Raw genomic sequence first — 124,092 nt, forward strand, 5'->3', positions numbered from 1 at the left:
GGCCACACCTCTTCTTTGGTACCTTCTTCCCGCTATGTAATATAATCTTTCATATTATGAGGAAACATGAGTCCCTCACCAGATGTGACACCCAAGTTTAGACTTTTTAGCTTTTAAATGTGTGAGCCAAAATAAACATCTTTTCCTTATAAAATTTCAGTGTCAGGTGTTTTGTTACAGCAGTACAAAAGAGACAAAGAAAGTACAAATGAAAGATTTCCATTGGATATCATAAGTTATCTATAGTTTACAAACTACAGGGAGATAAACATTGAACAGTTCATCAGTGCTACTCTGGAAAATGGGTGAATTAAAATTACCAGAAGAATTACAAGATTTAGCCAATTTCGTATTAGCTGACATATTTGCAAATTTTAATTATATATTAATAATTTTAAAGTCATGTTGTTCACTTCTGTTATGTGAATGACCAGTCATATAAGCAAGTTCACAAAATTATAATTGTTTGATTACATCTTATAGCCATTATTTAAAAACTAAACCATGAGCCAGGAGTGGTAATGCACATCTGTAATCCCAGTAACTCAAGAGGCTGAGATAGGAGGATTGCAAGTTAGAGGTCAGCCTGAGCAACTCAGTGAGAACTTGTCTCAAAATAAAAATTAAAAATTAAAAATTAAAGTGGCTGGGGATGTAAAACACCCATGGATTCAATCCCTAGTACCATAAACAAACAAACTACTGTAAAAAAATCTAGAAAAAAAATTGCAGCAAATTTGGCAGAGTCAATATATTGTTACATAAAAAGCTATTAAAATGAGAAAAAGACACCGTCTTCAATAGTTTTGTTAGGTAAAAAGCATAAAAAGACAGAACACAAAAGAATATGATTAATAGGTAACTAGAAAAGTTTTTCAATTTCAAGTTCACCAGAAATAAAATATCAGGTTTTTAAAGAATATTTTTATTAGTTGTTGGTGGATCTTTATTTTATTTATTTTTTTTTACGCAGTGCTGAGAATTGAACCCAGTGTCTCACACATGCCAGACAAGTGTTTACTGCTGAGCCACAGACCCAACCCCAAAATATCAGCTTTTGCTGAGCAAATTAACTAAAATTCAAGAAAATATTAGTAGTATCATGCATATCTTGTGAGTATGTAATAAAACAAGAAACTAATACATATCTAGTGGCCATATAGAAGTTGTATGCTCCTTCTGAAAGACAGTGTGGCAAAATGTGCAAGGATCTTAAAAATGTTCGTGCTCTTGGGTGATTTCATTTCTGGGATCTATACCTAGGGAATAATCCTAAATGAGGAAAAAATAAATAGAATTTGCCAAAGGATATCTGTCAAAACTTTATTTGTAGTTGCACACCACTTAAATATTGAGCAATGGAAGAACACAAGAGAAATTATGGTATATTTATTTAATGAAATATGAAATAACAAATATGACTTGATATAGACAACTCCTATAAACATAATATTGAGAAAAAATAAAAGAAAGTTGTAGAATATATACTGTGTGACACTAATTATATAAAGCTTATAGCATGCAAATATATTACATATTTCTTAAGGATACATATAAGCCAGACATGGTGGTATATACCTGTAATCCCACCAACTGGGGAGGCGGAGACAGAAGGATTGCAAGTTTGAGGTCAGCCTGGGCAATTTAGTGAGAACCTGTCTCAAAATTCCAAAAAGGGCTGGGATATATCTCAGTAGGATAGAGTACCCTTGTGTTCAATCCCTAGTAACTCTGTCCCCATGGATACATATATACTTGATAAAAATAAAGAAATGCATGGGTTGGCTAATCATAAGTTTCAGAAAGTGGTTACATAACGTTAAAGAGGGAGAAAGCTGCAAATAAGGAGGATTCCAAAGAGGGTATGAATTACATTGGTAATGTTTTCTTTCTTCCCTTTTTTTTTTTTTTTTTTTTTTTTTTTTTGCTCTGGGGATTAAATCCAGGGCCTTGTGCATGCTAGGCACATGTTCTCACACTGAGGTACATCTCTAGCTCCAGTGAATTTTAAATTCATTGGGGATATTAGGTTGTTCATTCTATTATTCTCTACATCTCTTGGTATGTTTTAAGTAATTTGTGACAACTTTAAAATATTATGTAGTAGAAAGAACTTTGAATGTTTTCACCATAAAGAAATGATGAATGTTTGAGAAAGGCATTTCCTGATTTAAACATCACATAGTGAGCCAGGCATGGTGGTGCATGTCCGTAATCTCAGCAATTCAAGAAACTGAGGCAGAAGAATCAAAAGTTTGAGGCTGACCTCAGCAATTTAGACTCTCTCAAAATAAAAAATAAAAGAGCGGGATGTAGCTCAGTAGTAAAACCCCCCTCCTCCCTCTCGGGTTTAATCCTCAATACCAAACAATAACAATAACAACAACAAAACATGAAACAAAACATCACACAGTGTATACACGTATCAAAACATCACATGGTACCCTACAATTTTCATGTTTTTTGGGGGGGTTGGGGAGTGGGTGTACTGGGAATTGAACTCAGGGGCACTCAACCACTGAGCCACATCCCCAGCCCTATTTTGAATTTTGTTTAGAGAAATGGTCTCACTGAGTTGCTTACTGCCCCACCATTGCTGAGGCTAGCTTTGAATTCATGATTCTCCTGCCTCAGCCTCCAGAGCCGCTGGGATTACAAGCATGTGATACTGTGCCTGGCAATTTTCATGTTTTTATGTGTCAGTTAAGAGGCAAACTTAGGAGCCAGATGTGGTGGTGCACGTCTATAATTCCAGAGACTTGGGAGGCTGAGACGGGAGGATGGCAAGTTTGAGGCCAGCCTCAGAAATTTAGCAAGGACCTAAGCAATTAGTGAGACCCTGTCTCAAAATAAAAATAAAAAGGACTGGTGATATAGCTCAATGGTAAAGGACCCCTGGGTTCAATTCCCAGTACCCAAAACCCCAAAACACAAAAACCAAATTTAGGACAGGGCATGCTGGTGCATGCCTATAATCACAGCTATGTATGAGGCTGTGACAGGATGATCTCAAATATGAGGACAGCCTGGGCAAATATTTTTAAGACTCTGCTCAAAAGAAAAAAAGGACTTGGGATGTAGCTCAGTGGTAGAACTCTTAACATATATGAGGCCCTGGATTCAACCCCTGGCACTGAAAAATTCAAGTTATAAAAAATTATGTAACTGGGGCTGGGGATGTGGCTCAAGTGGTGGCGCGCTTGCCTGGCATGCGTGCGGCCCGGGTTCGATTCTCAGCACCACGTACAAAGATGTTGTGTCCGCCGATAACTAAAAAATAAATATTAAAAAAAATTCCCTCTCTCTCTCTCTCTCTCTCTCTCTCTCTCTCTCTCTCTCTCTCTCTTCTCTCACTCTGTCTTTAAAAAAAAATTATGTAACTATCATGGGGCTGGGGATATAGCTCAGTTGGTAGAGGGTTTACCTTGCTTGCACAGGTCCTGGGTTCAATCCCCAGCAGCACACATACAAGAAAAAGTCGTATTACTATTGTTACTTATTAATATAGTATATATTATATAGTTATATTACTTATTATGTAAGTTTTTATAGCTGGAACAATGGGAAAAATGAATTAATCATCTTATTTTCCTTTTAAAAAAATAAATATTTTTTTCAGGCCAGGTACAGGGTCATTAATTCCAGCTATTCTGGAGGCTGAGGCAAGAGAATCACAAGTTCAAGGCTAACCTGGGCAGGTTAGTGAGATATTGTCCCCAAATAGAACTTTTTAAAAAGTTGTATTTGCAAGGCCCTAGTTTCAATCCCCAGTATCACAACCTAAAAATAAAATTAAAACAAATAAAATGGAAAGGGCTGGGACAAAGCTCAGTGGCAGAGCATTTGCCTAGACCCTGGGTTCAATCCCCAGTACTGGAAATGTTTTTCCATGAGAAATGTACTCCACATTCCTTGGCTTGCTCTTTGCTGGTCACAGAAACCTCTTAATAATCCAGCTCCAACCCAGCTTTCTATGGTATTTCCCACTAATCCTCCATAAAAGCATGGAATTTCTGCTATATTCTGTTCTCCTATCTCCCTACTGTGTTGACATCATTTTCTTCTCCCTTACCGATAAAACCCTCATCCTTTCTATCTGCCTTTCTAAAATAATTTATCTTTCAAGATATAACTAAAATACTCTATGCATTGATCATATCCAGTGTTAATATAATGAATGAGTACCTCAATTTGACTGAATGGTGTGGAAATGAATGTGCTCAAGATAGGAGAGGGGGCTGGAGTTTCCACTCAGTGGTAGAGCATGTTCCTAGTATGCTTGAGAACCTAGGGTCCTGAGGCCCAGAGGTGGGGAAAGAAGAAGCCAGTGGTAACAATGTCAATGATAACTACTAACATTTATTATATGCTTACTATATGCTAAGCCCTGTGTTACCCTTTTTTTTTCTTGTATTGAGAATTGAACTCAGAGGCATTCTACCACAAGCTATATCTCCAATCCTCTTTATTTTGAGACAGATAAGATAGACAACTTATCTTGCTAACTTGCTGAGGCTGGCTTCAAACTTGTCATCTTCCTGCCTCAGCCTCTAAGTCTCTGGGGTTAAAGGCTGCTGCCATCCTGCTAATCCCATTTCCATTCCTTGTAACTTATTCTCATGGCTGTCTTTTCCAGTCAGATCTCAGAGGGGAGGCTGCATATTTTATTGTGGCTGTAGGGGAGAAAACTGATATAATTCTTTATTTTCTTTACCATTTGAAATTCTGGATAACTCTAGAAAAAAAACGGAAAGGATGATATAATAGGATTTGATAAGCAGTTAATTGTGGAGTTTGACAGAGTAAAAAATTGAAATTTTGATCACAAAGTTGCTGTTTGTACCAAGGAACATATATAATCATAAGAAATGGAAATTGTTGGTTTACATTTTTTTGTTAGGCTTCAGATGTTGACAAAACTTCCAGATAGGTATTGATAATCTTGGGTAAATCAATCACAAGGAGCAAATGAGAAGAAAATAAGATGAATGCGTAAGAAAGAGATGATGTTGTCCCTATTGGAGTGATACAAAATATTATCTTACTTATCTTTTTCTTCATGGTGCTGGGTTTGAACACAGGACCTTGTACATGTGAGGCAAGTGCTCTACCACTGAGTTATACCCCCAGCAGTTTTACCTATTCCTAAAATAGTTAATAACAAGACTTTATATGCCTGAGAATAAAAAGACAGTATTTCACAGTGTTGAAGACAAGGCAACAATGACTAACAGTAATGACCAACTGGGGATTAAAATGGAGCAAACTGTCTTATATGCATTTATGAATATGTCAAACTGAACCCCACTGTTTTTTTATTGATTTTATTATTTTTAAAAAATACACGACAACAGTGGCCCCACTGTTATGTACAACTGTAATGCACAATATAAAATATGACCAAGAGCATAATCAATTTCTATCTATGTCTGTACGTGGGGAAAAGACAGCATTTTATTAAACTCCTATAAAATCAAATCTAGAGAATTCAGAGAATGTCCTTGTTGTATGACATCTGCAAAAATCCGATTCAGGCCTCTAACTAGTGGTGAGTGGTACAACTTTCCATCCCATGAATATATTCCATGTTTGTTTATCCCAAGTTGGCAAAAGTCAATGCTGGTAATTGCTTACTGTCCTGTCTTTACCAGACATTAGGGTGTGTTGATGAATACAATAGTAGAATATTCTGAATGGGTGAAATTTTCTGAACCCTGCTCACATTCTTTACGTGTATGATATATTTTTGCTACCTCTCAAAGTGTGATCCATGGACCAGCAGAAACAACATCGCTTGGAATTTGTTTAAAATGCAGAATTCAGAATTCTACATCCCACCCCCAGACCTTCTGAATCATAATCTGCATTTTAAACAGAATCCCCAGATGATCCTATTTGAATAAAAATTTGGGAAGTACTGCTGTAGCCAATTAAGAAATCTGTGAAATCAACATAGAAGTCCCTTGGTTTTCAGCAACTATAAGGCAAACAATTTTTAGTTATTATGGGGTCTTGAACTCCTTGAGGAATGGCTAGAGACTATGAAGTCTCTCCTCAGAATAAATACACATATGAATTCAAACACAGTATTTAGAGGGATTCACATATTTAAGATTAAACCTAGGAGCTTATTTTGTTCCCTAACTTGGGGGAATGCTTTTAAACAAATTGCTTATGAATGGACTAAGTGATTAGGTGATGAGCACAACATGAATTGTCCAGATGTTTACATATGTGTATGTCTTTTTCTGAGAAGGAAAGTTTTATTTTTTTAAAATAAAGCTAAAATTATTTTCTCTATAAATCTGGTCAACAGCAATGATTGCACTTTAGGTAATAGTGATTAATATTTCTTTCTGGTGAGAAAATTTAAATAATTAAACTTAAATTACATTTGGTCTTGATGGCAATGAAAAGCTGTTGGCTGCTACATTGGAATATTAAGATTTCAGAAGAAAGTACCTTACTTAGTTCTCAAGCTCTGAGGGTTATTGTAATGTGATAAGGAAAGGCGGTTAAGAGAATATTTACATTCCATGACCATGAGAGTAGAGTGAGTAAATTTTAAAAATGTTGTTAAGGAGGGAAGGTCTTAACTTAAATTTAAATCTATGCAAGGTCTGTTTCTTGTTATGTTGCTGAGAAGTGAAAGCTTGAGCAACTCAACACAAAAAATATCATGTCAGGCATTAAAATACAAGTAATTTTTTCACCCTCATTTCTTCCTATCTCCTACGTCTTCTCCCTTCCTCCCTCTTTCTCTTTTCTCCTTCTTTTTTCTTTGTCTTTTTTTGTGGTTCTAGGGATCAAATCCAGGCCTTCTATGCATGATAGGCAAATCCTCTACCACCGGTCTACACACCCAGCTCTGTCTTCTATTTTTAATCATTAGAGAAATGTTCTCTTTACTAGCAGAGAAGGATTATTTCTCTAACCAGTGGCACTTTGTCTTTAAAATTATGCATCCCTAGCCCTCATAACAATATCACTGTCTTTTTAGTCTTCTCATAGGCTTTATAGCCATATGTGATGGAAAAATCCATCCAAATTTTTTCATCTGATTTGCATCAGCAATATCTATTTCTAAGGATTATTCATGGATTACCCATAAATATTCAGAGCCATGTTCCCATGGATCTTAATCTTTGCTATATTTGGCTTAGAGTTTCATTTTCTAAAAAATTTTCCATTTCTTTTCTCCACATTCAGCATACAATTCACCCTAGTTTAACATTTGGTCAGCCACTATATTTGCAATCTCACTTGGCTCAAATGGGGCTATACATAAGAAAGGCGAGGCAAGTTGTAGAGCATTATACAAAAAACAGGGGAGTTACTCAAAACAGAAATACCTTGCCGTGCATTGAGTTTTAAAACTTAAAATTTAAGTAAACCAAAAAAAGATGTTTGTATGCTTAGTTGGTGAAAATTCTTAGAAAGTGTTTTCTTCAACGTTCTCTGGCAGTCATCTTTTTGAAAAGTAGTCATTCATATCTTTTTAGCTTACTCATAAGTCTTTTGTTGTTGTTGTTCTTGTTTTACCCAGTACTACCTTTCTGCTCTTATTTGTAAGGAAAACAAGTAAACTACTGGCTCAAAATCAACAGTTGTGGGGTCGGTGCTAATGCCTGTAATCTCAACGCCTTGGGAAGCTGAGGCAGAAGAATCACAAGATTGAAGCCAGCCTTAGCAACCGTAAGGCACTTAGCAACTCATTGAGACCTGTCTCTAAATAAAATACAAAATAGGGCTGGGGATGTGGCTCAGTGGTCCAGTGCCCCTGAGTTCAAACCCTGGTACCAAAAAAAAAAAAAAAAAAAAAAAAAAAAATCAGCAATTGTCTTATTCCATCCTTCCCTATTGTACCCTTCTATCATTTCCCCCATCATTGTTCCCTAGAACTGAATCCGAATCATAAAAAGAAGGGCAAAGTAGGCAAAAGGTCAGTTTTTTTTTTTTTTTTTTTTTTTTTTTTTTTAAGCAGTCTGTATTTAACAGCTCTTGGCTAGAAAGTACTTGGCTAGAACGTGACCTGCTCCAGTAAACAACCAGAAATCCAGTTATTCTTTACCCTAAAGCAAAAGCATAAGGATGGGCCCCTGGTTGCTACATAGGAACTGTTTGGGGACCAACCAGTGTGATCAGAGGAAAGAGAAGCAGATTGTTTAGCTGTGTTTTCAGCTGTCAGTGAGGGCTACAAAGAGGACATAAGTAACCTTGGCAAATGAACAGACCACAGACCAAATGGTGAAGCAGGTTGAGCACGACTGGGGCAGAGATGTCGACCCTCTAGAAGTCATTCTTCATAACTGAATCATCTCACATATCTTATTTTTTAAAGCACCCAAGTGCATAGTAGACTCACTATAAACATATTATTCTGTGGCCTATGTTTTTGTTACTGTTTAGGGAAAACTATTAACTTATATTTAATTATTCTGTGTCTGGTCAACAGTCAAACCCACTTCCCCACCCTATATTGGGTATTGAACTCAGAGCCCAGTGTTCACAATCTTATAGACTCAGCTGTACCAACACGTCTTTGGATTTCTGCATATATTGATGCTTATTTTCTCTTTTCCAATAATTATCTCATTTTTGTTTTATATTTTATTGCATTGGTTTGAACTTCCAGGGAAGTGTTAAGTAATTGCAATAAATATGGCATATTTTTGCCTCCCCCCATGCTAGGGATTGAACCTAGGCCTTGCACATGAACTATCCCATTATCTCCATCTAAAAGGAATGTTTAAGTTAATGATCCCAGGTAAAATATTATAGTGGATTTGACCATATTCCCCCGCAAAAGATGTTTTCAGGTTCTAACTCCATTCTTCACCTGGGAATGTGGCTTTTTTTGGGGGAAAAGGGTCCTTTAAGATGCATTTAAATTCAGAAGAGACTTTAAATCCAAGGGTGGTTGTCCTTGTGAGGAGAGGGTATTTGGAGACACACAGGTAGGGAGGAGAGCCATGTGAAGACAGAGGCAGAAATTGGAGTGATGAAGTGACAAGCCAAGGAATGCCACACAGTGCTGGCAGCCTTAGAAGTTAGGAAAAGGGAAGAAGGATTTTTCCCAGAGTCTTCAGAAGGACTTCAGCTTGTCAATAAATTGATTTGACATTTAGATTCCAGACCTCTGAGAAACAAATGTCTGTTGTTTCAAGTCTTCTAGTTTATGGTAATCTGTTTCTAGGAGATTAGTATAGATATAGATACTATTGTGTTTTTTGTTATTATTTATTTTTTAGTTGTAGTTGGACACAATACATTTATTTTATTTTATGTGGTGCTAAGGATCGAACCCCGGGCCTCGCATGTGCTAGGTGAGCACTGTACTGCCAAGACACAGACCCCTCACCCCCAATACTGTTGTGTTTTAAAATAGGTATTTAGCTGGGCATGGTGGTCTACGCCTGTAATCCCAGTGGCTTGAAGCTGAGGCAGGAGTGTCACAGGAGTTTACTTGACGCTTTGACTATATCCCTTGTGGCTTTGAAACTTATATCTTTTTTTTTTCTTTTTTCCCAATCTTCTTTTCCCTAAACTTCTCCCTGATCTTCTTTTCCCTAACATCCTTCCTGATCTTCCTCCCTAATTTCATTTTTTCTGAATCACCTCTAAAAGCCCCCTGTTCCTGAGGATAGGCAGAATCACAGCCTTTGGGACAGGAGTCCCCTGTGTTTCTCCTTTGCTAGCGAAGCAATAAACCTTCTTTTTCCTTTTTCTCAATACCTTGTCTTCGTTATTGAATTGACCTCAAGGACAAGGACCAAGCTTTTGGTTATAGGAGGATCATGAGTTCAAAGCCTGCCTCAGCAAAAGCAAGGTGCTTAGCAACTCAGTAAGACCCTGTCTCCAAATAAAATTCAAAATAAGGGTTGGGATGCGCCTCAGTGGTCGAGTGCCCCTGAGTTCAAACCCTGGTAAGTCCTTTCCCCTCTCCCAAAATAGGTATTTAAGCAATCCCTATTGGTATCCTCTTGCCTCTGAAGTAGTTCTGGTTCTATTTTTCACACTTGAATAAATCCTACTCCTTTCATTCATTTTTTTTTTTTTTAAGTCGTAGATGGACACATACCTTTACTTTATAATTCATTTTTTATGTGGTGCTAAGGATGGAACCCAGTGCCTCACATGTGCTAGGCAAGGGCTCCACCACTGAGCTACAACCCCAGCCCTACTCTTTTTATTCTTAAAAATTAAATTAAATTAAAATTAAAATAAGTATTTAATAAAAACACTTTCACTTCTCTTTGATGTAGCTCAATAGTAGAGCACAACTGAGTTCCATCCCTAGAACTATGAAAAAGCAAAAATAAAATAAAAGTTAAAAAGAAAATAAAAATTAATAAGAAAGATTACTTTAAAAAAATGTTTAGATGTTGGTGGACCTTTATTTTATTCATTTATTTATATCCACTGCTGAGAATCGAATCCAGTGCCTCACACAGGCTAGGCAAGTGCTCTACCACTGAGCCATAACCCCAGCCCCAAGCAATGAATATTTTTTAACCAAAGATTTTTTATAATTTATTGAATACTTGCTCAAGTGTATGTACATAATTTTTTTCAGGGCTGGGGATGTGGCTCAAGCGGTGGCGCGCTTGCCTGGCATGCATGCAGCCCGGGTTCGATCCTCAGCACCACATACAAAGATGTTGTGTCCACCGAAAACTAAAAAATATTAAAATTCTCTCTCTTTAAAAAAAAATTTTTTTTTGCAGAGGCTGGGGTTGTGGCTTGGTGGTAGAGCACTTGCCTAGCATGTGTGAAGCACAGGGTTTGATTCTCAGCATCACATAAATAAACAAATAAAAAGATTTTTTTTTAACTAAGGTATTGTGTCCATCTACAAGTAAAAATATTTAAAAAAAATTTTTTTTTTTTGTAGTTGTAGATGGACAGCGTGTCTTTATTTGCTTATTTTTTGTATGTGATGCTGAGGATCAAACCAAGTGCCTCATGTGTGCTAGGCAAGTGCTTTGCCATTGAGCCACAATCCCAGCCCCTATTTTTTATATGTACATAGATTATTTTACATAAATTCATAAATGTGATCATATTATATATCTGTATTTTATGTTTTACATATTGCAGACTTTTTTTTCTTCTCTTCCTTTTTTTTTTTTTTAAACTTGGTTCTCCTAATCCTCTGCCTATCTGCCTATATCACTCTAACCCACATACCTTGGTAACTGTACAATATTTTTTTCTTCAAGCTCAACCATATGTACAATATATATGTAACATATATATATATATATATATATTTACAAATATTCAGATATTTGAATATATATATATACACATACACATACATAAGTATATAGTCATCCCCCCTTATCTATATGCTCTAAGATATTCCAAATGCATATCTGGAACCGTAGATAGTCTGGAATCATATATGTGTGTGTATATATATATAGTGTGTGTGTGAGTATCATGTTTTTTTTCCTATACATACATAACATCCTATGTAAAGTTTAATTTGCAAATGGGTAGTAAGGGATTAGCAATAATAAAATGGAACAATTATAACAATATTCTGTAAATAAAAGTTATATGAATATGACTGCTCTGTCTCTCAAAATACTACCTTAGTTGTCAGATCAACTTTGGGGGGAATTGAAATGATTGTATTCAACTAAACTTTATTTTATCCAGTAATGGCCCAAAAGCACAATAATAGTGATTCTGACCATTTGAATATGCCTTAAACTGCTTTCTTTAAGTGAAAAGGTGAAAATTCTTAAGTTGTTAAGGAAAGAATTTAATAGATGTTGCTAAGATCTACAGCAAACAAATCTGTCAAACTGAAGAAAGAAGAAGAAATTCATGCTAGTTTTGCTGTCCAGTTGATTACAGTTATTAAAACTGTGGAAAATGAAACTATGAATAAAGGGAAAGTACCATGCAGGTTTTTCTCATTTTTTTACAAGAATTAAACATCTCATGGATTCTTGGCCTTTTGGCTAAGATCAAATGTAGAAATAAAATGAAATATTACACCTGAGATGGTCAGTTTTATGTGTTGATTTGCTTGTTCCAACAATTACTAATCTAAGTGTTGCTGTTTAGGTATTTTTTTATTGATTAAAGTCCATAATCAATTGACTTTAATGAAAGAAGATTATCCTAGATGATCTGAGGGGGCCTCATTCAGTCATTTGAAAGGCCTTCACATGGAATGGGAGTGTAGCTCAGTGGTGGAGAGCTTGCCCAGCATGCACAAGGCCCTGGGTTCTATTCCTAGTCACTAAACAGAGAGAAAAAAGAAAAGAAAGAGGACTGGGGTTGTGGGTCAGTGGTAGAGTGTATGCCTAGCACGTGTGAAGCCCTGGTTCGATCCTCAGCACCACATAAAAATAAAATAAAGATTAAAAAAGAAAGAAAGAAAGAAAGAAATATGCCTTAGGAACGTGACTGAGCCTTCTAGGAAGAAGACATTCCAGCTGATTCATCTGTGCAGAGTGCCTGCTGCCTGCCTGACTGCCCAGCCTACAGATCTCAGATTTGCCTAGCCAGCCCTACAATCCTGTAAACTAACTTCCTGTAATAAATTCCTACTAGTTCTGCTTTTCTATTTGAGCCCTGACTGATACCGTATGCTTTTTTTTTTCACTTTGCCTTTTTTATTTATCAGTATTTCTCAGAAATTACTCCAAGTCCACTGATAAAGCTCTAGTTCATTATCTTTCACTACTACATACTATTTTATGTCATAATATACCATTATTATTTGACTATTTCCAATTTCTTTCTATTATGAAGAATGCTGCATCAAACGCCTTATATTGGTGCTTTTCTTTCTTCCAGATAGAATCTCAGAATGGGGACTGCTGAGTTAAAGCATCTTATAAATATAGAAGCAGAAGGAAAGCTTCTCCTACCTCCTCTGAACATTTTCTGGGATAAACCAAAAAATGGACAGATAAATAAAGAAAAAAAAATATGCACAATTATTAATGTGCTTAGGGAACAATCATAGGACTGTTGTTACCCAATAATCCAGTGGGGTCCAGATGCTTATATACTGTTTTTCACAGAAGAAGGTAGGAAGGTGACCATTTTGAGGAGCAGTGAATTATTTCAGGTGAATGAGGGGACTCAATGATTAGATAATAGTAAATGATTTTCTTTGGGAATTTAATGGGTCCAGGAGATGGCCAATATCTTGTGACAAAATCTGTTAAGTATGATTACATTCTTTAATCTCCCTCCTTAAAGATAAGAGTTTGGTTAATAAATACTTAGGGAGGGACCAAAGGTACTTGTCTTATTCTTCAGAGGATCTGTCTGGTCTTTAAACAGATAAAGAAATGTCAGAATAAAGCCTCTTTCAGTAACTGCTGTTCTTCAAGTGCTTATAATTTAAAACAATCAAGCCAGGTGGCACATGCCTGTAATACTAGTAACTCTGGAGTCTGAAACAGGAAGATTGCAAATTTGAAGCCAGTCTCAGCAATTTAGTGAAAACTTCAGCAACTCAGCAAGACCCTATCTCAAAAAATAAAAATGACTGGGGATATAGCTCTAGAGGTAAAGTACCCCTGAGTTCAATTCCCAGTACTAAAAATAAATAAAATAATTGACACACTAGACAGTCATATTTTGGGAAGTTCACTTGTTGAACCTCATCATAGATATAATCTGCAATATCTAAATACCTATAAACGTATTTAATTTTAATTGATATTATGACCTTGCATCCCAAGTAGACTGGAACAAGTCATACTGCCACCAATATTATATGCAAGTACTCTAAAAATAGATGCTATTGCTTTTTAAAAGTTTTTTCTCTCTGAAGAATATGAGTGATATCTAATAATTAATTTTCACGATACCTTAAGTTTTAGCTCCCCACCACACTACTTGGAATTGAACCAACGCTTTAATTTTCATTTTGAGACATGGTCTTGTTAAGTTGTTCAGGATGGCCTTGAACTTAAGATCCTTCTGCTTCAGCCTCCTGAGTTACTGGGATTACAAACCTGAGCCACCAAGCCTGGCTTGAGCATCTCTAAATATGATTTTGGGCATTTGGATTCATCTGTTACTGAAATTTGCTCTCTACCCTTTTTCTTTTTGAGATGCTAGAGATCAAACCCTCGCAAGTGCTTTACCACTGGGTCATATTCCTAGCCCTCCTTCTCCCTGAAATTTTAATTCTCTTTGTTTATTTTACCATTGGGTTGTTTTGCCTCTTCCTTTTTTTTTTTTTTTTTCTTCAGTACAAGGATTGAACTCATGGTAGAAAAGCGCTCTACCACTGAGCTCCATTCCCTAAACTGTTTGGTCTTGAATCTGTGATCCTCTTGCCTCAGCCTCCAAAATACCTGGGATTGCAGGTATGCACCACCCCTCTTATAAAATTTTAAGAAATTACTGAGACTTTGGATATAGCTCCATTGTTAAAGCATCTACTTAGAATGTGCAAGGCCCTGGGTTCAAACACTGTCACCACAAAAACAGACAAAAGAAATAGAATGGCTCTTTGTTCTCTGTATAGCAAAAAATTTCATTTGTTGTTTATTGAAATCGTTTATGAGATATATTGCCAAAATGTTTATTTACAGCTAATTAAAATATGCCTATTGTCTCCTTTGTAGCTTTAAATTTTTTTTAACCTTTTACATTATAACTCCTTGGTTTCAAATTTTGGTGAAAAAAGTCATTGTTGTCTGTAGAAGAGATAGCACATCCTATATTGTCTTGTAGAATTTTTGCTATTTTGTTGTTATAGTTAAGTCTTTAATTTAGTCTTTTTGTTGATATGTTTGTAAATATATAAAGAGATTGCACTGCTTGCTCTCTCTAGGACCATGCAGATTAGCAGTAGGGCAATAGCATCCCTCACTTACTACTAACATTCAAATAGAATGCTTTTAAAACTTGGCATCAAGGTCTGCTATGATAGCATTCTAGACCCAATTTCCATTATCTGACGAAACTTTTCCTTATTAAAAATTTCTGGTATCTTGTACAATTAAGTTGCTGCTTAAGGTTTCTCCTACTGCTATAATGAATTATGTGATGTGCTATAAACTATGAATTCCGATGAAACTTTTTCATAAGCTTCTAAGAGTATGAATTCACTGGTTTCTAATGTGGCATGACTTCTGTTTGAGAGTTATTCCATGTCTACTATAATAGTCCCTCCCCCCCACCCCCCGACGTTAGGATCAGTGCTCACAAGTAGAGCATTAGCTAAAAATGGAGGGAAGACTTTATCGAACATCTTACATTCTATATGGCCTGTGTGTCAGTGAGCTTTTTGTCATGGAGACAAAATATCTATGAAAATCAACTTTAAAGAATTGTAATGCATTCCCGCTGTCATTTATTTAAAAAAAATCAATTCAAAAAAAGAAAAAAAAAAGAGTAGAGAGAGCAGACATCCTTAAAAAAAAAGAAAAGAAAAGAAAAGAAAGAAAGAAAATCAACTTTGAGGAGAGAAGATGTATTTTGATACATGGATTTAGAGGTTTCAGTCTGTGGCCAGTTGGCTCCATTGTTTCTAGGCCTTTGGTGACACAGTAACATCATAGAGGAAGGGAATGATAGAGCAAAGTTATTTGTCTCATGGTGTCTGAGAAGCAGGGAAAGAGAGGAAGGGGCCTGGGGCAAGATATAGTCCCCCAAAGCATGTTCCAAAGGATCTATTCCCTTCAACTAGGTCCCACCCCTAATAGTTTCTACCACTTCTTGAAAGTCCATTCAGCTATGACTCTATCCATGGACTAATCCACTGATGAGATTACTCCCCCAAAGCCCCACTTCTGAACACTGCTGCATTAGGAACCAAGTTTTCATCCCAGGAGCCTTTGGGGGACATTCCAGATCTACACTGCAACCACCTGTATGGGTTCTCACATGAACAATAAGCAATGTGATTGGAAAGACATCCTTTTCCAACATTCAGGGGTCTCTCTCCTGGAAGAATATTATAATATTTAGTGAGGTACAGCTTCTGCATGAAGATTGTGGCACATTCATTGTCTTTATAGGGTATCCCTCAAATATGAATTTTTTTCATACCCAGTAAAATTTGATTTACCACTGATTGCTTTCTCGCCTTTCTTACATGTGTAGTAGAGTTTATTGCCAGTATAAATTCTGTTTTCCTTTTGAGGCCTGGATTCTTTCTAAAAGCTTTCTCATGTTACTGTATTCGAACAATTTCTACTTTGTATGGATTATCTGATGAATAATGAAATTTTCTTCTGACTGAAGATTTCCCACATTCATTACATTCATAGTGTTTCTTTACAGTGTGAACATTCAGATCAGGTGTTTCAAGCTAAAGTCACTTCTACACTGACACAATTAGCGATTTCTTTCCTATGTGCATTTTCTCATGTTCTGTGAGATTTGATGTGCTACAGAGGGCTTTCCCACTTTTTTTTACATGCACAGGGGTTTTCCCCAGACACCAAGGGGTGTCTAACGAGGCTTGACATTTTACTAGAAGCTTTCCCATTTTCATAAGGCTTGTTCCTAGAATCATGAATGTGAAGTTTTCAATTATAGCTGAAGGCCTTTCCACATTCATCACTTATATATAGCTTCTTAAATGTAAAACAAGGGACGGGGCTAGGCATGGTGGCACATGCTTATAATCCCAGCGGCTCACAAGGCTGAGGCAGGAGGATCACAGGTTTGAAGCCAGCCTCAAGAGAACATTTATGGGGATGGGGATGGAGCTCAGTGATAGAACATTTGCCTAGCATGCCAGAGGCCCTAGGTTCAGTCTCAGCACCACAAGAAAGGTGGGGGTGGATATCATTTGGGGGAAGAGGAAAATTCTTGACTACATTGGGCATATGCATATTATTCCTCTCCAATATGCATTTGCTCAATATCTATGAAATATTGCTTCAGGCTAAAGGTTTGTCTATATTTATTACATTCTTTTTGTTGTTTTTTTTTTGAATGCTGAACATTTTATTTTGGCTGGATGCTTTCCAACATTTCTTAAATGCTATGGTTTGTCTTTTGTACCAGTTCTCAGGTGCCTATTAACTTGATTCTGGGAAAAGACTCCTCAAAATGATTGCCCATAAAGAAAACTACTCAAATAGGATGAACATAGCTCTGAGGATACATTGAGGGAAAATAACAAACTTGGTTTCTCCTATTATACTTCCACACGACAATTAATACAGAAGACTTCTCTGACAGAAGATATGAGAGTCCCCTCTCCCTACATCAAGAAAGGAATCAGCTTTACAGCACTAGACTCCAGCTGGGTATCCTCTTATCCAATTCAGTTGTGAAGCAGTCTACCTGGAAAGTGTCAGATTCGACAGATTGAGTGCTCAGTCCCCTAGACTGTCCCCCACTTTAGATGCCAACTCCAAATCCCAGGTTCTTCTCACAACACCCTCCTTTGGTTCCATTAATCTGCTAGAGCAGGTCACAGAATTCAGGGAAACGTTTAATGTTTAAAGTTTTTTATAAAGGATATTGATAAACACTGGATGAAGAGATGCATAGGGCAAGGTATGAGAGAAGGGATACAAAGCATCTGTTTTAGTCAGTTTTGAATCACTGTGACCAATACACCTGACAAAAACAACTTAGAGAAGGAAAATATGATTTTGGCTCACTGTTTCAGAGGTTCAATCCGTGGGTGGTCAGCTTCATGGTTTGGTCCCAGATGAGGCAAGAATATCATGGTGGAGAAGGAAACTTCTCAGTTAATGACAGCCTGGAAGCAGTGTGAGCTCAGCTTGCCAGGAACAAAATATAAACACCAAAGGCACACACCCACTGACTTATTTCCTCTAACCACACCTGACTTCAGTTACCACCCAGTTAATCTATTCAAGGGGATTAATCCTCAGATTAGGATACAGCTCTCATAATCTAATCATTTCACTTCCCAGCATTCTTGGATTGTCTTACATATCAGTTTTGGGAGGACACCTCATATCTAAACCATAATAGAATCCATGCCCTCTCTGAGTGTGCCACTCTCCAGGAACTCCCACATGCTCAGCTAACCTGTATTCTCCAAACCCCGTCCTTTTGAGTTTTTATGAAAATCACATTACATATGCATGTTTGATTAAATCCTTAGCCATTGGTGATCAACCTAACCTTTGGGGTAGTGGGGCTAGAAGTCCTAACCCTCTAATCTAGCCTTGGCTGCCATCCTGAAGCTACCTAGGAGCTTCCAGCTCCTGGGCAACTAATTAGCATACATAGGAACAGCTTCCTTCATTTCAAAATCTAAATTAAGGTCCAAATCTTTCATATTAAATCACCTCCAAGCTGAGCATTTTGGCCCATTTCTATAATCCCAGCTACTTGAGAGTTGAGAAAGAGGATTTCAAGTTTGAGATCAGTCTGAGATACTTAGCAAGATTCTGTATCAAAATTTTTAAAAGGGGGTGATGGTGCTGGAGATATGGTTTTGGGGTGAGTTCAATCCCCAGTAACACACACACACACACACAAAAGAAAAGAAAAGAAAAGGGTTAGGGATGATGTAGCTCAATGGTAAAGCATTTGCCTAGCATGTACCAGATGTATCAGACTCTGGGGTCAATCCCCAGCACTGCAAAAAATCCCCCAAACAAAAAAAAGAACAATATGATCATAATCAACAACAACAAAAATGAATAAATATATAAAGAGCTGTTGTGCTGAGCATGGTGGCACATGCCTGTAATCCTTGTAATCTCACCAAAAAAGGGCTGGGGATGTAGCTCACTGACAAAGTGCCCCTGGGTTCAATCCCCAGTACAAATAGAAACAAACATACATTGTTGATGGCTCAAAATCCCAGCTGTTTACATTCAGATAATTTCTTTCTCCTCCCCACCTGCAGTCTTGTACCACATAGTTTTATTCCCTTTATAATATCGGATTAGTTTTCTATGACTGTCATTAACAAGTACAATAGATTGGGTGGCTTAAAACAACAGAAAGATATTCTTTCTCAGTTCTAGAAGTTAGATGTCCAAAATCCAAGTTGTGGGCAGGCCTCGTTCCCTTTCCCTTTCCTTCCTCCTTGAGTTGGCTGTTGCTGGGCTTTTGGCATAAATTTTGAATTCTCAGTTACATTCGTGGTCACCCATACCTACATCTCTTTGGACTCTTTTACCCATTTTTTAAAAAAGTTTTTGGTGGTGCTAGGTATTGAACCCAGGGCCTTGTGCCTGAGAGGCATGCATTCTACCAACTAAGCTGTGTCTTCAGCCCCTCTTTTACTTTTGAATCTTTTTATCCTAAATTTGAAGCTCTGAACAATGCTGCTTGGGACACAAATTCCTTGGTTCTTTCTCTGCAGCCCACCAGGTTGCCACATCAGTTGTTTACTGCTGTCATTGCCTGACCTCACCATGCAGGCCTGTAACCAGATGATTGGCATTTTTTGTTCCTTTGTTTTGTGGGACTGGGGATTTAATCCAGGGTATTGTGCATGCCAAGCAGGCACTCTATCGCTAAACCACATCCCCAGCTTTTTACATTTTTTAAAATTTCAAGATAGGTTCTCACTAAGTTGTCCAGGCTGGCCTCAAACTGCCATTTTGCCCCACTTGTTTTTTTCTTTTTTATAGTATCTTGTTTTATTTCAAACTTACAGAAAAGTTGTAAAAACAATACAAGAATTTTCATATTTTGCTAGGTATAGTTCAGTGGTAGTGTGTGCAAGGCCATGGGTTCAATCTCTATCTCACGCCTACCCAGAAAAGAAATCCCATATGCATGATTTTTCATTCTCACTCTCTACATATAAATGTATGTATTTTTTCTTTTCTGAATTGAGTATAAGTGATTCAAGGTATATTTCCTAAAAGGAAGGATACAGTTTTTTATATATCTACAATGGTCAAATCAGAAAATTATCATTCATATGGGATTATTGTCTAATATATAGATCTTACTTCCATGTACAATGCTGTTCTAAGTTGTACGAATTGTCCCACTAACATCGCTCATAAATTTATTTTTAAAAAATGTGTTTCCCAGGTTCTGTGTTCAAGCCTGTAATTCCAGCGATTTGAGAGGCTGGGGCAGGAGGATCACAAGTTCCAAGCTATCCTCAGCAATTTAGTGAGGCCCTAAGCAGCTCAGCAAGACCTTGTCTCAAAAATAAAACAACAAATAAATAAAAAGGGCTGGAGAATGTAGCTCAGTTATTGAGCACCTCTGGATTCAATCCCTAATACCAAACAAAAACAAAACAAATAAACAAACTCAGTTTCGCCCCTCCCCCAGGTCTGATCTAATCAGGGCATGCATTTACTCAATACTTTTTAGTCTCCTTTAGTCTGCAACAGTTTTTTGGGCTTTGTTTGTGTTTCATAATATTAATTATTTGTTACTTTTTTTCACATCAGATGTGCCCACATCATAGCAAGTCTTGTGGGAGGCACATTTCACGGGACATTAAAACTCAATCATCACTGAGTGTGATGTTGCACACCTGTAGTTCCAGTTACTGGGGAGGCTGAGGCAGTGAGTATACCAAGCTGTGAGTATATTAGTTTTGACCAACAGGCTAAGATAATTATCTGCAGACTTTTCCACTGTGAGGTTATTGCTTTTCTCTTTGTAATTAATAAGTATCTTTGTGGGGCTGCTGGGGTTGTAGATGGGAGGTCAAGTGCTTGCCTAGGCTATAAATTCTAAACTTAGCACCGTGTGGTGGGGGTTCTTTCTGGGGAATTTTTTTGGGGGGGTACTGGAGGTTGAACCCAGGGGAGCTTTCCCATTCATACCCAGCCCCCTTTATGAGACAAGTGCTTACTAAATTGCTAAGGGTCTCTGAGATGCTGAAGCTGGCCTTGAACTTCTTATCCTCCTGCCTCCACCTCCCCAGTCACAGGGATTATGTGCACCATGCTTGGCTGTTTGGGGGAGATATTTTGAGAACATATTGATATTGAAATTCACCAATTATATTTAGTATCCATGAATAATTCTTGCTTGAAAATATTTAATAATGATATGGTTGCTGTCATATGATTTTTTTCTCCAGCATTCCTTTTGGTTTTCTCTGTAATGATGAGGTTTTTTTTTTTTTTTCTTCCCCAATAACTTTGGTGCTTTTTGTTTGTTTTCTTTTGTTTTGTTGCCAAGGCTGGCCTCCAACTACTGCCCAAGTGATCCTCCTGCCTCTGACTCCCAAATCTCAAGCAGCTGGGACTACCTGCATATACCACCAGGCCTGGTTCTGTTCAGCTTTTGATGGCTATCCTCCTGTCACTTATCTCTAAAATTCAGCAGCTCCAAAGAACTTAGTTAGTCCTAGAACTCTTGTCTTTTCTATATATATTCTCTTTCTCTCTCTTTTTTTCAGTATTGGGGATTGTTTTTAGCCAGATTTTTTGTTGCTGTGGCCAAAAAGACCTGAGAAGAACAATTAAAAGAGGAAAATATTATTTGGGGGCTCACAGTTTCAGAGGTCTTAGTCAAAAGGCTGGCCCTATTCCTTGGGGCTGGAGATGAGACAGAACATCATAGGGAAGAGTGTGGTGGAAGAAAGCAGCTTAGGACATAGCACCAAGAAGCTGAGAAAAAGAGAACAAGGACAAAATATAAACCCCAAAGGCACACAATTAGAGACCCACCTCCTCTAGCCACACCCTACTTGCCTGTCAGAGGATTAATGTACTGATTAGGTAAAACCTTTCATAATCCAATCATTTCATCTTTAAACTTTTTTTTGCATTGTCTCACACATGAGCTTTTGGGGGACACCTAATATCCAAACCATAACAGGGATAGAACCCAGGACACACGCCAGGCAAGTACTCTACCACTGAGTTACATCCCCCGCCATTATTTTATTTTATGTTATTTTATTTGACAGAGTTTGGCTAGATTGCCCAAGGCTGGCCTTGAGCTTGAAATCCTCCAAGGTAGCTAGATTTATAGTCATGTCAGGCTTCTGTTTCTTCTCTAATCGTCATTAGATGGCTGCAACTAATTAGACCTCAGCTTATATGTATTTGGGCAATGATCCAACTCTGAACTACATCCCTGCTCTAAGTCTATGTAGCTAAATAAAGCTTAAATTTGGTGATTTCAAAATTTTATTTCCAGCCCCTATCCCTCCCTTGAAAGCCAGCTGTCTTTATAGTGTGTCTTTTTGGATTTCTGAAAAAAATCTTTCTTTTTCTTTCCCCTCCTTCCTTCCCTCCCTCCCTTTCTTTCTCCTCTGTGTCTCCCCATTCACAATACAGACCAGGCACAGGGCTTGGGTGTACAATTGGCATACTGTCATCTTTCTATATAGTTAGTATAAGAACATAGCCTGTGGTAAGTATTAGGAGGTCCCAAAAGATACTTCAAACTTAATATGACTACTTACAATTATCTAACCATATTTCTCCCATTCTTTCTAGTCTCAGTTACGATACCAGCATTTACTTGGTCAAGTCTCAATTTTTTTTTTTTTTTTTTTTTTTTGGTGGGGGGAGTACCAGGCATTGAACTCAGTGGCACTCAACCATTGAGCCACATCCCCAACCCTATTTTGTATTTTATTTAGAGACAGGGTCTCACTGAGTTGCTTAGCACCTCACCATTGCTGAAGCTGACTTTGAATTCATGATTCTCCTGTCTCAGCTTCCCCAGCTGCTGGGATTGTAGGTGTGTGCCACCATGCCGGGCTCAAGTCTCAATTTTGTAAGTAATTTTTGATCATTCTCTTGTCATTATCAGCAAACATCATTCTGTCCCATATCTTATCCATTTGCAAGTTCTCTGGTTTCATCTCCAAAATATATCTGTGCTTACACATGTCCCCTCATTCATGCTCCTGTTTTGGTTAAGATCACCATCATTTTCTACTCAGAGCACATTGAAATATATATTCCTTGTCTCTAGTATCTTGTACCCTCCACCAACAAAATAAGCACCAGAGTGGCTAGAGTTATCTTAGGAAAAAAAAATTGTTTTATTCCTTTGCTTAAAATGAATTTAAAACAACTCCAATACCACAAAGTCTTATATAATCTGTTCCCTGGTTTCCCAAGTAGTCTTGTATCACTATGCCCTTTGCCCTGTGTTCAGCAACTCTGGTCTTTTCATTTTCTTTTTCTTCTTCTTCTTCTTCTATCAGAGTGAAAGTACCATAAAGGCACAAATTTTTGTATTTTTTCCTTTGGTCTGTTAATTGATGAATCCTAAAGCACCTAATATATGCCTGGCATACAGTAAGCACCCAATTAATACTGTTTTAATGGGAAATTGAATGAATTTGTGCACACCATACTACTTTGAAAAAAAAAAAGTTTCATGGCTTTTCCATTTGCTGTTCTCTCAGACTGGAATGTTCTCCAAGATCTTAGCATGACTGGCTACCCCGCCCCCCCCCCCCCCAATAATTTAACTCTCAGCCAACGTTAGTATCTTTTAGAAAGGAGTTGTCTGACCCCCTGTTTGAATTGTCGGCATTCCCACCTTTTTGTATTTCTTGCTTTATTTTCTTCCCAGCATTTATCATCACCTGGAATAATGATAATTATTATGTTTATTATAACACATTATATTAATTATAATAGAGAAATTATTATTATGTTTATTATGATATATTATTATTATTAGGTTCTAGGAATGTAACCCGGGGCACTACTGCACTGAATTACATCCATAGTCATTTTTATTTTTATTTTGAGACAGGGTCTTGCTAAGTTGCTTAGGGCCAGTTGATGACACTGGCTTTGAATTTATAACCCACCTGCCTAAGCCTCCTGAGTTGATGGGATTACAGTGTACTATTGTGTCTGGCTATCACCTAAAATTATTTATGAATTTTCTTAGGTGGCTCCCCTGGGACTGGAAACTCCATGAGAGCAGGGAGTTAATTTTTTGTTGTTGTTGTTCCCTCTTCTATCCTCATTGTGTAGAACAGTGACTGGTATACAGTACATATATAATAAATACTTTCTGTACACCACAATAAATGGCTTATACTTTGTAAAATTTTTTGTACCTTTATTTTATTTGTTTTCATGTGGTGCTGAGGATTGAACCCAGCACCTTGCATGAGCTAGCAAGCGCTCTACTGCTGAGCCACAACCCCAGCCCTATACTGTGTAAATTTTAAGAAACTATTTAAAGCCATATAAAAAGCAGATTCCTAAGATTCATTTCAGACCATCTTGAATAAAAACAAGCTGTGGGATGGTGTCTACTTGTAATATTTGTGTACTTCTAAGTTTTAGAACATTTCTTTAAGTTCCTGAGGATAACTGGGACACTCTGGTTCAAATGGGCCCACATCTCATGATGAATGTTCTTTTGGTTTCTTGTGTCATTTCTGGTTAGCAGACCTCAGAGACTTCCAATTCTAAAGAATCTCAAAAGGAATTCTCCTCAGAGGCCAAGGGTTTTAAGGCGTGGGAGCTTTTGTTCAACCTTTGGCATAATATATCACTCACAACACTAAAAAGAGATCATTTTAATGACTCTCTTAGCCAATATATTCATTCTTTAGGCAAATGACTTCCATGTCCACATACTCAGTAAAGAGTGAATAATGAATATCAGTTCTCACCAAAAATGTTAAAGTTTACCTCATCAAATCCCCTTATATATTTTTTCAATTAAATTCAGCAAGGTTTATTACTCTTAACCTTTATTTATTTATTTTTTGGTACCAGGGATTGAACCCAGGGGCACTTAACGACTGAGCCACATCCCCAGCCCTTTTTATTTATTTTTTTATTTTGAAACAGGGCCTCGCTAAGTTACTTAAGTTCTCACTAAATTGCTGAACTGGCCTTGCATTTATGATTCTCCTGCCTCAGCCTCCTGGGATCACAGCCTGCCTCACTGTGCCCAGCTGTTTTTGAATTTTTAAAAACAGAACACTCTCCTCTTCTTTCCACTATTTTCAATTATTTAAACAAATCAGTAAAGAGAATATCAAATGAATTTTAGTTTTTCCCCTTGTAGATATTTTCTGTTCTCAAGTGTCCCCCCGCATTCCCTCCCCCCCCCTTTTTTGTTAGATAACAGTTTAGCCAGTTTGTAGGTTTTATCATCAGTATTCTGTTTAAGTTCTGGGCAGTGTGCTAAGGAAAGCACTTTTCTCAGTATTTTAAAGAGATCTCATTTAATCTTCAAAACGTGGGTGAGAAAACTATTCCCTGAAAGTACAAAGGTCCAAGGTCTTTGAAAACTAGTTGCCTTCCCTATTGCCAGCGGGTAGTTAGAATTGAGGTTTGTATTCCAAAGCCTGAGCTCCTATCTACTTTGTTGCCCTTTGAGAAGGCAACTTTAAGAGAGGATAAGATGTGGAAGTCTGAGGTTGAGAAATGAATGGCTTAAATCACTTGTTTAACCAGAGTTAACTAATGCTTCTCAGTGTTTATGCAACTCAATTTAATTTTCAGAATGGTAAAGGAGGGAGAGGAGATGCAGTGAAGACGTTTTCTGGTTTGACAGGGACTGAGCGCAGATAGGTGCCCAAGGACTGAAAGGTGGATGAGCTGCGCCTGGGTCAGCGGGGCGCACCCTGAAAGACTTAAGACTGAGGCGTGTCCTGGGCGCGCTGAGCCTGGAAGCGTAGTGGTAGTGTTTGGTTTTCGCCCGCGCGAGGCAGATAGGCCCCTTGGGATGAAAACTCCTGGAGGGGCGGAAAGGCCCCAGCTGACGCCTGTCCCGTCACAGCCCTGGTGTGCTCCCCAGAACTCTGAGCCTCTCAGGCGTGCGGGAATATGGGTGGGGAATCCCCGCGCACAGTCAGTCCTCTTATTGTGGACACACCGCTGGATATTTTCTTCCACCGTGTCCAGGCCCCAGAGGGGGCTTGACCCTGAATGCAAAGAGTCGGGCTTTCTGATTGGCTTAGAGTACAAACGCAGGCGAGCGCCGCTTGAGACCAGCTCTTCGATTGGATTTTACGTGAACAGTAGAGCACGAAATAAAGAGGCCTTCAGTCATTGGGCCATTGTGTGAATCTCCTTTTGGCTTCTCTGCCGACTGAATAAGCGTCTCAGGATCTTCGTCATGACTCTTAAATCTGGGCCTGTCAGTTCGCCCCAGCGTTTCTCGTCTCTAGGCACGGCATGGAGTTTACAGAGTGTAACCAATCATATAACGTCGAGATCAGGTTGCCAGGCAGATTATGCTAATAAGGCCCCGCCTTTTATGCTGCTCCCACTCTGCGGCGGGAAGAACCACCTGGAGGTGGCGGGGGGGTTTGATTTCCATCACCCCTAGGGAGAGAGGATCGGGGACCCGCTGATCTTCCAGCTCCCCTCATCCAACGTCGTGTAAGTACCTAAAGGATTAAGGGAACTGGATAAACCAGGGTCCAGAGTACCCCATAGTCTGGGAGGGTGTTTCGTCTTTGCTTAGTCCCACCCAAAATGGCGCCCAGCTCTTTCCGCGTCTTAGAGCCCGGCCGGGGCCAACCGACCGCGGACCCGGGTGGGGGGGTGGAATTGATGGTGGTGGTGGGGGGGAGAAATCCCGGCGGCACCGCCCGATGGTACAGTCCAGCCGGGGCTGGGACAAGGCACCTCTCTCGGGGTGGGGGGTCAAACCATCTACACCTTCTAAGGGGAAAAGGGCAAAACCTCCTCCGGGAGGCCCTCCTGGCGCTGCATTCAGCGATGGCTTCAGCGCCTCCTCGCCCCTTCCTTCCCCGCGCTCAGCCTCCCCCCTGCGACCCCCGAGTGGCTAGCATGCTCTGCCGGCCGCGCGCACCTCTCCTCCCCTGCCCGCGTTGGTTGGGCCGGGACGGCGGTTGGGCTGCCTGCGCGTTCCGGCAGCGGCGGTTGTGCGGACGCGCGGGGTGCGGCGGCCTGTCTCCGGCGGCCAGTCTCCATCGGCTGGGCTCCCATGGCCGTCGCGGGGGGTGGTGGCGCGGTCTGGGCTTCGGGGCTGGCTGGCGGGCCCGCGGCGGGCGGGCAGCGGGCGTGCACGGCCGAGGTCTGTAGGATGGGGCCCCAGCTTTGTTTGGCGAGGCCGAGCTGCCCACCTGCCATTGATAGCTGGTCCTCCAACCTTTATTTACAAGTTGGCGTGGCCTGGACTAGGGAAGCCGCTTTCAGTTGTTTGGGACGGCCCTGTGGGACTGTCCTGTGAAAGCCGGGTTCGGGTGGGCAGGTCGGAGGCCAAGGTCGTGCTCCCGGCCTTGCTCCTGACAGCCTGCGCCCGCGGAGCAGTGCCAAGGCCGGCGAGGCCAGTTGGTGTTCTGGAGCCGGTCAACAGTCCAGCCGACTGTCAGCTTTTATTAAGTAAAAACTTAAGTGTGTAGCCAGGTATTAGGTATTAAGTGAAATGGAATAGTCACCGTCTGCCCTCCAGGCACATGAAAGCGGTTTTGGGTTTTGCTTTGTTCTTTTGGTTTTGCTACTTAGAATAGTTAGATTTTAACCCATTTTTCAGTCAATATTTGTGTACACTTAGAGGAAGAGGAGGGGTGGCTTTGTGCTGTCATCTGGGATTAAACATCACTCAACCGAGTCCCGTGTCCTGATTCGTCTCGTTCACCTGATCCAAGTTTTGACCGCTAATCATCCCTAGGTTCTTCTTTTTTTTTTTTTTTTTTTTTTTAAACTCAATAGTACTTACCTTCATTAAAACATCACTCCTGTTTTGTGTCTTCTTTTTCTGACCTGTATCCCTCTTTGATGTAATAACTCCACGTCTGTAAGCTTCTTGAAGGCAGGAGGATATACAGTGTTACACTGTATTCTTTTGTATTTATCCATTCCACCGCCAGTATCACAGTAGCTTTTACATTGGACATGCTTATTTGTTGCTCTAGAATGAAGAAAACAAGATTAAAAAGAAAATTAGTATTGTTTCGGGGGGGCAAAGCAAAGTGTTTATATAGTCTGGTGTATTAATCAAGTTAACTTTTGATGTGTTTACTTTTCCCAAATAATTGTGAAATCAACGTAAGACGACCATTTTAAAGTGAATAATCCAGTGGCATTTAGTAGAAGGTTTACATTTTGTACTTTGGAGTCATTTTTTCCTGCCGGCAGGGGTGGTGGTGGTGCTTGCCTGTAATCCCAGTGACTAGGAACACTGAGGGCGGAGGATCCCAAGTTCAAGGCCAGCCTCAGCAATTTCTTGAGCTGCTGTCTCAAATCTGTAGGGCTAGGGGTGTGGTTCAGAGAACCCCTCCTGTTTTTTGAACTCCAGAGCTGGGGGGTGGGGGTGGGTGGGGCAAAAACCGTCTTGTGAATCCTCTGATTCTGTAAGCACTCAGTTTTAGCTATAATGTTATTTATTTTGCAAGGGAGCTGAACTGTTCTCTGATCTTCCAAAAAAAGCCATTTACTTTCTCTAATGTTTTACAGTTTGCTTTACTACATAATGTGTGCATTCTATGTTGTAAATCTAAATGTAGGTGAGGATTTATAATGTATAAGGCAAGGTCCTTGGATGCTTTTAGAAATTATGGCATGTCAATCCAATGTAATCCCAAATTGGTTGGCATTGCTTCAGCTTCCACTTGCCTGTTTTGTTTTTCTTCTAACAATGCATCTATGGTAGAAAACAGAACATATAGAAAGAGCATTAAAAAACCCTAAATTATAGAGATAATCCTGATATTTTAAAGTGTTTTTAATCTTTGTGTTTGTGCATAAAATATCTGCACAAATGTAGCATTAAGTGTAGTATCTATTTTGTTTTAATAGGTTCCTAAAGATTTCACTGATGATTTGCCACTTTTTTAGTAGTTTATCCCATTATTTGAAAAGGGGGCATCATGAAGTTCTTTGCATTAAAAGAATATTTTATTTGGAACCAGGGCACTGCACCACTGAGTCACATCTCCAGCCCTTTTTAAAAATTTTTACTTTGAGACAGGGTCTCACTAAGTTGCTTAGGACTTTGCTAAATTACTGAGGCTGGCTTTGAACTTGCAATCCTCCTGCCTCAGACTCCTGACCTGCTGGGAGAATAATATTTTAATACATTTTACCTTTTAAAAGCTTCACCTAATTGATAGTGATAGATTTTTGGATAACAAGCAGAATTAATCAGAGCTGAAACTACTGAGCTGTAATTTTAGTGTCCTCAGTAAATTTATATATTAAGCACTGGTAAATATATGGTATCTGGATAATTTAACTTGGTAAAAATGATTTGGGAAAAACAAATATTAAATCTCCTTGTCGTTTTAGATGGTTTGTTTTAAACTAGAAAGCTAATGTACTTTGATCTATTGCCACTAAAATACACAGTCTTCTCTCAACCCCACCTGGAAGAGTATAAACACACCCAGTTCAGCAATTTATTTTTCACAAGCAGAAGTTATTGTTTAAATTTGTCCTGGAGCTGGGCACGAGCCCCACCTGTAATCCCAGCAACTTGGGAGGCTGAAGTAGGAGGATTACAAACTCGAGGCCAGCCTCAGCAACTTAATGAGACCCTGTCTCAAAAAATAAAAAGGGCTGAGGATGGAGCTCAGTGGTAAATTGCCACTGTGGTATGGCATGTACTATTCCCCCCTAAAAAATAAGACAATTTGTTGTAGGTACTTCAATAAATTAATGAAGAGAATTTGGCTAGTGAGTTAGAAAAAAATTGGGAGACTAGGGTATAGCTCAGTGGTAGAGTGTGTACTTAGCATATGGGAGGCTCTGAGTTCAGCCCTCAGTATCAGTACTACCACCTCCATTATCACCACCATCACCACCAACAACAAAAAAACACACACACAAAAAAGGGAGGACATTTTCCACAATGGTCCTGCCCTGATTCTGGAATTTGGAAAGGAACAGAGGGTTAGTGGAGAGCTTTTCATTATTTTGGTCCATACTGAAGATGCTTTCCTTTTCCCTACTCTGGCATTAAGCTATTTAATTCCATAATATTAGAACTAAGTACCCCTGGTTTTTGCTCACTTTTACAGTCTGACTCTGATGTTACAATTCACAGTCTGTTACTTGCTGTGATCTTTAGAAGAGCTATCCCTTAGATCTGTCGTGTCCAGTACTGCAGGCACTAGACTACCTGTGGCTCTTAAACATTTGAAAGTGGCTAATGTATGTGTGAAATACATAACAACAGATTTTTAGATTTAGTATGAAAAAAATACACCTCAGTATCTGAAATATTGATTTCATGGTGAAAAGATAATTTGTTGGTTTGATTTAGATAAAATATATTATTATAATTAATTTCACCTATTTCTACTTCCCCCCTCCCCCCAGCACTGGGGATTGAACCCATGGTTGCTCTACCACTGCGCTACATCCCCAGCCCTCTTCAGTTTTTGAGACAGGGTCTCATGAAGTTGCTAAGGCTGGTTTCAAACTTGTGATCCTCCTGCATCAGCCTCTTGAGTCCCTGGGATTATAGGTGTGCACCACCACGCCTGGCAGAAGTGAATTCATTAAGACATTAGAAATGGTTTCAGATGTCTTTTTCTTCTGAAAAAAAATTTTTTTAAATGACTTACAAAGGATAGAATTTTATTTAACTCATTGTTTCCTGAGACTGGAAGTGTAAGAGCGTGGTGCTGGCTTCTGGTGAGGGCCTTCTTGCTATATCCCAACATGGGAGAGGGCATTACATGGCAAGACCAAAAATTCTTTTAAAAAGCAAATCCTACCATTCCTTGAAGATTTTGAAGGCAATTTGTTAGGGGTTATTTTCAGTGTTGCAACAACCATGATTATAGGCACTCATAATATAATGTTCTTCTGGTAGGGGAATAGCTATAATTCCTTTGACTAACTATTGCTTTGTGTATGACTAATTTTTGAAGTATCCTTTCCAAGGCTCCTGTTTATATTTACTTCTTAACATGTGACATTGATACAAATGTTCAATTTTACAAATGAGAAAAAGATGACAGAAGTTTAGTGAATTAGACAAGAGTGGGGAGATAGCCAATAGGAACAAAGGGCTGGGTTCTCAGTCTCAAGCAATGGTACATGTATTAATGAGGTTTCAATCTCTTTGTCTTTATTTGTTCATCTCTTCCTTTATTCCATTGAAGTTGATGAGTTCAAAATTACTCTGTACTATTTATTTATTTATACAGTGATGGGATTAAATTCAAGGCCTGGACATACCAGCCAAGCACTTGACCACTGGACTGTTACCCCCACAATTGCCCCTAGATTTTGAAAACAGATTTTTTTTTTTTTTTGGTACTGGGGATTGAACCCAAGGCTTAGAGCACACTAAGCAAGCTCTATATCACTGAGTTACATCCTTAGCCATCCAGTCTCTGGATTTTAAATAGTTCATCATTTGATAAATTTAAGAACTTACAAAGAGTAATGTTTAAGACACTTGTTTATGTGACATGCAGGTTATCTCAAGTATCTTAAACCTGCTGAAGTGAGCTATAACTACGATATAACTATATTATATAATTGTATTTATAGTTTAAGAATTAACATGAAATTATGTAGCAGCCATTGCTTTTTTCTTTTTGTACCAGGGACTGAACTCAGGGGTACTTGACCACTGAGCTACATCCCCAGCCCTATTTTGTCTTTTATTTAGGGACAGGGTCTCACTGAGTTGCTTAGCGCCTTGCAGTTGCTGAGGCTGGCTTTGAACTCGTGATTCTTCTGTCTCAGCCTCCTAAACTGCTGGGATTACATGTGCCACCATACCTGGCAGCAGCCATTGCATTTTGATGAACTTTGTTTCATTTAAAAATTTTAAGGAATTTTACATTCATATTTATATATATTCATCCTGTGTACTCTATATGTGTTGGTTAGCTTTCTATTACTGTAAATACCTGAGATAATCAGCTTGTAAAGAGAAAAGGTTTATTTGGCTCAGTTTTGGAGATTTCCAATCCATGTTCAATTGACCCCATTGCTTTTGATCCTGTAATAAGGCAGCAAAATCATGGCAGGAGCATGTTAGAGGGGCAAAATTGCTCTCCTCATAGCTGGGAAGTAAAAAGATGAAGAGACTAGGGTCCCACAGTCCCCCCCTTGAGGACATGCTCCTAGTTACCTGGAGATCTCACCACCTTTTAAAATTTCTACTACCTCCTAATAGTACCAAGCTGGGGATCAGGCCTTTAATACATGGACTTTTGGGAGACATCCAAACCATGCCACTTGGTAATTCCCCTCCGCCCCCCAATTATATCTTTTCATATATCATTTTAAAAATAATACCTTTGTTCAGATCCATGACTGAGTGGCTGGCTTGCTTTCTTTCTCTCCCTTTTTTTCTTTCAAACCAAGGGGTGCACTACCATATCCCCAGCCCATATTATTTTTTACTTTGATACAGGATCTTGTTAAATTGCCAAGGCTGTCTTCAAACTCACCATCCTCCTGCCTCACTTCCCAAGTCATTGGGATTACAGGTGTGTGCCACCACACTGGGCTCAAGTCAGCCGTTTTTAACTGTTATAAATCTCATATATATGTGTGTACATATATGTAAATATTTGTTTATATTTACATATATGTAAATATAAATATATATGTATGTATTTGTGATGCTGAGAATTGAACACAGGGCCTTCCTCATGCTAGGTAAGCACTCTGTCACTGAACTGCAACCTTTAGCTCTGCAGATATATTTTGAGTGTAACAAAATATGTATAAGACTTACTATTGTGTGACTTTAAATAAAACCTAAGTTAATATACAGCACAGTGGTTCAAGAATTGGAGATTCAATTTTGTAAAGGTGCCCATCTTCTGGAAACTGATATAAATTTAGTGTAATCCTAGCAAATTTTTAAAAACTAGACAATTTAAAAATGTTTGTAGTGGCCCATGAAAATGCATAACACCCTTGAAAAAGAGAAGTTGGAAGCTTCTGTTCTAGAGATTTAGAACTACAGTAATTAAGACTGTGTGAGATATTGGCATCAGTTGGATTAATAGTATTAGATCAGTAAAAAATATAAGGACTCTGGAAATAGTCTCATCTATATGCAAAAACACTTGATTAAAATGACCTAAGAGGCATGGCAGATGAAAGGCAAAACAATAAAGCTTTTAAAAGTTTAATATAGGAGAGACTGGGTTTGTGGCTCAGTGGTAGAGCACTTGCCTAGTATGTGTGAGGCATTGAGTTTGATCCTTAGCACCACATATAAATAAATAAATAAAGGTCTAGCAACAACTAAAAAATATATTGTTTTCAGTTTACAGACTTATATTTATTTTACATTTATACTTATTTACAATCTATTTTTTTATTTGTTTTAATTAGTTACACATGACAGTACAATGATCTTGACATATCCTACATTTGAATTAGATGGGATATAATTTTTCATTTTTCTGAGTGTATAGGTTGCAGAATTATAACCTGTATGGAGAGGATATTTATTTTTAAAAAATATTTTTTAGTTGTAGATGGACATAATACGTTTATTTTGTTTATTTTTGTGTAGTGCCAGGATTAAACCCAGTGCCTCATGCATGCTTGGCAAGCTCTCTCAACCACAACCCGGCCCATAGGAGAGTATATTTATGGTTTTAGTAGTATCGAGAAGGGATTCATAAGCAAGATGCAGCATATACTAATAGACAGTGGAACAGCCTCAAATGGGCACTTCAGAAAAGGAGAATTCACATTTCTAATAAATATATGAAAAGATTTTCCATTTTATTAGTACCAAAGGAAATGCAAATTACACCCACAATGTAAATGCCTTAAGTCTGTACACCTAAGTTAAGGTAGGCAATACCAAATCCTGAGCATGTTGAGCAGTAGAGATCCTCATAAATGGTTAGAAAGAGTATAAATTAGTGTAACTACTTTGAAAGACAATTCAGCATTATCAAGAAAATAAAAAGCTTGCTGTAAACCTAGCATTTCCATTATTAGAGAAATGTATGCTCTTGAGAACCAGATAAAAATACTTGGAGTAATTTATTTTTATGATCTGAATTGATTCAATTAATATTTGAGGGTTTCTATGATCTGTACACATAGCAGTGGATAAATGCTATTTGTATTATCCTCCTCTGCTGAATGTTGTTTTTTACTGCTGAATATTTTCACAAAATTTTCCATTCAGTGTGTTCTTCCGTTTTCCTAAGACAATGTTGTACACAGAACAGGCATTTGATAAATACTGTGTTTTTAAAAAGTATTATTCAATTTTTTACAATGGGAACCTTTCACTATAGGTTTATAATTGTGCAGCTCCCGGGCTGTTGAGCAATTTGCTCAATTAAATCTGCTTGTGTGGGTTTGGTAAATTACAACCTCCTCTAGTTTCCTTGAGATGAAGTCTAGCCTCCTGATTACATCATCTAGTGGGAGACAAGGAGACAGTAGCCAGTCCATTTCCTTTTGGGGTTCTTGGCAGCTTTGCCTAGGGTGAAAGCTGTTTATGGGGAAAGGAAAAGAGGTCCAAACTCTGTAGTAATAAATATCTGGGGTTAGATTCCACTTAGTGCTACGACCATGGTCAAGTAACCATTCTTGGTTGTGGTGAGAATTGTTTTGAAAGCTAATATTTAAAGGACATCTCACAGTGCCTGTACCTTATAGGTGCTCAGTAAATGGCAGCAGCTGTAATTGTTACTATTCACTAGTTGTTTACTTAAGTAGCTGCCTTTCTACAGTGTACATTTTGAATCAAATGGCCTATGATTATGCTGATTTTTTTTGTAGTTATAGATGGACAGCGTACCTCTATTTTATTTGTTCACTTTTATGTGGTGCTGAGGATAGAACCCAGTTAGTTACTCACATGTGCTAGGCAAGTGATCTGTCACGAGCTACAGCCCCAGCCCAATTATGCTGATTTTTTTTTTAAAAAGAGCTACATTTGTTACGAGATTACAATTTTGTAATTTCATTTAACTCCTTCAATGAATTTGCAAAGGAATCTAGCATGTCCTACATTATACCTGAATGAAATGATCTAGTTATGTATTTGCAAAGAATACTTAACTGCTGAGTGCTCTAAACCTGAAAGCTTCTATTTTGACTCTTAATGTAGAAAAAAAATGCTAATTACCATAGTTTGAAAAGTCTCTCAATTTGAATTCGAAATATATTTTCTGGTGAAATATATTGGGTGAGAGTGAACCCATGCTTATAGTCAAGAGATGTTTATTCCCAAGTCAATTGTTTAATAATGGAAATAAAAAAGACTTTCAAAATGGTCAACATCTTTACCCATCATGGAAATGCAAAATAAAACTACATTGAGTTTTTCACCTTGTCCCAATGAGAATGGCTTGTTTTTTAGAATATACTATTTTGATACCAAAAAAACAAGCTGGGCAAAAGCCACTGAGCTACATCCCCAGCCCTTTTTAAAATTTCATTTTGAAACAGGGTTTTACTAAGTTGCTTGGGCTAAGTTGCTTGGGCTAAGTTGCTGAGGCTGGCCTCAAACTTGTGATCCTCCTGCCTTAGCCTCCCGAGTCACTGGTATGATGGGGGAGAGCCAACAGTCTTGGCCTTTTTTTTGCTTTGTTTTGTATTGGGGATTGAACCTATAGCTTCATAGCAAAGTACACACTGTACCACTGAGCCCCTGCCTAAGATTTTCCCTCCCACTGTTTTGCAGTGCTGGGGATAAAATGCTGGTCCTCTTATATGCTAGTGCTTTACCATGAGTCACACCTCCAACCCAAGATTAAGTTTTAATGATGTCAATACCTGCCTTAATATGTCTTCTACTTGGGTTCACCATGTTGTAATCAAATACTTGTATTTTTTAAAAATTTTAATTAAAATTTTTTTTAAACTCTTCTGCATTTCACATTTAGCTTTGCTAACAAGGGACTGAGGATGAGGAATGGGAATTTGAAAATGAAAATCAGGCCACATTAACCTCTTTACAACAGGTAGGAATTAGATATTAAAGGGAATTACTTCAGACTAATATCTTTTTGCTTCTTAGCCTTGGGTCAGAGTTATGTTTCAGTCTCTTTGAACTAATAACCGTATTTTTCAGGAGTTGAGGAAGAGTGAATAGTAATTAAATTGGTTTTTTCTTACGTTAATTAGGAAAACTATGCTCTAAAATACTTTTCTTCTAAGCCATTATAATACTTATTTTTTTTCTTAGACTATTTTGAAACAGTTGAATTTATTAAGGAAACAGATTAACACTTAAGACTGTGCCTCTTTTTACATAATGCAGGATTTTATCCTAAGGACTTGGGTTTGTGACTTAAGTCATAGTTACTACCCAGAATCGCCAGTAAGGAAGGCTTTTTAGGCCATGGATGACCCACCTGGGAGTCTCCTAGTTATTGCAACTGCTACTTCAACAGACAAACTTAAGATATGTGGGGCAGATACTTTCCATGCAGAGGTAAACCAGAGCCATAGATGCTATCTATCTCTCTACTAGTTGTTTTGTGAATGAAAGCTGCTATTGAGAAGGGACCTGGGCATGTTCTTGGAGCTTTTGCAAGTCTAGTATCCATAGTGAAAAACATGAATGTTCAGTATTATTTAGTGAGTCATCTGCAGCAATCTCTCAGTCTTCAAATGTCCTCTGCAAATCTGTGTTTACATTCAGGTGTAAATTTGCCTGTAACTATGTGGTAAAGGGAAGCTAGGAGATAATCCCCATGAGAGCAGTCTGGTTGGCAAAGAAAACAATTATGTTCACCATCATTATTCCCCAGCCTTCTCTAAGTTCTGAGATATAAAGATCATACAGACATTAGGGAAGATGGTGATTTGTAAATTTTGTTTTTAGTTTTTTTTCTTTTGGTACTGGAAATTGAACCCAAGAATGTTTTGCCACTAAGCTACATCCCCAGCTCTTATTTTTTATTTTGAGTCAGGGTCTTACTAAGTTGCTTAGAGCCTTGCTAAGCACTGAGGCTGGCTTCAAACTTGGGATCCTCCAGCCTCAGCTTCTTGAATTGCTGGGATTACAGATGTGTGCAACTGTGCCTGACTTTCTTTGTTGTTTTGAAAGAAGATATACAAGTCTTGCTAAGTTTTGTTTACCAATAAAAACAATTTTTTTTAAAGGTGGTGACTTTGGCCATTGATAGTTTGTGTAAGAATATTTATTAATGTTACTAAGTCAGAGTAGGAATTCAGAGCTTTAATCTTTGTCCAGTGCTTACCAAAGGTGGTCTGGCCTCATTGTAATCAGGCCTTCATGTTACTTCTAGAGTGATTTCCCAAATTGTCACTGCTATGATGAGGTATTTTTCTTTCCCTACTGTGCAGGAGTTAAGCCAGATTTGGCTCATTTAAGGATCACTTGGGGAAGTTTATAAACATTTTTGTGTTTTCTTTTACCCCTGTAATTAATTGCATTACCATCTTCAGGGATGAGATTCTGGAGTTTGTTTTTCAACTAACTCCCTATTTGATCCTAGTAAAACTAGTCCACAAACTTTATAAACTGTAGGCTAATTGAATAAAGTTTAAATTCTTCACCTTGCACTTGTGGCCTTTGTAGACCTTTTTAGATCCATCCTAACTGTTTGAGGCTTTTCTCTCTCATAGTCACTAGTCCCTAAGCATATCCTTAATTTCTTGCCCTGGAACTTTCTCAAAAAACTTGTTAAAAATGCACTCATTGGGGGCTGGGGTTGTGGCTTAGCAGTAGAGTGCTTGCCTAGCATGTGTGAGGCACTGGGTTCGATTCTCAGCACCACACAAAATAAATAATATGAAGGTGTTGTGTCCAACTACAACTAAAAAAAAAAATTCATTGTTAAAAAAATGCACTCATGTTTGCTCTAATGGCAAATATTATATACCCCTTCCCCTTCTCTATATATGTAAAGTCTCTTCTTTTTATTTTTTTAATTTGTTCTAATTAGTTATACTTGACAGTAGAATGAATGCATTTTGATACATTGTACACAAATGGAGCACAACTTCTTCCTCTGGCTGTACATGGTGCAGAATCACACTGGTAGTGTAATCATACGTGTATATAGGGTAATAATGTTGGTTCCATTCCACTGTTCTTCCCATCCATATACCCTCTCCTTTCCCCTCATTCCCCTATGCACAATCCAAAGTTCCTTCATTCCCTTTTCCCCATTATGGATCAGCATTTGCTTATCAGAGAAAACATTTGGCCTTTGGTTTGGGGTTTGGCTTATTTCGCTTAGCATGATATTCTCCAGCTCCAATAATTTACCTGCAAATACCATAATTTCACTCTTCTTTAAGGCTGAGTAATATTCCATTCTGTATATATGTAGCACATTTTCTTTATCCATTCATCAGTTGAAGGGCATTTAGGTTGGTTCTATAGTTTAGCTATTGTGAATTGAGCTGCTATAAACATTGATGTGGCAGTGTCCTTTGGGTATAAACCGAGGAGTGGGATAACTGGGTCAAATAGTGGTTCCAAGTTTTCTGAGGAATTGCCATGCTACTTAGTGGTTGCATCAATTTGCAGTCCCACCAGCAATGTATGAGTGTACTCTTTTCCCCACATCCTTGCCAACACTTATTATTGCTTGTATTCTTCTTTTTTTTTTTTTTGGTGCTGGGGATTGAAACTAAGGCCTTGTGCATGTGAGGCAAGCACTCTACCAACTGAGCTATAGCCCCAGCCCTTATTGCTTGTATTCTTGATAATTGCTATTCTGATTGGAGTGAGATGAAGTCTTAGAGTAGTTTTGATTCGCATTTCTCTAATTGCTAGAGATGATGAACATTTTTTTCATATGTTGGTTGATCGATTGTATTTCTTCTATGAAGTGTCTGTTTAGTTCCTTAGCCCATTTATTGATTGGGTTGTTTTTTTGGTGATGAGTTTTTTGAGTTCTTTATATATTCTGGAGATTAGTGCTCTATCTGAGGTGCGTGTGGTAAAGATTTTCTCCCCTTCTGTAGGCTCTCTTTTCACGTTATTCATTGTTTCCTTTGCTGAGAAGAAGCTTTTTAGTTTGAATCCATCCTATTTATTGATTCTTCATTTTACTTCTTGTGCTTTAGGAGTCTTGTTAAGGAAGTCAGGTTGTAAGCCTGAAGATTTGGGCCTATTTTTTCTTCTATTAGGTTTAGGGTCTCTGTCCTAGTGCCTAAGTCTTTGATCCACTTTGAGTTGATTTTTGTGCAGGGTGAGAGATAGAGGTTTAATTTCATTTTACTACATGTGGATTTCAGTTTTCCCAGCACCTTTTGTTGAATAGGGTATCTTTCTCCAATGGTTGTTTTTGATGTCTTTGTCTAGTATGAGATAACAGTATTTATGTGGTTTTGTCTCTGTGTCTTCTATTTTGTACCATTGGTCTACTATTTTGGTGCTAATACCGTGCTGTTTTGGTTACTATTGCTCTGTAGTATAGTTTAAGATATGTAAAATTTCTGGATGTTTGTTTCCAAATTGCTTTCAAGAAAGTTTGTATTAAAAAATACAAATGGGGGGACGTGCTGGGGTAGCTCAGTGGTAGAGTGATAGAGCCTTGCATGTGGAAGGCACTGGGTTCAATCCTCAGCACCACATAAAGATAAATAAAATAAAGGTATTGTGTCCATCTACAACTAAAGGTATTAAAAAAGAAAGTATGTTTTATCTGGGTGTGGTGGTGCACACTTTTAGACCCAGCAGTTTGGGAGGCTGAGACAGGAGGATCATGAGTTCAAATCCAGCCTCAGCAATTAGCAAGGCCCCAAGCAACTCAGTGAGACCCTGTCTCTAAATACAAAATACAAAAAAGGGCTGGGGATATGGTTCCCTGGTTAAGTGCCCCTGAGTTCAATCCCCAGTACCAAGGAAAAGAAAAAAAAAAAAAAAGCTTTGGGCTGGGCGTTGTGGCACATTCCTGGAATCCGAGCAATTTGGGAGGCTTGCACATAGGAGGATTGCAAGTTCAAAGCCAGCCTCAGCAATTTAGCAAGGCCCTAAGTAATTTAGCGAGATCCTGGAGGGTACTGAGGTTATGGCTGAATAGTAGAGCACTTGCCTAGCATGCGTTCCATCCCTGGCACCACATAAACAAATAAACAAATAAAATAAAGGTATTGTGTCCATCTACAACTAAAAAACTTTAAAAAAAAAAAAAAAGGTCTAGGGTTGTGGTTCAGTGGTTAAGTGCCCCTGGGTTCAATCCCTAGTATTCCCCTCCCACACACACACACAAATAGTATGTAGAAAATAGTGCACGTGGCGGGGCTGGGGTTGTGGCTCAGTGGTAGCGTGCTTGCCTAGCATGCATGAGGCACTGGGTTCAATTCTCAGCACCACATACATATAAATAAAAATAAAAGTCCATCAACAATTAAAAAATATAGTGCACGTGGTAGTTAATCTCAAATAGTAGAATTATATTTTAATAACAACAGAAGAATTTTACATACTGCTTATATTCTAAAACTTTCTCATCATTTGTATGCCTCTTGAGACATATTCAGTGATTGTGGTTGTTTCTTGATTGCAAGATTTACTTTGTCATGTCAGATATACCGTAGGACCCTGGTTTTTCTTTTCTTTTTTTGGGTGGGGGGTACTATTGGGGATTGAACTCAGGGGCACTCAACCACTGAACCACATCCCAAGCTCTATTATATTTTATTTAGAGAGAGGGTCTCACTCAGTTGCTTAACACCTTGCTTTTGCTGAGGCTGACTTTGAACCCACGATCCTCCTTCCTCAGCCTCCTGAATCGCTGGAATTATAGGTATGTGCCACTGCGCCCAGCAGGACGTATTTTTCTTACCACAGTCTGCCCACACTAGTGTCCACAAGTTTTCAAATTTTTGATAAACATAGTCATAAAGTAAAAAGAAGTATTTTTATATTTATTTTTATAGTCTTACACCTTTGGGATTGCCCTCAGTTTCCTATCAAGACAGCCAGGCCTTGGTCAGACCCTGTAGAGAGGGTATACTTAGGGAAATAAATGTAACTTCTGTACCTGCTTTTTCATCCTGGGGCATTTTCTTATCCTTGAGATGGGAGGAAAGGCTGGGGAGCTTATCAGAAGTGCTGCTGAGAGAGAAGCTTGAAAGGCTTAGGGAATCTTATGGAACTGGGGAGATAACAAATTTGTGAGTAGAAGGGCTGTTAAGGCAATGAGAACCCAGAGGTTAACACCTAGAGAAGGGAGGTTCAGGGACATGAAGCTGGTTTTCCTTGGAGTTATTTGCTAAGTTGTCAGAGCTGGTCAGAAGGAAAGAAGTTAAAACATAGCTGCATAGAAAAGGCAGGGGTTTTGTAGTTTCCTGGTGCTAAAGTGACAGAAAGCGTGGTCTGAGGCCCACTAAGGAAGAAGTGCTCTAATGTACACTGCAGAATTTCCCTTGGAGCTTTGGAAGGTCAGATCGTGGGGCAAACAGAGAGTAGAGATCAGACTCAAGTCAGCTCAGTGATTTGCCCTCCACTCTGCAGCCTGCCAGAGGGTGGCTCTGGGACAAAGATGGTATATCTGGATGTTTCTGGGTATGGTGGTCTGTTCCATGAGGAAGATGTATGTCCCAATTCGGATGTTTATGATTTGTGCAGTTTTTTTGTAGGCATGGGATACACTGAGCTGCTTTGAGGTTTCCACCTAACATCTTGTGAGAGTAAACTGGAGGATCCCTGACAGATTTCTCTTTGAAATTGTCTTAACATTTTACCAGCCAACCAGCCATTCTTTATAGAGGAAAAAGCAAACATCAAGGTTTGTCATTCCTTAGAACTCATACTGACTCTTGGTTCCTTTTGAACTCACAAGAATTTTCATGTAGGATTGTCAGGCTCAGACCCCCAAGTCTCTCAGCCTGGGTTTTTCCTTTTTTTTGAGTGAATGGTAAGGACTCTTTTGAAGGACTAGATGGGCCCTGATGCATCATGAACCATCAAAATGGATGGGAGGATCTGTCTTTGTTTTTTGGTACGAGAAAAGTTCTTATCTGAACTAGGGCAAAAAAAAAAAAAAAAAAAAAGTCCACATTTCTTGGGTTAACATGAAGAAAGATTTAATTGCATGTCTCTTTTGAAGCATGAAGAAAGGAGTTCTACAATCTTGACTGGAAAAAAGAACCTTCTTTCATAGGAAAAAAACCCTTAGGTGACACTCCCTGAAGCCCTTTGTGCACACAGGAAAAGTAGGAGTTGTTACTATCTGGCTTTAGGGACAGAAGGACCTGTGCCCCAGAAGGGGTGGTCAGGTCTGCTTAATTTGCTTCACTCCTGTGCTTGCTTTTGTTGTCCAGTTTTCCAGTCTAGTGGGGTCTTCTTGGTTGTTTTGTTTTCAAATCTTGGTTCAATTTTCTTCGGCTACACCATATGTGTGTGTGTGTGTGTTTGTGTGTGCGTGTGTGTGTGTGTGTGTGTATTTTTTCTTTTTTGCAGTGCTGGGATGGAACCCAGGGCTTTTTGCGTGATAGATCAGTGCTCTACCACTGAGCTATGCCCCTGGCCCCCACAGTGTCTTTCCAAATGATGTCTAGAAACAAAGGAGGAACATTTCTTTTACCTTTTTCTTTTTATCAGTGCTGGGCATTGAATCCAGGGCCTTGCATGATAGGCAAGTGCTTTACCACTGAATTATACCCCCAGCCCTTTTAAAATTATTTTGAGACAGAGTTTCACTTAGTTATTGAGACTGGCCTCAAACTTGTGTAATCCTCCTGTCTCAGCTTTCTGAGTAGTTGGGATTACAGGTGTGTATGTATTCCTGCCTAGCAGGAACAATTTTTTTTTTTTTAGGATGTATTATATACCTGTTTTTTGGTTGCATCAGATAGTTCAGTCTAGTAACATCAAAGAGTGCTACTCTTTTAAAGTTTTTCTTCCATTGTCTACTCACCCAGTTTTTGTTTTTGTATGGGGGATTGAACCCAGGGGCATTTTATCACTGAGCTACATCCTCAGCCCTTTTTATTTTATTTATTTATTTATTTATTTATTTTCGAGAGAATTTTTTAATGTTTATTTTTTAGTCTTCGGTGGACACAACATCTTTATTTTATTTTCATATGGTGCTGAGGATCGAACCCAGCGCCATGCGCATGCCAGGCGAACGCGCTCCCACTTGAGCCACATCCCCAGCCCCTCAGCCCTTTTTATTTTTTGAGACAGGTCTTGCTAAGTTGCTGAGGCTGGCCACCAATTTGTAATCCTCCTGCCTTAACCACCTGAGTCACTGGGATTAAAGGCATGTACCACCTCACCCCGCTTCAGTATTTTTTCATTTCTTCTGAGTTCTAAAATATTTGTTCCAGATATCAATTAAATGTAAAATCTGTACTTCTGATTGCAAATGAATGAATGCACTAGAAGCTCTTTATTTTCTTTGTACTTGGTCTCATTTTATGACTCTCAAGTTTAACTGTTTTAAACTAGCTGCTCAGAGTACAGCACTAGTTTATTATTTAGTATAAATTATATGTTTTCTATTCATGAGTTTTGAGTTGGTGTGGGCATTAACTAATTAAATCAATTGATAAGAGTGAACTGCTTGGGCCAGTATAGCCCGTGGTAAGCTCTCAGTGTGTGTGAGCTGTCTTCATGTTCTGTCCCTGTGATTGGCCCTGAACCCATTGTCTTCCTTCCCCTCACCTTGCCCCGGGGTGGGCCAGAGTAGGGTCAGATTAAAGTCCTACATATGTAGTTTCTAGTGTGGCTGGTGCATTGGGGAATTTCCCCAAATCCTGCATGCCGCAGTCTGTCTGGGCACAAAATAACAGAGCCGCCACAAAGCCTTGTAGGTTCAAACAGCAACTCTTTATTCCCGAACTCTCACCGGCACTCTACACACACTTACCAGGAACACACTCCCTCCACTGGGCTCCGCCCACCAATTCTCTCAGAACCCAGAGAGAACTCCTCAGGAAATCCAAAGGCAGCAGGATCCGCCCTAATCCCAGCAGGAGCCGCCCTAATCCTGGAGCCGCCCTAATCCCAGAGCAGGGTCACCTTTCAACCATTCCCTCTAGCAAAATGCCAGGCGTCATTCCGACTAAACTGTGGCTTTCAACACCTGCATATAAAGCATGTGAATTAGGTCAGAAGTCAGAAATTCAAAATTGAAACCTCAAACCAGAAATTGAGAATTTATGAATTAGGAAACCCAGGACGTGGGGAAAAAGAAGCTCTTCATATAGGTCCGTAGGGCTGTGCTGATTCATCTGTGAACTTCATGAGGGCATTCTTTGCAGCCTCTCCAGTCTGTCTGTCTGTCTTTTTTTTTTCTCTCTCTCTCTTCCCCCTCTGTCCTGTCCAACCCCCAAAGTGTCTTAGAGGTACTATGTAGATAATGAAAGAATTCCCCACGCAAAGACACTTCGCCGGGAGAATTCCAATTTTATTGCAAAAAGCTGTGTGCTTATATAGAACTAAGGGGTAGATGATGGGGCTTAGATAAGTGGCAGACAACCCGTTTATTGGCACGTTCTTCCAGATATCAGCTTTGAAGCTCAGGAATTAGTTCTCATTGGAGCTAAGGTTCCCCGCCAGTGAGGTTTGAAATAGGCGCCAGTGGGAGAGTTCACACGGGCGGGAACTTTTCGCGCCACTGCAGAGAAGAAGGAGGTAGGAAGAAGAGGTCCTTAGGCGCCATGTTGGGGTTTTTTCTCTGGGGTATGGCTGCCATTTATACTTTCCCAACAGATAATGTATTATATAAGACCAAATATCACTGCCTTTTCTCCATGACCCCACCTCTAGTACAACTAAACACAACAGCTTAGGAAGTGAGAGAGTGATACTGAGGTTAAGTTTGATAGGGCATGAGCACTGTTGGAAGTCACTGCTATTTATTGTTTGCTTACTTTGTGCCAAGCTTCTTGAAGATTCGATATTGTGACCACCCTTCTAATAGAGTTGCTGATTGGCGCTCAGGAATTTCAAAAGGGACTGTGTTGGCAACCAGCTCCTTTGACCTTAACTTTTTATTTTTAAATTTTGTGATACTGGGGATTGAACCTAGGGGAGCTTTACCACTCAGGTAAATCCCCAGCCTGTTTTATTTTTTATTTTGAGACGGGGTCTCACTAAGTTATGGAGGCTAGCCTGAAACTTGGGAACCTCCTGCCTCAACCTCCAAGTTGCTGGGGTTACAGGCATGTTGCCACTGTGCCTGGGTCACCTTAACTTTTTGTTGCTATTGCTGCTTATCATCTTGGCCAGCTCAAGGATGTAATAAATGAACAAATAGCAAAAAGTGGGAAATTTGGGAATACTTAATTTTGCTTAAACTAACATTTTAAAAAATAGGATAGTAAGGTTGGATGTGATTTTTTTTTTTTTTTTGGTGGTGGTGCTGGGGATTGAACCCAGGGCCTTGTGCATGTGAGGCAAGCACTCTACCAACTGAGCTATGCCCCCTGACCTGGATGTGATTTTTATGTAGATCATCAAAGGAGTCCTTTATACACAGGCCAAGGGTTCTTAGTATGGGATGAGAAGTTGTGTAGATGCTGGCTAAATATATGGACTTGCAGCCAAAGCCTGGCTTGCATTGCAGCTCCATTGTGTCCTAGTTCTGTGACCCTGAACAAGTCACTTAATCTCCCTCTTAGTCCCTCACCTTCACATCAAAGAAAAGTTTGAGCCAGAGTAATGATGAAGAAAATCACTGTCAATCAAACCCCACATTAGGCAGCCTGCCAAGATAAATAGGAGACAAAATGTACCAACTTCATAGATTATTATGAGGATTAAATGAATCAGTACATGCTTGGTACATAGTGCTATACAGTGTTAGCTATTCTTATTATGTGATGTAAACATATATATTAATATTTCATGGTATCGTAATTTCAGAGGCTCTGTCATCTGAATGTAATTGAGAATCATGGGCCTGGAATTTCTCTTGTAATACTGAAACCAGTTTTGTTATTCTATGCTATAGAATTGGATTTCTAGTTATCTTTCCCCCTTTTTATAACTCAGTGTTGTGAAGAAGTATTTTCTCTGTAACCTAGAGGGAAAACACTTTTTTTCAGTTACCAAATGTAATTTGATCTGGGATTCCTGTTTCTTATGATGTTTTTGTGTTATATACATACATTAGCTACAATTGTTATTTATTTGTTAAATATGTAATATTTTTAGGTTATTTTTTCTTATAGATGAAGAAACTGGAGCTCAGTGATCAAGCTAATTGCCAAAAGCTGTCAATGACACATCCAAAATTTTAAGACACACTGTCTTGATTCTAAAGCCTGCTCTAATATCAGAACGTGCAAATCCAAATTCCTAATTCAGTGACTGTAGTAAGTATGGTCATTTATTTAAAACATATTCAGGCATCATTCCTTTAAATAGAGACTAATTTCTATGTAAGTATTCCAGAAGAATGTTCCTTTGATGCTTCAGTCTGCAAAAGTCACTATGTAGCTGGAACATATTCATTTTTTTGGGAACATATTCATTGAAAGAAATGTGAAAGATTAAAATAAGCAATTGCTTGTTCATTAGGCTAGAGAGTCTCTGGGCTTGGCTGCTTCCTATTTACCCTAGACAAACCTTTATTCCCTAGTGTTGGGGGAGGCAGTGTGTGGCAGAAGAGAATGCCCAGCAGCTAGCCATTCTCTTAGCATTTGGTATCTTCTTGTGCCTCCTTGAGGCTTCCCCACTGCTGGGCATCACCTGGCTTTGCAGTGCTGATGAGTGCAGGTGTGAGCAGTGGGCACTTAAAGTTATACCATGGAGAAACAACAGACAAATTCTGCCTCCACCTCCCGCTTCTGTGATTCCTGGGCTGCTTCTTGGGTCCATCTGCAGCTTCTAATTGGACTGAGACCCAACTTGTCCATTTTTATGATCATTTTTCAGGTTCATCACTTTTCCAGTACTTTATTTCTTTGGTATGTCTAGTGTTGGCTTTCAGGAGGGAGCCAGCAGTATATGCTAGTTAGCTTGTACTGAGCCAGACAAGGTTACTTGTAAGTGCATTGTCTGGAGTGTAGCTCTCTTCTTTCCAGTACAATAATGTTATGTCTAGCACATAAGAGGCCACATCAGTGCAGAAACCTCTGTTGGTAATTTTTTGTTGTTGTTGTTTTGGGTACTGGGATTGAACTAAGGGGCACTCAACCACTGAGCCACATCACCAGCCCTTTTTTGTATTTTATTTAAAGACAGGGTCTCATTGAGTTGCTTAGTGCCTCACTGTTGCTGAGGCTGGCTTTGAACTCATAATCCTCCTGCCTCAGCCTCCCAGTCTGCTGGGATTACAGGCATATGCCACTGTGCCTGACCTCTGTTGATGGTTAATGTTTTTCTCAGGTTAATAATGTATTACAATTTTGGGGAATGTAACCACTATGTATCATGACATGTTTTTGTTTTTTTGAGAGGGTACTGGGGATTGAACCCAGAGGTGTTTTACCACTAAGCTATGTCCCCAGCCCCTTTTTGTTTTTTATTTTAAGGCAGGATCTTACTAAATTGTTGAGGTTGGCCTGGAACTTGTGATCCTTCTGCCCTCAGCTTCTCAAGCTACTGGGATTACAGGCGTGTATCACTGTGCCTGGCTGTATCATAACATTTTTAAAGTGAAAATTGTATTTATGGTTCAACCTGGAATCCTGGCACCCATCTACCTTTGAAGATGGAGCTGGGCCTTTTCCTCCTCTTCATATAGGAGCTACTAGAGTAGTGGCTTTAGCAGAGAAGGACCTTGTGATGGGTGGGTACAGTGCTGGTGGATGATAAGAGTGGGTAGGGCTGTGGGATGGGTAGCAGGATGGGAACTCCATTCTCTGGGGCCCTATGATAATTGGGAGTTTTTTTTTTCTTTTTTCTTTTCCTTACTCTCTATTACCATCAGTGCTACCCTATAAGTATCACCTATGGGGAGCTGGGAAGTAAGCTGTCATCTTTCCTACTAGATGATGAGTTCCATGGAAGCAGGGTTTTTGCTTTTTTTTTTTTGTTGTTGTTGTTATTGTTGTTTAAATCCCCAGTGCTTTCCACATACTAATGTGTTTGATGTTATCAGGCAAGAGAAAATTGCTACCATTTTTTCATTGCTATCATTTCTTTCTTTTTTTTTTTTTTTTTTTGGCGGTGGGGAGAGTGGGGTAACAGGGATTGAACTCAGGGGCACTCAATCACTGAGACACATCCCCAGCCCTTGTTTGTATTTTATTTAGAAACAGGATCTCGGTGTTTAGTGCTTCGCTAAGTTGCTGAGGTTGATTTTGAACTCATAATGCTCCTGCTTCATCCTTCCGAGCTGTTGGGATTATAGGTGTGTGCCACCTTGCCCAGCTCATTGCTACCATTTCTTGAATGTTCATCATTAAACTGAACAAGATTACAAATGTTGCCATGTTTTATGGAATCTAAGATGCTGATGGTAAGATGTATCAGTCAGAAAGAAAAAAAACCTTGTTAATTAAATTCAGACTCCAGTGCTTTTTTTAAAAAAAAAAAAAAAAAAACTTAGAATGTTTGTTATGTACTTACTTTCTGTTGTCATTATAGTGCTAGAGATCAAACCCAGGACTTTGTGCATGCTGGGCAAGTGCTCTCCTCTTGAGCTCAACTGCTGTCCCCAGCCCTGTTATATACTTATCGAAAGAGCTCTTTGAAATTTATTTACCTTTAGATTTTTAAATCATATCATGTGCGTACATGAAAGGGAAAATATAAGTAAGATAAATTGATTAAAGTATTCCTAAGATTTCTTCACTTTAAGAGTCTGATTTTTGAGAATTTTTTTGACTCGTAGTTTGTGATATGGTAGTTTCCCACATAGTGTTGTTTTCTGTTCTAACAAGAATGTGAGTAATGTGGCATTTCTTAAGAGGGCACACCACCATCTCCAGGAATATGATGAATGTATAATGTTCTGTAAGTTTTGATCCTGGGGTTTTCTTATTCAGCCTGTAACTGGCCATTCTTCCCCACAAATCTCAGTAATATCAACACTTCCTGTAGTTTTATCCACTGGGCTATCTTTTATATCTAGGTCCTGTAAAGACCTTGATTGTTCAGGTCATTATTCTAATGGTGAATATTTCTTTCCGTAATCAAATTTGTGCCTTGCTATTGTTTTCATGACTTTCAGTTTCAATATCAAGTTATAGTGTGATCTTTTTGAGGACATTTAAAATGGCAGTTAGAGCTAAGCATGGTGGCGCTTGCCTATAATCCCAGTCATTTTTGAGTCTAGAGGCAGGATGATCACAAGTTCAATGCCTAGCTGGGCAATTTAGCGAGACCTTGTCTCAAAAAAAAAAAAAAAAAAGAAAGTGAACTGGATATGTAGCTCAGTTGTACATGAGTACCTGGGTTTAATCCCCAGTACTGCTGAAAACAAACAAAAAAGTTTAAAAAAAAAAAAAAAGCACTTAAGATTCATTGTGTCCAGTATCAACAATATACGTGACTCAGTTGAAGTGAGGCCAGACTCATAATGAATTACAATGAACAAGGAGGCCACTAATGGGCCAGCAGTGACCCTACTTCCTGATTGCATCTGGATGATAGTGACTGAGCCATACCATTGAATGTGAAATAGTTTCCTATTTCAACAATGTTAAAATGTGGGGGGAAAGTGCATCAGAGATTGGATGAAATATGTATAGACTGTTAATTTTACAAATCTGTAATTTTTACAGTAACCATGCAGGGCTGATAATTTGAATTTTCCAAAGAAGATATAAAAGATCAGAGCATGTGACTACTAAGATCTCATCTATCAAGTACTTGGTAGATTTGAGGGCTTAGTCTTCAGATTTGTCTGATTCTAAAGCTCACATTCTATACTATATAACATGTTCCAAAAACAGTAAAGTTTTAGGAGGGTAGAGTTTTTTCTTTTGAGGTAAGATCTTGCTGTATTGCCCAGGCAGGCATCGAACTCCCGGGCTCAAGTGATTCTCTTGCCTTAGCTTTCCAAGTAGCTGAGACTACAGGCATATGCTCTGCACTTTTTTTTTTTCCTTCTTCTTCTTCTTCTTTTTTTCTCTCTTCCTCCCCCACTGTCCCCCTCCTTTCCTCCCTCCCCTCCCCTCCCCTCCCCTTCCCTTCCCTTCCCTTTCCTTTCCTTTTCTGATATACTGATGTTTTTGTTTTTGTGGGGCTTGAACTCACTGAGCTACACTCCCAGGCCTTACATTGGTGTTTTTTACAGACTGAGGACAATGATTGGCACATACAAAGTACTTAATAAATATTGTTGAGTAAAGTTGATCATTAGGAGGTAGAAATGCAAGCTTGAAGCTTGTCTTCTTTCTGGGAATGAAGCCATTAACTCTCTCTTTCTTGCTCTCTTTTTTTTGTACTAGGGTTTGAACTCAGCGGTGCCTAACCACTAAGCAACATTTCCAACCCTTTTATTTTTAATTTTGAGATAGGGTCTTACTAAGTTGCTTAGGGTCTTGTTAAGTTTTTGAGACTGACTTTGAACTTGTGATCCTCCTGCCTCAGCCTCTTTAACCCCCGGGGACTAAAAGCATGTGCTGCCACATCTAGTTGAAGTCTCTCTTTTTGGACAATGGGGAAAGGAGAGAAAAAGATGCCTCCTTTTAGACAAGGTGTAGGTGTGGTTCTCCTGTTCTCTCAGATCTGTAGGAGATAAATAAAGTGGAAGAGTAGAAGGAAGTTCATGCCCATCAGCACCTGCCTGCTGGACAGCGCTAATATGGCTCCTGGGGTTCTTCCTGTGTTTCCTATAAATCATCAATGAGCTCTATAAATTGTGCAGCTAAAAATAAAATAAATATGGGTTCAGTGGTAGAGCACTTTCCTTGTATGCCTGAAGCCCTGGGATCAATACCAAGCTCTGAAAAAATAAATAAATAAACAAGCAAATAATATATTAAAAATAAATAAAAAAAGGAAAATAAACATGACAAGTCTTATATACAGACTCATTACAAAAGAAGTTCTTATATAGAGATGGACTAAGAATTGTTAGTTTTTAAAAGACTATGTTTTGAAAATACAGAAGCACTGTATTTTATAGTGCTTTATTTTATATTATATCTACAAATTTTGATTGTTTTTTTAAAAATTATATATATATGTATATATATATATATACATATATATATATATATATTTTTTTTTTTAGTTGTGGATGAACCTTTATTTATTTATTTTTATGTGGTGCTGAGAATTGAACCCAGTGCCTCACACATGCTAGGCAAGTGCTCTACCACTAAGCCACAACCCCAGCCCTCTGATAAACTGGTTTTTGTTTTTGTTTTTTTGCAATACTGGGCATTGAATTCAGGGACTTGCAAATGCTAGGCAAGTACTCTACCATTGAGCTACATCCCCAGACCCTAGAGTAGACTTTAAAAACCATTTTATGCTCTTGTTTTGCAAATGTCCAGAGGATTTAAGGTGATTTACTTGGTTAGTGGAGTCACGCCTAGAGAGTTCAGTTGTCTGAAAAATGTATTAAATAATACATAATGGCAGAACATTATACTGGTGTTTCAAATAGTTTAGTAGTTATAGAAACTCCATGTGTCTTATAGCCATATCTTAAAGAAAAAGAACTACTAACTGGATATCTGGTGTCACTACATTGGATTCCAGACACTTTTTTATTGTATGCTGGTGTTGGAACCCAGGGCATCATGCATGTTAGGCAAACATTCTACCACTGAGTGACACCCCAGACAGTTTTTTAATTAAAGTGTTTTCACCATCTTGGGAAAATAAAAAAAGAAAAACAACTTTCCTCCTATACTCTCACTGAACAATCAGCATAGAAAACTTCTCTGGCCACTTGTGTAGGGGCTCCCAACCTTCTATCAAGCAAGCAATCAATTCTGCACCAGTGGGGTATTCTCTAATCCATTTCAGCTGTGACCCTATTTGTCTGGAGATAGCTCATGTCTTCCAGGTTTAAGACTCAGCCCCCAAGACTACCCCCCACTTCAGATGCCAATCAAAGGCTCCAGGTTGTTTTCCATGTGCTTCTGACTGACCTGTATAAATCTGGGTTCCCATCCCCCTTCTCAGATTCAATTAATTTATTAGAGTGGTTCATAGAACTCAGGGAAATCTTTAGTTACATTTACTGGCACATTACAAAGGATATTAATGAATACCAAATGAAAAGATGCATAGGGCAAGTAGGGGAGATGGACACTTTCTGGGTGTTCCATCTTCCAGGAACCTCCGTGATCTTAGCTATCTGAAATTTTCCAAAACTCTGTCCTTTAGGGTTTTTGGGGAGGCTTCTATCCCAACCAAGGTCACCACATAGCATGCTGGATTGAATCACTGGCCTTTAGTGATCAGGTTAACCTTTTCAGCCCCTCCCCCTCCATACCTCCCCTTTCCTCCATTCCTAACCCCAGATTGGGTGTCCAGGCTAAAAGTCCTGACCCTCTAATCCTACCTTGGTCTTTCTGGTGACCAGTTTTCATCTGAAGCAATTGATCATGTCATGTCAAAGATACTTATCCCTTTGAAGATCCAAGAATTTTAGGACTTGTATATCAGGTAAAGGAGACAAAGACCAAATGTGTGTTTTATATCAATCACATTGGGCTTTATTTGCTAGCAGTATTTAAAATTTATTGGGAGGGGCCATTATGGGCAGCAATTCACATTATTAAATTTTATTGGTATGTTTTCCTTGGTAATATATTAATTGTCCCCCCCCACTTTTTTTGTTTGATCCTATCTGCTACTTCAAAATCTTTGCCTAGTTTGCCAGTATTTTATGTCATGTATTATTTCCTTATACTGGTAAGATTAGAAGAGATCCTTCAGTCTGGAATAGTTGTCTTATCCTTTGTGTTCCTGTTCTTTTCCTCCTACTCACCTATTCCAAGAAGTCATCTCTGATCACCCCTATTTGGAGTAGATGTCCTTTCCTGTGTTCCCACTGCACATTATAATATCTTTAAATCACTCAACAAAATCTTCTAGGTCTATCACAAGCCAGGAGTTAACAAAACATAACTCCTTGACCTTAAGAAATATAGAGGAGGCAGACAAGTAGATAAGAAAATGCAACATGATTGTATAACTTTCAAAAACTGTTTACTATGTAGCAAGCATTGTGTTATGCACTTTGTGTTCATTATTTTGTGTCATTCTCTCAATAATCTTATGATCCTTATTTTACAGAGAAGGAAGAGAAATATAGAAGACTTCTGTGCTCTACCCCAACCAAGGTCAGTTAAGCCTCAGAATAGCTACCCAAATCCAGATCCAGAACTCCTGTCCTTCCCCACTCTGCCTCTTGCCCCTACATGCATCAGTGCACTTGTTCTGTGTCTCAGGTGGTCTCAAACACTATTCAAAGAATAGTGCCAGTATAGGTATTTGGAAACTAATAATGACTTCAATTTTCATACAACCACTTTAACTGCTTCAGTATCTTCCCTTAGAGATTCCAAAAGGAGCTGAACATGGTGGCACATAGCTGTAATCCCAGCAACTCAGGAGGCTGAGACAGGAGGATCATAAGTTCAAGGCCAGCCTTAACAATATAGAGAGGCCCTAAGCAACTTAGTAAGACCTTGTCTCAAAAATAAAAGTGTTTGGGGATGTAGCTCTGTGGTAGATCCCCAATACCCCCACCCCCAAAGAAAAAAGGACACAGTATACTAACACATACAGTGCAACACAGGTAAAACAATGTATATTAAAAGTTACTCATCATGGTATTGCAGGTAATAGCAAGAGATTAGAAAGAACCTAAATGTTTTTCAATACAAAATTGGTTAAAAAAAATCATGATATATTCATACAATGAAATTGTGCAGCTATAACAAATAATGCGAAAGTATATACAGATGTGCAGCGATATAAAAAGCATGATGTTACATGGAATGAACAGGTATAAAAGAAAAGGGACTTTATAAGGAATCAGTAGTTATGTTTCTTTCTTTTGGTGTTGGGGATTGAACCCAGGACCTCCTGCACTTAAAACATGAGCTCTACTACTGAGCTACACTGGAGCCGTAATAGCGTGTTTCTCTTTGTGATTGGAGAAAAAATGAAGGCAGTAGGACACTCTATCTGGGCTATGTATTTTGTGAGGTCATAGGCTATGCCTGCCTGATTCTCACAGTTGCTTTGTGCCTCACTTAGTGTGCACTCAGTATTTGTGCAGTTAAGGAACCAAGTTGAAAAAAAAGAGAAAATCGCAAATTCCCTTATTGGAAGGACTCATTTCTTTTGTGTTGTTCCTGCTAAAAATATGCATCCTAAATCTAACCATGAAGAAACATCAGACAAACTGAAATTGAAGTACATTCTGAAAGATAAATAGCCTGTGCATTTCAAAAATGTCAAGGTCATAAATGACTTAAGAGAGCAGAAGGCTATTGGATTGAGGGAGACTGAAGGAACATGACAATTGAATACACTGTGTAGGATGCCAGATTGGATTGGGGCCAGAAGGAAAAATGTTTCTTTGGCTATAAAGGACATTAATTATACAGTTGACTATATTTGAATAAGGTCTATAAATTAGATAATTGAGCTGATCAAATTTAATGTTAACTTCTGGATTTTGATGATACTACTGGAATTATAAGAAAATGTTTTTGTTTTTAGGAGTGAGGCACTTAAGAATTTAGGGGTGTAATGTTTTGAACAACCTACAATAAAAATTAATTTAAAAAAAAGAATTTAGGGGTACAAGGGCATTGGGTCTGCAATTTACTCTCAAATGGTTCAGGTAGGGGAAAAAAAGAGAAGGAATAATAATAAAGCAAACATGGTAAAATGTTAGTATTTGAAAAATACAATAATTCTTTGTACTAATTTTGTAACTTTTCTGTCTGAAATTGTTTCAAAATAAAAACTTTTTTTTTTTTTTCTTTTGTAGTGCTAGGGATTGTATCCAGGCTTTTGCACTTGGAGACACCCCATCACTGAGCTAGATCTCACCCTTGAACTTGGGATCCTCTTGCCTCAGCCTCTCGAGTAGCTGGGATTTCAGGTGTGTAACACCATGATTGGCTCTTTTTATAGATATTTATATTACTGGTGACATTTTTTCCCACTAGGTTTCTTAATATTTTTGTTTTTTTAAATAACAACTTTGTCGGGGTCTAATTACATACCATGTGCAATTCATCCTGAAGATCTTTTTACATAGATTTTAAATAGTGCCACTATATAAGGGAGGCATTTTCCTAAAAATCAACTTTATAAGGGTATAATTTACATATGATAAAATTCACATATTTTGATTGAAGAGGTTGATGACTTTTTTCTTTCTTTTCTCTCACTACTGGGGATTAAAACCATTGTCTCGAGTTCAATCTGTAGCACCACAAAACAAACAAACAAAACAACAAAAAACCAGGGCCTCATATATGCTATGCTACCAGTCTGAAACTGAGCTACATCCCACTCTTTTTATTTTTATTTTGAGACAGAATCTCACTAAGTTGCCCAGGCTGGCCTTAAATTTGTAATACTACCTCAAGGTTTATGAGTTGCTCAGATTATAGATGTACACTACTAAACCTGGCTAGTTGATAACTTTTTTTTTTTTTTTTTTGGTACGGGGGATTGAACCCATAGGAACTTAACCACTGAGCCATTTCCCCAGCCTATTTTTATATTGTTTTAAAGACAGGAGTTGCTTATAGTCTTGCTAAATTGCTGAGGGTTACCTTGACCTATTTGATCCTCCTGCCTCAGCTTCCTGAACTGCTGTGATTACAGACATACCCCTGGCCTAGTTGATTTTAAATTTTTTTTTCTTTTTTAGTTATAGATGGACACAATACTTCTATTTTATTTATTTATTTTTATGTGGTGCTGAGGATTGAACTTAGTGCCTCACATATGCTAGGCAAGCGCTCTATTCTGAGCTACAGCCACAGCCCTAATTGATGACTTTTGATACATATATTCTCTATGTAACCATCACTCCAATCCAGATTCAAGATAAAAGATATTCCCATTTCTCCAGAAAGTTCTTTCATGCCCCTTTGTTTATACATTCAGTTTTTGGTGGACATGGGTGTTAAGTACTCTTTGAATGGGGAAAGGAAGAGTAAGGTGTATGCCAGGTGAGTGAGTGTGGGGGATAGTGTAGGAGGGGTGAGGATGGCAGGAACAGGCTCCTGAGTGACTCAGAAGATGGTTCCCATGCAGTTTGGACACAGCAGTTCCTGTATTCCAGAGCTAGGCACAGACATAGAGTGTTCTAGTATCTTTCTTTTTGGGGATATATTTTGGTTCAGAGATTAGAGGATGTGTGATCTAAAAATGTGCAATTAATAATGGAGAAAATTCTGACTGGCTGTTGGCTCATAGTCTTTCTTATCCGACTTTATTGGTGTTCTGATCATCTTACCTTTTCCTGTCTACGTCTGCTACTTTACTGGGAAATTGGGAAGAACTATCAGGTTGGCTGCTGCCATGTTAACACAGCATTTCTCATGTGATATCTAAAATGTCAATGACTTATTGTTAAATAGGAAGATTATTGCTTTAAAAGTCTATTTGGAAAGGAATAAGACTTTAAGATGTGGATTTTATGCATATTGATGCTTAGTAAAACTTGATTTGGTCATTGATCACTCCTGTACTGACCAAATGGGAAACAAAATTTATATTTTCACTCACAAATTGTGACCCAGAAAATCTAGTTCTCTATACCTGTCATTTCCCCCCTTGTTTTATGTCTGCTATTATTATTCTATTCATATTAAGGAGAGATGGTATAGGCAGGTAGTGTCTACCAGAAAAAAGCTTGGGCTACACAGTGATCAGATTAGGTTATGAACTTATTATTTGCCTGTGTTTAATGGTCTGGAAAACTGTTTTCAAGGTAACTAAAATTACCTTCAGCATTTTTAATGATGGTTAGATACATGGTATTATTATTCTAAATGATTTCTTTATTTGCTCAGCTGTATTGTCTTTTTTTTTTTTTTTGGTGGGGTATCGGGAATTAGAACTTAGGGACACTTGGCCACTGAGCTTCATCCACTATTTTGTAGTTTGTTTTGAGACAGGGTCTCACTGAGTTGCTTAATGCCTCGCAGTTGCTAGACTGGCTTTGCACTCGTAATCACCCTGTCTCAGACTACCAAGCCACTGGGATTATAGGTGTGTTGCCTTTTTTTTTTTTTTAATTTTTTTAAAGATGTTGATGGACCTTTATTTAATTTTATTATATTTATTTATATTTGGTGTTGAGAATTGAACCCAGTGCCTCATACATGCTAGGCAAGCGCTCTACTACTGAGCTACAACCAGAGCCTGGTGTGTTGCCTTTTAACAAAGCTTTTTCTCCCCCTTCTTTGATAAAAAGTAATTAATTAAAATACATTGTCTCTTCTCAGACACACTGCAGAGAGACCTTTCTGTCCTTCCTGAGCGCACAGATGCTGGACAGATGATTGTCCTCTGCCCTGTGCTGCTGTAGGTGGCCCAGACTTGGAGCTGTCCAGCAGGAAAGTATGGATTCCAAAGATGAAAGTTCACACGTGTGGCCGACGTCTGCAGAGCATGAACAGAATGCCGCACAGGTGAAGGGTGTTCTCTTCCAGCTGGCTAATGATAGCAGTGTTTTTGTTGGGTTCAGTTTGCTGATAGCTAAAGAAATAATAGCTACTCTATAGTAATGAGTAGTTGGGAGGGAGTTGACAGGAAGAACTTGTGAAGCGAGGATAATGCATTGACCTGATATGTAAACCAAGAGAAAAAAATAACATGCTTTCTTTGCCTGTTTTGCCTGAAATGGGGATTGAGATAGCTGCCTGCCTGCTGATGTGCTTTGAACATGTCCCTAAAGTTTAAATAGATCAAGAAATATCAGAAATGACACATTCGTTATGGGTGTGTAATATTTTTGTTTTCACATGCTTTGGGGAATGAATGAGTTGTATCTTTTTTAAATTCTCAATTTCTATCAGTATGCTTGCTATGCAGAATGTAAATTTTGTTTAAAATAGTTATCTATGTATTTGCTGAATCATTTGAAATAATCTTATGTCTTGCTTCCTGGTGCTGATACTCACTTATTGTCTGTTATTTCAGTATTGGAAAGAAAATTACATTCAGTGATGGAGTAAAGGAAAATTATTTGAATATTGTTTTTGATAGGTAATGAGTTGTTAAACATGCCTTTTGTTTTTTAAAGTATGCATAATTTTTTTTAAATTTTTTTAGATGTATAGACCTTATTTTATTCATTTATTTGTATGTGGTGCTGAGAATTGAACCCAGTACCTCACACATGCTAGGCAAGTGCTCTACTGTTGAACCACAACTCCAGCCTCAATCCCTAGACTTTTATTTTGAGACAGGGTCTTGTGAGATTGCCTGAGGCTGGCCTCCAGCTTGCTTTCCTGCCTCAGCTACTTCCTGAGTTGCTGCCTGGCTGATCTCTACCTTTTGACTTGCTGGTGGAACCAGCTGCATTTTCTTTTTCTTTGCAAAAGGGACTCATATGTTGCTCAAGCTGATCTCAAACTCCTGAGCTCAAGCAATCTGTGTGCCTTAGCCTCCTGAGTATCTGGGACTACAGGCTCGTGCCACAACCACCTGGCTTCACCTGCATGTTCTTTTGACTTCTTGGTAGAGGCACATCTCTACATTTTTTTTTTTTTTTTTTTTTTTTTTTGGTGTGGATTTGAATTTGGAATGGGTCAGCAGTATTAGGGAGCCATGTTTTATTTGTGACCAAAGTATAAAACTTAATTTTTATTCATTAGGATAAATGTGAAGTTTTTGTTCAAATTTTTATTCAATCACATAACCAAAGTACTATCATAAAAATCAGGAAGTCAACATTGAAACATTCAAATAGGTAAGTCTTATTTAATTTAAGCAATGTCATTTATATTATAATATGTAAAACTGATCATCTGCTATGAATTAAAAGTCTCAGTCTGAAAACTTAAAAAAAAAAGCAGTTGTAGCTGGGTGCAGTGGCACATGCCTGCAATCCTAAGACTTGGGAGGCTGAGGCAGGAAGGTCACAAGTTCAAGCCCAGCATCAGCAACTTAGCAAGAACCTGTTTCAAAATGAAAAATAAAAAAGACTGGGGGTGTAGCTCATAGCTCAGGGTAAAGCACCCTGGGTTCAAACCCCAACACAAAAAAAAAAAAAAAAAGAAAAAAAGAGAGACAATTTCATAGTGTTCTCATATATTTTGCTTATCAAAAAGCAAAACAAAGGTGAATATGGTTGTGATGTGGTATATAACCAGAGTCCCTATCTCTGGATAACCAAATAACAGCTAAGGCCAGGAATCCTCCATTATATTCTCTCTCTCTCTCTCTTTTTTTTTTTTTGTATTGGGGATTGAACTCAGGGGCACTCCACTACTGAGCCACATCCCCAGCCCTTTTTTCTATTTTATTTAGAGATAGGGGCTTACTGAGTTGCTTAGGGCCTCAATAAGTTGCTGAGGCTGGCTTTGAACTCATGATCCTCCTGCCTCAGCCTTCCAAGCTGAGGGCCACCTCGCCTGGCCCATTATATTTTTTTTTTCCTAGTCATTCATGCTCTTGGCTAGGAAATCTGATTCTGGTGTTTTTTTTTTTTTTTTTTTTTTAATTCTTCAAATTCTGACTGGCAGAATCTGAGTGAGGAAGACCAAGCAGAAAAGTTTATATCTTAGATGGCTCATCTTTTTCTTTTTCTTTTTTTTTTTAAAGAGAGGGGGAGAGAGAGAGAGAGAGAGAGAGAGAGAGAGAGAGAGAGAGAGAGAGAGAGAGAGAGAGAATTTTAATATTTATTTTTAAATTTTCGGCAGACACAACATCTTTGTTGGTATGTGGTGCTGAGGATCGAACCTGGGCTGCACGCATGCCAGGAGAGCGCGATACCGCTTGAGCCACATCCCCAGCCCAATGGCTCATCTTTTGAGGAAATGTTTTTTCCTTCTTTAAGCACTTGACCTAGTTCAAAGCTTTGTTAATGAACAAATCTGTATAAACTTTATCTTCATGGATAAACCAAATTTACATAGAAGACAGACTAATCATTTAGTATAGAAGTGGAAGTTTGCTGTATTCCTATGATGTTTAATTTACATTTGGCTTCTGGGTTTCTTTCTGGGGATTAAGTTAGTTTATATCCGCTTTGGAATCTATTTCCCCACTGGAGAAAACTGACAGAAATGTTAGGTCCACTGCCAAGGCAGTGGAACGGTAAGGGTTCAAACCTGAAAGCATGATTTCCACATGAGTACATAAATGATCTCTCTGCTAAATGTGTACTTCAAGCATCTGTTTCTAGACCTTCAATCTTGGGCATTAGGCCACATTCCAAGCTGTAGCCCTCATAAATGCAGTCCTACATGCTGACCATTCAGAAAGTATTTTATAAAACTCAAGTTTTTGCATTTAGTTCTTTAGGTTTTGGAAGATAGAAAATTGTTTACCCTGGTGACAACTAAATATTTGTCTAGAACCCCTTAAAAGTTTTTTATAAGGATTTTCTGTGTGTTTACCTCGCTGGCAAAGAAGAGTTTTGTTATTCATTTATTGATTCTGCTGACATTTCCTGATATGCCTCCAGTATGTTCTTTTAGTGTGAAAGAACTTATAGGAAAGAATATGGACTTATTTAAAAAAAATTTTTTTTTAGTTGTAATTGGACATTATACCTTTATTTTACTTATTTATCTTTTATGTAATGCTAAGGATCAAACCCAGTGCCTCGCATGTGCTAGGTGAGTGCTGTACCACTGAGTCACAATTCCAGCTCCTAATATGGTCTTATTTTAATAACTAACTTAAAGGAACTGTTATAGATTTTTTTTGTGATATGCTGAGAGCAGTTGGCTTTTGAGGTCTTGACATATTTGTTCACATTTCAGAATAATTTGTGTTTTATATTTTTTTGGTATTGTCAAAGAGGAATCTGCAGTCACTTTTCCAGGATCAATTAACCCCCTACCACCTATGATTCCCCAAAGGAGTTTTCTGCATTGGACATTTGAGGCAGAGGAATTTAAGTCATTCTCTCACATTAAGTGATAAATCTATGACATAGTTCTTACACTCTGTCTCCTAGTTTCTTAGATGGAACTGCCTAAATTCTCATTCTTTCATTGGGGATATTTTAGGAGTGCAAATGTGCTTGGTTGGCTATGTACCTTTGTAAGATTGATTTCTTTTTACAAGAATAATTGCTATATACTTGTCTTTTTTTGTACCAGGTGCACTTTGTTCCAGATGCTGGAACTGTGGCTCAGATTGTCTACACTGATGACCAGGTCCGTCCACCCCAGCAGGTGGTGTATACGGCAGATGGTGCCTCCTACACTTCAGTGGATGGTCCCGAGCACACACTGGTATACATCCATCCTGTGGAAGCTGCACAGGCATGTGAAGAATGTGTTTTTTAATTTGTTAATTAATTAATTAATTCAGCAATTACTTTTATTTATTCTATGCCAGTCATTATGCTAGGTACTGGTGAAGCAGGTAACGTTCAGATAAGATTTGTGTTCTCAAGGAGCTTATAACCAACTCATCAGAGGAAGAGATCGTTCATTTAATTTAAATTAAGGCTAATAAGTATTTAGAGCACTAGCCTTATATCAGTTCTTCTCTCTAGTGACTAGATTGTGAATTTGTTACTTTTTTTGAGTATCAGTAACCAGGCATTTAGTTCTGTATAGCTTAATCATAGATAGTTCAGTGAAAATGTATGGTTTATTTCAGTTAAATGTGTAAGCAAAAAGTTCTAATAGCTTATTAAGTACCCTTTATTAATAACCTACTGATTCTTAGTCAATAACAGAAGCCATTGTATTTACTGGTAAAAGCTGTACATTTTTAGCTACTTTAATTTTTTTCCCAGTGGCTTGAACTTCCCAAAGATATGACACAAATATTCCCTAGTTTACAAATGTTATTTTCTATTGCTCATACTTTACAACGTGTAAAGTACCTTTAAACATGTTTCTATGTGTTGATGTTGAACCTAGGGCCTTGTGCTTGCTAAGCACATGCTTTACCATGAGCCTATTGCCAGTTGCCAAACACATGTTTTTAAAAAACAAATTATATACTTTGTGGTAGGATCCTGATAATAAAATTCACCCCTCATACAATATTTAATCAAGAGACTTCCAATCACTCGCAAGAAGATATGAGGCTCACCTAGTTAATACTTTTCTAATCTATATAATGATGAAATTGCCAAATATTTTGATGGTACTTTGGGAATTCCTCTGCTTAGGTTTAGTCCTCTAACTCTATTAAAATAAGACCACATAATTTATGAAAAGAATGTCCTGTGCCCAACTATAGTTTATTATGATGTTACTAAACATCTAAAGTTTTTTAAAAATATTTATTTTTTTAGTTGTAGTTGGACACAATACCTTTATTTTATTTATTTATTTTTATGCTGTGCTGAGGATTGAACCCAGGGCCTTGCACGTGCTAGGCAAGTGCTCTACCACTAAGCCACAACCCTAGCCCCTAAACATCTAAATTTTGATAATTTAAAAAAATCAAATATGAGAAATCTGATACTGCCTGAAACCGGTCTTTACATTTCTCTGGAATTAAAATTTAACCATAGGATGCTGGAGTTGTGGCTCAGTGGTAGAGTGCTTGCCTGCACATGTGAAGCACTTGGTTTGATCTTCAGCACCCCACAAAAATCCATAAATAAAGGTATTGTGTCCATCTACAACTAAAAAAAAATTTAAAAAAGATTTAATCATAGTTCTCATTCCCATAAGTTTGTTAAAATCTTGGGCAAATTAAAATCTTTTAAAAGCTTTAGAAGAGAGCATATTTTTGGGGGTCAGGATGTTAACCATGGTGCCTTGGCTGTGATATAGTCTTGAAGATTTTCTTTCTCTTCTTACTTTGCTGCAGTATGACCCCACTAATTGTGATCACTTTTTCTTAACTTGTATTGTGACTTTACTGGCTTTTTCCAAACCTATGGGACATTAAGTTCAATTTATATTACTTCTCTTCTGATGAGAAACATGAGTTTGTATTTGATAGCATTGAAAACCCTATTTTTTATGATAATCTTCTCTGTGTCTATATATCTCCTTCATTTTCTTTGAATCACAAATCTGTTCCAGTGAATGATGTTATGTGAATATATATAACCTTGTTCATAGCATGTCTTGTATATTTTCATGACATACCATTTTAATTAGGTATGACATTCAACCTCAAGATAGGCTTTGGTTAAAAGTAAAATAGTGAAACATGTTAGCCATGTGAGATCGTTAGACATACCATCTCATTGGAGCCATCTGAATGAAAAGCTTTCTTTAGCCAAATGTAAGATTGCTGTCTATATCTTCTTTATTAATGAAGAATTATCAGCTATGATGGTAGATAACTCTCCTAAGCATTGGTGCTTAGCAGTAGTATGATTTTTCCTGTGTAGGCAAATGTCTAAAGATCTATTGATAATTTTTTTTCTTTTGGTCTAGACTCTGTTTACAGACCCAGGCCAGGTAGCTTATGTCCAACAGGATACTACAGCTCAGCAGGTAATGACTTACCTTTTTGTTGTTTGTGGATAATACTGTGACTGTCAGTTCCCTGGAATTTTCCTCTAATCCTCTGCCTGGTGCTATTTCTGAATATTTTTTTCTTAAATACTAAGAACATTCTCTGAGAGCTTCTTTTCATGGAAACAAAGCAAAACGTAACATAATACTAACACACTCCAGTCAGTAAATATTAGGAATGGCTGGTAATAAAAAGTGATTTGTCAGAGTAGTTTTTTTTTTTTTTTAAAAAAACATATACTGGAGAGGCAGAGGCAGAATCACTTGAGCCCAATAGTTTGAAATCAGTCTGGGCAACATAGTGAAACTCCCAAAAAAGGATATAAGCAGTACATTGGTTCATGCTCCAAAGAATAATCATGAAACTTTTTTCTTTTCGTACTAGGGATTGAACCCAGGGTCTAACACATGCTGGGCAAGTGCATTGCCATTGAGCTATATCCCCTACCCTTTTTATTTTTGGACAGGGTCTCACTAAATTGCCAAAGTTGGGTTTCAACTTGCATACTTCCTGCCTCAGCTTTTCCAAAAACTGGGATTACAGATGTGTACCACCTTTCCCCCTGCTAATGATGAGTTTTTAATGTGTCTTTTTTTTTTGGAAATGTTTTTGTACTTGTTCTATTTTTAAATACTGAAGAAATATTAGCTTAAATTATATTTCAGTTTGGTGATAACCTTCCTCATTCTGGCTTCTGAAAAACTGAAATTCTTCTTGATTTTCTCTTCTTTTTTAATACTGTAAAGAACACTATCATGGATGTCATATTAGATTATTTCCTTTGGCTAAATTTCCCAAGGAGGAATGGTAGAGACAAAAGATATTTACATTTTAAGTTATTTAAGAACCAAGTTTGGGCTAGGGGGTGTAGCTCAGTGATAGAGTGCTTGCTTAGCATATACAGGGCTCTGGTTTGGATCCTCAGCATTGAAAATAAAAAGAAATAAGAACCAAGGTTTTGTTTGAAAGTGCATAAAAATACAGGAATAAAAATCAAATAAAGGCCTAGAATCCCAAATTTGAATTGGAATATCAATACGAACTCAAGATATATTTTCTCTTCCAAAAAAAGAAAAAGAAAAACAAAAACATGTTATCAGGACTGGGGTGTGGCTCAGTGGGAGAGCATATGCATTGCATGTATGAGACCTGGATTTGATCCCCAGCACTGCAAAAAATGTTCTGTAGTTCTGGTCACTGCAGAGGTGTAGACACAAGGATCAGTCTCGTATTACCGAGCATTCCTAACACCCCTCAGTGTGGTCTCTAAGTACAGATCTCCAGTAAAAGGAATTAGAGCTTCTTGAAGAAATGTCAGATTTCAAAACTAGGGGAAGGAATATACAAGATGAATTTGGAGCATCTCATCTTCTCAGAATGCAAAGGAGTTGTTAAAAACTTCTGGTGTCCTATGGAAGCAACTCAAGATGTAATTTGCTGGGACCAAAATAGGACAATTGACCTGTCAGAAAGGCTAATATCTATAATTGATTAAAAGTACTTAAATAGGGCTGGGGATGTGGCTTAAGTGGTAGCGCGCTCGCCTGGCATGCGTGCGGCCCGGGTTCAATCCTCAGCACCACATACAACAAAGATGTTATGTCCGCCAAAAACTGAAAAATAAATATTGAAATTCTCAAAAAAAAAAAAGGTACTTAAATATACTTATAGTCTGCATATTCATTTTGATATTGAAAGAAATAACTCATTGGTCATTTTTTTCATGATGCTAGGGACCACCACGTTATCCTGAAAACTGGTAAATGAAGGGAATGAAGTACTTTCTCTCTGGAAGTATTCAAGTAACCAGTTACTTCATGAAGGACCTACCTTTGTTCGTTCGTTCGTTCCTTCCTTCCTTCCTTCCTTCCTTTGTTCCTTCGTTCATTCGTTCCTTCCTTCGTTCGTTCGTTCCTTCCTTCCTTCCTTCTTCCCTTCCTCCCTTCCTCCCTCCCCTGCCTCTTTCTCTTTTATTTGTTCTTTTCAGATATACATGACAGTAGAGTGTATTTTGACATATTTTATGTATATGGAGTATAACTTATTCTAATTAGGACCCCATTCTTGTGGTTTTACATGATGTGTAGTTTCACTGGTGGAAATTTTTTTTTCCTTCTTAATATTTATTTTTTAGTTGTAGTTGGACACAGTACTTATATTTATTTTTATGTGGTGCTGAGGATCGAACCCAGGACCTCGCACGTGCTAAGCAAGCGCTCTACTGCTAAGCCACAACCCCAGCCCATGGTGGAAATTTCTTTATAGAAGCATTCCAACTAATAAATATAGCACCATTTGTATTCCCTAATGACATATGAATCTAGGCAATGATTATCAACAGCATACTAAAACCACCAAGAAAAGTTGGTTTTAGTGAGGAATTTTATAATAGATCAGAATAATAGCAACTTAAACCTCTGACCCTTCTTAATATTGCTAGAAGAGAGAAAACCATTCATTACATGCCTCCTGGTGTTGGGTACTTCTGACATTACTGTATACCATGTGTGAAGTATTCATCCCCAAAATATCAAACCTGAATCTGATTGAGTCTCTAGATTCAGCTGCCAGATTATAGGAAGCATGGTTCACTAATGAAGTTAAAAAGACACACAAGATTGTAATTAGCAAAATCTAACCTGTGGGAAACTCTAGAATAAATGGTCTGGCTTATTTATTCATTTGTTCTTTTGCTGGGGATGGAACCCAGTGCTTAATATATGTTAAAGAAGTGCTCTGTCACTAAGCTACACCCTTAGTCCTTGACTTTTTTTCCATACAAATAAAACACAAGCAAAAAGAGGAGGTAAGAGAGCTAACAGATTAAGAGACTTCAGGAACATTATTAATTAGACGCAATATATGGTCCTTGTTTGGAAACTGATTTGAACAAACTGAAGGTAAAAATATTTATGAGACAATTGGGGAAATAGTATTACTAACTGGATATTGATAATACTAAGACAATTTTTTTAGATATAATATATGAAATATAAAATAATTTTGTAGATATATATTAAACTATTTACAAATGAAAATGTATAACATCTAGGTTTGCTTCAAAATAATCTAGAGAGGAAGAAAGTGTAGGAGATTAGTTAGATGTAAGATGGGCTATGATACTTCTCAGAAGATGATGTACAATCAGTCAACAAATGCATGAAAAAATGTTCATTATCGCTAGCAATTAGATAAATGCAAATCAAAACCACTCTAAGATTTCATCTCCAGTCAGAATGGCAGCTATTCATACAAATAACAATAAGTGTTGGTGAGGATGTGGGGAAAAAGGTACACTCATACACTGCTGGTGGAACTGCAAATTGGTGCAGCCAATATGGAAAGCAGGATGGAGATTTCTTGGAAAATTGGGAATGGAACCACCATATGACCCAGCTATCACTCTCCTCGGTCTATACCCAAAGGACTTAAAAACAGCATACTACAGGGACACAGCCACATGAATGTTTATAGCAGAACAATCCACAATAACTAAACTGTGGAGCCAACCTAGATTCCCTTCAATAGATGGATAAAAAAATGTGGCATATATACACAATGGAATATTACTCAGGCATAAAAGAGAATAAAATCATGGCATTTGCAGGTAAATGGATGGGTTAGAGAAGAAATGCTAAGTGAAGTTAGTCAATCTCAAAAAACCAAATGCCGAATGTTTTCTTTGATATAAAGAGGCTGATTCATAGTGGGATAGGGAGCCGGGGCATGGGAGGAATAGACGAACTCTAGATAGGGGAGAGGGATTGGAGGGGAAGGGAGGGAGCATGGGGTTATTAATGATGGTGAAATGTGATGATCATTATTATCCAAAAGTACATGTATGAAGACACGAATTGGTGTGAATATACTGTGTATACAACCAGAGATATGGAAAATTGTGCTCTATATGTGTAATAAGAATTGTAATGCATTCCGCTGCCATATATAAATTAAAAAAAAAGATGGGCTATGAGTTGATAATTATTGAAGTAGAATGGCAAGTGCATTAGGTTTATCATAATATTCTCTATTTGATATATTTTTGAAATTTGTTCTTATAAATGGAAAAAACTATTTTGATAAGACTTTAAGTTGCTTTTGGATACTGAAAAAATGTATATTCTTGGGGCTGGGGTTGTGGCTCAGTGGTAGAGTGCTCACCTTGCATGATTGAGGCGCTGAGTTTGATCCCGCCACCACATAAATGTAAAATAAAGATCTTGTGTCCACTTAACTAAAAAATATTTTTAAAATATATATTTTCACCCAAAATATATGAGTATGCCAGTTTTCATGCTGCCTTGCCACATTGGTTATTTACATTCTTTTCGAATTTTGCCAATCTGATAAGCAATATCAGATTGGCAGATTTGTTGGTCAGAGGATTTTAATATTAAGGCATAGATTTAATTAAAGGACTTGTTGCTGTTTGCACTTCAAAGCACCCTTCATCTTTTCCAATCTCCAGAAACAATCTGCTTACTTCATGTTTTGTACAAAAGGAAAGTTGCTCTTAGCCCCATGAATCCTGGCATTGTAAAGGCAGTGTAACTGTTATGTTAGCATCTTTCTTTTCCTTTTCCTTTTTTTTTTTTTTTATGCTGAGAATGGAACTCAGGGCTTAGACACATGCTCTATCTTTGAACTACATCCTTAGCCCCAGCATCTTTCTTTATTGTAGTTTCCTTTCAATCAGCACAGCTTTTATTTCTGGTTTTCATACCTTGGCAGTTGTCATTCTACGTGGTGACCTGGATAAATTCTGGATAGAAAATTGGGATGAGAGTTTAACACAGATGATGTTTGTATTTGTTATTGTTGCCTTAGTGAAATATCTCTATTTCCAATTGTTTTTAGTGGTAGCAAAATCTGTTTAAAGTCCTTTTCATATGTGCCTTCCCTTGTCCTTAAGAAAAGCATGCATAGTCTCTAGACGTGAAAGCACAGTCTCCACTTTGTTTCTGAAAATGAACATGTGTGACTCCCCACACACTGAGAAGAAAATATGCTGCACTGATAATTGGTCTCAGTAGGAACCAAGAAGCCTTCTGTCGTGTTTGCTGCTGTCCAGTGGCGTTTCATATTCCACTTCTCAGATAAATTGTATCCTAAAATACATTGTGTAGCTTCAGAAATAATTATAGAGTGGCATTAAATGGAAGAAGAAAGAATACCATAATTTAAACCAATTCCTTTTCCTTTTACTGTATTTGATTGTACATGACAACACATATAGACACTAAAATAATTTCATTTCTTATTCTTTTCCTGTAAATAAAATAGGCACATGTTGCTTACCAACTCACTGCCTGGCTAGTACCTTAGGAGCATGTGTGTTGCCCTGGCATCCAAGTTTACCTTTGCTGCCCTGGTTGGATAGATTGAATTCCAAATTCTGAATTCCCTGGGGGCCATTGTGATGAAGTAGAAAAAGCAGGGCAGAGGCAAAATTTGAATTTCACTCTGCCTTTTAGGAGCTGTGTGATAACACTTGGACTCAAAGGAATTTAAATATATGCCTGGCACTCAGTAAATGTCAGTTGAATTTGAATCAGACAAATTTGCAGTGCATCCTACTGTGTGTTCGCTAGAAATATATAGCTCTTATCTAGACATGATCATCAACCCCCCCCCCACCCCCACCCGGGCCCACCCCAGCCCTTCAACAGTAGTTTTCTTGGTTCTGGTGTACATTCAACTGCTTTAGCATGAGTCCTTAAAAGATAATGTGGAAGTATTCAAGTCTTTCCTTTGACAGTCTTTTGGGAGTATCCCAGCATGGGGGAGGTGAAGATTGTTGGTGATATTTTGATGTCAGCTTTCTCAGCACTGGCAAGAAACCAACAGCTACCTTACTGAATGAGAGTCCTGACAGCATTTATTGGGAACAAAATATATATCATCTTAGCTTTTCTAGAATAACTCTGAATTGCTGAATACATTCTTCCAGGATGTCCTGGCAGAGAGATAAAGAATTTATGAGGAGCAGAGGTGTTTGTATGCTTTGGTTTGTTTAGTGTGTGATAACATTCATCACTAATGCTGGCATGAAATTTAAGTGGTTTAGAATAAAGGGTGACAGAGTAAACAGTGCTCTGAAATGGGGAGAATGAAGTAGCTTTCTTGTAGGATGTGATGAGGAGTCCAAAGCCATTGCATTGCCAGAAGTCCCCTGCCCTCTTTTTGTCTCCATGTCCCCTTGTTCTCACCCTCAGGCAGTATTTTCTTCTGTTTCTATTGAAGCTGAGGCAGGCTGGGAGTCATGACTTGTCCCCAGACCTTTTTATATTTTATTTAGAGAGACTCTTTAAGACTCTTTAAGCAACTCTTGCTGAGTTGCTTAGGGCCTTGCTAAGATGCTGAGGTTGGCTTTGAACTCATGGTCCTCCTGCCTCAGCCTCCTGAGCCACTGGGATTACAGGCATACAACACTGTGCCTGGCTGAGACCTCATATCTCTCTCTCTCTCTCTCTCTCTCTCGCTCTCGCTCTCTCTCTCTTTTTTTTTTTTTTTTTTTTGAGATACTGGGGACTGAACTCAGGGGAACTCAATCATTGAACCACATCCCCATCCCTATTTTGTATTTTATTTAGAGACAGGGTCTCACTGAGTTGCTTAGTGCCTCGCCATTGCTGAAGCTGGCTTTGAACTCGTAATCCTCCTGTCTTAGCTTCCCAAGCTGTGAGACCTCATCTTTTAATAAAAGTGTTTTAAAAAATTAAAAATAGTAAAAATAAAACATGTATTCTAGGGGTGGGGATGTGGCTCAAGCGGTAGCGCGCTCGCCTGGCATGTGTGCAGCCTGGGTTCAATCCTCAGCACCACATACAAACAAAAATGTTGTGTGCACCGAAAACTAAAATAAATAAATAAATAAATATTAAAAAACAAACATGTATTCTATTTGAGGTAGCTGATTTTATGTGATTTTTGGAGCCAGAGTGTTTCAAATATTGAGCAGTGGTCTTTATCACAACAGGCTGTGTTCTATAAATACATTCAGTACTGTTTCTTCATAGATTTAGATGCATAACAACAACAATAACAAAAGAATGCCTCTGTGAATAGTAGCAAAGAGTTTTTCTAGTTGCCTAAAGGGATTGAAGTCATTTCCCAAAAGGCCACATATAGTTCAACAAACTATATTCACACAGTCTTAGTTGAACAAGTACTCTATGCTCAGCAATATTGTCTTTTAAAGTTATAGAGGAAGTGTATGATGTCACCTTGGTCCTTAATGAAGTTAAGATTATAATTATAATAATAATGCTGAGTACCAAGTGCCAACGATTCTGTTACTGCCCTTACATGTATATTGTTTCACTTTATCCTCACAACAACCATTTTGGTATATATTCATGTGTCCATTTGACAAATGATGAAACCGAGGTTCAGAGAAATTTAATAACTTGCTAAGTAGTGGGGTCAAGACTCTTTCTAAATTTGTCTGATTTCTGAGACCGTGGACCATTTCTTAGACTTCCTAAGGCATAGTTGGACAGCCAAGATGGACTTGTGGAAGTGAATACTCAGGGACAGAGCAGATGGTGGTTGGCAATGGATACAAGGCTATGAAAAATGTGTGAGATGTCAGAATCAAGATTCTCAAAGATCTTAGCAGACTGGAATAATAGGAGTAATGAAATTTACTGGAGATAAATGCAAAATCCCCCTTTTAAGTTAAAAAGCAGCTATTTAAGTCCTGAGGAGGGGAAAGATGGTTTAATAAACTCTGTGAGGGGGAAAAAAGGACTTGGCAATTAATTTTAATTATTGGCAAGTTCAGGTTCAGTTCATGCTGGAAGAGTAGATGTCATAGATGCTAATACTGTTTGATGCTATATTCATAAAAATATGGAATCCATTGAGAAATAAATGAAGGCAAGAGGATCAGAGACCTGGGAGTTCAGCCATGTGAGGAATGATTGAATGAATTAGGGGTTTTGGGTCCTCAAGTGTTTAGTTCACGTTGCTAAAAGGATTAGACTTATTCTACCCAATTCCAGAGGAAAGTCCTAGGCCCTGACCAATGAATGGAAGATGTGTGTGGGGAGATTTGGACTAAGCAGAAGCTGTCAGGGCTATCCCAGAATGATCTGGGCTGCCTGGTAAGGAAATGAGGCTTAGGGTTGTGGAGATCTGGATTCTGTGACTCTTGAATGCTATAGGAATTTGGAACATAAGGGGTTTAGTCAGAGAGGCCTAGAAGCAACATATAGGGCTCATAGGGAAACTGAAACATAATTTGATTTAGAAGATTGGTGAGGGAAGAACATTCTAGGAGAAGAAAATGGTATATGAGAAGAAGAAGGAAAAGGGAGTAGATATATTTAGATGCTTGATTCATTGAATAGGGGAGGGTACGTGACATGAATATGACCTATGAACTAATTGGGCAGGAGAGATAATACTGAATAAAAGGAATCTAGGGTATAATATAACTCCATAACACATGAGAAGCAGGAGAACTTCTTTTTTTTTTTTAATTTTAATTTTTTAGGAGAACTTCTTAAGGTGCCATTTATTTTCTACCCATGTATTTGATGAGATAATATTAATCCAATATGTCACCCAAATCTTGTTTTATTTGCAAGAGTCTGACTTCAACATCAGGAAGCCAATAGGTACCTCCTTTGTTCCTTCCTGAAAACCTTAGCTCTCTGAAGTGTTTGAAAGGAGACTTGTCAACCATAGAATTAAACCAACCATGTATTGTACCTGTTTGGATTTAAAAGTGAAGTAGGTAGGGGCTGGGGATATAGATTAGTGGTAGAGCACTTGCCCAGCATCCTAGCATAGGGAGACCCTAAGTTCTATCCTCAAAACTGGGAGAAAAAAAGGTGGTGGAAGTGAAGCAGACTGGGTGCACACCTATAGTTCCAGCTACTCAGGATGCTAAAGCAGGGTATCACTTGAGCCCAGGAGTTTGGGGCCAGCTTGGGGAACATAGCAAGACCCCATCTCTTGAGGAAAAAAAAAAAAGAGCCAGGTGCTGTGATACAGTTCTATAATCCCAGCAACTCGGGAGGCTAAGGCAGGAGGATTACAAATTCAAGGCTGGCCTCAGCAACTTAGTGAGACCCTATCTCAAAATAAAAAAATAGAAAGGGCTGGGAATGTAGCTCAGTGGTAAAATGTCCCTGGGTTCAATCCCCAGTACAAACAAAAACAAAAACAAAGTGGTTGAAGAGTGGCCAAGTCATTCTCTCCTTTGTGTGGTGGTATCCTGAAAGGGCAGGTGGGACTCTCACCCCAGATTTAGTTTATACTGTGAAGACTGAGGATCCCCCATACCCCAAGAGATGATGAAAAGATGTTGCATGTTCTGGAAGTCTCTGAGGAAGCATGGTGGTCCTCTAGAGCAGGTGTAAATTGACTTGTGGGTGCAATTCAAGGAGTGGAGCCTTGGCATCTCTGTGTCTAAAGGATGGAGTTAGATGCTTAAGATTAGGGCCTTGTTAGGTTTGAATCTCCTGCTAGAATCAGAGGAGAGAGACCCAGGCTTTCTTCTTAGCCTTTCAGATAACAGGCAGAATGGGAGGAAAGACAGCTGAGCTTAAAAGCTGTGAGCATCTGACATCTGAAAGAGTCAGACTATTTCTTACAGCCTACAGGTAGAAACCATTTTTTCCATTTTCCTTGCCGAGAGCTAGTTTAAAGAATATATTCCACCACAGCCTATCCTCTGTGTATGCATGTGTGCCAACTGACTGAAAGCAGATGTCTGCTTATTTTCCACCTTAAACTTCCCTACAGGCCTCATTACCTGTGCATAACCAGGTACTGCCTTCCATTGAAAGTGTGGATGGTTCTGACCCTTTGGCAACTCTGCAGAATCCAATAGCTAGACTGGAGGCAAAAGAAGAAGAGGAGGAGGAGGAGGATGAGGATACTGAAGAAGAGGAGGAAGAAGACGGTGAAGACACAGATTTGGATGACTGGGAGCCAGACCCACCCCGGCCCTTTGACCCCCACGACTTGTGTAAGTGCAGTCACTGGACTCTCAAAGGAAGCCACATGTTCTTTTTTATGAGTGTGTGTGAATGTGAACATGGCTCATTTGCACTGAATCCTTCCCACATCCCACACATTGTGTCACATGCTCTGTGTGCATCATCCCACTTCATCTTCACAGCAGCCCTGGGAAGGGGTCATGACACTTGTATTTGTTTTCCAATTTTCCTGATGAGGAAACAAGCCCAGAAGAGGTTAGGCAACTGCTCTGGGTGACATGGGGTGAACGGCTGATGAGGCATCCGAGTCTGGTCACTCTTGATACCAGCCTTCTATTGTAGTTGACCTAGTCCTGGACTATTCAGCCATATCAGTTCTAACAAGTTTGCTTTGTCACTTTCTTCACAAGAAGAGCTTCCCAGCCAGGTGCAGTGGTACACATCTGTAATTCCAGTGGCTCAGAATGCTGAGGCAAGAGGATTGTAAGTTCAAGGCTAGCTTCAACAATTTAGGAAGACCCTCAGCAAATTAGCAAGATCCTCAGCAATTAAGTGAGACCTTGTCTCAAAATAAAAAGGGCTGGGAGTGAAGCTCAGGGGTAAAGTATTCCTGGGTTCAATCCCTCGTACTAAAAAAAACAAAACAAAACAAAAAAATTAAGAGTTTCCATTACCAAATCATTGTTTTATCTGTGGATCTTCATGTACGTATAGCAAAGTTCTGACCTCGTTCATTTGAGTGAATGAGATTGTTTAGAGCTTTGTGGCCTTACACTACCTCTCCTGGGCCATCCATGTGGTGCTGGTAAGCTCTCTCTCTAGGGGGCCAGTGTTCAGCCCTGTACTTAATTATTACCCAACAGAAAACTTACTTGTTTAATTTTTCCTTGAACACTCAAGTTTTCAGGGGAATTCCTAAGTCAAATGCACAGAAAGCCACTTTACTAATAAATATTAATACAAAGTTGTTCTCCATTATTTGAGAATTATAGGAATTAAAAATATCTAAACCAGATTACCACATTGCTGAAGGAGGTGAAATGGTGAAACATGAATGTGAATACTGTATGGTCCAGCCACTGTTCCCCTGCTTTATGGTGATGCACATCTTATTCTGGTGGATAATGTATACATGGGTGCTACTGGCAAACAGGAAATGTGACTGGCTTGGTGCAAACTGAGTTTTTTAGAATGAGCTAGAAATGTATGCATTTTACCTGAGAGTAAAATGATGTCAAGAAACTTGACTATTCTTCAAGGTTTTTTTCTTTTGCAGGGTGTGAGGAATGTAATAATGCCCATTCTTCAGTGTGCCCCAAGCATGGCCCCTTGCATCCCATCCCTAATCGGCCTGTGCTCACTCGGGCAAGAGCGAGTCTCCCCCTGGTCCTCTACATAGACAGGTTCCTTGGAGGAGTGTTTTCAAAAAGGCGCATTCCCAAGCGTACCCAGTTTGGCCCTGTGGAGGGACCCCTTGTCAGGGGGTCTGAGCTGAAAGACTGTTACATTCATCTAAAGGTAATTTATACTTTTTCCTATTTCACTCCATTCTTTAACAGTTTTTCAAGGGGCATTCATTTCTTTTGCTGAGTCTTTTGTTTTCATTTCATAACAGTCATTTGCTAGTATTTTTCTTTTTATGCTTAATTTTAAGTGGAAACATTACTCCCCGCCCCAATAAAATGGAGGTCAAATTTTAGACCCCTGTGAATAATTCTGAGAAGTGTGGTTTTTAGGGTCTGTAGTAATATGCTAGAATTGACATAATAAAATGCTATAGACTGGGAGGCTTTAGCAATGGAAATTTCTTTTTTCACAGCTCTGGAGTTAGAAATCTAACATTAATGTGTTGGCAGGTTTCTTCTTCACCTGCACATGACCGTCTTCTTACTGTGCACTTACAGGGTCTTTCCTCTGTACTTATGTGCATCTTTTCTAATCTCCTCTTATTAAATGGACCAGTCATATTGGATTAGGGTGTACCCTAATTATGTTATGTTCACTTCATTACCTCTTTAAAGGTTCTATCTCCAAATGCAGTCACATTCTGAAGTACTGGGGGTTACAGGGTCCCCACATGACTTAGAGGTTGAGGGACACAAAATTCAACACAAAACAGAGAAATTGGTGTTTTTTTTTTTTCCTTTCTTTTTTTAAAATGAACTTTGGAATGTGGGTGGGCATGGTGGTATACACATGTGATCCCAGCAACTTGGGAAGGTGAGGTAGGAGGATCTCAAGTTGGAGGATAGACTGAGCAACTTAGCAAAATCCTGCCTCAAAATAAAAAATATAAAAAAGCATGCTGAGATATAGCTCAGTGTTATAGTCCCCTGGGTTCAATCCCTAGTACCACAAACAAAGGAAAACAAAAACAAAATACTTTGGATACTTTTTATTTTTTTTTTTTTTTTGATGCTGGGGATGGAACCCAGGCCCTGTGCATGCAAGGTAAGTACTCTATCAACTGAGCGATATCCCCAGCCCCAAAACACAGTACTTTGGAATACAAAAAATTACATGGATGTATGTAATCTGCTGTGTACCATTAATGTTTGCAAAATGCCCCACTTTTCAATATTAAAACAGGTTCGGTTTGAATTTTTTCTGTTAAATAATTGTTCACTGGGGCTAGGCTGTTACTCAGTAGTAGAGCTCTTACCTAGCATGTGCAAAACCCTGGGTTTGATCCCTAGCACTGCAAAAACAAAAACAAAAAACAAACAAGAAACCTACCCCAAAACAACAAAAAATAAGTTTGCTGTATGTTGAAGAATATTTATTTTGATCTGCATTCTTTACTTTTAATGATTTTGCTTCTATCCAACCCTCTTTACTATCTGCTGTTTTGAATAGCTACTCTGAAGCACTAAGAAAGGGCAGTAAGAAGGGGTGAATATCTGAAATGTATTTTGGAGAAATTAGCTGCTGTTGTAGGGAGGATTTCTTTTTAACTAATGCTCAAGATCTCCAAGCAAGAATATTACCTGTCTTTGGGCTGAATATTATAAATGGATACAGTTGAATCTCCAAAGGATGCAAATTATAATGAAGTGGAGAGTATTATGCTTGATTTTTATTTACAGCATTTTTGGTTGTGCTAGTTTTGTGAGATATTAACTAAAGCTATGTAGTTTTATTGGTGAACTTTTAGATTTTGCCATGTAATTCTCCTATAGGTAAGAGAGGATTCAGGAAGTATCCTTTCTTTCTCTTTATGTTTGGTAAGTCACAATTCTAGTATCTTTCTAGATACAAAGGGAAGATATATGGTTAATTTAAAGAGAAATATTTTGTATATTATTGCTAATAGTATATTGAAGGTTTTGTTTTTTTTTGGTGTGCGTCTTTACCTTTTCTTTGGTTGCAGGTTTCTCTTGATAAAGGGGACAGAAAAGACAGGGATTTGCATGAAGACCTATGGTTTGAGTTGTCTGATGAGACCCTGTGTAACTGGATGATGTTTGTACGTCCAGCCCAAAACCACCTGGAGCAGAACCTGGTGGCTTACCAGTATGGCCACCATGTGTATTATACAACGATAAAGAATGTGGAACCCAAGCAGGAACTGAAGGTATAGTGCTGGATCTGGAGGGCTCTCTGCTAAAAAAGAACTTATCCTAATTTTTTCCTTCTAGTAAGTATGATTCTTACTAAAATGGTTCTTTACTGGTAATTTATTTACCTCTGGAGCCATCCCTAGGGGAAATTGGTTCCAGGATTCCCCCAAGATCCTTATGTAAAATGGTGTAATATTTGTATAGAACTTATGCATTCTCCCATATATTTTAAATTATTTCTAGATTATTTATAGTATCTAATAAAATATAAGTGCTATATAAATGTTTTTATACTGTATTGTTTAGGGACTAATGACAAGAAAAAATCTGTATATTAAGTATAGATGTAATTTTTTTGGACAGTATTTTCGATCAGCAGTTGGGGGAATCCATGGATATAGAGGGCTGACTGTACTAGGTACTACAGATCGGTAATAATCTTGTAAATAAAACAATGAGAAGTAGATGGGCTCTGTTCTCATCAAGAGCCTACAGAAAGGCATTAGGTCTGGGGATAAGAAAGTGATTGTATGGGGAGCTGGCTGATATTTGTGATGGGGTAATTAAAGATAGTATCACTTAATGTCATTTATACATAACTAAAGAAGAATTTATTGTGAAATGTGGGATTTTATAAAATAAAATTCAGATGGATGGGCAAGATTCCTTTTCTTTATCTGAATACTTCATTTTATTCAAAGAATTCTTTGACTTCTGATTTCAGAAATATGTATTTTGGAGGTAACCCTGTTAGAATTTGTCTAAATATTGACTTTTGATGACATAATGAAATTTTGGTATGATTCCAAAAGAAAAATTCTTTGTTTTTCTTTTCTTTTCCTATGCTTCTAGGGATAGAACCCAGGGCTTTACACAGTAGGCAAGTGCTTGATCAATAAGCAAGTCTTCCTGCCCAAGATTCTTTCCTTTCTTCTTTAGCATATATTAGGAACATGGACAAAAGAGGGGGGGACCAAAGTACTCTTTAACTTCCTGAGGTAAATAACAAAATAGATGAGAAATGATTATATCAGTACATGAACACTGAATTGCATAGTGTCTCAATGTTAGAAACTGATTGCTCCTCTTTAGTGGGAGAACAAAGTCCTGGATTTTATTCAAAAGGTGCAAAACCTCTGTCTTGGAAACCATCAGCTAGATAATCCACCAGCCATGAAGAAAATATGTAAAAAGAACGTCAAAGGAGATTAACATCTCATGCCATCTATTCCAGTGCTGCACCACTGAACTAACTTACGCTAGCTCTGTTTTCTCTTGTAAAAAAGTAAGTGTAACTGTAGAGGTTAAGATAAATAGAAATAATTAAATAGGAATTTAATAGTTGAGTATAATAAAACAACCAAAACAACAGATAGAAGGAATGAGAAAATGGGGGAATATTTGTAATACAGGGTAAAAGATTTTAAGTATGATGACTGAGACAAAGAGTTGTATACCTTCAACTTAACTACATCCAGATGGACAAATAAACAAATACCAAGAATAGACTCTATTTAAAAAAGGAAAAGAAATGTTAAAAAAATTTAACCCTTAATCCAGGTGTGGTGGTGCATGCCTGTAATCCTAGTGACTTAAGAAGCTGAGGCAGGAGGACTGAAAGTTTGAGATAAGCCTGGGCAACATAATGAGATTCTATTTCAAAATAATAAGGAAAGGTGCTGGAAATGTAGCTTAGTGGTAAAGTTCATTCCCCAATAGTGCATGAGGGTGTGGTGCAGCTGGGGTTATTGCTCAGAGGTAGAGTGAGCATGTATGAGGCCCTGGGTTCCATATCCAGAATGGACAAAAGAGAAAAGAAAAAAAATGTCCCCAGTTAAACTATTTTTAAATGCTTAAAATTTTATTTATCTATGTGTGTGTGTGTGTGTCTTTAAAACTAAAATGATTTATAATGTAGAACATGAAGATGACAGTTTGCAAATTCATTATCACTTTAAGGAAATCAATGTGCTAAGCTTTGAGAAATGAGATGTTCCAACATATACACCAAAAATTTAAAAACAGAATTAAATTAAAACATGAAATGTTATCTAATGTAATGCAGATCAGGGGATCAAAGATGAAGGTCACACATTATTAAAAAGAAATCCAACCAAGGACAGCTGTGTCATGATCTCTCATTAGTGTCACAACAGTGCCTCTCTTTTGGTGGACTTGAACATTTTGGCAGACATTCAATCAGCTTTAAAAAAAAAAAAATGGTCTTTACATGGATACTATTGTTCTTCCCACCATCTTCCGGCTTGTTTTTTGCTGCTATTTCTCTCAGTCGTATTCTCCTTTTGTTCATAATGGAGATCCCAAGCACCCAGAATTGGCCTTGTACCCACCCTGCTGGTCCAGCCACTCACCCTGCCTGCATTTTTTAAATTGATAAACATGGTTACTTTATACTTATCAAAAGAGCTATTTTAGATTTAATTAGAAATAATTTTTAAATCATATCATCCTTGTGCATGCATGAAAATGCATACTTAGGTAAAAAGTTAAGATATAAAACTGCTTTTTATGCATTGTCACTTTTTCCCCTTTCAATTACTGGTTTACATCATGATGTCTGTGATTTTGGGGGGCAATACTGGGGATTGAACTCCGGGCTTCTTGCATCTGAGGTAAATGCTCTTCCACTGACCTACCTCCCCAGCCCTTTTTGTTTTTTATTTTGAGACAAGGTCTCACTAAGTCACATAGGCTGGCCTCAAACTTGTAATCCTCCTAAGTACCTGGGATTATAAGTATAGGCCTCATGTTTTTGCTTTTCTGTCTTCTGCCATCTTCTGTTCCATTAAGATGATATTGATGATATTTTGTGTGTGTGTGTGTGTGGTACTTATGCATGCTGTGAAAATACTCTACCCCTGAGCCACATCCCCAGTCCTTGATATTGTTATATGTATATTTCCAATCCTTGATATTGTCATATGTATATTTACATATATATTTTGCGCCTGGGATCAAACCCAGGACCTCACATACAGTAGGATTTTGTTCTACTACTGAGCCATATCCCAACTCCTCACAATCTTTTAAAAATAAATAGTCCAGGGCAGGGGACGTTGCTCAGTAGTAGAGTGCTTACCTAGCATGTGTCAGGTTCGATCCTCAGCACCACATCAAAATAAAAAAAATAAATATTCCACCATTGCCTCTGAGATCTTGTTCCATACCATGTAACTTTTTGTATGCATGGTGGTTGGAATTGGGCCTGACACTTGTGCTGTACCACTGAGCCATACCCCTATCAAGTTTGAATATTGTGCTTTCACATTCATTTGAATTCATCTGTGTCTTTTTCCTAAATTGAATCACGGGCCCTTGGAAGCGAAGTGGTTTTTGATCAAGTCAGTAGGAAGTTTTTGACAGTTCTGACTGAAGCCTTAATGAGAGGCCTATAGAATGCTAACCAGTCTCTTAACCACTTTGGAATTTTTTCTTATTCTGAGGGAAAAGGCAGTTTTTTTGGCCTTCATTTGCAGAGCTTGGCAGGTGTCAACAAGTCATGGAACCCAAAGAGGGCTTTATAACTGAATGAGGTAAGAACAGTGCAGAGAGCTGGGCCAGACTTGTGCAGGAGTGTTGTGCAGGTTCTGAGTGCTGCATCATGGCAGCAATTGTAGGATGCCAGCCAGAGTGGGAGATGCTTTCTGATTTCTGAGATGTTAAATATGAAAAAAGATACATCTTGGAATTGATGGATTAGTGTGTGTTTGTAATAGCAAAATATAAACCACCTAAAAGTACAACCATAGGGGCACAGTTGAGTCAATTATGGAATACAGATTCTACATAATATTACTCCACCATTCAAAATGAAGTCTGCCTTTATAAATATTCCCTTATATTTAAATTAATGTTCTATAAAAGTTACATATGATTAAGTCATTTAGTGATTAATAAGTTGAAATCCTACTGTGTTTCAGACAGTAGGAAAAAAACAAACTTGTTTCCCTGTGTTCAGGGAACTTGCATTCTAGGGGGGAAGTGGACAGAAAAATGTAAACAAACAAATAATATCCAATAGGAGTTAAGTTTCATGGTGCAGAAAGAGCAAATAACAGGAAAGGGACCAATTTAGATGTGCTTCATAGAAAAAGCCTTGCTTAAGGAGGTGATAGGCTGAGGACTGGGAATGAGAAGAGACCAGTCCTGCAGAGGGTTATAAGAAGAGCAAAGGAGAAGAACCTTGCACTCCAGGGGGTGAGCCAACAAGGGCAAAGACTTGGATGGGAAGGCACTGGGCATGTTTGAGTTGCTGAGTGTAGGCCATCTTGGCCTAAAGGTGGGCAAAGTGATAGGAGCTGAGGTTTCTTAGTAAGATAGAGGAGATCATGGAGCCCTTGGAGGATTATCATGAACATTTCAGGTTTATTATGAAATAAGCCATTTCTGGTAAAACAAAATTCAGTTGTGTTTTAAGAAGACAATTATTTTAAGAAGACTTTGGCTCCTGTGTGGATTGTAAGGAAAAGGGAAGCTAGTTTGAAGGCAAGAGATGGTGGTGGCATGCCTCCAGGTGGAAGAAGCAGAGATGGAGAACACCTGAGGAAGTGACAGTTCTACTGAAGGATTACAGAAGCAAATGGAGAAACCAAAAATACCTTTTAGGTTTTAAGTCTGAGCACTTAGGGGGAAGGTGAGGCAATTGAAATGAGAAGTTAGTTAGAGGTGGAGATATGAGTTGGGAAGCATCAAGAATTCTATTCTGGGCATGTTAAATTTAAGCTGTTTGTGAAATATCCCAAATATCAGATCAGAAATAGAATACATTTGGAGTGATCAGAGAAGGGGCATCTGGGATGAAGATATTAATTTGGGAATCATTAGTATAGAGTGGTTAGAAATTGATGTGATCAGTGGAGGGAAAAATAAGAAGGTTCAGGACTTGAATTAAGCTTTGAGGAGCACTAATATTGGGAAGTTAGGTGGAAGAGGAGCCAGCTAAGGTGAGTGAGCAGAAGCAGCCATTGGGGTAGGAGAGAAACAGCTATCATTGGTGTAGGAGAGAAGAGCCCTGGGAGAATGTGGAAGTGTTTGGTACAGTCCCATTTGTGATCACAGTGTGAGCTATTTGGTGGCAGCCACTATGATTGCAGCTGTATTCAAATCTGTGTTTAAATATAGCTTTATTATTATTATTATTATTATTTTACATATCAGAAGAGGCTGTTTTATCTAGATGAAGAGACTATGAATAAAGTTCTTATGGAGTTATTCTAATTTAAAAAAAAATACAAAATTTTTAAAAAGGGAAAAGAAAACAGGCAATGTGTCTTGACTTCCTGACAGATGATCTGCCAGATGGGTGTTGGGGAGCCAGGTTCACAGTGTGATTTTTTTTTTTTTTTTAATGGGCTGTGAAAAAGCCTGAATTGTTTCATTTAACAGGAGAAATAATGTAAGCATGCAAAGCACATCTGGTGATGTTCCTTAATTCTTGATGTCCTTGGTTCTTGCAGGTGTGGTATGCTGCATCCTATGCTGAGTTTGTGAACCAGAAAATTCATGACATTTCTGAGGAAGAAAGGAAAGGTGGTTGGACTTTTATATTGTATATTTTTTACAAGAATTCTAAGTTGTAAATGTCACATCTTCATGCAACCTCTAATTTTTTCATTTCAGTGTATTTCAGAAGATATTCCAGGTTCTTAGAGCTACACACCTCCATCTAACTGTAGGATCAAATTACAATGACATATTTACATTTCTTTCAGGGTGCTAGAAAATAGTATTTAATATAATAAAAACCTGCAAATAGTGAATTAGAACCTAGATCAGAGGACAATTCTTATCTGGACTTGAACATCTTTGAGGACATGGTAAAACAGGCATTCACTTTATCTTTAATGTAAATATTAACTGAAATGCCATCTCTGTATAAAAAGGTGAACAAATTATTATGTATATACTGTTTGATGAATTTTTACAGTGAACACATGTTAAGTTCCCAAATGTGATTACTCTCCTGACTTTCAATACCACACATAAGATTTACTTGTTATTGAATTGCACATAAATACAATGATATATACACTTTTTGTGTCTGTGCATCTTATTCAGCATTGTGAGGTTCATCCATATTATTGGATACGATTGCAATTTATTCATTTTATTGTTGTTTGGTATTCTGTTGTATAAATGTATAACCATTTATTTATCTATTATGCTGTAGATTTGATTGTACAATGCAATTATCGTAGTAACTACCCAGAATTAGGTCAAATTTCACAGGTTAAGGGCACAGTTTTCATTAAGAGTCCCCTCGCTTCAGATATCAGATGCAAGCTCCATGGTTTCCAACCTACCCATCCTATTAGCTATAATTTAGGGAGCTCTCTATTGCTCTTCAGGTTTGATAATTAACTAGAATGACTCAATAGAACCTAGGAAAGCACTTTATTTAATGATCACAGTTTTTTATAAAGGATATATATATCAGGATTAGCCAAATGAAGAGAACTAGGGTGAGGTCTAGGAGGGTCCCCAATGAAGCTTCTGTGTCTTCTCAGGATATATCATTCTCTGGCACATTGATGTATCATTGCCAATCATAGAAACTCATTTAAGCTTTGCCGTTCAGAGTTTTTATTGAGGCATTATTATATAGACATGACTGAATTAGTGGTCATGTGATTGCACTCAATTTCTAGCTCTCATTCTCCTCTGGGAGGTAGGGCTGGTATTAACTAATTCAAAGCACCAACCCCCCTTTTTTTTTTGGTACTGGGGATTGAAGCCAGGGGTGCTCTACCACTGAGCTCTATCCCAGTCCTTTTTTATTTTTTATTTTGAGACAAGGTCTCATTGAGTTGCTCAGACTGGCCTTGAACTTGTGATTTTCTCTTCTTAGCCTCTGAAGTGGCTGGGATTACAGTTGTGTGCCAAGCACCTGGCAAAACACCAACCTAATCACAAGGTTGAACTTTCTGACACTGCTACCCCTGACTCTGAGTCATCTCCTTAGCATAAACTCAGGTAGGATGAGGGGCCGTGATGATAACAAAGGCACTTCTATCACTCAGGAAATTCCAGCTACTAAGAGCTTTCCTCCCAGGAGCCAGAGACTAAGGTTGGCCAGATTCTTTATCTTATATCAGGATTGTTCGTAGTTTTGGGCTGTTTTAAAAAGTGCCTGCTCTGACTGTTTTTGTACATGTCTGTGGTGAAAACAAGTGCACATTTCCTTTAGGTGTACATCTAGGGGTGAATTGCAGGGTCCCATGTTATGCATATATTCAGCTTTAGGAGTTACTTCCAAACATTTTACTGAAGTCATTATATTGGGCATTGATTTTTAAGTTATTTGTGATAAAATATACCCTTAAATTATGAGACTTGGGTGGGGCATAGTGGTGCATACCTGTATTTCTGGTGACTCAGAAAGCTGGGGCAGGAGAATTGCACCTTTAAATCTAGCCATCCTGGGCAATTTAGCAAGACCCTCAGCAACTTACAGACCCTGTTTGAAAATGAAAATAAAAAGGGCCAGAATATAGGTTAGTGGTAAAACTTGCCCCTGGATTCAATCTCCAGTACCATAAAAGAAAAGGAATATTATGAAACTTGGATCTGAATCACTGGATTATCTAAATACAGATCTCCTTACAGTGTTTTCTCTCTTTCTGGGTGAAGGGGATGTGTGTGTAGAGTGGTGTGAGTGTGTTGTTCCTTTGATGTCCTGCATGAATGTGTCAGAAAATAAGAGCCTATAACTCACCTCTGCAAATTCTAGTCTTTGATTTTATAACAAGAAAGTCATACAAATAGCAGATACTGTCTGCAGGAAGATAAGAATGGCAGAGATAACAGGCATCTGAGTTTTCCTGGTGTCTGTTGATCATCAGCTTTCATGATTTCTCTCCTGTGACTGTAGTTCTTCGAGAACAAGAGAAGAATTGGCCCTGTTATGAATGTAACCGCCGGTTTATAAGCTCAGAACAATTGCAGCAGCATCTCAATTCTCATGATGAGAAACTGGATGTGTTTAGCAGGTATGTATGAGGACAAAGGCTCACAAATCAGGTTTGGAATCATTTTTGTACATAGACTAATGAGTGTGTATGCTTACACAGGTAACAAGTTAGGTAGCTATCGAGGATTATCTTTCATAACTAACCCCTTCCTTATTTACTATTTATTGCTTTTCTAGCATAACCAATACCCAACAATGGAAAATCCCCTTACTTTAGTTAAGTCTCCCTTAACTAGAGATTATGAAATAGGAATCCTTCAGATAGCATTTAAACATCAGGGTAAGGGTATATTGGAGTAAGAGGAAAGACCCAGAGTTCAGTCAGAACTATTGCAACAGTTCAGGTGGGGAAAGAGTGTTCTTTAGATTAGATGGGACAGATGTAGGATTGTCCACTTAAAGGATTTGGAAAGATACAAGATGGTGTGAAACCTCACTTAGGAAAGTGGGAAAGAGAATATTCTAGGGAAGTACTGTTCAGTTGCCTGCAACACTGAATGTCCATATGAGGTTCACAGTCATAAAATGAGAGACTACAAGCAAGACTGTATGTTGTTTTCGAGCCCCATCCAGCTGCTGCAGTGCAGGCAGAGAACTGGGTTACAAAAAATGTGGTTTTGCTGAGAGCATCCAACACAGTGACAACAAAGAAGCAGCAACTGGGATGGGGATCAGAGAAAATTCAAGGGATTGATTGCAGTGAATGACCTTGGAGGTGTGCTATGGACAAAGGAAGGATTGGACTGGGGGATGATGGGGGTAGAAGGGTTATTGAATTTGGGTATTGGAGAGAGTGAGCTGGAGAGGTAGGAGATAGTGTGTCAGAATGGGCCTTTGTGGAAACAGGGGCAGTGGGATTGTATTGAGGATGACAGGTCTAAGATATGACCTTGGGGATAAATATCTGAAGGTGATAGATGCAATGAGATTCAAGATATTTACTCCTAGGTTTTTCCACTTTTCATGGTTCTATTGTATCATTTTTTATATTATATTAGGATTTTTGAACTTACAGGCCTGCTGCCTCTGCTAAATTCTGAGGATAAGATCACCTTTAACTTGATATCTTTAGTGCCAAGCATAGTGTATGACACATAGTAAAGTGTTCACTTTCTATCTGATAAAAGAAATTTGAGACAAATGAGGAAAATCTGAATTTTGACTAGATATAATAATATTGAGCAACTACCTGATTTTTTTTAGGTGTGATAATGGTATTGTGTGTGTTTAGAATTTTCCATACTTAAGAGTGAGTAGAGGGCGGGGGATGTGGCTCAAGCGGTAGCGTGCTCGCCTGCCGTGCATGCTGCGGCCCGGGTTTGATCCTCAGTACCACATACAAACAAAGATGTTGTGTCCGCCGAGAACTAAAAAATAAATATTAAAATTCTCTCTCTCTCTCTCTCCAAAAAAAAAAAAAAGAGTGAGTAGAGAGCATGTGCCTATAGTTCCCGCTACCTGGCAGACTAAGGCAGGAATTTGAGCTCAGGAATTTGAGACTAGCCTGGGCAACATTGAAAAAAAAAAAAGAAAAGAAAAGAAAAATTTTGTTAAATAGCTATGTAGAAGAGTATGATATGATGGATATTCACAAAATATCTAAAAGATGTTTTGTAATGTACTTTTGAAATATTTTAATAAGGAATTTTTTGTATGTTAGTCATTTATTAAAGGAGGTAAAATTTATTCAGTATCTTAGCCAAACTGTGGAACCAAAGTAGGCGTTCATCAATGGATGAATGGAGTTTTATTCAGCCATAAAGAATAATGAAGGGCTAGGGATGTGGCTCAAGTGGTAGCGCGGTCGCCTGGCATGCGTGCGGCCCAGGTTCGATCCTCAGCACCACATACAAACAAAGATGTTGTGTCCGCCAAAAACTAAAAAATAAATATTAAAAATTCTCTCTGTCTCTCTCTCTCTCTCTCTCACCTCTCTCTTTAAAATATATTTCTTTTAAAAAAAAAGAATAATGAAATTGTTAGTTGCAGGAAAAAGGATGAAACTTGAGAACATTATGTTAAGCAAAATAAACCAAACGTAGAAGGTCAAGGGTCATATACTTTCTCTAGTGTGGAAGCTGGAGAGGAAAAAGGAAAGGTGGGAGGGATCTCATGAAAATGGAAGGGCAATCAGTAGGGGGAAGGGACCAAGGAAAGGAAGGATAGGAGGGAAAGGGGAAATACTGGAGAATGATATTGGCCAAATTATATTATATTGTGTGCGTGAATGAATATGTCACAACAGATCCCACCATTATATGCAACTATAATGCATTAATAAAAAAATGTGGAAACAAAAGGGTTGTGCCAGTTACAATGTCAACAGCAAGATAAGATAAAATGAAACAATTTGGTGTTTGGAATAGTTGAATTAGAAATTTGTACTAACCCTCCTGAAGATTTTGGTAAAACAAAATACTTTGCATTTAGCCACATTTTGTGGAAGAAATTTTGAACTGAGGTTAAGAGAGGAAGGCTGGAATCTTGTCTAAGATAACATGTCCTCAAAACACACTAGACTTAGCATGTTCTGTCTGCATTTCTCACCTCCTTTCAGAAGCAAAATGTTGTCAGCACTTTGTGTTTACATAGCTCTTTTTTTACCCCAGAATAATTTGAAGACACCTCTTTGTGCTTTAGAGAGGGCAAAGATAAGAACTTTAGAAAGTGTTTCCATTAGAGAAAAGAATCAGAGAAATTAATCAAGTGAGGGGAACTCAAAATCTGGGGTTAGTACAGGCCATTTAGGGAAACATTTTATGGAATATGATGTAACTATAACTATCTGTAACCCAATCTTTTGTCCCCAGAACAAGAGGCAGAGGGAGGGGACGAGGCAAGAGACGATTTGGTCCAGGTCGAAGGCCAGGGCGTCCTCCAAAATTTATTCGCTTGGAAATAACCAGTGAAAATGGAGAGAAAAGTGATGATGGGACACAGGTACTGGGAATTGGGAAAGAACTCCTTATTAGATGCTTGTTTAGAGAACTTTCAGAACGCTAACTGGATTTAAACACAAGCACCTTTCCGATGTTAATAGTCCTGTCAAAGAATCAGAGCTTTGCTGCTTGTTAACTTAAGTGGGATTGGAGAAGGGCAGAAAACATGTGTTTTCAAGCGTTATTCACAATTATTCACAGTTATTCAAAAACTCAACTTTGCTGCCCCCCAAAATTTGATATTGGCCAGAGATATTAAAGAGGCAATTTTGTTTTATTAATTTAAACCATTACAAAATTTGATATTTGTGAAGGTTCATATCATGATCCTCCCCATTCAGTGGTCTGAAATATCTCGTGATTTTTGTATTTTGTGTGTATTTAATTAATTTTCCCGGAGGGAGAGTATTTTTTTTTTCTCTGAGTATTATGAATCTGGGCATTTAAAATAAGCAATAGCTGGGCACAGTGGCTAGCTACTTGAGAGGCTGAGTGGGGAGGATCCCTTGAGTACAGGATTTCGGGCCCTGCCCAGGTAATATAGCAAGCTGCTGTCTCTTAAGAAAAAATTTTTTAAAAAGCAGCAATTCTAAATCTGAGCCAGTAGTCTTTCTAGCACTGATCTCTATCGAGGTAAGTATATAATTCTTGGTTATTGCAAATTTCAGGACTTGCTGCATTTTCCCACAAAGGAGCAGTTTGATGAGGCTGAACCAGCTACTCTGAATGGGCTGGATCAACCGGAACAGACCACTATCCCAATCCCTCAGCTGCCACAGGAAACTCGGTCGTCTCTGGAACAAGAGCCAGAAACTCATACCCTTCACCTACAGCCACAGCATGAAGAGAGTGTGGTACCCACCCAGAGCACTTTGACCGCAGATGACATGCGCAGGGCCAAACGCATCCGAGTAAGTGGGATGCTCATTCTTACAGCTGGTCTCCTTCTTCCCCTCAACGCTTGGTGTTCCAGCCTGTTTACCATCCACTTTGAAATCTTGTATCTAGCCTATCACATGCTTGCAAGAAAGTTCTCTTTCTTAATGTTTCCGTATCCTATGGCAGGCTGGCATGGCTGGTCCTAGATTTTATCAGCCTGGATTTTGGCAGCTCCTGGATTAGTATAGTGAAAATAAGATAGCTCTTCACATCTCTAAGTTCATAGATTAGAAATGGAGAAATAAGTATACTTAATTATAATAATTATATATTTTTTTCTTTTATTTCTTTTTGGTGCTATGGATGGAACCTAGGGCTTCCTGCTTGCTAGGCAAGCACTATTCCACTGAGCTACATCCCTAGCCCTAATTATTTATGTTAATTATTTTAAGCCAGGCCTGTCTGTTTCTAATCATAGCTCTCTAGTTAATTGTGGGTAACTAAAGTTGGTTATCTACTATTTCCAAGGGGAGACTGGCAAGTGTCACTACTATTTGTCAATGCAAAGAGAACTGTGTCCAAGTTGATATGACAGGTATAGTCCACACGCTTGGGACAGCATGAAGTAAAGCTAACTAACATCTCACTTATGTGACCTGTGTCTTAGCCTTAGATCATGAGACTACAGGGCTTCCATGATTTCCAGTTAAGATGTGTGTTTCTCTTACTATTTCACAGTCAGCATTTGAGTCTAAGTAACTGCAGGGATTGCATTGTAGAAAACAGTATGGTTTTGTGTGATGTCTATGCAGACAAAAAGCAATGACATAAAACCCATGTTTGTGGCCAGCTGAACATAAAAAGACTTTTTGATTTGTACTTGACTTTAGATGAAAAAAATTTTTTACACAACTTCCCAGGCTTTACAAATTTTAAATGGATGATTGTTTAGATTATGTTTCTTTTGGTCTTCTTCTTCTTTTTTTTTTTTTAAAGATGATAAGTTAGACTGTATTCAGAGGGTCCATGTAGTAGGTACAGATAACATTGTGAAGGGATCTTGCTGTGGGTAAGAGAATTTAGGTTCAGCTACCTCTTTTGGTTTTCTTATTTGCCTATAGGCTAGAAGGGACCTTGAAAAATAGTCCAGGCCTTCATGTAAAAATACTTTTAAACGTTCATAGGTACATGACAGCTTTGAGGGGCTCTTCAGAACTCTTTATCTCAGTACCCTTTATGAGGGTCCTATAAACTGAAACACATACAACTGTGGCTTAGTGTGTACTACTTCAAAAGGATCGATAAACATGTAAATATAGGCCAGAAAAACAAAAAGCTATGAATATCTTCTCATCCATTGTTCTACTTTATTTCCCAATCTTCACTTTTTTCTCTTTTCAGTTACTATCTTTTCTGCTTTGGCTATTCTGATATTTTACTACGTCCAGAGAAATGCTTGCTAGATTTTATTTTATTTTTTCATGTGTAAGCTTAAAGTCTTTAAGCTTACACATGTAATGAAGCTGTAGATGTATAAGCATAGTCTATTCTGTACTTGTTCTTGAAGAAGTTGGGGTACTGGTTCTGTATAAGTTTCCTTGTGTCACAACAAAAGCCACAGGCATGTGGCTTTTAGGAGTCAGTCTTAGTTGACCTATCTTGTTTTTTCCTCTTACATATTCTAAAAAGCAGGGCTATGTATTTTTTCATCTTTTTTATCCAGATTGGTAATGACCAACTGAAGGGAAGTCTTCCAATCCAATTGGTAATGTAACTATTTTTCTCTCCTCTAATGCTGCCTGCTCAGTTGGAGCTGCAGGTAGGTTTGTTTCCTGTGTTTCACATAACAGAATGTTATTTAAGTGTTTGCCTGACCTGCTGTTCATTGCAACCTTTATTTACTAAATCCTGATGAAAAGCACAATTTGGTTGCTCCAGTAAATGCATATTAATGAATAATTATAATTCATTTGCAAATAGATTAATGAGTAAATTATGGGCTGCATATTCTTCCTGTATGAAATGGAGGTTAGGACTAAGTGATCTCCAAGGTCCCTTCCAGCTCTAAAATAATTTGAATTACTTATGGAGTGGTACTGAGTTCTAACTGTCTAGGTATCTGACAGAATTTTCCCTTGAGTTCTGTATCTAGGAGCTGACAGTCTAAAAATAGCATTAGATTGTTTACAGTTATATGTGAAATGTAAAAGTATGCTTATAATTGCTCTAGGAACTTGGAGGAGTGAAAGACTAAAGAAAGGTGGAGGAGGCAGGGAATAATTAATAAATGAGGGGAGACATAGACTGAGTCCTTGAAACAGAGAGTCTCTTCTAGAAGGTAAATCATCCCAGAGGAGGGGAGCCATCAAATTAGAATCCCAGACACAGGGATGTGCTTGGTGTAGTTATAGGACAGTGCAAACAGTAGCTTGACCCTAGAGTAGGTGGTAAGTGAAGGATAGTGGAGAATGAGGTATATTCACCAAGTCTAGTCCACCAAAGGCTTTAAAATCCAAAAATAGTCCAAGGAAAAGTTGTTAAAAACAAACAACCAAGAAACAAGCATGATGATTTTATTTCTTTTTAGGCTCAGGATTAAAATAGTACAAAAATTGGTCAATAATGTAGATTCCTGTAGCTTTTTTTGTTTGTTTCTGGAAATTGAACCTAGGGGTGCTACCAACTGAGCCACATCCGCAGCTGCCCCCTCTTTTTTTGGGGGGGTGCTGGGGATTGAACCCAGATCCTTGTGCATGTGAGGCAAGCACTCTACCAACTGAGCTATATCCTCAGCCTCTAGCCCTTTTTTTAAATTTTGAGACAGGGTCTCACTAAGTTGCTGATGGCTTCACTAAATTGTTGGGATTGGCTTTGAACTTGTAATCTTCCTGCCTCAGCCTCTGGAACCACTGGAATTACAGGGCTGTGCCACCATACCAGACACTCCATTAGCTATTAATATCAAACTTTAGGAACATTTTAGAAACAAAGATTCTTATATCAGAATTCATTGCAATGTGATTCACAGAACTTAACAAAAATAGTGTTTTGGCATCCTTAGAGCAGCAGATGTGCCATACAGTGTGATGTGGTTGACTGACAGGTGCTCAGGGATCAGAAGATCCTGATACATCTATGTGCTACCTCTTCAGTTGCCATGATTTCTTCTAGAAAGTGGACCAGTTGTGGCTCTATATTATAGAAGTTACCTTAGAGCAGAGCTGGCCTGCAAGTGGGTCAAAGGATGGGAAATGTTTCAGCACTTTTACTACCTTGTAATATGGGGATCACATAAGTATCATTAGCTCAGAGAAATACAGGCTAGTTCTTGAGTATTTAGACAGTGTTCTGGGCTTCATGGAAATCAAAGGGATGATAAGAGTTGTCAATAGAGCTAAGGAAGTGGAGTCAAGAGGCTGCTCAGTTTAAATCAAGTGTCTGAAGATATTCATGCTAATCAGAAATGACAGAAGACTGATTAGCATAATAGACCAAAGCAAAACTTAGCTCTGGATTTGGCACCCAAGGAGAAATGAAATCCTCAGTGGGACCATTGTCAACTGTTGTGCATTGTGTCTGTCCTTGGAAACTTGACCAAAGTTGGATAAAGGAAATTATTCTTCCATGGCAGACATGCTCTAAATCTTGAATCTTCTCTCAACCTAAGAATAGCATCTGTTTATATGGCATCTTTCCATAAAGTTTTGAAAGTAGAGAAAATAGTAAGAACTTTTATGTAATGTAAAAATGTGTCCAGATAGAGTAAAAAGATGAGGTGATAGCTAAGCATTATGAGGAAGTGAAAGCAAGCTCTGTGGCTGATTTGTAAAGGTCTGTTTGTAAAGATCTTCATGGATACTGTAGAAAAAAATAGAAATAATTTTTTGAGTTTTATTTGAAATACATTTTATTAATTTTCAAACTACTATTGGATGTATCCTATGAGCTAAGCTAATCCTTTAATAAATGAATAAAATATGATGTCCTCCCCCTCCCCTTAGCAGCCCCAGTCTGCTTGGAAAGACAGCAGAATTGCTATTTACCTACTCAAGATAAATGAGTAGGTAGCATCTTTAAACATCTCTCTTAACCCTATTAGAGAAAGCTAGAGAAGGCAATTTTCTGTTATATGGAATGAAATATGTTTAGAAATTTTAATAAATTAAATATAAATATTTTGCTTTCCTCCCAAATGATTATTTCACATTATTGTAGAAGTTGCTGCTAAGTAATTAAGAGTTAAAGTAGTGTTCACTGTAATTTCTTCATAGCACAAAGATTTCATTAATCCTTCAATTACTATTCCTTTATAGCTAATAGACATACTCACTCAACAGGTGTACTTTTTGAGGATTTTTCTCCCTTAAAGCTATCTAGAGCTTTCCATTGGTGTTTTTGAGGAACTTATGAATGAGTCTTCATATTAGCACAACTAAATATTCTGTATTCTCTGTGTGGAAGATGATTCTGTAGATCTGCTCCCAGTGGAGCATGGATGTTTCTCTAGCAATCGTGATGGATTTGCTCTGAATATCCATCTTTTCTCACTTGAATCCCCTGTAACAACTGCATGAGTTTACAAGATGGCTAATCAGCATTAGAAGTGCAATCTGTGACTGCCCAAGGGTGGGGGGAGAGAGAGTAAGAGAGGGAGGGGGAGAAATTGCCCTAGTTAGAAATTGCAATAAGTTTAACTTTGTTAGCATGGCATTTTAACTAGTAGACCTAACTGGCTACCTCAGGAATTTGTCCTCTGCATTTTCTAAGAAGGAAGTAATGCAATGCATATATTCTATTTATGACGTGTCCTTACGTGTCATGCCTCATGAACAAGCACATCCACATAAATCTGAATTCTTCATCCCCCTTTCAGTTCTTTCTTTTTAAATTGAGATCTGACATTACATAGCATAAAATTCACTGTGTCTGTGTATGTGTGTGTATATACATACATACACATATATATAAATTTTTATACATATGTGTATGTATGTGTGTGTGTATATATATATACACACACACATTTTAAAAAACATATATATATATTTTTTGTGCTGGGGCTAAAACCTAGGGCCTCTCATATAATAGACAAATACTCTACCACTGAGTTATGCTCTCAGCCCTAAAATCCACTCTTTTATTATTTTATTACTATTTTTTTTTCTTTAGGGGTATTTAACCCAGTGGTACTCTTCAACAGAGCTACATACCCAACCCTTTTTGCTTTATTTATTTTTGGGTACTGGGGGTTGAACTCAGGAGCACCTAACCGCTGAGCCACACCCCCAGCTCTCTTTTGTATTTTATTTAGAGACAGGGTCTCACTGAGTTTCTTAGTGCCTCGCTTTGTGAGGCTGGCTTTGAACTCATGATCCTTCTGCTTTAGCCTTCCAAGCAGTTTCAATTACAGGTGTTCACCATTGCGCCTAGCTCTTTTTATTTTTATTTTGAGTCAGAGTTTTGCTAAATTGCTGAGGGTGGCCTCTAACTTACAAAACTCCTGCCTCAGTCACCCAAAACACTGGAATTACAGGCATGTACCATTGCACCCAGCTAAAATTCACCCTTTCAAAGTAGTTTTTAGAATGTTCCTAAAGCTGTATAGCTATCATCACTATACCTACATCTATCTATCTATCTATCCTTATCTCTATCAATTTATCTCAAATCATCACTATAATTCCAGATCATTTTTATTACCCAAATCCATTTTCTCCAACTCCTGGTAAGAACTAACTACCCTTTGATTCTTTTTATTATCTTTTTTTTTGCTAGATGTTTTAATTACTCTTCAAATTCTTTCCTATCAGGGGCTTCATGAAATAATCCTTTTTTTTTTTTTTTTAAAGAGAGAGTGAGAGATGGAGAGAGAGAGAGAGAGAGAATTTTTTAATATTTATTTTTTTTAGTTTTCGGTGGACACAACATCTTTGTTTCTATGTGGTGCTGAGAATCGAACCCGGGCCGCACGCATGCCAGGCGAGCGCGCTACCACTTGAGCCACATCCCCAGCCCCATGAAATAATTCTTGACTAATGTGCTACAACCTCATTCATGCATGTGTCATTTACCCCGAGTCCTTTTTTCCAAATATCCAAATTTTGTCTTTTTTCCACTCTGGAGTTTATTTTCTTATGCAAGTCTTTGTTGGGAATGCTTTTTTGAATGCCATCTCAATCTTAAAAACAAAACAAAACAAAACAACAACAGCAACAAAAACACGTATACACAGACATAAACCACAAATTTTTTTCTTTTTAAGATAAACTTTTTTGGGGAGGGATTCATTTTCAGCATTTTCACCAGAAAAATCTTTCTACTGTGAATGTCCTGCAGGGATCATCCTTTGTTTCCCTGTGGAAGTGTGATCCACATACTTACTCATTTCCTCACTACATAATTGTATTTGTGTATGTCTTTCAGAATGCAGCTCTTCAGCATCTGTTTATTCGGAAGTCCTTCCGGCCTTTTAAGTGTTTGCAGTGTGGGAAGGCCTTCCGGGAAAAGGACAAACTGGACCAACACTTGCGCTTCCATGGGCGGGAGGGGAATTGCCCATTGACCTGTGATCTCTGTAACAAGGGCTTCATCAGCAGCGCCTCCTTGGAGAGCCACATGAAGCTCCATTCGGACCAGAAGACTTACTCTTGCATTTTTTGCCCAGAATCCTTTGACCGCCTTGATTTGTTGAAAGATCATGTGGCCATTCATATCAATGATGGCTACTTCACCTGCCCAACTTGTAAGAAACGGTTCCCAGATTTTATCCAGGTGAGTGTCTGCTACTGAGATTTATGTCTGCTTCCTTCTTTTGGTAAAAGAAACTGATTTTTTTTTTAATTGCCTAGCACCTGCATTTTCATAATTTCTTTGAAACAGCTTTATAATTGAGAACAATATTTTTTTTCAAACTACTTTTGATAAACAAGAGTATTATAACAATTATCCAGATCAGTCATTGGTATTTAAACATTCAAATCATATTGCAAGTAAAAAACACCCAGATCTGGTTATAATTTTTAAAATGTCTATTGTAACTTTGTTAATATCCATTTCTCATATATTACAGAGAATCTATAAAAGATATACTCCCATTTCCTGGAAACATCTTCCTACATTGTGGTTTCTTATCTTACTTTATAAGGTTATGCATTTTGGAAGGGAAATAAGAGAAAATATATTAGTATTTAATAATTTTTTTTCAAGCACTGACTGTTTCCCTGTAGTATATATTGTCTGTTGGAACAAAATAGGTGAAGATAGATCCCAAAATATTCATTATTCCATTTGTTTATATTTTTATATGCTAGTCAGTGAATAATTAAATAACTTGTAAAAATACACTTAATGAAGTTTCCAAAGCAAAGTAGACTAGGATTTAATTATAGTTCTACTACTGATTATTCTTGGAAATTTTCATTCTTCACACGAACAATTATAAAGTTTGCTAAGGCAGAATTGAAACTCCAAAAATAATGAAGCAAAATGTCTTATAGGAATAGTGTCATCTGACTCACGACTTAGTTATACCTATATTTCTTTCTCATGTGATTTTGATGGCTGTAAGTTCAGAAGCTATATTCTTTTTTTTGGGGGGTGAGGGTGTGCTGGGAATTGAATTGAGGATGAAGCTATATTCTTTAATTAAGGTTATCTAAAAGCAAAGAGAATAAGTCCAAATTTAGGAGAAATGACCCCAATGTTGTAATCATATATAGGTAATGTTTTCTTTGTTATCTAATTCATGTATTTAATTCTTCAGAAACTAATATTTTTGTTTGTTTGTTTCAGTGCTTGGGGCCTCATACATGCTAGGCAAGTGCTCCACCATTTGAACTATATATCCCCAGCCCTACCCAGAACCTGATTTATAGGGAGATGTAAAAGGATCATTTACTAAAAGGGGCTAAATTGCTTCAATATGTGTTGAAGGCAGAAAAAAAAATGAGGAAGAATTATTTTTTGTCTTCTTATAGATTATATTAGCAAGATTTATTCAAACCTAAAGGAACCCTGCTTAGTCTTAAAAAAAGAAAATGAACGTGGGCAACATTTTGTTCTATTCTTCAGGTCACCTGGGAGGTTAAGATTTGAAAGGTTTTCTGGCTTCTTGTTTTGTTTCTTTGTGACAGGGACAGTATGTGGTATTGAGGCCAATTATCACATCTGATTGGAAGTCATGGCCAGGTTGATGAAATCCATGGTAATGCTTTGGCTCCCTCTAGCGTTGATAGCTACCTTTGGTCATTTCTTTTGGTGTCAGAGTCCCTGAGTTTTCCCAGTTTTTACTGCCAGGTGAAAAAACATGTGCGCAGCTTCCACTCAGAAAAGATCTACCAGTGTACAGAGTGTGACAAAGCCTTCTGCCGCCCTGACAAACTGAGACTCCACATGCTCCGGCATTCAGACCGAAAAGATTTCCTGTGTTCTACCTGTGGGAAGCAGTTTAAGGTATGAAGCCAACAAACAGTTTGAAGTGTGGTACTCACAGGCAATGGAATTATGTTAAGCTAAGGATACATGCCTGTAGCTAAGGGGTGAGGATATTGCTCCATGGTGGAATGCTTGCCTCGCATATGTGAGGCCCTGAGTTCTATCTCTAGTACTGCCAAAAAAAAAAAAAGCCTACTAATTTCACCAGTTTACCACTCACTTTTGAAATACTGGGCTTGGGATGAATTTTGGGCTTCGTGTTTGACTTAGTTGTTTATAATATTGAAGGTCATCACAATTATGTTTGGTAACACACATACAACAAGATATAAGCTTTGAAAAGTACTTTCTCTTTCTCTTCACATCCTATACAAATATACCCTATTTATATTAAGGAAAAGGCTTACCTTACTTTATTTTTTTCAAAATAACTAATTCAAATCCTCAAATAGACTAATAATGCATACCCTGAAAGAATCCAAATGTATATTGATTTTAAGAGCAAATGTATACTAAATTGCTCTTGAGGAATTCCTGAGATCAATACATTTACATACCACTCAAATCAAGAGATTTTTATTGAACACTTGTTAAGTATTAAAAGCCTGTAATTGAGCTCACAGGTAGTAGTACTCTCATCTAACAGGTAGGAAATGTGAAGAACATTGAGAAGGTGAAAGCTGCTTTGGAGAATGTTAATGGTTAAAGTAAAAAATAATAAGTATCACTAATCTCCTGGAATTTAGAAGACAACAAAGAAAATCTAGCAGGAGGCTCAGAGATAAGAGTTGCATAAATAAATGTGAAAATAATAAAAATTATATATTCAGAAATGTATATATGCAGAAATCAGGAAATTCTACAGAAATGTTATTGAGACACTATTGAATATGATTGTTGATCACAGTATCATAGAAATTGGAAAATAATCAGTAGTGGATATTTAGAAAGGGAAAACTCAGGTTATATTTGTATAGGATGTGAAGACAAAGAGAAACAGAAAATACTTTCAAAGCTATGTCTTGAGGTATGTGTGTTACCAAATATAATTGTGATGACCTTCAATATATAATAACATAGTTTAGAACTGTGTAAGGGACTCTAATGTGAAAAATAAAAGTGGTCTGAGTTTTATCTGCTTTCTTATATATTTATGGTGCTGGTTACCCTTTTCATGCTAGATTCATTTTAATACCTATAAATATAAAAAAAAACTTTCTGTTTTAATTTTCTCCTTTAATTTCACACACTATATTAGATAGGGTTCAGTCAGCAAGATAAAACTACCATAATTTTATAGAATAAGGAATTTTCTTAAAGGATAAAAAAATTAATTATAGGAGAGGTTAGAGGAGTTAAGGGTCTGAAGGGAGACTTTGGGGAATCAGAGAAGTCTCCAGCACAACCTCTGAAGCACTGCTGTGAGTGGACAAATGGCAGCTTACCTGGGAATCTGGGTACTCGGGCACCTCCAACTGCAAGGTGGGCTCAAAAAGGAGAGTTGGCACAGTCCATGGAAGTCCATTGTGGCTGCATCTGGCAGCCTGCTTGGAATTGACCAGCAGGGTCAGGAAGAGAGCTGGTGGCTAAGTGGGAGGGAGAGAGGATTAGTGGGAATCCATTGGCACCTCCATACCAATACCACCTCCAGGTGGCTTTGTTCCTACCTCCCAATCTGGTGCCAGTGTTTCTTTTGGCTAATTCTAACCTGGAACAATGCTTGAAAGGGGATTCCATTTAAACACAGTTCATCTTAGTCAAGTTGACACACTGCAAAGCCACCATATACCTATACTATATTTTTTCAGATTATAACTGGCATAATTTTTCTGAAGAACCAATCTGATGTCATGACCCTTCTGAAAAATCCTTTAATAGCTACTCATACAGATGGATCCCAAAGCTCTTGCCACCTAAAAGATAGTATAAGATCTGTTTTCTCACTGTTTCTCCAGTTTCCACTTTACTTTGCACTCTGGCTTTACGAATTAGTTGGATCCGCTTCATCATGGGGTACTGTCTTTCCTTGGGCCCTTACATTTGTTCCCCCTCACAAGCCCTGGCTTTAAATAAACTTTCAGACTCTTATCATTTCACCTGGCTAGTGTCACTTCATTTGAGACATTTCTTGGTCCCTGGGTTAAGTGTTTCTTCTATGTATTCCCATAAGACCTTTTCTTGGTGTTCCTAATACTTGTGTATTGCAACTGTCTGTCCTGCTAACTGTAATTTCCAAGGGGGCAGCATATATATAAAGATAAGGTAGGACTTTCTGACTTTAGGGAGTGTACACCTTAATTGTAAAGTCAGACATTAAAAATATTATTGATGCCAGGCGCAATGGTGCACGCCTATAATCCCAGCTGCTCGGGAGGCTGAGGCAGGAGGATTGTGAGTTCAAAGCAAGTCTCAGCAAAAACAAGGTGCTAAGCAACGCAGTGAGACCCTGTCTCTAAATAAAATACAAAAAAAAAGGGCGAAATGTGGTTCAGTGGCCAAGAGCCCCTGAGTTCTGAGTTCAATCTCTGGTAGCCAAAAAGAGAGAGAGAGAGAGAGAGAGAGAGTGTGTGTGTGTGTGTGTGTGTGTGTGTGTGTGTATGTGTATTTGATATTACAATAAAAGAAAGGACAAAGTGCTGAGGGGAGTTCATAGATGAGCTGATATTTTTTATTTTCCAGTACTGGGGATGGAATTGCGGGTTTCATACATGCTAGGCAAGCATTCTGCACTGACCTACACCACCAGCCCAAAGTGACACTTTTGGATTCACTAAAGGATGGGGAAGAGTTTGCCAGCTGAAGAAGGGAAGTGGATGAGGAACAAGGGAGGAATGAAGACGTGCAGAGCAGAGGGAGCAGCAGGGACTAAGGAGATGAGACGGTGAAAGGTAGAGTGGGTGAGGCACATGGGAAGAGGCTAGTGGGGGATGAAGCCAGAGAGGTAAGTTAAGCCAGTTTATTATGCTGAGTAACCAAAGCCAGAGGCTTTTTGGAGTAGAGCTTAATCTCAGGCAGAGGCTGTGGACAGGAAGAAGAGAGTCCATACTGAAGGCAGACATTGGAAGGAGAACTCCCAGGACCTTGGATCTGGGTGAGGGTGAAAGAGGGAGGGTGGATACCAAGGAGGTACATATGGGAAGGAGAGAGAGTGGGGAGATAACAAATCTGGTTTTGAAGATTTTGGGATGGAAAGGAGCCATGGAGATTTGATAATCAAATCTCTTCACTATAAACATGACATGATATAGTATTAATATGATATGATTTATGATATGATATAGTATTAGCTTTGAGATTTAGGAAATTATTTGGTTAAGGGGAATTGGTCTGTTAGAGGGAATAGATGGGAGAAACATTTGAGACTGATGGTCAGGAAAAAGTGGAAAGGCAATGGTTCTTTATCATTGTATCTGTACTGAGAGAAATATTGTTATTTAAAGCAGTGTCTTTAATCCATTTTTTTTTTTCTGAGTATTTAACCCAGGGGTGCTTTACCACTGAGCTACATCTCCAGCCATTTTTATTTTTTATTTTGAGACAGGGTCTTGCCAAGTTGCTTAGGCCTTGCTTAGTTGCTGAGGCTGGCTTCAAACTTGCAATCCTCCTACTTCAGCCTCTTGAGTCTAAAATTAACAGGTGTGCACCACTACAACCAACCTTAACCCAAATTTTACTGCAGACTAAGAAACTCTGAATATTCTCTCCTGGGCATTCCAGGAATGAGAGGTGGTAGAACAGGAAGAGCAGTTATATACATAATAGAAGAAGTGAAGGCTACCTCACTTTGGAACTCAGCATCTAGCATGATTCCTGATACTTGGTAGGCACTCCCAGAATATTTGTGGAATAAATGTGCTGGAAAAATGAAGTGTTAAAAAAATTCCCTGTTCCAAAAGATGGGAAGAATTATTTTTCTTTTCTTTCTTTCTTTTTTTTTTTTTTTTGTACTAGAGATTGAACCCAGGGGATCTCTACCATTGAGCTATATCCCCAGTTCTTTTTATTCTTTATTTTGAAACAGGGTCTTACTAAGTTGCTGAGGCTGCCCTGGAATTTGTGATCCTCCTGCTTTGGCCTTCTGAATTGCTGGGATTATAGGCATTCACTATTAAGCCCAGCAGAAATACTGTTTTTTTAAAATATATTTTTAGTTATTGACAGACCTTTATTTTATTTATTTATTTATATGTGGTGATGGGGTAGAGAGAGAAGATGGGAGGGGAGGGGAGGGGGGATAGTAGAGGATAGGAAAGGTAGCAGAATACAACAGTTACTATTATGGCATTATGTATGTGGATGTGTAACCGATGTGATTCTGCAATCTTTGTAATGTTTTGTATAACCAATAAAAAAAAATTAAAAAAAAAAGAAATGATGGTGGAATGTGATGGACATTATTATCCAAAGTACATGTATGAAGACACGAATTGGTGTGAATATACTTTGTATACAACCAGAGATATGAAAAATTGTGCTATATATGTGTAATAAGAATTGTAATGCATTCTGCTGTCACATATAAATAAAAAATTAATTAAAAAAGGCAAAAAAATAAACATTTTAAACTGTTTTTCTGAAAAAAAAAAAAGAGAATCAAACCCAGTGCCTCACACATACCAGGCAAGTGTGCTACCACTGAGCCACAGCCTCAGCCCCAGAAGTACTAGTTTTATAGGAAGATTCAAAATCTTTACAAGACTAATAACAGTTTAATGATATTTTAAAGAGCAGAGAGCCCTACTGGATAAGGGACTTGGCAGTTGTTGAATTTGTTTTTATTCAGGATGTGTTCAGCTAATTATCTCTCTTTGGCCTCATATCAGCATGATGTCTACCTGTAGTGGACAGTACACTTGAACTTCTAAATCCACAAATGGAGAGATTTCTTACCTAAGTTCATTTGCGATTTAGAAGGAAATCATTATGTTTGTTGAAATGTATGGCTTTTGTAAATCCAGTATTGCCTATCCTTCGTTATCAAAACTATAAGTTTTGTTTTGTGGTACTGGAGATTGAACCCAGTGCTCTAGCACTGAATGACATTCCCAGCTCTTTTTGAGGTAGGGTCTTGATAAGTTGGCAATTCTGGCCTTAAACTTGTGATCCTCCTGCCTCAGCCACCAGAGTTGATGGGATTACAGATGTGCAGCACTGCACCCAACTTGTCTTATAGTTCTTAATACCTAACTTACTCCATGTACCCTTTGTCTCTACATAAATGTGAAATCTTTCCTCTCAGATATCAGTATGATACATATTTGGTGGCCACTTTAAACCAAGGCTCATTAGAAGACACTAATTTGCTGGTGAACAGATTCCCAGTCACTTTTGTCCCAACACTGTAGCCACTCAGATGCCTCTGAGTTGTGGTGATTGATGATTTGTATCGATATTTTCTATTATTCCTTCAAATAAAAATGTTTTACCCTCACTCTTATTCCTTTTCCAAAACTTCTTTTCAAATAGCGAAAAGACAAACTACGGGAACACATGCAAAGGATGCATAATCCTGAGAGGGAAGCCAAGAAAGCTGACCGTATCAGCCGCTCCAAGACCTTCAAACCTCGAATCACATCCACGGACTACGACAGCTTTACCTTCAAGTGCCGGTTATGCATGATGGGCTTCCGGCGACGGGGCATGCTGGTTAGTGCCAGATGGAGGCAGGTTCCTTCCTCCAAACCTCATTTTTGTCAATGATGATGGCTTTGGTATTTTTATTCTGTTCTAAGTTATGTTTGTCAGTAGCTTTTATCAATAGCTAGGGGAAGAAACAGGTTAATAGTTCCCAGTTTGGAGTTTTCTTCTTTCCAATCAGCCTTTGCCCTTCAGTACCACTTCTTAGGTGACACCTCTTCCTCTTTTTTTTTTTTTTGTAGTACTGGGGATTGAACCCAGGATTGCTCTATGACAGATACATCGTCAGCCCTTTTTAATTTTTATGTTGAGACAGGGTCTAGCTAAGTTGCTGAGGATTGCCTCAAACTTGTGATCCTTTTGCCTTCTGAGTAACTGGGATTATAGGTATGGACAACTGTTCCTCTCTTGGGTGACCTTTAAAAGAGGTCTTTTTCTGCCACCATTTTTTTTTTTTTTTTTTTTTTTTTTTTTTTTTTTGGTGCGCTAGGGTTTGAACCCAAAGCCTCATGCATATTGAACTTGTGCTCTGCCATTGAGCTACACACCCAGCCCTCTACCACTTTTCATTACCAGTTTTGTTTTTTTAACCCTTCTTAATCCTTTTGCTCTTGTCCTGTTTTATTTCCATCCTTCTCTTTTGTGTTCCTGAATATTATTTTTGGCGGGATTTTTGCCTCCTCCCCAACTGTCCCCCATTTTTGCTTCTTTTTTACCAACTAGAGAACTGCAGCAATAGGAGAAAACTCTCCATCAAAGCAGAGTATGTGGTCCCAGACTAGAGGCAATATCAGGATAGTTATTTCATTGCTCTCAACTTATTTTGACTTTGAAACTGTTGCAGAATATATTTCTGCAAGAGCTGGAGAGTCATAGGACAATATTTAAAATTCAGAACCTTACTTTGTATCAATTCATTCAGTGTTCTCAGTAAAGCTAGGGCAACTAAATTCCAATGAAAGACAGGTTTGCATCAGGAGAATTCACCGAAGACATTCATGTTCATGTGATTTTCCTTTTTCTAACAGTATTTCTTTTAGGTAGAGACTATTGATGGGACCTGGAGTGACCCATTTCCCCCTCAGTTATTTGCCAAGTTATTAGCAACTATTAACATGCTTTGGTATCAGATGGGTCTGATGATGTTGGTTCTGGGCAAATACCTTATTATTTTGAGGCATTGTGTCAGAGAATTTCAACTTCTAGCACTCATCATCAGAGGCAGTTATTTAGCTTTTGTCTGTAATGGGGTCTCTTTCTCATTTGTTCTTTCTTTTCTTTTCTTTTTTTTTCACTTTAGGTAAATCATTTATCAAAGAGGCATCCAGACATGAAGATAGAAGAAGTGCCAGAGTTAACTCTACCCATCATAAAACCAAACCGGGATTACTTTTGCCAGTATTGCGATAAGGTAAGAGCAAAATATCCTTCCTGCTGTGCCACTGTGGGAGAGCCAAGTGTGTCTATGTGTGTAAATATATACTAGTTACTCTTAACAGATGGTTCCCTGCTTCTTAGTAGTTTTCCATTCAGACCAGAAAGGGCTACAAATGCAGTTTCATTTTTAGCCAATTTTTTTTCTTAAGAATTTGTTTTCCTTATTATTTCTTCTCTCTATGACTTTTGTTACAAAAGAAGAAACTTGTTACCAAGAGCCTAGAATATGAATTCATTTTATTCCTAAGTTCTTAACATGAGAGTATCTATCATCTTACTTGTAAATATGTGGTAGATCTAGCATTTCTAGAGGACTGAGTGGAATGTGAAAAAGTTTGTGATGGTAGAGTACTCTACTTGTACTATTTCATTCTTAATTTTTGTGCAGTTACAAAAAAAGACAGAAAGAGAACATACTGTTAATTATAATAGTGTGTATAATATAGCCTTGTAGAATGTAGTTATGTCAGATTAAAAGTAAAGAACATGATTTAAATATAGAGTCCCTACCAAAGCTACTAGTTGCTATTAAACTTGCCATTTGAAGATTCTTTGGTTCCTCGTAGTTGGTCACATACATCATATGAGAGCTTTTACATATAGACTAAAGGATGTACTGGCCTTAAAAACGAATCTCTATTTCTTTATGTCCTCCTTTTGAGCTTTCAGGTAAAGGATATTTTTACAGTTAAAATCTTAGATATATACAGAAAAATTCAAGGAAGATGCGTGGCATATCTGTAGTATGTACTTGTTTTATTCTGTGTATTTATGTATATTATTCTTCAGAAGATCTGTTAATATATTTTCTTTGGGGCATTATCATTTTTTTTTTTAATTTCCTTAGAGTGAAATTGTTAGTTTGCTTTAAGCAAGAAAAAGGAATTGTACACTGCTTTCATGGCAAAGTATTTGAACCTACAGGTTTATAAAAGTGCCAGCAAGCGTAAAGCCCATATTCTGAAGAACCATCCAGGAGCTGAGCTCCCACCAAGCATTCGGAAACTTCGTCCTGCTGGTCCTGGAGAGCCAGACCCCATGCTGAGCACCCACACCCAACTGACGGGCACCATTGCCACCCCTCCTGTCTGCTGCCCTCACTGCTCCAAGCAGTACAGCAGCAAGGTATGGCACCACCTTCTGACCACATCTGACAGCAAAACCTCTACATGAGGTTTTCATGTCTTAACAGAAGGTGACTACTCATCCAGGTGGCCGAGAGGTCTCCTTTCTAATTGATGGGGGATTGAAAGAGACGTCATTCTAGTCCCTGAAAGCACTGAATTCTCAGTGCTACTCCTTCACTGCAATATTATCAGAACCTCTAGGGTAGCTCCCACAGTGATGAGTGGGAGGAGAATGTTGTAGACTCCCTAGAGTTAGTGCCTGAACACTTGACTGTTCTCCTCTGCCCTTGGCCTGTTGAGGGTCTCAGATTTGAATATTCTGCACTCATAGTTTATAAGCTTAGGCTTATGGAAACATTATGTAGGAACTGAAATGGTGGTTCTTGAAAAAGGGGTCATTTGTGCTGGTGATGGGGATTGTGACTGATTGTTATGGATATTAAGGGGGTGAGGGATGCTGTGAAGATTTTGGACTTGCCTGATAGTGTAGGATCATGTAAGTTTTTACTTTTCCACCTACTTTTTTTCTTTCACTTTCATATCCTTATATTACTTTTGGAAATGCAGGCATAGAGTTGGTGTTGCTCTGATTTTTCATTTTATTTTAATTACTTAATTAACTTGAAAGATGGGGTTAACTATGTTGCTTAAGCTAGCCTCAATCTCCTAAGCTCAAGGGATCCTCCTGTCTCATCCACCCAAGTATCTGGGACTACAGGAGTATGCCATGGAGCCTGTCTGATTTTTTTATTTTGTAAGGGCACAAAATAAAAGACCTTCAGAAACATTGGATGGTTTGCATATGAAAAGGATTAAAAACAACTAATTTTAGTAATTATTCTTGATTTTTTTTCTTAAATTTTTCAGACCAAGATGGTCCAACATATTCGAAAGAAACATCCAGAATATGCTCAGCTTCCCAACACCATCCAGACGCCCCTGACCACAGCTGTGATCAGTGCTACTCCAGCTGTTCTGACGACAGATAGTGCCACTGGAGAGACGGTGGTGGTAAGTATATGACTAGGAGAGTGGTTAACTTCCTTTGATGCCCATCATATTTGTAAATACTCATCTTGTTATTTTAATTGGCTGCAAATAGAGCCCATTATCATTCAGTTTGCTATATAAGGCATTATGCTTGTGATTGGGTCTCCTAGTCAGTGTTTTCCAAAGCTCTCTGTCAAAGAAGTAGCAAGGAATTCTCAGTGCTACTCCTTCACTGCAATATTATCAGAACCTCAAGAGATAGGTACTCAGGATTATTTTGTAGTTCCATGATCCATTGGCATGATTAATTAAATTTTAACAGGATTTAAGAGCACCGAAAGAGCTATATAATCAGTAGTTTATCAACTAAAGTGTTCTGTGTGATTTTTCTAGACAACAGACCTGCTAACCCAAGCGATGACAGAATTGTCTCAGACCTTAACAACCGATTACCGAACACCACAGGGAGACTACCAGAGGATTCAGTACATCCCTGTGTCCCAGTCTGCATCTGGGCTCCAGCAACCTCAGCATATACAGCTTCAAGTGGTACAGGTGGCCCCGGTACTGTGTGACATTTACTTCTGTTTATCTTTAAAAGCATCATATTGCTATTAGCCAAGATGGTAGCTAGAGTCAATGAAAGCACCCAGGTCTCAGAAATGGACATGGGCTCTACATAATGTGCTTCTGCATGGAAATTCTGGATCTGGGGAATTTGTAAAACACCATTGCTACCATCCTTCCCAGGGTGATGCAGGCTCTGGACTTGGCAGTGTAAAAGATTTCTTTCAGGAGATTTTAGGCTCTAGCATACGTAGTGTGTTAGGTACTAATGACACCTAGCCTCTTATGAATCCTTGTGCTGTAGCATCCAGGTTGACTACTTGATAATGCACTAGTTTGATTAATCCCTATTTGGGTATCAAATGGCTTGTATCATTTGAGAGGTTGTAAAATATAATTTTGATTCAGTCTATGACTATTTATTAGTATCATTTTAGTATAGAATTTTAACTATGTTCTTTCTACTAGATAATGAATAGCTCATTCTTACTCATTAGGGAGCAAAAAGAAGAAATACTCTCAGAACTATTGTTTATTTATTTGTGTGTTTGTTTTAGTAGTGAGGATTAAAATTGGGTGCTTTACCATTGAGCTACATCCTCAGCCTTTTATTTTTTTGAGACAAAAGTCTTGCTAGGTTGCTGAGGGCCTTGCTAAGTTGCTGAGGCTGGCTTTAAACTTGCAATCCTTCTGCCTTGGCTTCCTGAGTTGCTGGTATTACAGGAAGGTACCACTGTGCCTGGCTCTTTCCTTCGCTTATGCTGTGAGAATGTATATTCAAAACACAAATGGACTTGTTGTTTTGAAATCAGTTGGTTTTGAAAATTTAAAACCAACATGGAAGTTACCACTGTCATTCACTATTCTTTTTTGCTTTTGCAGCACTGGGGATGGAACCCAGCGCCTCATGCATATTAGGCAAGTGCTGTACCACTGAGCTACATGCTTAGCTTTTTAAATTTTACTTTGAGACAGGATCTCATAAATTGCCTAGACTGGCCTTAAATTTGGAATTCTCCTGTTTCAGCCTCCAAAGTAGCTAGGGCTAGGATTACAGGCATGTGTCACTGTGCCTGGCAATGATTCTTTACTCTTTTTTTCTCCCCATATGGAACAGTTCTTGGCTTTATGCTAAGAATCTATGAGGCCCTGTAGTTTTGTGTTAAACATGATGTGAAGAAAGGTGAGGTGGTTCATGCCTATAATCTCAGTGACTAAAAAGGCTGAGGCAGGAGGATTGCAAATTTGAGACTATCCTCAGCAACTTAGTGAGATCCTATATCAAAATAAAAACTTAAAAAGGGTTGGGGATATAGGTCAGTAATAGAGCATTCTCAGGTTTAATCACCAGTATCACAAAACAAAAGAAAAGAACAACAACAACAAACATTCCCATTATATGTATATATATTGACTCTGGAAAAGGGGGCCAGCAATACTTTGGCTAGATTTTCAAACATGTTTGTGATATGTAAAAGATCAGGGACCACTGTTTTAGTGGGTCTGAACATAAAAGCACTGCTGTTATTTTCATTTTTCAACTGTTCTAATTAAGACTACTATTAAAATGGGCACCCACATTTGGAAATGATTATTGGCAGATCTTTTAAAGTAATTCTTTTTTAATGAATAGCCAAGGATTTCACGTATAATTTTGTACCCAGAATCATACAGTAGGTTGGCAACATTTAATTTTAAAGGGAGAAAGTATAAGTATAAAATATATAATTTTTCACTAAAGCTTTAGTATGCATTTTATACTGATGAATTTATTATGATTAAGAGGCACTTCCCTCAAGATACTATAATAGTTTTGTGTATAACTGCTCATAAAATGTGGGATTTCTTGAACTGGGGTTGTGGCTAAGTGGTAGAGCATTTGCCTCACATATGTGAGGCACTGGGTTCAATTCTCAGCACCACATATAAATAAATGGATAAAATAAAAGTCTATCAACAACTAAAAAATGTAGAATTTCTTATAATTTTTTGTTTCACTCTTGGAATAATACTTTTTATATTGCTTTTATAGATATAGTTACAAGAATACCTAGTGATGGCATATACCAGGTAGTGATAAACTAAAAGCAAGTTCTCTTCCTTGGTCTCTTTTAACTGATAGGACACTAAATTAACGAAATTTAAAGGAAAAACATTGTTGGTTTCTGAGAGATTCTCATGCAGTTTATTACTGATATTATTATCATCATCATAATTATTATATTATAGCACTGGTGATTAAATCCAGGGTTGCTCTACTACTGAACTACATCCCCAGCTCTTTTCACTTCTTTATTTTGAGAGAAGCTCTTGCCAAATTTTGAGACTGGCCTCAAACTTGCTCCTTGTTGAGTAGTTAGGATTACAGGTGTGTACCACTGCACCCAACTGTCATGTAGCTTATTATTACGAACCATATTTTTCTTTCTCCTTGTCTTCCAGAATTTTAGTACCTTATATTTTAGAAGCATTTTTAGAATTTTAATCCTGGACAGCTTGGCTTAGAGGTGTGTGCCCTCTGGGAGTGCAGTGTGCAACATTAGGTTCTGAAGTATCACTTATTCTTCTATTGGGACATTATTTTTAACTGAACTTTTTCTCTGGTAAGATTTTCCTTAACCTCAAGTGATATATATTTGGTTTCTGGGCCTGTTTTTTTCTCCCACCAGGCCACTTCCCCTCACCAGTCTCAGCAGTCCACTGTGGATGTTGGACAGCTCCATGATCCTCAGACCTACACACAACATGCTATCCAGGTGCAGCACATCCAAGTCACTGAGCCCACAACCTCAGCCCCGTCATCATCCCAGGTATCTTCTCTATGGACTGTTCAGAGGAGTTAATATGGCCTCAAGGACCATAAGAGGAACAGTAGAGACATTATCCACCACTATTATCCAGATTATGTTGTTATTTTTGGACCTTAATTAATAAGTCTTACCTTTGCCTCCAATTTTTATTTTAGTAAGGTGTATCCAGTTGCATTAAGTTATTAACTTCCCCTGTCCCTGTGGAACCCTGTGATATGATATCCTAGAAACAGCACTAGCTTTTCTTCTCATTTTAAATGGCATTGCTAAATTGCTTCTATGATTTGGAACAATGACTTTGTGGAGTAGTACTCTGTATTGTGTTTGCATGATTGAGTCTGTCACTGAGATATTAAGTAAGCATGGGAGTAAAGAGGAGAGGGAAGTTATATATAGCAGACTATGTAGAAATTATGTGTGGATGTGGTCTTTGAATTAGGTCTTGAGGGGGTATGGAAGCATTGTGATCTGCATAAGCTCAAGTTGTGAGTAAGAATACAGAGTTGTGAAATTGTGGTATATTAGAGGAAACTGAGTGATTCTATTTAGGAATAGGAAATGATGTTTGGAAAGAAAGTAGGAAAAGTAGCTTGGAGTTGGATTCTGGAGGACCTTGAATGGCAGATGACAGAGAATGGTCCTATCTGATAGGAGTAAACCTCTACACCAGATGTCTGAATGCGTCCCTGTGTTTCACTCCACAACCAGGGTAGGATTATTTAGCACAATTTAATGGAAATTGTGATCTGTGGGTTATATTTTCATTTGGATCCCAGATTAGCTTTGTGACATGGGCAAATTATTTTACTTCTCATTCTTTTAATCTTATATAACATATGCAATTATGCTTTCATTCATTTATCTAGAAGGTTTATTGAAATTAATTTTTTGGATACTTCTGTAGATTATCTTCTGAAAACAAATTAGAATTTCAGGGTTTTGATTGCTTTTTTGTTCATTCCATTCTTAGTTAAAAATATTAGTACTTTAGCAGTGATATACTTTGGCTTATAAAATTCATATTATTCTGCTTTATTTCCTTCAGTTATTTGCAGGTCTTAGATCTATAGAAGTTTCATAATTTCCTGCTTTTGTTTTCTCCCTCTCCCCAGGTGGCTGGGCAGCCACTGAGCCCTTCCGCTCAGCAGCCTCAGCAGGGGCTCAGCCCCTCCCATATACAAGGCAGTTCTTCCACACAGGGGCAGACTCTGCAGCAGCAGCAGCAGCAAAACTCCTCTGTGCAACACACGTACCTTCCCAATGCTTGGAATTCTTTCCGAGGCTACTGTGAGTGAGAAAAATGGGTACAGTGTTGTATAGTTCATGGGCTGAACCATCTCATCGGCTTTATAATAGGTTTTTAGATTAAAATATCAATTGGGCATTTTTTTCACTCTATGGTATATATATTTGAATGAGTTTCATTACAAAATTCAAGGCAGCATTTTGATCTCAGAAAGCCAGTTTGATATAATGTTTTCAGAGACATTAGGTATGTTGATAAAGTAAGTATAGGTAGGTGATTTAAATAGAATAGATGAAGAGAGAATATGTCAATGGTAATGATTCATCCCTTCCATCAATAATTATTAAATATCTATATATTAATCACTGTACTAGACCCTGGGTATACAAAGATTAATGTTGACATTAATATCAGTAATGCTACACAATAATGTCAATGTCAACAATAATTTTAAAAATTTTGTTTTGGTAGTGGGGATCTAACTCAGGAACTTGACTTTAACTTTACCACTGAGCTACATCCTAGTTCTTTTTATTTTTTATTTTGAGACAGGGTTTCACTAGGTTTCTTAGGGCCCTGCTAAGTGGCTGAGGCTGGCCTTGAACTTGTGACTCTCCTGCCTCAGCCTCCCAAACTGCTGGGATTATAGGCATGTGCCACCATACCTAGCTGTAAGCCAACTTTCATTAAGCTCTTAATGTATGCTGAGAATGATTCTAAATTATGTATATCAAATTCAGTATTGACAGCAACCTACAAGATAAGTACAATTGTTAATTGCATTTTACCGATAAGGCAGTTTATACTGTATTTAGACACAACAACTTATCTAAGAGACATAACTGGTCACTGGAGAACTAGAACCCATGCTGTCTGGCTCCAAATCTTATACTCTAAATTATCCTGCTGTGCTGTGTCTCCTAATAAAATAGTCTTTGGGTCAAAGGGATCATCATCTGCTGGGCAGGGTGGCACACACCTGTAATCCTGTCTACTTGGGAGGCTGATGCAGGAAGATGGCAAGTTTGAGACCAGCCTCAGCAACCTAGTGAGACCCTCAGCAACTGAGTAAGACCCTGTCTCAAAATAAAAATAAAAAGGTCTGGGGATTAGCTCAGTGGTAAAATGCTCCTGTGTTCAATCTTTGGTACCAAAAGAAAGAGAGAGATAATCATCTAGCAAAGGAAAATAATATATATATGTAATATATTATAAAACCCTGACATTAGTGTTATGGAAGAGTATCAGGTTAGCTGCCTGAAGTCAGAATAGGTAGAAATCAAGGTTGGAATGTAAACCTTGGATGTGGGCTAGAAATATATGAGACTTTATTATGGAAAATGTGGAAGGAACAGGAAGAGAGATAACAGACCTTAATAGAAGCAAGTAGGAATTCTGAGCCCTAAGAAGCAGGGAAGTAGTGTTGATCTTTCTCCTACTATTGATGTCTTTTTTTGAGGGGCCCATCACTGTTATGGATGATCCTTGGCTATATAACATAGATTTGCTGTGGAGTCAGATTTGAGCTCTGCCATTTAGTTATTTTTTTTTTAAGAGAGAGTGAGAGAGGAGAGAGAGAGAGAGAGAGAATTTTTTTAATATTTATTTTTTAGTTATCGGCGGATACAACATCTTTGTTTGTATGTGGTGCTGAGGATCGAACCCGGGCCGCATGCATGCCAGGCGAGTGCGCCACCGCTTGAGCCACATCCCCAGCCCCATTTAGTTATTTTGAAAATCTGTTTATTAAATACTGGTGGTTCCAATGAGGGCCAAATCTAGTTTCTGGTCATAGAAAGACACTCTGACTCCACAGTAAATACCAGTAGAATCCTGGGAAATAGACTGATGTTTATGGTTAGTTTAATTCCTATGAAACACAGTAAATGATAAAGATATCCAGCTATCTATGGTTATAAAGTATAAGCTAACATTCTAATATGAAGATAAGATTCTGGAACTGAAATTTTTTATTATAAAAAAATTCCAATATTATACTTGGGTAGAATAGTATAATGAACCTCCTGTACCCATCCTTTAGCTTTAGTAGTTACCAAGTTACATCCAGCTTCATCTCTATTCCATCCTTCTCTCCCATCCTCCAACTCAATAATAATCCATTGTATCATTTTATCCATACATAGTTTAGTATATATCTCTAAACTTGAAAAGTTGACTGGACATGGTAGTACATACCTGAAATTCCAGTGACTCAGAAGACTGAGGCAGGAAGATTTAAGTTCAAGGCCAGCCTCAGCAATTTAAAGAGACCCTGATTCTAAGTAACAATAGAAAAGTCTGGAGATGTAACTCAGTGGTAACATGACCCTGGGTTCAATCCCTATTACCAAAAGAAAAGGGAAAAAACCCTAAAATTAAAAAGTCTGGTGTTTTTGTTATTTGTTATTGTTTGCATGTGTGTGTTTGGAGGGGGTGCAGTTTGTGCTAAGGATTGAATCTGGGGCCTTGCACATACTTAGCATGTGCTCTATAACTGAGCTATATCTCATTTAAAAAAAGACCATTTTAAAAAATATAACATTATCATAATACAACATTATCACACCTAAAAATAAATGACAATAATTCTTTAATCCCCTCAAATTTACTTCAGATATCCAGTCAGTATTTCTATTTCTTTGATGGTCTCAGAAATTAAAAAAAAAACAACAAAAAACTTTTGGTTTGTTCAAATTGGGTCAGAGGAGAACCAGACTTTGTCATTGTTTTTTTTTCCTTGGTATTAGGGATTGAATCCAGAGGTGCTTTACAACTGAGCTACATTCCCAGACCTTTTTAATTTTTATTTTGAGAGAGTATCTCCCCAAGTTGCTGAGGCTGGCCTTGAACTTGTGATTCTCCTGCCTCAGCCTCCCAAGTCACTGGGATTATGGGTGTGCATCACCAGCTTTAGCATATTGTTGTTGTTTAATATACTTTCTTCTGTCTCTTTTATTTCCTGTAGATTGGCCATTAATCTAGAGGCTTGACTAAGTTTAGGTTCATACCACACCTGGTGTGTGTCCTTTCATCAGGAGGCATACAGTGTTTGGTTGTCTCTCTTTTTGTGATGTAAGGAGTCATTGATGTTTATTCCTTAGCTTCATTGTTTTATTAGGGCTTATAAAGTAGTGATATTTGGATTCTATAATTCTTCTTCATTAATTAGTTGGAAAAACATTTTATCCTAATTACCAGATGATTCTTGAGTATAGATTATGTAGGAAAGGGAGGATAAATGCTTTTGATACACAATTAATCACCTTCATTTAGCAGTTTTCAAAATAATGAGTGGGTTTTCTAGTGTTATGCAAGGTGACGAATGAAGGATATGTTATGTGTCTTAGTGTCATTTTGTACTCATGAATTACAACACATGACATATTTGAACCTACTGCAGTATTTTCCTTATTGATGTTCAGATTATTTCATTTTTGCCTAGCAGGAGTCTCTTCAAACTGTCTCCTGCATCTTTCTCATATGACTCTATAAGCCCAGAACATGATGTTCCAGGCTTATCTTACCCATCTTCTGCTCAGAGCTGGAATCGTCCATTTTCCCGAGAATACCTAATTCCTTTTAGCAGAAAATATTATTCAGAGACTATCAACAGGGTGCGAGGGTAAACTTTGCTTTTGATTTTCTTTAATGACAATAATTCAAGTTGGATTTAGTTGTGATTACTATTTAGTTGTGATTACTGTGGATACATTTGTGCCATAAATTCAGACATGAATCTAAAAGCTAAAAATTTTGAGCTAAAAGATAAGCCTTTGTAATATAATTCCAGGTTTAAAAAATAGGTAAATATTTGTATTTGTGGATATTTGGAAGCCACATTTGAGTGGAGACACATTAATTGTCTCTGATATTTAGTAGCTCTTTAGTAGTGCCTTATGATATGATTTATTTTTATCAGAGATACCTTCACTCTATCAAAAAATCACTGCATCCCAAGACTCTCACAGCAAGGAGATCTATGGGAAATAGCTCAGGGGGGACTATGACCACTGGTTAGGTACAGATGGTTCAACTACTATGGTTCAACTTAGGATTTTCACCTTAATGATGACGTAGAAGCATAACCATATAACCATTCTGGGAGTTTTGTTTTTATTGTTAAGATATGATGTCTTGCTGTGTTGCCTAGGCTGATTTCAAACTCCTGGCCCAAGAAATCTTCCTGCCCCAGCCTCCTGAGTAGGTGGGACTACACCACTATGCCTGGCTGTATTCTGTTTTTCATTATCAATGAAGTATTCTCTAATTTACATGAGATAGTCAACACTTTGTTATAAAATTGATCTTGTGTTAGATGATTTTTGTTCAACTTTAGGCTGTTATAAATTTTCTGAGAAAGTTTAAGTTAGGCAAGGCTAAGCTGTGATACAGGGGTTAGGTGTATTAAATGCATATATGATTTATGATGTTTTCAATGTGGGATAGTTTTATTGGGATGTGACCCCCATCATCTAAATAAAGGAGCATCTGTATTTGTTTCTGGAACTTTGTATTAAAAATTTGTATGTTTCCTATTTTCAGCATCTGAGATTCAAATGATGACACTTCCCCCAGGTCAGTTTGTGATTACAGACAGTGGTGTAGCAACTCCTGTCACTTCTGGTCAAGTGAAGGCGGTTACTCCGGTAAGCCACCCTGTCCAGAACACTTGTCACAATTTGGTCTTTATTTATTGCTTTATTCTATAGTTTCTCAGTAGATGATTTCTTGAAAGCTGTGTCTATCTCTTAATCCTCTGCCTTGCTCTAGAAGCTAAACTATAGCAAATGCTTAACTCATAACTATAATGAGCCTTCTAGACCCATCCATATGATCACTTTTTTTTATACACTTATTGGAAATATTGCAAGTCCTCAAAACTATTGGTCTTCAACTGGGCTGGGAGAGAATAATATAATGAATCAATTATGGAGCTATTTTAAATAATTTACCTACTTCAAGGTGAAAAACATTGCCATAATATTTAACTTTGGCAGGTACAATATTGATTGTATCTATTCCTTTTGTTCTTCATGTGTTTGTTCTGGTCTGCTTCTTAAATTTTAAAAAGTACACAAATTTAAATTAAGAAAAATATTCTTGGGCTGAGTGTAGCTTGATGGTAGACGGCATGCTTAGCATGTGCGAGACCCTGGGTTTGATCCCCAGCTCAAAAAAAAAAAAAAAAAAATAGTCTTGGATTAATAAGTTCTGGAGATCTAGGGTACAGAGTACAGATCTAGAATGGTGACTATAGCTTATAGTAATGCATTGTATAGTTGAAAATTACTGAGAGTAGATTTTAAATGTTATCACCACATACACACAAAAAGGTAAACATATATTGATGGGTATACTAGCTTGATTTTTTTTTTCATTTATGTTAGCTTGACTTAATTATTTCACAATGTATACATATATCAAAACATCAAGACTGGGGTTGTGGCTCAGCAGTAGAGCGCTTGCCTAGTGAGTGTGAGGCCCTGGGTTCGATCCTCAGCACCACATAAAAAATAAATAAATAAAAACAAAGGTATTGTGTACAACTAAAAGAAATATTAAAAAAATCATGTTATATACCATAAATATATATAATTTTATTTTTCTTTTATACCTTTAAGATGCTAGGAGAAAAAAAGAACAATACTCTTCAGTGGCTTAGGAACATTGGGATAGTCCCCAAGGGAAGATTATTTCCCAAGAGGGTGGTATGGTTGTCTAGATATCTCAACATCCTGATATTTTATTTTTATTTTTTGTAGTACTGGGGATTAAATCCAGGGGCATTTTACCATTGAGCTACATGCAAAAGCCCTTTAAATTTTTTTATTTTTTTTATTTTGAGACAGTCTTTTTAGTGGTTGATAATACTTTTCACAAATCTTGCGTTAGACTGGCTTTAAACTTGTAATCCTCCTGCCTTAGCCTTCTGAGTTACCCCTTCCTATACTCTTAATGTTAAAGTGAATATTTGATGGTAGGATATAAGGACATTTTAAATGTCCTTACTAGGCAAAACAAAATTTTGCGACTAGTAATATTATTTTTAATTTTGCTGGTTTTTGAAGTCTTAAAATCTGGGAACTACTGATCTTGACTATGTGGGGGGCAGTCTGCTTCTTTAAGGAGACTTTATCACTTCTTTGATCCATTTTGCATTAATCTTAACATTTGATTGACGGCAATATCTTTTCTGAAATTCTAAGTTCTTAGGAACAGTACAAAAGTGCATATTTTCTTTGCCAGATAGGTTACTACCACATGCAAATTTTCATATCTGAAGTTCTTCACTGTATCATTTGGTAACAACAAAGGTAATTGTTGTTACCAAACGATACAGTGATAACAACAAAGGTAATTCAAGTACTTCCTTGAATTATCATTGTATTCAGTTACTGTGACCGCCCTATCCTCTCTAAAGGATATAGGTAAAACATCTCTTATAGGTGTCTATTTTGGATCCCCTGTAATATTTCTTTGCATGTTTCCCTCTCCTCTCCTCTAGTAGCTCCTATTCCTCCCTCATAGGCTCCAAGTTTCTAAAGATCCTTCTTTTTTTGCTTTAGGGTCATTATGTATTATCAGACGGTCAAACAGAATTGGAGGAAAAGCAAACTTCTGCCCTTTCCAGTGGCGTTCAGGTTCAGACATCTGCACACAGTGACTCTCTGGATTCCCAAACCACCAGCCAACAGCAGACCACACAATACATCATCACCACCACGACCAATGGGAATGGAAGCAGTGAAGTGCACATTACTAAACCCTAGTTTTCACCGTGGAGCTAGCTTGGAGCATTCACATCATGTATTTTCTCATTCATAAGTCTGAAACTTCTGATACCCAGACCTCTTTTTTAAGATTTAGTATTCACTCAAAGAATTTGAAGACTACAATTTTGGCGTGCACCCGCACGCGCACAGGCGCACGTGCACACACACACACACACACACATATGTGGGGATTATTTTGCCAAGGTCTTCATTACCAAATTGACTCTTCAAGCCCTCAGAGCTTCTGCCACGAAATGGAGATCTTTCAGGGGAAAGTAGATTTCAGGATGGAAAAACTTTGTCTTGCTCAAGTTGGTTTTTTACCACACTGATAAGCCTTACTTTCCTTCATGGAAATATTAAGTGGCATATTTGTGTTCATACCAAAGGTGGAGACAGGCTGTGCCAAGTCCATGGTCATTGGACTTCTGAAATCCAAGCCATGGCACCAAAGGAGAACGGGCATTTCACAGGTGTGATTTAAATCAGGACTTGTAAGTTTGAGTTTTCAGTAATTTAACAAAGGGAGCTTACTGGATAAGAAAATAAAAATGATGAGACAAAAGTTTGACAGTGGTGTTCTGAAGGGAAAACTGTCATTTAAAATTTTCTTATTGCTGACTTTCTTTTCTTTTTTCTTTTTTTAGATAGGGGTGTTGCTATGTTGGTTAGGCTGGTCGTGAACTCCTGGGCTCAAGTGATCCTCCTGCCTCAGCTTCCTGAGTAGCTGGGATTACAGGCAGGCCACCATGATTTTTTTTTTTTTAATTTTCATATATTAAAAGACTATGGTTAGTGGTTGATAATACTTTTCACAGATCTTGGTCCTCAGCAGATTAGGGCAGAACCTCATGTCCTGATAGTTCTTTCTTTATTATTTCACAACGGTGGGTGGACTCCCCAAAATAGAAAAGACTGCTTGATGTTAGTAGAATTTAAGCCCCTCCATGAAACTTTTGCCTACCATTCTCTGGTTGCAGTTGTATTAAGGGCATATTGGTACCAAGAGAATTTACCCAAATTAAAACTATCCTGTGGAGGCTGGGGGCGGAGAGGGGGACCTGAAACACTGTCCTGCCTTGTAGCATCCATTTACCATTAATTGGTAAAAGTTGAATTCCTTGTTCTTACCAAGTATACATTTAACTCCCCCCGCCACTCTTTTTTTTTTTTTTTTGGTGTGTGTGTGTGTGTGTGTGTGTGTATGTATGTGTGTGGTGCTGGGCTTAAACCCAGGGCCTCAAGCATGCTTGGCAGGTGCTCTAATAACTGAATTACACCTCGAGCCCCTACATTTAACTCTTGTTCACAGCATTCAGTGTATTTTAATACTTTCAATGCTGTCTTAAAATGAACATTCTTTAAAGTTGGATGGAAAGGTGGCCTTCCTTATTTCTAAAGACTTTTAATTTTAAACATATTGTAACTCATCTGGACCTTTTTATGAGATGACCAACTTCTCACTTAGGGGGGAAATTAAAATGCAGGGACCATTTATAATATATGAGGATAATATAAAGGATCTGGAAGAAATTGTCTCTTTATGAATATTATACTGTCAGGTGGGAGAGGAAATGGTTTGTCTTATATGTGTTCCTGTTTAGTAGGAGTCTTGTGTGCTGTGAATTCAGTGGGGAAAAGTATTTACCCTGTTTTTACTGTACATTCCAATTGTACCTGTGAAACATTTCAGTCAGTACATATTTTAACAACATTTTGTGACATGCATTTTTAGAATAATTATTGTATAGTGAATTTATCAATCCAGATCAAGAAGACCTAAATACGTTTAAAATGAAGTCAACTAATTATTTTATTTATATTTCTGAGTGAAAACTGGTTCTATGAATTAAGAAGCATAGTAGCTTCTTTATGGTAAAGGTATCTTTCTGAAAAGTAAGAAGAATTCTTTTCTACTAACTTTACTAATATGTAGATCTTGCACTTTATTTTTGAGACCTCATTCACATAGCTATCTCTGAAAATCTGGGCACTAAGAGGACTTGAGAAAGATTCTTCAAAAATGTTTGGAAACTGAAAATGGACTTTCTATCTTTGGTAACAAAGAAGTAACATCGATATTTTCAACAGAAAATATTGACCTTGAGTCACAAAACGCAGACTCTAGTTCCAAAAGTTCCACAATGTAATGATTGTAAGTAGCCTATTGCCCTCTAGAAAGACTTGTTAGGAGGAGAATACTAGACTTTTCCAAAGGTCCAGTTTGGGTGTTTGTAACTTATATTTGGCCCTGTTGGGTTCTTTTTAATTTGATCCAGCAAGGAATCTTCCCTCTTCTCAGGAATAACTTATTGATTAAAATAAAAAATTATCACTGAATAGAATGTTCGTTTTATGCCAGTTATTTTAAGTTTTAAAATACACAGAGGAAGATCTTGTTGAAGAACTTCGTCTCTTTCCCTTCTAAGTTTTTCCTTTGTCTTTTTTAGTCCTTATGCGGAATAAATTAAGACTCTAAAACTAACGTTATCAACCAGAGATGCAGGTGGCACTAAAGCCAAACAACATTGCTTTAGGATCAGGTATTGTGCACATTAATTCCAAGGTAATATTTTCAAAAGGACTTGGATTTGAAGAGATAGCAGACTATACTTCCTCTGAAGACCTAATTTGGAAAACACGTATGTAGCCAATGTTTGTTTTGTGGCCACTCCCAAAACACACTGACACTGTAGACTTTATTCAGTGCAGAGTGATATTTTGGAGTAGGGTAGATATAAATTTTACATTTTTATTGTTTGATTTATACCCAAATAGACATTTCATCATGTAAAATTTCTGTTCTTCTGGAAAAAGTTTTTGTTTTGATCTTGAATTATTTTCTGACTTGGAATTATCCTTTCAGAAAAGTCTTAAGATAGCTAGGGCTAAAAAGCACTTCATGAGATGCTAAAGCTTACCCATTGGTTGAATATGTTGACCCTATCCTATTATTTAAATGTGAACATTTCTTGTACATTCAGTGAGTTATAGTGTTAATAGTCTTGTGCTATGCAGCAGGTGTAAAAATTAATAAATATTTTTTTTAATAAACATGTTTCTTGTTTGTATATATAAAGCTATAAGAGCTACCTAGATGGTTAAACACTTTTTTTTTCCTTTTAAATTTTACAATGTAATTTCTGGTTCCCCAATCAGCATTTAAGAAGCTTGAAAGTTGCTACTCCATCTATCAATAAGTAAAAAGTTGAAAAAACTGAAAAATTAACAACTTTTTAAATTTATTTTTTTAGAATGGGGATTGATCTCAGGGGTGTTCTGCCACTGAGCTATACACACAGCCCTTTTTACTTTTTTCTTTTGAGATAGGGTCTCTCTAAGTTGCTGAGACTGGCCTCAAACTTGTGATCCTCCTGCTTCAGCCTCCTGTGTAACTGGGAATATAACCATGTTCCATTACATAAGACTCAACAACTCTTCTTAGATCCACCAGAAAGTGAGGTAACAGAACAAACTGCCACCCTCAAAATTGGAGAAATTGACAAGTGAATGTTGAATCTCAAACTAAAATCAGCAGAAATCCACGAACAAAAAGGAGTATGAGCCTTTAAGGGAACCAGTGCCAGGGTAGGAAACCCTGAAGTGTAATCAATGAATTGCTGAAAGCTCACTGTGTACAAGCCTGAGACACAAAAGCTCCAAGGGAACCCCATCATTGGAAGAGAAAGGGAATCCACATTTTTTGAGTTTTACCTCCATTAACTTGACTAGGTTCTCACAGTGAATATTGGAGAAAAATTCCCTCAAGATCCTGGAGAGATAGGGAAGAAGGAATCCTTTTGAAATATAGCAGAGCACTACTTTTTTTTTTTTTTTAGTTATAGATGGACACAGTACCTTTTTTTTAAAAATTTTTATGTAGTGCTGAGGATCAAACTCAGTGCCTCAAGCATGCTGGGCAAGCACTCTAGCACTGAGCCACAACCCCAGCCCCAGAGCACTACTTTTTTTTTTTTTTTTTTGGAAGATGGGCTTAATCATACTGTTCTCTTTATTTTTGTGTATTTGTGAAGATTTCCATAATAAAATATTTTTAAAATTGAGTTTTGTTTTGATAGTGTTATACTATAAAACATCAAAAATTTCCTTCTTTATGAAGATTTCCTGACAGAAAAATATAATTTTCTGATGGACCATTAATTAGTACATTAACTTAAATCTTCTAACAATTATTTAGAAACTGACAATGAAAAATAATTTTTAAAATATTGTACAAATTACTGTTACTATATCAATAAAAGACCACCAAAAGTTGGAATTTTAAGCCAAAAGCAGAAAGGTTTGATAAATCTAACATTAAATCTAGGTAAGGGTGTGCTCTAGAGTCATTAAGATCTAGGTGTGTATTCTAGCTCTGTTCTGTTAGTCCTAAATATTTTTTGGCAGATCATTTAATTTCTGTGAACCTCAGGAACCATGTCTATAATGTGAGGATAAGATTTCTTGATTAGAAATCACTGGCCACAGGGCCTAGCACGTGGTAAGTACTCAGTAAAGGATTCCAGTAAATCTACTACCCCATTTTGGTCTTAAATGCACATTTTTCCATATTCTAACATCTCTGAAATTGAGATGTATCCTATAATTGATGGCATTAATTCAAGGAGTTTTCCTTCCTTAGTGGTATATAATAAGATAATGGAGCATTATAACAAATTGATAGCATTTAACATTCAATATAACATGGAATATCAATCATGATAAAGCTATATTCCCAATTTCTACTTTAAGACTATTCTGAATAATGATTATGATTTAAAAAAATTTCAAAAGCTGAGCCAAATATTTTCAATACATCATGAACAGAACAATTTTGAGACAATAATTTTGTAAAAGAAATAGTTTATCAATTCCATTTTGTATAAAACATGAGAGAGAAACCTAGCCAATCAACACACACTGTCACCACATGAAAAGGTACTTTATCAAACTTGGAGTCTAAGAACATACAAATGTTTCTTTTAGCATTTCTACAGTAATTGTCTATGCCTTTCCATTTAACTGTTTTTAAAAATTCCACATATCCCCACTGTTGTCTTCTGTCCCAGTTACAGTACAATGACCTGGAGGAAGAGAGTTGGCTAAAACAACCCTCTAGCAGTTTTCTGCTGTCCCTTCTTTCCAATCAGAGATTTGTGGATATGAGGGATCACACCACCCCCAGCCTTGATAAGAGAATCCAACTCTTCATCACCACGGATTGCAAGCTGCAAGTGACGTGGAGTAATAGGCTTTACTTTAAGATCCTTGGAAGCATTACCTGCCAGCTCCAGCACCTCAGCAGTGAGGTACTCCAGAATCGCAGCACTATATACGGCAGCAGTGGCACTCACCCGTCCATGGCTTGTGGTGCGAGTCTTCAAGTGTCTGTGGATGCGGCCTACAGGAAACTGTAGTCCAGTTCTTTGTGAGGGAGACACTGCCTTGGCCTTGGCCTTCCCACAATCCTTTCCAGCTTTGCCTCCAGCCATGGTCGCCTCTGCCTTTGCTGGGCCACGCAACCACCTGCTGCCGCCCCAAGCCGCTGCTCCCAGAGCACTCCTTCTTAAGAAGGCCTGTTCTCAGGAGAAACCAAGAAACCAGAGCTTAACCTTCAGGGGTTTTATTCAGAGCCAAACTGACTTGGGGAAAGGGAAATACCCAACTCCAGCTATTGGTAGCCATTTTTTGCTACCTAAGGGGAAAACTGAGAAGCATGTGTGAAGGTCAATGTCCAGAGACACAGGTGCACTAGAAGACTAAGGCCAATAATAGGGTTGTAGAAAATTTCCCCTCCTCTACTCCTTATTACATTATTAAAGGCTCACTTACAGAAATGCTTTGAAATCAATATACTATCAAAAAAATTTCCAGCTATCAAAAAATCAATATACTATCAAAAAAACTTTCCAGCTATCAAAAAAATTATAAGACATATCAAAATGCAAAAACCATAATTTAAGAGAGAGCAATAAGTTCTTGTTTCCTAGGGTAGGGGAGAGGAAGGAATGCATAGGTGAAGCACAGATGATTTTTACAATAGCGAAACTATATTATATGTATATTATAATGGTAAGTCAGGTAGGCTCACCAGTTGTAAGAAATGTATCACTCTGGTGGGGTATTTTGGTAATGGCAGAGTATGCAGGTTTGGAATTAGGAAGTATATGGGAAATCTCTGATCTGTTAAGTTTTGCTGTGAACCTAAAACTGCTCTAAAAAGTCTACTTAAAATTACAATTTATAATGTTTTGATTTGCACTCTATCTCCAGTCTGGTCCCAAGGAAAGGGAAATATTGATGACAATTATGGAACGATGTCCCACTGTCATTTTATACCTGGTGGCTTCTAATTCAAGAAACTTCCAAGTCTAACAGGAATTATGGGCATCAGTGGAGCCCGTAGAAAAGCAGAGATCTGTGTTTTTGGAAGGCTCTGTTTTCCATCAAGGGAGGAACGTTAGCTTGCCCGCCCCCTCCCCTTTCTCTGACATTTCCATACTGAGCATGGTCTCTA

The 124,092-nt window shown here is 38.0% G+C and overlaps 1 protein-coding gene, 1 non-coding gene and 2 pseudogenes across 4 annotated transcripts; 1 reads left to right on the top strand and 3 right to left on the bottom strand.

The window, feature by feature from the left end:
- Positions 1 to 22,177: 22,177 nt before the first annotated feature.
- On the bottom strand, positions 22,178 to 22,295 carry LOC143393276 (small nucleolar RNA SNORA51; annotated as a pseudogene).
- A 3,849-nt stretch (positions 22,296 to 26,144) lies between these two features.
- Prdm10 (PR/SET domain 10) lies at positions 26,145 to 118,359 on the top strand. 3 transcript variants are annotated; one of them, XM_076846171.2, is made up of 24 exons: positions 26,145 to 26,243; positions 52,876 to 52,922; positions 54,587 to 54,700; positions 57,066 to 57,251; positions 60,897 to 61,061; positions 63,153 to 63,212; positions 72,991 to 73,216; positions 74,464 to 74,705; positions 76,558 to 76,761; positions 82,225 to 82,297; positions 84,639 to 84,756; positions 87,548 to 87,677; positions 88,345 to 88,587; positions 94,979 to 95,326; positions 96,851 to 97,006; positions 102,455 to 102,634; positions 103,926 to 104,036; positions 104,987 to 105,187; positions 106,057 to 106,200; positions 106,573 to 106,743; positions 109,416 to 109,556; positions 110,669 to 110,843; positions 115,345 to 115,448; positions 117,369 to 118,359. In XM_076846171.2, exons 4-24 carry the CDS (start codon positions 57,183 to 57,185, stop codon positions 117,570 to 117,572), a joined length of 3,465 nt encoding a protein of 1,154 aa, XP_076702286.1. In that variant the 5' UTR covers positions 26,145 to 26,243; positions 52,876 to 52,922; positions 54,587 to 54,700; positions 57,066 to 57,182; the 3' UTR covers positions 117,573 to 118,359. The 3 variants fall into 3 exon arrangements, with proteins under 3 accessions (XP_076702286.1, XP_076702288.1, XP_076702287.1); XM_076846172.2 differs by lacking the exon at positions 26,145 to 26,243 and adding an exon at positions 52,172 to 52,242; XM_076846173.2 differs by lacking the exon at positions 54,587 to 54,700.
- Positions 45,078 to 45,150, bottom strand: Trnav-cac (transfer RNA valine (anticodon CAC)). Its single transcript has one exon. It is a non-coding gene; the product is annotated as a tRNA-Val (tRNA).
- A 4,318-nt stretch (positions 118,360 to 122,677) lies between the features above and the next one.
- Positions 122,678 to 123,067, bottom strand: LOC143386626 (histone H2A.V pseudogene; annotated as a pseudogene).
- Positions 123,068 to 124,092: the final 1,025 nt, after the last annotated feature.

The sequence above is a fragment of the Callospermophilus lateralis genome, chromosome 2 (genome assembly GCF_048772815.1).
Source record: "Callospermophilus lateralis isolate mCalLat2 chromosome 2, mCalLat2.hap1, whole genome shotgun sequence".
In the NCBI taxonomy this organism is placed as follows: domain Eukaryota; kingdom Metazoa; phylum Chordata; class Mammalia; order Rodentia; family Sciuridae; genus Callospermophilus; species Callospermophilus lateralis.

What these genes read in the sequence shown, in the direction of transcription:
- Prdm10 (XM_076846171.2), top strand. Translation starts at nt 57,183, where the DNA reads ATGGATTCCAAAGATGAAAGTTCACACGTGTGGCCGACGTCTGCAGAG. An exon ending in CCTGTGGGAAGCAGTTTAAG is followed by an intron (nt 97,007 to 102,454) that starts GTATGAAGCCAA and finishes CTTTTCAAATAG; the next exon opens with CGAAAAGACAAACTACGGGA. An exon ending in TTTGCCAGTATTGCGATAAG is followed by an intron (nt 104,037 to 104,986) that starts GTAAGAGCAAAA and finishes TTGAACCTACAG; the next exon opens with GTTTATAAAAGTGCCAGCAA.